Raw genomic sequence first — 144,179 nt, forward strand, 5'->3', positions numbered from 1 at the left:
GAAACAGGGTTTGTACATTGTTTATATACATGTTTTTCAGCCAGTACGGATTAGTGTCTTTTCGCATTGTGTTGTGCATTACAAACTGAAAAGCCATGCAGCTGCTGACGCAAAAGCAAGCCAATGCCGTAGCAAGACGATGTGTTACTACGCTAGATAAACAGTTCCTCAGTGTTCGCTCCTACAATAACAATGTCGCTACAGCCTGGTTATTATGCAGGTTACGGAACGTAAATGAAGTATTGTTGGCGGTTTTAGGTTGCATTTTTAAAGTGATTTCGAGGCGGAATGGATTGCTTCCATTAGCTGCATTACCAGCCACCAAGAACGAGACAATTTTTCCAAATTAGAATGCAAAAACATGCAAACTTTTTGACTCGTGGGGCCGCATTGGGTTAAAAAAATGTATATATGTATATATTCCGAGCGCGATGATGTCATGTTATCGATGAGAAAATACATTTTCAGACAATATGATTTGCCTGAGCAGCTAGGAGACACCGAGGGTAACAACTGATATAATATGGTTTAGAAAGGACATATTTAAAAATAATAATAATTTAAAAAGAAAAATGTTTTTAATTTTTTAATTTAAAATTTTTTAAACTTTGGACTTCCCGCAGGCCGGATTTTGGAGGCATGTGGGCCGAATCCGGCCCGCGGCCCGTAGTTCGGGGACCCCTGATGTACACAATCAATATCAAATGTATGATCAATTTGATCAAAATATATTGACTTCCAAGTTCCCCCTGTAAGAAGATAAAGCACATGTTTACGGACAGTATTGTCCATCCATCCATCCATGCATCCATATTCTACCGCTTGTCCGAAATACTAATTTTTTTAGGTTGTTTCTTAGTAATCCGTGTTTATTGTAAGGTTAAAGTGATATTGTATTATTTTTTTTCATATCGAGGAAGCCAGTTGACGTCAGAGTTTGTATCTTTTATTTTGAAAATAAGGGACCGGATGTTGTCAATGTGCTACTGCTGACACAGTTATGGTTTCCTTCCCTTCACATCCATGAGCTAACAACACTGATAACACACGATAATACTTTTTTTACATGGTTTCTTTCACTTTTTATGAATTCGTGGCGTGATTCGGACTCCCGCACAGTTGCTGTCACTGTCCTTTTAAGCCTTTAACTGACTAAGTCCACGTGTATGGACTGAACAGAATGCTAGCATGTGTTAGCACACCACGGCAGGAAGTGATCTGTTTAGCTCCGGCAGGTGTTGTGATGAAGTCTATTTTATCGTCTTCATACTAATGATCTTATTTACTAACATCTTTGTAATGGATACTGAGGGAATAGTCATTCGAATAAAAACTCCTTTAGGGGACATGGATTCTTCCGTCGACTGCCCATCGCTCCTAAACTTCAGTGACTTACTGGTAAGTCACCAATGCTAACATAGCATCACAATGTCTCCTGAATGGTAACTTGCTGTCTTTTTACACAACCTTTTGGTTTCATTGAGGATTATTCATATTCATCCTTTTATAGGTAGCTATCAGGGATGTTATGCCAGAAGCCACCGTCACTGCTTTTGAATGTAAGTTGAAAACTTTCCCAAACTTAGGTCACTTTTTTTTGTGTTGCTTGTATTGACCATCATTAAAATACAGTAGCATAGTAGGCCCAAGTATTCATTAAAGCAAGGCAGAAGCTGTATTTAGCAAGTATATTTAATATTATAGGTTGACTGGCAGGACAGCACGGTGGTGGAGGGGTTAGTGCGTCTGCCTCACAATACGAAGGTCCTGGGTTCGATCTTGCGCTTGGGATGTTTCTGTGTGGAGTTTGCACGTTCTCCCCGTGACTGCGTGGGTTCTCTCCGGGTACTCCGGCTTCCTCCCACCTCCAAAGACATGCACCTGGGGATAGGTTGATTGGCAACACTAAATTGGCCCTAGTGTGTGAATGTGAGTGTGAATGTCTATCTGTGATGAGGTGGCGACTTGTCCAGGGTGTACCCCGCCTTCCGCCCGAATGCAGCTGAGATAGGCTCCAGCACCCCTGCGACCCCGAATGGGACACGCGGTAGAAAATGGATAGATGGATGGGTTCATTGGCAACACTAAATTGGCCCTAGTGTGTGAATGTGAGTGTGAATGTTGTCTGTCTATCTGTGTTGGCCCTGTGATGAGGTGGCGACTTGTCCAGGGTGTCCACACCGCCTTCCGCCCGAATGCAGCTGAGATAGGCTCCAGCACCCCCTGCTACCCCGAACGGGACAAGCGGTAGAAAATGGATGGGTTGATTGGCAACAGTAAATTGGCCCTAGTGTGTGAATGTGAGTGTGAATGTTGTCTGTCTATCTGTGTTGGCCCTGTGATGAGGTGGCGACTTGTCCAGGGTGTACACCGCCTTCCGCCCGAATGCAGCTGAGATAGGCTCCAGCACCCCTGCCACCCCGAACGGGACAAGCGGTAGAAAATGGATGGGTTGATTGGCAACACTAAATTGGCCCTAGTGTGTGAATGTGAGTGTGAATGTTGTCTGTCTATCTGTGTTGGCCCTGTGATGAGGTGGCGACTTTTCCAGGGTGTACACCGCCTTCCGCCCGAATGCAGCTGAGATAGGCTCCAGCACCCCCTGCCAACCCGAACGGGACAAGCGGTAGAAAATGGATGGGTTGATTGGCAACACTAAATTGGCCCTAGTGTGTGAATGTGAGTGTGAATGTTGTCTGTCTATCTGTGTTGGCCCTGTGATGAGGTGGCGACTTGTCCAGGGTGTACCCGCCTTCCGCCCGAATGCAGCTGAGATAGGCTCCAGCACCCCTGCGACCCCGAACCGGACAAGCGGTAGAAAATGGATGGGTTCATTGGCAACACTAAATTGGCCCTAGTGTGTGAATGTGAGTGTGAATGTTGTCTGTCTATCTGTGTTGGCCCTGTGATGAGGTGGCGACTTGTCCAGGGTGTACCCCGCCTTCCGCCCGAATGCAGCTGAGATAGGCTGCAGCACCCCCCGCCACCCCAAAAGGGACAAGCGGTAGAAAATGGATGGATGGATATTTAATATTGTATTGCCACTGTAATATTACACACAGTTTGAACACAGTGTTTGAATATAAGAAAATAAAACACCGTTCTTAAATAATGAATACAATCTTTGGAGTACCACTAGATGGAGCCCGCCCGCATACCACTCGTGGTACACTTATGACAGTTTTAGAATCACTGCTATAGAGCACAGGTGTCAAACTCATGACCTGAGGGATGGATCTGGCTAACCTCTTATTTTATGTCAGGGGTGTCAAACTCAAATACAGAGTGGGCCAAAATTTAAAACTGAACAAAGCCGCGGGCCAAGGTTGAACAAATTAACTTTTTAATAGGGACCCAAAGGTTTTGCATTAAATATTGAACAAGCAAGGCTTATATAACTTTATAGTGACATGCAAAATCGAGTTTCAAATAATAATAATGATAATTAAAAAATATCAATGGCATATCAAATACAATTTAAATAAAAATGTAATGCCTCTTTTCTATTTGCAGCCTTCTGAGGTAAAAATCAACATTAACTTTTTCCACAGGCTAATACATTTGAAAATACCGGTAAAATAATGAATAAACTAACCATTCAGGACTTTAAACTGCTCAGTTTGCAACACACTGATCCAATCTGATGTGCCCAAGCTGTCATCTTTTCTTGGATGCTAGTTCATTAATGTCGGGGCTCAGGCTTTGAGCTGAGGCAACCTTCATTATCGAACAAAGTTGTTCATCAGTCATTATATCTCGTATTCCACAGTTCTGGAGGCGTGCCTTACAGGCACTGCTTTTAACGTTCTCTACGAGCTGACGTCACGTCCGCTTTTCATCCCTTCTAACAACGTGCCGGTCTAGTCACAAGATACTGTATGTGCAGCTTCCGTACGCTCACTCACGTGAATGCAAAGCATACTTCATCAACAGCGATACAGGTTACACTGAGAGTGGCCGTATAAAAACCTTTAACGTTGTTAGAAATATACGCCACACTGTGAATCCACACCAAACAAGAATGACAAACACATTTCAGGAGAACATCCGCACAGTAACACAACATAAACACAACAGAACAAATACCCAGAATCCTTTGCAGCACTAACTCTTCCGGGACGCTACAATATACACCCCCGCTACCTCCAAAACCCGCCGCCGCCCCTCCCACACACCTTGTAGCGTCAGTCGATGCTGGGCCACAACATAAGGTACACCTGCAGACTGCAGCACAGATTTCATATTTCATTCATTCACAACTCCTCCAACACGAACATTATTCTTTTTGCACTTTTGGCTTCTTATTAAATAACTTTTTCAAATACATTCAATCTTGCACGTGGAAACTTTAAGTGTGGGCTTTAGTTGATACAACACTTCCGTCAGGGGGTGCATTCTACGCCGAGGGTGCATTATACGGCACAACACCTGGAACTTGACGCTACAAGGTGTGTGGGGGGGGGGGGGGGGGGGGTTGGAGGTAGCGGGGGTGTATATTGTAGCGTCCCGGAAAAGTTAGTGCTGCAAAGGATTCTGGGTATTTGTTCTGTTGTGTTTATGTTGTGTTAATGTGCGGATGTTCTCCCGAAATGTGTTTGTCATTCTTGTTTGGTGTGGATTCACAGTGTGGCGTATATTTCTAACAATATTAAAGGTTTTTATACTGGCACCCTCAGTGTAACCTGTATCGCTGAAGATCAAGTATGCGTTGCATTCACTTTTGTGTGCGTGCCACAGCCGCACATATTATGTAATTGGGCCAGCAATCATTGCACTGGACGAAAAGGGGACGTTACAATTATCGGGAGGGGTACTGAAATTTGGGAATCTCCCGGGAGGTTTGGCAAGTATGAGAATTAGCGGTATACCGCGGCACCGCCGCTGTATATAATCGGCGGGCCAGCTCTAGTGTTAATTTGATATCGCCTCACGGGCCAAGTGAAATTACACGGCAGGCCAAATTTGGCCCGCGGGCCAGAGTTTGACACCCATGTTTTATGTGGTCCGCGAAAGCCTGGAAATGATATGAATCAATAAATTACTTTTTTTTTCTTCTTACTAAATGTAGTCCTCCTTTCTGTTTCGACAGAAAAAAATACAGGTTCTACATGCAATTTTATAACTTTTCGTTAAATATTATCTAATAATATAATTGAAATTCAACGATTTGGTGCATTTGCAAACAGCTAAAATGATGTACAAAGCAAACTGTAACCTGCTACCCAGGAATGTACAGCCATTCTTCTCAACAAAAGAGGAGCAATATAACCTTAGAGGAAAATCTAATTTAAAACATTTGTATGCTCGTACAACACTTACAACCTTTAGCATATCCGCATGGGTAATTGATTTTGGCATGGATTAACCAAAGAAATCAAACAAAGCACCAATATGATTCAGTTTAAGAGACTGTTCAAACTATAAGTGTTCACAAAGTACACAGAACAAAAATTATGATGAACATCTTGAATCCTTTTTTAATTTATTTTATTTTATTTTTTTAATATATATCTATTTTTTAAGATCAAGATTATTTATGTATTTAATATTTGTTTACTTACTTTGGTATATTATTTATTTATTCACTGTTCTGTTACAGATAACAAGGACATTGGATGAATTGCTATGATATGAAAAGGGGTAGGATTAAATAAGCTCAGCTTCTTCCTACTCCTTTTCGGACTTGCTGTAGTGAAACAACTGGAATTGTGTGATGCATTACATCGTATCGTATGCATGTTTGAAATAAACTGAAACTGAACTGAACTGAATAATGTAACAAATATTATGTTATCATGCATTAAAATAAAAATAATTACTTAAATATCTGCTTGACTTATGTATGAATCTGTAATAATAATAATTTTGTTTTATATTTGTATGAATGTAGTTTGGAAAGTAGTTACAGTAATAATAATGAATTATTAGTTTTGTGTTTTATAAGAATGAAACAAATATTATATTATCATACATTACAAACTTTTTTTTGTTAAGATAAAAATATCTCATTAATTTATAATTTCAAAAGGACGTTATCCATTAAATCGTACGTTGAAAAAATGATATTACGGTAAAAACAGATATTACGGTAAAAAAATGACTGCTCAGTAGTAAGAATTTAACCGTTTAAGAAAAACCATGGTACCGTTTTTCCATTTACACTAATACTTCGCAAAATCAACAACAACCATCGATTTTACGATCAAAAAATGACCGCTCAGTCGCCAGAATTTTACCGTAAAAAAGCAGTGGTACTGTTTTTCCAATTATGGTAATACACCGTAAAAACTAAAACATCCATAGATATAACGAAAACACTGGCCGCGCTGTTGCCAGAATTTTACCGTTTTACAGTTACAGTAATATGCTGTAAAAAGACACTGCACATTTCTATATTAAATCACTGGCGACAGAGCTGCCAGTCTACAGATGTTTTTTGCATAAAAAAATATATAATATATAATGATCAAATGCAAAGGCAGTTGTATAATAATATCAGGAGGTGAATCCTTACTGTATACATTTATATTAATTTATTACTCACTGTTGCAAGCAGCCCTTTGAGGGCCGATGTGGCCCTCAATGAAAACGAGTTTGACACCCCTGCAATAGAGCATATACTTTGTTTCCATGTTTTCCATCAATATCAAGTGCATAAACTTGTTTTCCTTATGCTAGGATTTAAGATGAATAACTTTCCATGTCATAAAATGATATTTATTTTACCACTTGTCTCTAGATGAAGATGAAGTTGGTGACAGAATCACTGTAAGAAGTGATGAGGAGCTAAAAGCCATGTTGTCATATGTAAGTACACATTATTACATTTCTTTATTCATCATGATGGCGTTACCTACAGTTTAGCGTTTTTTATGTATAATGTTGACTTTCAGCAATAATTTAAGTGTTTTTTCAAATTAAGGCACTTGGGGTGTGATAATATACACTTTGCTCACGCGACGAGACGACGCATGATATAAGGTTCATGAGGATGGGACAAGATGCTATTTTCCATATTACTTTGAAGAAAACTGCAGTCATATGCGACTGGACACAGGGACGGCTCCAGGATTTTTTCTCTCCCGGGGTTAAGGGAGAGAATTTTAAGTTTTCAATAAATTCAGTTATGATACACCGCACAAGCATGTTCCATATAAAAGTAGTTGAATTTGACCAAAGAATATTCAACAAAAAAGTTAAGCCAACAAGCAACGATGGCAAAAATGTTTCACCTGCAAAGGTGACATATACAGCAATAGAAAGCGCTCATGCGCCTGCTAATAACCAGACAATACATCCAAAATGCAATATTTCTTTATCCATATTCATAATTATTGAAAACACAACTATGCAAGCTGGAGAACAATCGTCCGTATACGATGGGGTAGAAAATGGGGGGAGGGGAAAGGAGAAAGACAAAGAGAACTGGGTTCGGAACCCAGACAAAGCTAAGTCATAAATAACGTATTTTTTTTTCGTTCTCTTTTCCTTTCCTGCAACAACTGTGATGTGTTACAACATTTGTATTATAGGTTACTGGTAGTTTAATCAATATTTACTGCTAACAATGCCAATTTGTATCAACTGTTATTATATACAGTGTAAAATATATCTATATTTAACCATAGTGTAAAATACACAGTAGAGGCCAAAAGTTTGGACACACCTTCTCATTCAATGCATTTTCTTTATTTGCATGACTATTTACCGGTACATTGTAGATTGTCACTGAAGGTATCAAAACTATGAATTAACACATGTGGAGGTATGTACTTAACAAAAAAAGGTGAAATAACTGAAAACATGTTTTATATTGTAGTTTCTTCAAAATAGCCACCCTTTGCTCTGATTACTGCTTCGCACACTCTTGGCATTGTCTCGATGAGCCTCAAGAGGTAGTCACCTAAAATGGTTTTCACTTCACAGGTGTGCTTGAAGCTCATCGAGAGAATGCCAAGAGCGTGCAAAGCAAACTTGCTAATTTTCCTGTTCATAGCTGTAACGTGGTTCTAGTTAGACTTCTGTTATCAAGTAAAAAGCACATCTTTTTCTGTTTCGCTACTATACATTCTAGCGAGCTTAGCATTGCTTCTCGTTTCCTTCTGCTCTCCTTCTTGTGTAGTGCATGTCACATGTTCAGCTATTCCTTAAGTGATAATGAAATAAAAACTAAAAACCAAGTCAATTATTGTAACTTCTACTGAGACATTTTAAGGACGACAAAGGGGTCATCCATCAACAATCACTTTATTGAGAAGAACTGAAAACTGTCTGCCGTAACCCCGCCAAAACGTCAGCAAAAACTATTTTCCAGCAAACCTGGTCACACTTTCCGCCGTAAACACGCCAAAACAAACTGTCATCTCAACAGCAGCTGTTTTTTTTTAATATGGCGCTTTCACTTGCGTCAACACATAAACACTTGGTTCAGCCACTGACACGTTCACAGCCATACAAACAGTCTCCAACGCCGCACATAAACTATAACTGCCAGGTTGTTACACTATGCTACTGTTCACACGCAGCCAATCAATGTTTTTAACAGCAGTTTATGCATGTGTGCAGCTGATTTGCAGCTTAGCTTGTAGCTAACGGTGCTGATAACCCTTGTTATGGGGAAGCTGCACCGCCCAAACAAGTTTGTGCTCATTCTACTTACATTTAGGAATGGTAATTCATTGATGTAAGTTATAAAATGTTCTTAAATTACAGAAATGCTAATAAAAAACGGTGTAATACTTTTTTTTGGTAACGTTCCGTAATAAATAAATGACAGTATGGGAAACGATCCATCCATCCATCCATTTTCTACCACTTATTGCCTTCGGGGTCGCGGGGGGCGCTGGAGCCTATCTCAGCTACAATCGGGCGGAAGGCGGTGTACACCCTGGACAAGTCGCCACCTCATCGCAGGGCCAACACAGATAGACAGACAACATTCACACTCACATTCACACACTAGGGCCAATTTAGTGTTGCCAATCAACCTATCCCCAGGTACATGTCTTTGGAGGTGGGAGGAAGCCGGAGTACCCGGAGGGAACCCACGCAGTCACGGGTAGAACAAGTATGGGAAACCCCTCCTTAAAAAAGCAGATGCCATTTAAACAAACAATAAAATGCTACCAACCCCATGTGAGAGCTGTAGAAAGCCAAATGATCTATTTGACCGGTCAGCATCTACTAGTTACAGTTAGATACAGTGGAACCTCGATTTACAAACTAAATTGCTTCTTGAACATTGTTCTTAAATTGACAATTTTGTATAGTAAAACAAATTTCTCCATACGAAACAATTTATGCAAATATGAATAATGGGTTCAAGCCTCAACAGAAGTCCATATTTTAGTTAAGGTATGTACACTTTAAACCAAGAGTGTCAAACGTACGGCCAGCGGGCCAGGTAAAACCCGTTCCCAGGCCTGATCCAAGATGACTTTGCTTACTATAAAAATAAGCTGACATTTTTTAATGAAAGAAATTGCTGTTCTAAATGTGTCCACTGAATATTGCAATAGCAATTCATTGTGTGGGTTCCCTGGGGGTACTCCGGCTTCCTCCCAACTCCAATAACATGCACCTGAAGATAGGTTGATAGGTAACACTAAATTGGCCCTAGTGTGTGAATGTGAGTGTGAATGTTGTTTGTCTATCTGTGTTGTCCCTGTGATGAGGTGGCGACTTGTCCAGGGTGTACCCCGCCTACCGCCAGAATGCAGCTGAGATAGGCTCTAGCACCCCCCGTGACCCCGAAAGTGACAAGCGGTAGAAAATGGATGGATGGCTGGATGTATCTCCTACAGCAAGAGCACACATGACTTCATACTTACGCTGCTTATTAGTGATACTACACAAAATATGGATTGTTACTTTCATGCCTTGATTTTCAAATATGTTGTTGGTGTAATCTCTGACATTTCTACCCAATTAAATGTGTTTGATAATCAGTACATTTCGTGTTATATTTAAGGCTGGGGACACATTTTCTGGTCGCACGTAAATATGCTGAAATAATATGAATCCCCTTCTACCTTCATGTGTGATTAATGAAATGAAAAATGAAAATTTACAAGTTTTGTTGTAGACGATGCTACATATGTACATAATGAACCCCATGATGTTAGTTTATCAGTTAAGGAAAATTAGTAAATTAAATTAATAACATCCTGTAATTTGATTTTGATATTATTTTTCATTTAATCTTGTGAGTGATTAAACATTAACACCAATGAAAGCATTTTAAAACTTTTTATTTTGCTGATGAACATTATCACATTGGACCCCGACTTAAACAAGTTGAAAAACTTATTCGGGTGTTATAATTTTTTAGTGGTCAATTGTACGGAATATGTACATCACTGTGCAACCTACTAATAAAAGTCTCAATAAATCAATCAAAAACATTGTTTATTCAGAAAGTATGAATAATGACAAATGAAGATAGAATACTAGTAACTGCAACATGATTTGGACATTTTCAGAATGCGCTTGGTCTATTTTTAAACAAAGAAAACAATCTGAAGTTGTCTTTATTTTTAAGTTATCACGCCATGATTTGTACCAGTCCGGCCCATGTGGGAATAGATTTTCCTCCATGCGGCCTCTGAGTTAAAATTAGTGCGAAACCCCTGCTTTAAACACAATATTAGGTTATACACAGTACTGCATATTAAACAAACATAACAAGGGGGTGATGGAACAGCTTTCTATTTGATAACAAGCAAGAACAACAACAAGATGATGTCCTTTAAACGCTGCTCTGTTTACACACGCTGACACACATAAGTCCAGTTGATGCCCCCACAAACGATCAGAAATCACAAACATCCTTAACTTTAACAACCATATTGCTACAATAATAAACATTTAAAAAACGGAAAATCTACTCACATTAACTTCAGCAAAGAAGGGGCTGAAGAGAAAACAGCAGACAGAGGGGGAGAACTGAGGAGGTGCAGGGAAGGGGCCGTGTGAGTTCTCTTGAAAGATGCGCTGCTGAACCAGGGATTGTCTTCTCCATTCTTTCATAATAATGTACTCTTTGCAAATAGTTTGTCTTTTGTTTCCACAGTGATTCCCTCCTTCTTTCCACGTCGGTCTGTTGTCTTTTAGTTTTAGTTAGCAAAATGAACAAAACGTGTCAAAAGGCGAAAAAAGAAAGTGAAACACAAAATGAATAAATGCATTAAGCGTTGGTACACAGAGACATGGTTCACACACGGAGGCATATTTTAATCGATAGAAAAGTTTGTAAATAGGTGAGTTTGTAAATCGAGGTTCCACTTTACTAGCATTCAAGCAGCCTTCTTTGTTGTTGAAAAAGCCAAACAATTAAAGGAGCTGAAGTGACCGCATAGAAAATCGATCATATTAAGAGACCGTGCAAGTGCAACACATTATGGCTGTAATGCGATTAATATGTGCATATAAACATTCTAACTGAGTATTTACTTGAATTTCATCATCCAGTATTTTCTTTTGTATGTCTCATCATGATTCTGTATTATATACAACACCACAAAAACAACACACACTGCACGAACAATTGAGTTGGGTGTTATGCCACAGTATTTAGTGTTCACGACACGGACAGTCAGTGTAATGATGTGTGATGGGTACTGCTACATGGCCACACTGACAGATAAATGGCTGTCGATTTTCATTATTTATTATTCAGTACTTAAAGTTTTGCCTCATTAAGAAGGAGGCCCCCCGGGTTGCAGAATTGCTGAAAATCTATGTTCATCTGTAGATGTCTTTTACCCCCCATCAACTCAGAATGCTGTGGGAGCTGCAGACAAAATGTCTTGTTTTTTGGTCCATGTCTGTCATGCCGATGTCTTCTGGTGGCTTGTTTATCCTGCATTATAGAAGTATCTATTGTGCAACTCACTATATATTAAAAAAGAGAGTGATTTTTAAGATGTAATATTTACTACTACTATAAATTTGGCAAATCAATTAACATCATCACATTGCAATAGTGTCTAACCTGTACAAACATAACATAATATGTTCACAGTAGTTCTTTCTAGTCAATACTAGAGATTATTACATTTAGTGGGTCATGCTTCTCTCTCACATTCAGTCAGCAATGTCTTTCAGGCCTTTTTAATCGCACACACGCGGAATGAAATGCAATCATAATATTCAATTCAATAAATCTGGTTGACACATTCTTTTATTCCATCGCTGTTCCCACTGCAACGCTATTAAGAATGATCCCAAGCGTCACCTTAGCCGATCCAACATAAAAATTTACCTTGAATTGATGTCATTTGTACAATTAAAACAGCAGCTCTGTAATAGTTTTCTTGTTCCGCCGGGACAGCTGTGTGAGCAAAAAGTTGCTGATCGCTCATAACACACTTGGAAATACTTTGCTGGCTGCAATCTAATTTATACTCGCTGAATTCCTTACATGTTAAATGCAAGTGTAAAGTTCAGTAATCATGTACATTTTAGATATGGGGATAAAGGGATTTTTCCCTGATGTCTTCAACAGGGGGTCTTTGACTTCTTGAAGGTCCGCAGAAGTGCATTAGACTTTATTTTAAAAAAACATTTCTGTATTCCCCAGACAATTTTTACACAAATTTAAATGTAGTTGAGAAATAGCAGTGCCCTGGACCATACTAAATGTACCTCATGAAACAAAAATACAGGTATATTATTGTATCCATGTTAGCATCTAAGTTAGCTAACGATTAGTGCTCTAGTTACCTGCTAACTATTAGTGCACCAGTAGCCAGCTATCATTAGCGGCGCAAGCTACTAGCTAGCAATTAGCGCTGTAATTGTCAATCAATCAATCAATCAATCAATCAATCAAAGTTTATTTATATAGCCCTTAATCACAAGTGTCTCAAAGGGCTGCACAAGCCACAACGACATCCTCGGCTCACATTAGGGCAAGAAAAAACTCAACCCAGTGGGATAGGACCAGTTAAATTTAAAACAAAACGTCGCTCCATCAGTTTGGTGGTCCATGGCTTTGAAAATGTTGAAGACCCCTGTTTTAAAGGGGACTTACGATGATTTGAATGTACATTTAAGACACTTCCTAGATAATGTTTTAGTTGTAATGTTTGGTGTAAATGTTGCTCCTCAAATCACTTTTATAACCCAGTTGTTTGGTCTATCTGCAAGATGTTATTTTGTGGGGGCGTTTCCAGATTGCAAATGTATCATAATTTATCTTTTGAAAATGCACAGTTTAAAATATATATCTTTTTATGGCAGACAAGGTCGAAAATAAGCTTCATAAAGATTAGATTCACCCGGTCAAAACTAGGGCTGCAACTAACGATTAATTTGATAATCGATTAATCTGTCGATTATTACTTCGATTAATCGATTAATAATCGGATAAAAGAGACAAACTACATTTCTATCCTTTCCAGTATTTTATTGGAAAAAAAACCCCAGCATACTGGCACCATACTTATTTTGATTATTGTTTCTCAGCTGTTTGTACATGTTGCAGTTTATAAATAAAGGTTTATAAAAAAAAAGAAAAAAAAAGAAAAATAAATAAATAAATAATTGCCTATGCGCATGCGCATAGAGTAGATCCAACGAATCGATAACTAAATTATTCGCCAACTATTTCTATAATCGATTTTAATCAATTTAATCGATTAGTTGTTGCAGCCCTAGTCAAAACATTAGATACACCTTCACACTCCCCCAATTAATTCAGAAAGTGCATAAAAAAGCTGTTAATGTTACTGCATGTCGCATCTCATGTCATAATGCATGAATTCGATTAGATGAAATTACTTTTTTGTGTTTCGTCATGGCCTGAAGCAGAGGAGGAGCTTCTCCCCTTCTAGCTAAGCACTTGACTTAAAGGGGTCATATTATGATTTATTTTTCTACATTTAAAACACTTCTTTCTGATCTACATAACATGTAATGGTGGTCCTTTGGTAAACATTTTGCACAGATTATGCATTACAGACAGTCTTATTTACATGCCTCCACTTTGACTGCGTCTTCTCCACGACACATTTGTTGTAGATTTTAGCGCTTCCATAACGAGACTACTCACACATATAAATTCAAACTATACGCTACTTTGTATGAGAAATGGCAACAGCAGAAGATGCATGTGCATGTACGAGCCAGTCTGCCCCACAACAAGATAACAGCGAAAAAGAAGGAGCTTATTGACTACAGCGTGGACTACAATGGCGGAAGCGCAAGGCACTCTGGGTACATTTAAACCACATATGGATAATCCGGTAACATTCTTCCCAACCGATGACGTCACAGGTTGTGCAAATTCCAAATGGCTCGTTTGGCGTGAATACGAAGGAATGCATGATTATTTTATAAATATCTCCGCAATGCCTCCAAGGTTTGATTAAACATGTTTGGGACTTATGCAGATCCCAAATACACAACAGCAGGTACCAATAGTTAGGAAAATTTGGTTTTGCATAATAGGGGCCCTATAATGTCTAAATAAGTGCTTCCACCTGGCTGTGATGACAAAACTCAGCCAGACTGCAAAACCCTGCGAAGAGAGGCCTCCAAACCTGCGTGCAAGCTCACATGAAAATGCATAAACCTGATGCTTTGACATTGTTAACACAAGTATCCATCATTGCAGCATTCTTTATTTTTCAGAAAAGACACAATTCATCATAGGTCCACTTTAAAGAGGATCTACACTTATTTATTTTGCCTATAATTCACAATCCTTACGAGAAACAAGAACACATATGTCTCATAAATAAACATAAATGAAAGTCAGCTTACAATGGAGGCAACAGGAGCCATGGCGTCATTGCGTCGACTGTGTATATTCCAACTATAAAACTCAACAAAATAACCATCTAAAAATCACCAAAAATAGTCAGTTTTATGAATTAATATTAACCAAGTATTAGCAATATTTTTGTTATAAGCGCTAATGCTAAGGACCGACATTTAACGGTGCATTGGTCAGAGAGAGGCTGTCATTAACTTGCATGGCTGCAGTAATTTGACCCCAAGATGCAGGAGACGGGAAGACGACGTGAAGGTTAGACAAATATTTAATATAATAACGCAGGATGAGCAGTTACACATGCAGCTAACAAAGTCCGTAACAATAAACAATCCTCGAGCCCTGAATGGAGGGCGAGGCAAGCATTGATGGAGGACTGATGGGTGTGGCCAGGCTGCCAATCACCGACAGGTGAGGGGGAAAAAGCGCTCGAGGAAACAGACACTTGGACAGGAAGTGGAACTAAACCAAGAGCACCTAACAGGAAACCAATGTAGAAAATAAGGAATCATGACAATGTGTAAGACCTGCTGCTGTATTGACATCATCAGTGCGATTCAAGAACTCCTTCATTCCACACTCCATCCAGCTGTATAATCACTCGCCATACAGCAATAGATGTTATCTGCCTATTACCTGACACCTGACATGTCAGCTACTTCTCTTTGTTTTTAATGTCTATTTTCTATTTTCTGCTGGATCTACTCTCCATTTTATGCTGCTGCTGTCATATATACTGTAATATTGTACATGGTCATTGGTATATATAATATATATGTTATAGACATAATATAATATATCTGTATATATAATATACTGTACACATATTATGTATATATTCGTATATATGTTAGATTTTTTATCGCTATATTAGTCTATTTATACCTGCATTGTCCTTTCCATCCGTACACTTTCCATCATTGTAACTGAGCTACTGTGTTGAACAATTTCCCTTGTGGATCATTAAAGTTTGTCTAAGTCTAAGTCAGCTGGTGAGTTGCTTTCTCGCCTCGCAGCTTGCAAATTTTTTTTATAGATTAGAAATCCTGCCTCTCATTTTGATAGTAAAATGATGTGGAAATAAACTGAGAAATTGGTAAACTTTGATAGCCACTTTAGACCCAGAAATGGTGAAAAGGACCCGAAAAGAAGCTTCGTTCCACCCCCTTTTTTCTTTGCTAAGATTGAGTTATTTTTCAGCTAAATAGAAATATATCAACACCCTATCAGTCAGCATCCCAGTGAGAGCAGGCATTGTACAGTAAGTAATGATTAATTATGTTTGTTGGCTCTCATGAAGTCTGCATTAGTTTTATTCAGTGCTGTAGTTAAAGGCCTACTGAAACCCACTACTACCGACCACACAGTCTGATAGTTTATATATCAATGATGAAATCTTAACATTGCAACACATGCCAATACGGCCGGGTTAGCTTACTAAAGTGCAATTTTAAATTTTCGCGAGATATCCCGCTGAAAACGTTTCGGTATGATGAAGCCTGCGCGTGATGTCACGGATTGTAGAGGACATTTTGGGACAGCATGGTGGCCAGCTATTAAGTCGTCTGTTTTCATCGCAAAATTCCACAGTATTCTGGACATCTGTGTTGGTGAATCTTTTGCAATTTGTTCAATGAACAATGGAGACAGCAAAGAAGAAAGCTGTAGGTGGGAAGCGGTGTATTGCGGACGGCTGCAGCAACACAAACACAGCCGGTGTTTCATTGTTTACATTCCCGAAAGATGACAGATGCTTTACCATTGGCCTGTGGAGAACTGGGACAACAGAGACTCTTACCAGGAGGACTTTGAGTTGGATACGCAGACACGGTACCGTGAGTACGCATGCAGCTGCGGCTTCCAAACATTTGATCGCTTGCCCGTACGTGCGTGCCGCTATGTGCATGTCACGTACGTAACTTTGGGGACTTTGGGGAAATATATGTGCTGTATGAACTTTGGGGAGGTGAACGGTACTTTGGGCTGTGGGATTGAGTGTGTTGTGCAAGTGTTTGAGTTGTATTGGCGGGTTATATGGACGGGAGGGGGGAGGTGTTTGTTATGCGGGATTAATTTGTGGCATATTAAATATGAGCCTGGTTGTGTTGTGGCTAATAGAGTATATATATGTCTTGTGTTTATTTACTGTTTTAGTCATTCCCAGCTGAATATCAGGTCCCACCCGCCTCTCACAGCATCTTCCCTATCTGAATCGCTCCCACTGCCCTCTAGTCCTTCACTCTCACTTTCCTCATCAACAAATCTTTCATCCTCGCTCAAATTAATGGGGAAATCGTCGCTTTCTCGGTCAGAATCGCTCTCGCTGCTTGTGGCAATGATTGTAAACAATGTGCAGATGTGAGGAGCTCCACAACCTGTGACGTCACGCTCATATCGTCTGCTACTTCCGGTACAGGCAAGGCTTTTTTATTAGCGACCAAAAGTTGCGAACTTTATAATCTATGTTCTCTACTAAATCCTTTCAGCAAAAATATGGCAATATCGAGAAATGATCAAGTATGACATATAGAATGGACCTGCTATCCCCGTTTAAATAAGATAATCGCATTTCAGTAGGCCTTTAAAGGAAAAAGTGAACATTGTGATGCGTCTGAGAAATTAATACTCCGCCCTATCCTTAAAATGAGCAAAATATGTAAATATTACATGTTTTGAATGTGCCTGTTACTACATTACGTATGTACCTACAGCGTGTATATAAAACTTTGATGGAAGCGTTTGGATGGTTTTTAAGCGCTATACAGGCAGAATAGTGAATGATAGGAAAAATAGTTCCCCTTTAACTATCTGAAAAACAAGGAGGGCCGGGGGGTAGATCAAGTTATTCATAAAAATATGACACTTGTTAAAAGTCACATTAAATTATGTGCTGAAATGAATGCTCACATTCTGCAGTTCATTAACATTTGTTTGTAGAGGACATTTATTGTGGAACCTATCCCCCATCAGCGAGAACACTGATTGCTACATGCTCCTGTGAGACCTACTACTAGTCTTGCAGGCATTCCTTATCATTATTTGACACACTGAAAGACAGATGCCCCTGTTCAAAGTTAAAGACTGGCCTCTGTCAGGTGCTAAAAAAACATGTGACCTCATCTGTTCCTCAATCAGCTCCCCCTGGAGGTAATGGCTCTAATTCCACCATTCTCACTCCCATCACCCCTCAGCCTGCTAATGATGATGAGACCCTCTCCCTGCTCTTGTCCCTTTAGGCTGAGCGATTGTGTTCGGGATCGGACACAGTTTAGTTATTGGCCAACAATGGAGAATGTCTTTTAATAACACACCTTCCACAGATTTAGCGGTAATTGCTGCCTTAATCAATAAGCTAGCTGAGCGGAAAATTAAAGGTACGCGAAGCCCGCCCCCCAACACGTACAGCATGTTTTTGGTATTAGGCCCATTGTTCAGAAGTGGACGAGTGAGAATGCTGGAGGGCATCAGCACAGAGCTAGAAGCGAGGAGGGATCTGACAGTGATAAATAGGCCTTTTAATAACAGCTGTGCCACTTGGGTAGCCATTCTGATCCATTCCCATCCGACCGGGCCCATCGTCCTCCATCCTTCCCCACAATTGGAGAGAAAAATTTACATATCTTTGGAATGACTTGATAGTTCACACTGAATTGTGAATGAAAAGATGCAATTAACACGTATATATAAAACTACATCAATTTGAACATTGTCGCGATTTTTAACTGCAGCAAGGTCACCGTGTTAATTGTTGTTGATTTGAAGCCTCCAACCGAAGGAAGGAGTCACAAACACGCTCATGTGCATAGACTCACAAAACCACACACTCTCCGTTAAACAGATGGTTTGGTTAACTGAAACATCAATTATTGCATTGGCTTGGCAAGCATCGGAGTGGCTCCCGAGTGTGTGTACACGTGTTAGTCCTGTAGGATATGAGTGTTTGGTGAGCTGTTGACCTGGAGGAGAAAAGGGTTAATGCTACACTCTTTCAGAACAAGCCCGCGGGGCATTAGTCCTCTTCAGCGACAGATTTCAACACAGCATGCTCACATTTGGGAAACACTTTGGATGCCGTTTGAGCATTTTTACATATTTTTAATCCACCAAAATTAATACTTCCCAGTTTTATGAGGTTGTGATTTGATTCGGTGTAGTTTTAGCACACTTCTGCGTCAGTTAGTGCTTTATGTATGAAACGCTAAAGCTGACCTATAATGATTCTAATCTACATTAAACACTCTTTCTTGTGGTCTATATGATATGTTTTGGATATACTTTGGTGTAAATGTTGTGTAAATATTGCTCCACAGTCACTTTTATACCCCCTTTTTTAATCTGTTCGCAAACAGTTCTTGCGTGGAGGCCTTCACTTTGTTGCAATGACACCCTCCATGCACCACCCTTTCCAAAAGTGTCATAATTAAAAATATATCTATATAGCCGCAATTTTTTTTTCAGACACGGTCTAAAATAAACTTCTTAGACAGTACAGTCAAACCACGATTTATTTGGTTCTTGAACAGAGTTTGTAAATGGAAAAGTTTGTGTATTCAAGCAAAATCTCTATGTGAAACAATGTAAATATGAATAATGTGTTCCAACCTTGACAAAGATCCACATTTGACTTAAAGTTGGTACACTTTGAACATAATATAATACACTATACAGTACAGTACATCAAACAAACATAACAAGGGGGTGATGGATCAACTTTTTGTTTAGTAACAAAGCCAAAACAACAACAAAAGCTGAACTGTATTTATGTCTACATGCATAAACAACCAATGTCACCAGCCCTATGGTGCACTCAGTTTGAACTCTCGGAACTCCTTAACTTTAAAGGGGAACATTATCACAATTTCAGAATGGTTAAAACCTTTAAAAATCAGTTCCCAGTGGCTTATTATATTTTTCGAAGTTTTTTTCAAAATTTTACCCATCACGCAATATCCCTAAAAAAAGTTTCAAAGTGCCTGATTTTAACCATCGTTATAAACACCCGTCCATTTTCCTGTGACGTCACATAGTGAAGCCAACACAAACAAACATGGCGGAAAGAACAGCAAGCTATAGCGACATTAGCTCGGATTCAGACTCGGATTTCAGCGGCTTAAGCGATTCAACAGATTACGCATGTATTGAAACGGATGGTTGTGGTGTGGAGGCAGGTAGCGAAAACGAAATTGAAGAAGAAACTGAAGCTATTGAGCCATATCGGTTTGAACCGTATAAAGCGAAACCGACGAAAACGACACGACAGCCAGGGACACGGGAGAAAGCGAGGACGAATTCGGCGATCGCCTTCTAACCAACGATTGGTATGTGTTTGTTTGGCATTAAAGGAAACTAACAACTATGATCTAGGTTTACAGCATATGAAATACATTTGGCAACAACATGCACTTTGAGAGTGCAGACAGCCCAATTTTCATCAATTAATATATTCTGTAGACATACCCTCATCCGCGCTCTTTTCCTGAAAACTGATCTGTCCAATTTTGGAGTTGATGTCAGCAGGCCAGGAAGCTAGGGTCGATAGCTCGCTCGTCTGCGGGAACAAACTGCCGCCATTGCTTGCCGTGCTACCGAGGTCCTTTGTCCCTGAATTGCTCACACACTCCGGCAGATTCAATGGGGGTCTGGCGGCAGATTTCTTTGACTTTATCGTTGGAAATGCATCTGCTTTGAGTGTCGCAGGATATCCACACATTCTTGCCATCTCTGTCGTAGCATAGCTTTCGTCGGTAAAGTGTGCGGAACAAACGTCCAATTTCTTGCCACTTTCGCATCTTTGGGCCACTGGTGCAGCTTGAGTCCGTCCCTGTTCGTGTTGTTACACCCTCCAACAACACACCGACGAGGCATGATGTCTCCAAGGTACGGAAAACAGTCGAAAAAACGGAAAATAACAGAGCTGGTTTGACTCGGTGTTTGAGAAAATGGCGTTGTGACGTCATCGCTCCGAGAGCGAATATTAGAAAGGCGTTTAATTCGCCAAAATTCACCCATTCAGAGTTCGGAAATCGGTTAAAAAAAAAAAGGTATTTTTTCTGCAACATCAAGGTATATATTGACGCTTACATAGGTCTGGTGATAATGTTCCCCTTTAACAGCCAGCTTGCTAGAATAATTAGGAATGACAGAATTATATCTACTTTTCTTTGTTGGTTATTCTCCTTGCAACTGAAACAACTTGAACAACGCTGTGGATACTCTCTGAATGTTTCAAAACCACACATCACTTGTCCATTCCTTTTTTTGACTCACATTTAGTCAAATTACTATACAATGGCTAAAAAAACACTTTAAAGCACACAAAATAGCAATGAGCACAGTAGCTAACGACAGCACTGCTCTGCTGACTGAATGAACCCTAGAGATTGATAAGCCCACCCACAATGCCTGGCACAAAATGGGTGGAGGAAACATTCATACAATGAGTCAAGTTCGCACAACAAAGTACATTTTATTCAGTTTGTCGCTCGTAAATCACAAAGTTTGTATAATGAGGGGTTCGTAAATTGTGACTCCACTGTCTAGAGATTTACCAATCACAACATTAGGTAAACCTCAGATCTATACAAAGCTACATATAAAAAAGCTGTTTTTAGTAGCATTTAAGTCACCGCATGTCACACGTCGATGTTATTTTGCGCATGCCACGATTAGATGAAAATGATACTTTATTCCCACCTTCTCTTGTGCTTCCTCAAACCAAGCAGTCCTGTGGGAGTTTTGCGACTACTAAATTTGTAGTGGCCCATCTTGAACAAGCGCAGCGGACAAATAAACATATTTTATCGGAGCAGGCTGAAGAGCATTAGACGAGAAGCAATGACACCAGAAACTTCAGGCAGCAGTCTCGGCTGAGTCGACTTAGCATAGGGGGAGGAGGCTGTCATGGCTGACACAGTATGTACAAAGATGACCACATATTTACATGTCAATCTGTGATTTCAAAAATTGCCCATTGCAGTCAAGCTACTTTCCAAACTCATCAATCTCATGATTTGACATTTTTGGCATTGTTTAACACAAGTATCCAACATTTATAAGTCAGAAAAGAGAACAATCATCATACTTTAAGTTTTCCTGTTTTATATTGGGCTTATGTTGACTTTACTTCTCCTTCAGTACTGCAGCACAATGAATGAACAGCGCATGAATGGACAGCTGCCAGATCCTCTACAGATATTTCCACGAGGTATTGAGTGCTTGCAATTAATCATTAATGCAAATTCATGAAAGGAATTTGATATGTATAATTAATTTGTTAACAGTAGGTCGGCGTCAATTTTGTAGGTACAGTACACACTGGCTGTTGGATTCCATGTAACACACTTAGGTGATATACAGTAGGTGAATCACTTGAACTTTAAGCAAAACTGGGAAATGAAATAGAAATGAAGGTGCTCACTTTTGTCATTCAGACACATACAAAGCTGGTATTTCAGCACATATTCAAGGGTGCTTTAACGGCTTGATTCAGTCAAAGCCTCTCTCTTATCTCAGTTGTTCTGTTCATCATATGGGCAGTGTGACTCTGTTTCACAGCACCTGTAATTCATACACATAATTTAAACAACCCCCAAGGGCTTAGTGACAAATACATTTATTTTCTGACTCTCTGCTCTATTACATGCATCTTTTTCTCACTCATATCCTGTTCATGTATCTTACTGTAACAGTTTTTCCTTCCACACTCTCACGAGGACAGCAGCTCAATCTTCTTCTTGTCTTTAGCTAATTTCAAAGTAACCCTCATTTCATGTTTTTTTTTCCTTTATAAAACTGAACTGATGCATTTGTAAATGGCCCAGTGATGTGTTCTTCAATCGAGTCAATTACCGTTTCAGCCGGCAAGACTCCAGGGATCCGGAACATACATGGCCTGAAGGTACCTATCTCAATAATTGTTTCAGCTGCCTTACACAGAATGAGGAGGGGGTCTCAAAGTGAATGGATTGGTAACACTGTGTTCCACTTATTGAAATGTCAATTGCAGTCAAAGCTCTACTTCTGTCACACCCATACTATTGCGCCGCTTGTCTGTTGTTGTTTTTTTTAATTGAATAGAAGGGAAATACTGTAGCTCTGGTGGAGCTTTTTGTTTGTCTCTTTAAAAGGGGAAATGTACTTTTTTTGGTATTGTGTCCATCATTCACAATCCTTAAGAGCACACATATGTTTTTCTTTTTTTGTGCATTTTAACTTGTAAAAAAACGCTAGCAAAAGTGAGCTACCAATGAAGGTAGGGCTGAACGATTATGGCCAAAATGATAACGATTATTTTCATCAATATTGAAATCGTGATTATTAATTTACTATTAATAAAACATATTTTATTGTTCTGTCTATTTTAAACAAACAGTATGTGAATTTGATACAAAGGGCTAAGTAAAATAAATATGCCATAGCAGAGTGCGATTATAAAGTGCAAGCAAGTGAAAAAATAAGATTATGCACAAAAGGCACATACAAAGGAAGAAATTAGTTCTACTGCTTACAGTATATATAGGACATATATCTTTGGCCAATTATGAAACGTTATTAACTCCGTTATTTTGGCGTGTCTTTGAGAGGTGAATGGATACGGGGTCCCTTGGTGCACAATGGATGTTACGGTTGTCTGTATTTTGGGCACTCCCACTTTTGTAGCTGCTCGACGGGGTTTTGTACCAGCAGCGCGCGGCCTGCTCTGTTAAAGGGGAACTGCACTTTTGGAATTTTGCTTATCGTTCACAATCACTATGAGAGACATGACGATGGATGATGTTGTTTTATTTTTTTTGCCTTCTAAATATTGAATACATACGATCAAAAGTCTGCTTACAATGGAGCATATGGGAGTCCCAGCAGGCACAAGACATTAAAACAATGTTGAGAACTTGTTGAATTAGATCCTGACGTTGAGCAATTTAAACCTAACGTTGGAACACCATGCTTTTTGATGACATTTAATCAATGTTGGGGTCTGACGTTGATTTGACCGTTGAATTTTGGTAATTTTCACCAGTGTTTTACAACACAAATGCAACGCTGGCACAACATGCTTTTTGCCAATGTTTATTCAATGTCAGGTTGTGACGTTCATTTGACCATTCAAATTGGGTCATTTCCCAACCAACTACGTGGATTGGCAAACATTTCCAGCTGCACTTGCCAGTTTCGGCTCGTGCTCGAAGTGGACCACACTTTGTTATGATCGTGTAACGTAAACGTCTGGCTCAGACTGTTATTGTTTTTTATATTTGTAACTGAGAGTATTGATCACAGCTGAAGAAAGAACGGCAGCTACTTTTGTTTACATATTCATCTTCCACATGGAGCAGTGTCAAGTGCGGAAGAAAAACCTAGCGCACTCTTCCGGCCTTAACTATAAAATTGCTGTGTGTTACATCCTGTCTGACTGCGCTACCAAAATAAGACTTCCAGTAGAATAGCTTACATTTGCTGTTATTATTTTTCATTTGAAGAAACAGTATCTTAATGCAATTTGCAGTGATGGAATGTTGCAATACAAAAACCTTGACTTTCAGTCTATAATCAATCAGTCAATCATTTAGATGGATAGATAGTACTTTATTGATTCCTTCAGTACGATCTATCTTTATTTATGTAATTTGTTTTATTTTATTTTATTTAATCAGTCAATCAAACTTAATTTATATAGCATTTTTCATGCACAGGCAAGTGGCAACACAAAGTGCTTTTTACCAAAAAAGAAAACATGCACACACATATACACAATACTATTGACAATAGCAAAACTTGACATGGCACTGGAGAGTAACTAAAATTAACGCTATCTAAAAAAAATTGTATAAAACATATTTTAAAATATGGGTGGCACCGGTGTTAGTGCATGTGCCTCACAATACGAATGTCCTGAGTTCAATACCTGGCTCGGGATCTTTCTGTGTGGAGTTTGCATGTTCTCCCCGTGACTGTGTGGGTTCTCTCAGGGTACTCCGGCTTTCTCCCACCTCCAAAAACATGCACCTGGGGATAGGTTGATTGGCAACACTAAAAATTGGCCCGAGTGTGTGAATGTTGTCTGTCTATCCGTGTTGGCCCTGCGATGAGGTGGCGACTTGTCCAGGGTGTACCCCTGCCTTCCACCCGAATGCAGCTGAGATAGGCTCCAGCACCCCCCGCAACCCCGAAAGGGACAAGCGGTAGAAAATGGATGGATGGATATTTTAAAATATCTGTAAAGATAAAGTGTAAATAATACATTAATAAATGAATAAAAACCTAAACTTGAGAGACTAATAATGCTTGTCTATCTATCTGTGTAGGCCCTGCGATGAGGTAGCGACTTGTCCAAGGTGTACCCTGCCTTGTAAAATAGAAAATAACAGAATACAATTTAAGAACCGAGGACGAGTTAAACATGATCAGTAAAAAGATTGATTGAAATGTGTGTCTTTAATCTTTTTTTAAACTATCATAAACCGCGACTTTTTTCCAGTGCTTTGAACCCATGCACTTTATATAATGTTGAGACTAATTTATGGATCTTTCCGGTGTGGCGGCGCATATCCCGTCCCTGAAGAACGACAACACATTCACACAAACACACAACCACAAACACACCACTATATTACAGGGTATCCGCAGGGTCTTAAAAAGTTCTAAATCCAACAATTTGAATTCAAGGCCTTTAAATGTCTAAAATTCTCCTAAATCTCTTAAAATGTCTTAAATAAGATTTCGAAAGGTCTTAAAAATCTATTTGCGTTACTTTTATTTAAAACATGCATAAGCTTTAGTTTTGCTTTTAAATGTTTAGATTTTTGAGGATGCTATAACATAACTACAAAACCGAACTTAAGTAGGCTACCTGTACTGCCGTCAGAGTTACTCGCACACCGCCAGTTAGGGTGCCGTGTTCACGCAGCGGTGTGTTGTTACAGCTTAGCATAGCCGCTTAAAAAACTTAATGAAAGCCCACAGCAAAGCCGAATTACATGCATAAGATGGGTAAGTGCAAGTTAGTAAGTGCAAGAACGACCAATGCATGCTTGAAACTAGTGGATGGAAACGTATTAAGTGTTTAGGACCCTGATGTGGAGCTATTTAGGTAGGAAGCATTTGTAAACATTGCGGTGAAAGTCAATGGAATGTAATGTAAAAGTCAAAATCCGAGATAAGTCTGTGTCAAAAGCTGCTAAAACGCCAAAAACACAACAAATAACAGGAGTTGGGTTGACATTCTGGCCACAAATACTCCTTTGGGCCATTTGTTTTCAATTGAATGGAATGCTAACGCGGGTGATTCTGACTATTTTGGACTGGTAGTGATCGATTCACAGAGATCAGTCTGACACACTATAAATACCTCAGTGCTAACGAGGGGAAATTACACTTCAACGACTGTTGTTTGCATTGACAGTAGTACTGCTCGTTTGCATCTCAACAGTTGTTTTTCTTACTAAGATAGAAAGGAAACATTTTTGCCCAGGCACACCTTCCTGGTGTTGGAGTATAAATAATTGGGGTTTTGGCACCAGCCGTTAGACTGGATCTGACCAATCTAATTGTAAAACTAGATCTACCCAATATAAGTCTAAGACTAGATCTGACCAATCTACAACGATAGGCATGAACTAATGAAGGACTTGGGTGAGAGGTGAAACGTCTTCTAAGACATACCAAACAGTCTGTTTGCGATCGATTGAATGCCCTGAAATTACTTTATGCCATGTTGCAAGCACCGTATTTTGATGAATGAATTAATGAATTTGTTGTACACCTGCGGCTAACTGACGTTTGCGCCCAATATACAGTACCGGTATGTACAAAATAGAACTTGTCCAAAAATTAAGTGGGTGCAGCCTAAAATCAGGTGCGCTCCATAGCCCGGAAATTACGGTACACTTCCACTAGAAATTTCTTCCTTAGTTTAAAATTGCACTTTTGAGACTTTGAAGAATGTTTAAACTATGGTGCAGAAAAAACACTACATTTTTGTAACAGATTTGAGTCATTTTCAATATTTAAGTGTTAATGGAATTAAATTGAATCGAATCAGATTTGTCGATTTAAAACCTCATGAATCAAAATCAAATCCATCCATCCATTTTCTACCGCTTGTCCTTTTCGGGGTCGCGGGGGGTGCTGGAGCCTATCTCAGCTGCATTCGGGCGGAAGGCGGGGTACACCCTGGACAAGTCGCCACCTTAAACCGATTTGGGAAATTGACCATAAAACACAGCCCTACTTACTTTTTATACACACGGGGAAAAAAATAATAATGTTTTCTGGGCTCCATACTCACTCATTTTAGAGATAATTTACACGTCGTTGTACGTCTGATGTATCACTATATCAATGATGCGTTATAATGCACAGCCAAGTCAGTTGTGGTATGTGCGTATTAGGTGTGTTAGGTGGCAAAGTTACACTGCCATCTACTTTTCGGAGTTGGAACATCAAGCAACACAGACACCAATCTAACCCCCCTTTCTGTTTCTCTTTCTGTGGAGGTCCAAATTTACTTGTGGCAGGCCACTTGTCGTATCCCATTCAAATACCTGATATCGTACTTGTCATACTTTTACACCCAAAGAACTCAAAGGATACATAGGCCATTTTGATATTTTTCATTTTTAAAACTAATACAATATGTTGATGTTTTAAAATCAAATAAAAAAAAACATGCTGTATGTCATCTTTGTTTATATTTGCGTAAGCATTTCAACTTTTTTCTGATTACACCTGTTTGCTCTTTTATTTTTGAATTTTTTTATTTTATTTTTTTTATATGTTTTTCTTTTGTAAGTGTTTTTAGAATGTGCCACTGGCCGCAAATGGCCGCCATGCCGCACTTTGGATAGCCCTGCCTTATATATATTGTATCTGCTGTGAAGCTTCGGCTCTAACTACTCAACTACTAAAGTCAAGGGTCTGTTATGACAAGACGATGTTTTCCAAAAACCTTTGGTAATCTTTCACCCCTTTCCTCCTATGTTAATATAAAAGTAATTGGCTGAGGGGAGTCTTGTGTGCTGTTTAAATTAGGTCTTCCTGGGCACTAATTAAAGAGAGAATCCCTTCGCTTTAGTAGACCCAACACACCTGCCTTTTGACCTCAATTAAAAGAGTAATTTTCAGTATTCCCCGTACAAAGTCTTGTCTATTCTTTCATGTCTTTCGAGTAAACATAGATCCGCATGAAAAAATGAAACGAAAATCGTCCTCAGTGGAGGATGACATTTTATTGTCTCAACTTGATTGTTCCTTGTGCCTTTGTCTTATTTTCCCAGATGTTAAGAACATTATATGTAATTGCACACAACTCCTGTTAAACCTCGTAATTATTCATATTCTAGATTAATTTGTTGAACGGGTTTCTTCTGGCTAGAAATGCCACACAAAAGATGCAAATGACAAATTGTGTCAATTTGAATATTGATATCACTATTATCCCTGTCTTATCTCTTGTACGACCTTTTGCATTTCATACATTTTAAGCTACTATACATGAAAAACTAGATTTTTTTCAGTATGTACAAAACCCAAAAACGGTGACGTTGGCACGTTGTGTAAATCATAATTAAAAACAGAATACAATGATTTGCAAATACTTTTCAACTTATATTCAATGTAATTAACTGCAAAGACAAGATGTTTAATGTTCGAACTGAAAAACTTCATTTTTTTTGTGCAAATAATCATTAACTTAGAATTTAATGGCAGCAGCACATTGCAAAAAAGTTGGCACACAGGCATTTTTACCACTGTGTTACATGGCCTTTCCTTTTAACAACACTCAGTAAATGTTTGGGAACTGAGGAGACCAATTTTTGAAGTTTTTCAGGTGGAATTATTTCCCATTCTTGCTTGATGTACAGCTTAAGTTGTCCAACAGTCCGGGGTCTTCGTTGTTGTATTTTACGCTTCATAATGCGGCACACATTTTCAATGGGAGACAGGTCTGGACTACAGGCAGGCCAGTCTAGTACTATGAAGCCACGCTGTTGTAACACGTGCAGAATGTGGCTTTGCATTGTCTTGCTGAAATAAGCAAGGGCGTCCATGAAAAAGCCTTTGCTTGGATTGCAACATATGTTGCTCCAAAACCTCTATGTACCTTTCAGCATTAATAGTGCCTTTACAGATGTGTAAGTTACCCATGCCTTGGGCGCTAATACACCCCCATACCCTCACAGATGCTGGCTTTTGAACTTTGCGCTTATAACAGTCCGGATGGTTCTTTTACTCTTTGGTCCGGAGGACACGACGCCCACAGTTTCCAAAAACAATTTTAAATGTGGACTCGTCAGACCACAGAACACTTTTCCACTTTGCACCAGTCCATCTTAGATGAGCTTGGGCCCAGCGAAGCTGGCAGTGTTTCTGGGTGTTCTTGATAAATGGCTTTCGCTTTGCATAGTGGGGTTTTAACTTGCACTCACAGATGTAGCGACAAACTGTAGTTACTAACAGTGGTTTTCTGAAGTGTTCCTGAGCCCACACTGATGTCGGTTTTTGATGCAGTACCGCCTGAGGGATCCAAGGTCACGGGCATTGCCGCTTACGTGCAGTGATTTCTCCAGATTCTGTGAACCCATTGATGATATTACGGACCGTAGATGGTGAAATCCCTAAATTCCTTGCAATAGCTCATAGAGAAATGTTGTTGTTAAACTGTTCGACAATTTGCTCACGCATTTGTTTACAAAGCGGTGACAATCGCCCCATCCTTGTTTGTGAATGACTGAGCATTTCATGGAAGCTGCTTTTATACCCAATCATGGCACCCACCTGTTCCCAATTAGCCTGTTCACCTGTGGGATGTTCCAAATAAGTGTTTGATGAGCATTCCTCAACTTTCTTAGTCTTTTTTGCCACCTGTGCCAGCTTTTTTGAAACATGTTGCAGGCATCAAATTCCAAATGACCTAATATTTGCAAAAAATAGCAAAGTTTACCACTTCGAACATAAAGTATCTTGTCTTTACAGTCTATTCAATTGAATATAGGTTGAAAAGGATTTGTATTCTGTTTTTATTTACGATTTACACAACGTGCCAACTTCACTGGTTTTGGGTTTTGTACAATCAGAAGTTTGCATACATTGTACATCATATTAATTGTTGAACACTATCACATGAGTAATTATTAACTCATTACTCATTGCAGTTTTTATAGGGTGAAATTACATTTATATTCAAAGTATATATTTAATACTTTTTAAAAGCTATAATGGTGTTTCTCTGGTGAAGGCACAACTTGCGAGTGACATTTAAACAAGTAATTGGGTGTTGATCCAATTGATGATCCCAAACACATATTGAAACTGTTTTTGGAATGGATAATGCAAACTAACATTAAGCTTCTGGAACAGCCTTTACAACCTCCCAAACGTCACTTAAATGATGTCACTGTCTGCCAGAATTATGCAAGAAGCGTATGCTTGACTACAAAACGCACCTGATCTCATACCACTGGGGTTGTACGTGTGTATATTTGAACCTATATGTACAGTCCATCTGGAAAGTATTGACAGCCTTTCACTTTTTCTACATTTTGTCATGTACAGATAATTCCATCAACTTCATTCTTGGTTTATGCTCTGCCATGTCAGGTGGGACCTTATATATAGACAGGTGTGTGCCTTTCTAAATCATGTCCAACCAACTGAATTTACTACAGGTGGACTCCAATCAAACTGGAGCAACATCTTAAAGATGATCAGTTGAATAAAAATGCCCCTGAGCTGTGAATACTTATGTACATGTAATTTCTTATTTTTTAGTTTGTAACACATTTGAAAAAAAATCACATTGTCCTTATTGAGTATTGTGTGTAGAATTTTGAGAACAAAAAATAATGCATTCCATTTTGGAATAAGGCTGTAACATTAAAACGTGGAAAAAGTGTAGCGCTGTGAATACTTTCCGGAGGCACTGTATAATTTTGACGTGTAATGTCCATGATGACTGTGTGTAAGCATCTGACCATAACCATATGTTTCTGTTGTAATTCCTGAAGCTTTTCATCATTGGAGCTATTGTAAACTATTTAATCTAAAATCCTGTATTTTAAAGTGTAATCACACTGTATATCTGTCGGTCCACCTTGACCATATGTATGTTTGCACAAATGTAGGTGAATACACGGCCTAACCCAGGCAATGACTGCACACATGGTTTCACAGACCCTATGACCAACAACAGGTAAGCTCAGGGCACAGTTTGCGCATCATCAAAGTTCAGCTAAACAAGATCTAGAGACTCTTATGTTATTATGACTGTGTGTGCTTTTAATTCAGCTTAAAGCAATCGTCTGCTGAGCTGAAGCGTATCCTAACAAATGGACAAGTGAGTGTGTTTTTGTTTAACTAGAAGTCATTGTTTGTCTTTTTATACCCTGTAGCCACTCGCCGCAGCACATGATCTTTAGTAGTTGTTCTTGTGTATTGATTCTATGCGATTACAGCTCATGGCATTTTCTACGCGTTTGTTTTTTTTCTCTGTAAACTGCAAATTGGGATTCAGATTATACTGCCGGTTCAGATACGATTATCCACAAGTGAGCGCAGACGATACAAATACCGATCACAAATATAAACTGTACATCTTTCAATGTTTTTAATGTGCTATTGACAGTTAAACAGTATGAGCATGATATTTAAACAAGTTCATTTTTGTCTTTTGTTACTTACAATTGTTTGAGCAAAACAAAATCCATATTACAAAATAATTTAACAAAATCAAAAATTACTATCTATTACTCATTAAATTCCTTTTTGCTCTCAAAGTCCTGCGTCCAGGGAAAAAATAAAAAAAATAACTGTGAGAAAATAAAAATATTGATGAAATCAATCTAGTATCCATCATATACTGATTCTACTCTTGTTTGTAACACCACTGAAGTATGGATCAATCCGCCCTCCTCTCACAAGTCGTGTATTGACTGCGACAATGCTGACACACCAACCGTTGTTATATTATCATCTCTCTAACTCTTATTAATCTACTTGTTAATTTCCTTTGAATAGCTGCTTTCTGTTTGCTGCAACATTGTTCCATCTACTCTTCTTAAATTTTACTAAGCACTTATTTATTCTATTGTTTCTAGCTAGCTTAGCGGTTAGCTTAGCTGCTCTTGCTTGCTCTCGGTGTGTAACATGTTTAGTCTCGTCCTAATACTTAATACCTAAGATATTAAGTTTATTTATAACTTGTTATTAACTGAAATAAGCTCATTCAGTCATTTATTTAAACAAAAATGTATTGTCAGACAAATGCATGATTCATTACCTTTTCACATTTAATAATGGAGAGGAATGTGTTTGTAAATTTGTATTTTGTTGACAGTCATGCTTGTTTAAGAGAACATACACATCATAAACCTCAATGTAACATACTTTACTTCTAAATGCAGTCATTTGATTGTTTTTCTATTATAAATGACAACCCTGTTGTGAATTACTGTCCTACGTTGCATCGGTGCCTGCTGTATTACGTCACATTCTTCTTACTTTGCAGATAAATGCCCAAGATATTCAATATCAAGAGCAGCTTGGGCAAGGAAATGGAGGAACGGTCTACAAGTAAGTGTAGCTCACATTGAGCCACCAATCATACAAGTCACTAGGACAGGGATGTCAAACATGCGGTCAGCGGGCCGGAATACATCCGCGAACAGGTTCAATCCAGCCCACGAGATGAGTTTTCTAAGTGTAAAATGTAGCTGCATTTTTAAATGAAAGAAACTGCTGTTCTAAATGGTTCCGTTGGATGTCGCAATAACAATTCTGCTAGGCAGGCAAATAGTTTATACCGGGGCGAGCAAGTATACTAAGCAAGAGTTACACGGTAAAGCGCGGTTGCGACTCCTCCCCCTTGACCCAACGTAAAACAAACAGGAGTAAAAAAAGACAATTGGTATCCCCAATTAAAATGCTGCATGAGACACTGCACATTGATATAGTTCTGTAAAAAGTATTGTCTTCTGTGCAAATTTAAAGGAAGTGATTAATGTGTGATTTACTGCAATACTGTCAGTCTTTTAAGTTTTTATTTTTGGTTTGTTGAAATTGTTCACACATTGCACAACTTTTATCGATAAACAGTGATGCCTAGAAGGCAGGGAGTAAAGTTAAAAGTTAAAGTCCCGACGATAGTCACACACAGTGGTGAAATTATCCTCTGCATTTGACCCATCCCCATGTTCACCCCCTGGGAGGTGAAGGGAGCAGTGAGCAGCAGCGGTGGCCGCGCTCGTGAATCATTTGGTGATTTAACCCTCAATTCCAACCCTTGATGATGAGTGCCAATCAGGGAGGCAATGGGTCCCATTTTCATAGTCTTTGGTATGACTCGGCCGGGGTTTGAACTCACGACCTTCCAGTCTCAGGGTGGACACTCTAACCACAAGCCCACTGAGCAGGTCTAATTCAACTCTCTTGAATAGTTTCTACCTTAGTTTGTTTTGTTTGCTGAGTTAGCACAGGATTAATATGTGGAAATGACAAATGAGGTAGTTGACACATAGAATAGTTTTTATTTATGCTTTATTTTGCTTTTCTGTTCAACCCTAGATGGGCTGTGACTTAAAGTTTAATTGCTTTGTAGATACACTGAGATTAAATCTAAGTTCATTGTGTTCTCAAGGTGTATTTGAAACTGCACCAATTTTTCCTCAGCAATTTTAACTAACTTGAAGTGTTTTGTCCAGAGGATTATTTGTGATATGTACATTTTCAGAATGTGCTTGTTCTATTTTGGGCCGAAGTAATACAAAGAAAACAGTCTGAAGTTGTCGTAGTTGTATTTTTAAGTTATTATGCCATGATTTTACCCGTCCGGCCCACGTGGGAAAAGATTTTCCTCCATGTGGCCCCTGAGCAAAAATGAGTTTTACTCCTTTGCACTAGGAATTATGTTTGATTGATTGATTGATTGATTGAGACTTTTATTAGTAGGTTGCACAGTGAAGTACATATTCCGTACAATTGACCACTAAATGGTAACACCCGAATAAGTTTTTCAACTTGTTTAAGTCGGGGTCCACTTAAATTGATTCATGATACAGATATATACTATCATATATACTATCATCGTAATACAGTCATCACACAAGATAATCATCAGGGTGTATACATTGAATTATTTACATTATTTACAATTCGGGGTGTGGAGGGGGCAGGGGGGGGTTAGGTTTGGTTGTTATCATCAGTCATCAACAATTGAGAACAGAGAAATGGATATTGAAACAGTGTAGGTCTGACTTGGTAGGATATGTACAGCAAGTAGTGGACATAGAGAGAGAGAGAGAGAGATCAGAAGGCATAAGAAAAATATCTGCATTTGATTGTTTACATTTGATTATTAACAACAATCCGGGGAGGGTGTTAGTTTAGGGTTGAAGTTGCCTGTGCTTGACGTATACTACAGACATGTGATTTTTCCGTCTATAGTCCGTTTTTCTTCGTTTTTTCCGACCTACAATGTGTTAAAATCTTGATCCATTTCTTTGCCATACCTGCCAACAACTACAGTTTTCTTGTAATGAGTATGGTATTTGATAATCCAGTGGTAAAAAAACTACGGTTTTCCATTAAAAAGGACTAACTTAAAAATCGAAGCTACGTAGCGAAGCAACTCCACTGGCAGGTGACAACATTTACAGGAAACCTCAATGATGATTGGTTGGTTTACCTCTAAGAAAATCCAAGATGTGTTGGTTGGTGTACTATGATGGGTCACAATTGGTTAAGATTAGGGCAAAACGTTACGGACAGGCCAGTGAGAGGCAAGATTGGGCGGATCATCGAACCAGGAAGGGAAATCACAACAGCCGCGAACATCCCAAATGACGACGAGAGAGTCGGAGAAGAGAAGAGGGAATATTCAAGCTGGCGAATTATATATTAAAAACAACTAGTGGAAGATGGCAGAGGGATTCTCTTCCTTGGATTTTTCTTTTAGCGATGTAGACAACATCCAGGAAACCTACAATGCGTCTACTTGGCCACATTTTGACAAATGTATGCGTCTGGATAAAACAATGCCCAACACATTAATTTTAGTTGTTAACCATGTAAGCCCAAATCAAAACTGCTCTCGACATGGAAGATGTGGAATACACATTTAAGAACACACATGATTATGGCAGACATGTGATGACTTTTGCTACAGTATATAGCCTGTTTAAATGCTAAATTTAATTTTCATTGGTGTTTTAGAACAAGACAGTAGCTGACATTTTGTTCAATATTTCTACTGCTTATATTTTGACATTGAATAGTTGAATCATTTTGAACCATAAACAACATGACTGCAATATATTTGTTATTTCATGCTATAAATCACAAATGGCTATTCAGACAAAGGAAATTAAATAATAGAAAAAACATTGTTTGTACTTTTTATTTTTGCATTTGGAGAAGTTAGAAGGGGATAGGGAGTCGAAGAGACAGAAATTGGCTATAAAATCCAAGGCAGAATCCACTAAAGCAGAAACAAAAACGAAAATCCAAGCTGCTCAGAAATTTGCCAGGAAGGCTTATGTCAGAACCATCAAAGCAAAAATGCCAAAAGTAATGTGTGAATGAACACATTAAATAATGTAAATAACTAGATGAACCATCTGTGTGTCCCCACCAGGGCACCACCCTGGACCTGGTTGGGGACCTGCGCCTCCCAGACCCCTGGCTTATTTTCAGTCTTTTTCATTAAGTTCAAATCACATGCCTGATACTAGATGCAGGTCACAGGATTTTGGCAGTACACAGTATTTTCTTTTTTCTATTTGACTGGTACTGTTATTATAACCTTACTTGGATGAAAATAATTTCCTGTCGATGAAGGCCACGAGCATCTTTAACTTACTGTTATATAAAAATATACTTCAATTCTAAATGTCAGTTACAAAATGCTCCACCACTCATGTATTTTAAAACTTAACATATATGTCCCATCATTTTAAATAATTAAGGTTTCATGATCATTCACTGCTAAATATTTCAATCCAGGTATTAAAAATGTGGTTACAATTAAATACTAAAATAAGTACATGTAGAAAACGCATAAATACATACATTGTGTCTATTAATATACCGTATGTATATCTTAAACCAATTGAGGCTTTAAGCTATGACAGCATTAGACATAATTGGTCTATAGTACTAAACAATACCCAATAGAGAAGGTGCGTCCGCACTGGCTAGACACTGACAAATATACTGTATTACTGAGGAGCTAAAGTTATGACAAGGTAGGCACTCTTGTCCCGCTTTCCCAATGCTTCCTTGTTTCTTCCTTGCCATCAATCCACCTACATTGAGCTGTTTTATTGAGATTGAAGTATTGATTACTGCTCAGGCTAACCTTGACTCGGCCAAATGTTCTCTCGCCTCCACGGCAAACCCAGTAGATTTCCAACCGAGCCAAACCACAATAGCGTCTATTTATTTTCTCTTGTCTCATTCCAAATACATTTGACTCTTTTATCGCTTTTAGATTGTTTCATTAAAGTCCAATCTCTCATAGTTGCAGGACAAACAGAATGCTGATGTTTCAGGGTAGAAATGGTTACAGTACGCTTGTGTGAAGGCCAATATTGCAAATCCTACAACTTCTCAGTCAATTTAGCTCAGCAGAAAATCCATATGTTTTGGCGCTGAAAATGTTATGGTTGGGAGGAGAAGAGGGAAAGAAATGGCACTCTACCTTGTTTTGCTGTTGTGCATTATTTTCTTAAAAGTACTTAATAGAAGAAGCAAGGCAGTTTATTAATCTACTGTAGCATATTTTATACACTTATTTCTATGTGGTTTATATTCATTGAAAGTACAAACACAAAGAATCAAAACAAACAAGATATTTAGTCCGAAGAATCTGAATAAAACCAATTAAGATAGGAGAAAATACCTACTATTACAATACTGTCAAAAAATACCTACATATATATATAATGATCACCTTTTTAGGTCAGATGAATCACCCTTTTGAATTTTGACGAATGACGAATAATTAATACATTGTGTAATTAATCTGCTTTTATACATAACTAATAGGGATGGGAATCTTACAACAACTCACAATTCAATTCCATTCCGATTCAAATAGATTCTTGAAAAATATTAATCGATTTAGAATTGTAATAAATAGGTATAGCCATTTGGATGTGAATACATTTTTTCTGGCACATCTAATGATAGTGTGTTTTTTTATTTTTATTTCGCATTTGTCAACGCAGCCTTACTTATATATAAACACATGATTAATATGATCTGATTATACACTGTAAAAGGTGACCGTAAAAACTATGGCAAGCAATTGTTAAATAGCAACAGTAAAACACTGTAAAATAAATCATAGTTTATCACAGTCGTAAATGCAGTAAAGAAACAGTAGATAATATAAATTACTATAGTTATACCGGTAATACGTAAAAACACATGACTTTACTATGGAAATACTGAATTATTGTACAATGCATTTGCTTTACGTTGCAATTTAGCAAGCACATACTCTAAAATGTATGATATTATTATTTTGTCTAAATTAAAGATTTTGCCAATTGTAAATTTAAATTTACAGCATACCTTAATTGCAGAGGTGTGTCTAGAGCACCCAAACATTGTACTAAAGTAAGAGTACCGTTACTTAAGAATAATATGACTCAAGTAAAAGTAAAATGTAGTCATCAAAACAATTACTTGAGTAAGAGTAAATAAGTATTCAGAAAAAAAACAAACTTAAGTGTTGAGTAACTTGTGAGTAACTTCTGATTTATTTAGGATCTATTTGTTAATGGTTCTTGAACTACAATTGTAGTTGATGTGAGTGTGCCTGTCTAAAACATAAACTTATATACAACTTTTGCAACATGTTTTCTCTAGTTACAAGTGTAATTCTTGTAAGCTGAAATGTGAACATTTCTATTGACACAGATGACAGCACATGATATAAATGTTCTTTTTACGAATTTTAAAGTAATCATTAAAGATGTGTGCTGTATTTTCTGATATCATGTCACTTTTTACTGTCAGTACATTTTTATGCACTAAATTAATCTGATTTGTCAAATAATTCAGTTTCTTCTATTTTCACAGCTGCATGTGGAGTTGTAGTTTCCATGCTTTTATCTCTAATGTGACTGTTGGCCATATGCAGTGTGTCTCACATACACTCGGGGTTGATTGTGGTCATTTCAGCTTGTTTAGCTATGTGGAAATGTAAATACAGTAAAAGAAGAGAATGCTACAAGCTAATAAGCTAGCGCTAGTAAGTTTCGATCTCCGGATCTAACAGGTAACTACACATTTTCACTGCTATTTAGTCTTTTTGGTAATGTTTTAATGCGTTTGAATGACAATTGTGGTTATAATCATCAGAGACATACAAAAATATATATTTCAATATTTTTTTTTTTTAGATATTTTAGCTACCTGTTTTAGGTTTCTGCATACCAGTTGTTTCAAACAGCCGGGATGTGCTGGTGTCATGTGTCATGATTAAATTGTCTTATTTTGGGAACATTCTGACACGTGCTCAACAAGTAGGTTTCTATTTTATCATACCACCGGCCAGTGTTCATTTTGACAGCAGTTTTTTTTAGTTTGTCATAGTGTTTTGACGAAAAGGTATCTTAGTTTTAGTCATATTTTGATCATGTAAAAATGTTTTGTTTTCGTCGATTAAATTCCTCAACATCTTAGTCGGCTAAAATTACAGTAAATGTTGTCGACTAAAATATAATGTATAATAGTATAATGTATAAGACGTAGTATGTATCTTGTTTTCATGTTAACATATAAGCGAACGAGCTGTCAGCACCAGTTAGTCCGCTGTGAGTTTATCAAAGTGCAGTTATCAATCTCAGTTTGTTAGGTCATTTTAATTTAAAAAGGGTAATACCAGAGGTGGGACCAAGTCATTGTTTTGCAAGTCACAAGTAAGTCTCAAGTCTTTGCCCTCAAGTCCGAGTCAAGTCCCGAGTCAAGACAGGCAAGCCCCGAGTCAAGTCCAAAGTCAAGACTGGAAAGTCTCAAGTCAAGTCCTAAGTCCTGCATTTTGAGTTTCGAGTCCTTTCAAGTCCTTTTAACCACAGACTAATATATTAACACAGATTGTGTATGCTTTTCAAACACTGTATTTATTTATTAAAACAAGTGCATTTTAAATTGCAGGAAAGAAAATTGTGCTGACATTGCACTTTATAATAGCACTATTAACCAGTCATTTTAAACATTAACTCATTCCTTTACAGAACAAACACATTGAAAAATAAAGTGCAAATGTACTTATTTGTACAAAAGTGTTAACATTGAAAAAACATGACATATACGTGAACATAACAAAAAAGTTGTACTTTTTATATGTCAGGGCCCTATGCTGCATTGCATTTGCAAAAGACCAAATCAGCCAAGAGTCTGTCAGTCATTTGTGCACGATGGGGGCGTAGTATGATGCCACCATGGCTGAAAACTCGCTCCACTGGAGCACTGGAGGCAGGCACTGCCAAGACTCTCATGGCCACTCGGAACAGTGAAGGAAGAGTCTTCATGTTCAATGCCCTGAACAAAAGGGGGGAGAGAGTTGTTTTGGGTTGGTGCACTACTTGTAAGTGTATCTTGTGTTTTTTATGTTGATTTAATTAAAAAAAGAAAAGAAAAAAATTATTTCTTGTGCGGCCCGATACCAATCGATCCACGGACCAGTACCGAGGTAAACAACCAACAGTATGTCAGAAAGCTAGCTAAAACGGTACACATATTCATAATATAGTATACATTTTAACTGACCTTTATTTTACTATTTTTGTCTTTTTTTAGGTGGCTAAAATACGCGGTGCTGCTGACCGCCGTCTAACGTTACGTGTGATATATTGACTAACGTAACCCTGCTTAAAAAAAATCACTGAACAAAAAGTATGAATAAGGTAGTGAACTGCAACAGATTCCCGTGTTTGCAATAACGTTATAACGTTAGCAGTGAGTTTACAGCCTCACTGATTTAACTACACAGCAAATAAAAGTCACGTTACTTAGCCAATAAACGTTATCTTACATTCAAAACTTACCGTTCTTTGTGCAACTTCAAATGCCGGACGAAGTTGGAAGTTGTTGCCTCTCCATCAGTAATTTTCGAACCGCATGTGTTGCATACTGCAAACCGTTTTGTGTTGACCACCTCGTAATTTTTATACCCAAACAAAATTATTTTAGGTATCATTTTTTGTTCACTGGCGTGTGGTTTGGACATGTCTTCTTCGTTGGTTGTCCTGCAATTTGATTGGATGAATGCTGTGTGATGAAAACAAAGTAGATCTAATTTGATTGGCTGTTGTACTGAGAGCACACCAGCTGACACACGCAACGCTGATAGACAAGTACACAATGAAAAATACGGAGCGCTCCCGAATAACTTTTTCATCTTTGGGTTTTGGGGAAAGTAGCAAGTCATGTCAAGTCATGTCAATTCAAAAGGCTCAAGTCCAAGTGAAGTCACAAGTCATTGATGTTAAAGTCTAAGTCGAGTTGCAAGTCTTTTTACATTTTGTCAAGTCGAGTCTAAAGTCATCAAATTCATGACTCGAGTCTGACTCGAGTCCAAGTCATGTGACTCGAGTCCACACCTCTGGGTAATACTAACCTTCGGGAGTTTTGTCGCCGTCATCATTATTACCGTTTATCGTTACATCCCTACAATATAGTCTTGTTTCCTGGTGATAACTCCAAACGCTGTGTCTTAGTGGTTGCAGGTTTGAATAGATCCCCACCGTGAGGCTTCATTTGATTGGTGGAATGGAGTCCAATGTCACAAAAGCTTAAGTTGGAGTGGCGAAACAGAGTCACGTGACAGTGCCTGCCAGGAGAAGGCTTGTCTTTATCAATAGATTGTCAATTATTATGATGTAAATAAAGGTAACGATCGGAATGAAACTCAATGTAACGGAGTAAAAGTAGCGTTTCTTCTTCACAAAAATACTCAAGAAAAAGTAAAAAGTATGTTACATTAAAACTACTCTGACAAGTACAATTTTTTCTAAAAGTTTTTTAAGTAAATGTAACTGAGTAAATGTAACTGAGTAAATGTAGCGCATTACTACCCACCTCTGCTTAATTGTTTTAGGGGTTTGTGTTAAAGCATTACCCTAGTTCACTTTTGGCCAACAACATTTTTTCTTTTTTTTTGTGGCAAGTCGTAACAATATATCAGTTTATTTCATAGTAATATATCGTAAGCAAAAACACTTATCAACTGGAAAATTAACAGATTCAACATCGACATACCGTAATGTCTTATACATTGTGACTGTGTGTTTTAGGGTGAATTCCTGGCAACCACAGCTGCTGGTATTTTACCGTAAATTGTGTGGATTTTTTTTTACAGTGTAAGAGTAAAAGTCTGCTGGTATAAAGGGGAACTGCACTTTTTGCCCATCATCCACAATTCTTATGTGTCATAAGAACACACATCTTTCTCTTTTCTGTGTATTCTGAATTGTTAAAAAAAACTGCTAGACAGAGGCGACTAAATATGTCATTTTAAATCATTACACATTGGTTTGAGGTTTCAGGTTGATTACAACTGCATAACCATGAAGCAATGTACAGTTTGTGTGCATCAAAAGCCTCCATCCCACATCTACACCTGTGACACATTGGTCTTATGCAAGTTTCCCATTTTGAAATCCTTTTGTTGCATCTCTAATCTTTAAACCGGTCTGAAATGTCTTTCTAGGTTATGTCGTTGTTACTGTGCAGTGTCTTACATCAGTCCTCTGGCTGAACAAGGACCATTGTGTTCCATATTTTAAGACTAGGATTTTTCAATTCCCGCTGTGGCCCTGGATTTCTGTCTTGCTTGGTAACAAAGCAATGCTGGTCTCATCACGTGTAAAAACATCACTAAATGCTTCCCACCTTTCAACCCTTTAGTTCATTTATGACCTAGAGCCATTTGGACTCAATTGGATGTTACCAACACCTCAGCTCTTATATGCTGACCTGGTCATCCATCAGCGTCTGCCTTTGTTTTTTTTATTACACACTCCCTCAGAGTACCACCTTGTCCGCCAATTTAACTGACTCTATGGCTTATAAATACAATTACAAGGACACACAGACCATTGTTTTAGTTTCTCAAAATCCAGGAGTGCAATTAAAACCATCATGTTAGCATGGCTGTGACATCTATTCAGACACTCTTTTTCAAGCCTCTTAGCCATTTTCTATATTGACTTGTTTTGTCACTCCATGGATTAGATTTAATGGTCGAGACTCCAATCACTTTGATTAATCTGTGTTTACCTTGTGTCTTAATGATTTGAATGTGTAACGATGCGCTCTTTGAGCATGTGGCGTGACCCCAGGATGCAGTGACATCATGGTAAGTGCAGTCAAAAAGAGTCTTTATTGAACTAAGGAGATACTCAAGCAGAGCAGCATGATACACAAAATAATACGAAACATTATAATGAATTATTTAAAAAATATAGAAAGTTAAGACACACAAGAAGTTCGAAACAAAATAAAACTAGTCCTTGTCAATACTTTAGATTGTCTCTGAAATTATATTTAGATTACTGTATTTTCCGGACCATAAGGCGCACTGCCGATGAGCGGGTCCAGTCAAGTGTATTTTCATACAAAAGACGCACCGGATTATTGGGCGCATTAAAGGGGTCATATAATTTTTTTTTTTTTCTAAATGTAAAACACTTCCTTGTGGTCTACATAACATGTAATGGTGGTTCTTTGGTCAAAATGTTGCATAGATTATGTTTACAGATCATCTTCAAGCCGCTTTCTGACAGTCGCTTCAGTATGCACCGTTTTGTGGGTGGTCTTATTTACATGGCTCACCTTCGGCAGCGTTTTTTCTCCGTCATCTTTGTTGTACCGGTGTAGCGTGCAATAACAATGTGTCCCGTGAAAAACCGTCTGACCGGAACTGTCTAATAACTAAAGTTCCTTGGGTGAATAATGTAAACTCAGTACACCGGTATGTTTTAGCGCTTTCATGGCGAGTTTTCTGTCAGATATAAGTAAGAACTTTACGCTACTTTAAATTAGACATGGCAACAGCATAGGATAATGTCCCATAACAAGAAGATAGAGAAAAAGAAGAAGCTTTTCGACAATGGCGTCGGCAACGGACTACAAAGGCGGACTCGCACAAATTTTCAGGACTTATGGAGATCCCAAATACAGATCAGCAGGTACCAGAAGGTAAGCAAAGTTGCTTTTGCATAATATTGCGAAACAAGACGCCAGATAATGTTTTACCTTATATACACACACCATAATAATACTCGTATGTTGAAGCACAGTACAATTCTTCAAGCGGTGCGGTCTTCATAGCTTACCAAAGTCGTACTAAAACATTTTGATCGATTTTTGAGCGACTTGTGTAATGTTCTATATTTTCAATGGAACATATAAAATGTTGGTGGTGTTTACTTGAGTCATATTGCAGTCTACAGGTATCTCTTATGTGTGACTGCCATCATATTGCAGTCTACACCTATCTCTTATGTGTGACTGCCATCTACTGGTCACACTTATCATTTCACCATGTACCAAATAAAATAGCTTTGATGTAGGTAAGCACAACCAAAATGATTCCGTACATTAGGCGCACCGGGTTATAAGGCGCACCGTCAAGTTTTGAGAAAATTAAAGGATTTTAAGTGTGCCTTATAGTCCGAAAAATACGGTAGCCTCAAACATCAAAAGGAAACTCGCCTCATGAACAATGCCCCAAAATACTGTTATTGATCATAAATGTACAATATTTCATAGTAATGTTATTAGAAACTGCATCATAATATGAGATAACTTCATCATCTTGGTATTAACAATAGCATGATTTTAAATCCTCAGGTGGCAAGTAAAGTCCTTTAAAATTATTGTTGCCTGCAAATCTGAACAACTTCTACCAATTTGCATACTGTAGTTCTCAAAACATGCAATAATAATGTTTTCCCCATTATTAAAAATCTATTGTTACTGCCTTATTAACTGTACCAGAATATGGTGATTGATTACAAGGTACATGGAGGAAGCTGAATGCTGAAAACCACAATGTCTGATCAATTTATCATGACTTCATCATTTTGCATTATTATTTCATAAGGTCTCATATTTTTTTTAACTGGACTTATTTTCTATTCTTAATTTTTTTATTATTATTTAATATCCTGCGCTTATTTATTATTATAAAATGTTACTGTCAGTATTTTAGTATTTTTGTTTGATTCTGCTGCTTGTATCGCTTTTATTTGTTTTAATGTTGTTGAGGTTGTTGTGTTGTTTTTATTATGATATGGATACCCCTGGTTCTGAAATAAATGGCTGTAAATTTGTTTCAATATAATATTAACTCTATTTGTTAACTTATCATTTTATCATTGAACAAGTTATCCATACAAACTGTGTATTAACCTTACTGTTAAGAATTCAATACCCTTTCTTTTTCTGTTAGAAAATGGCAACTAAATAATGCTGCACATTTTAAACATAAGAAGTGAACACACTTTCAGTAACCGCTGAGCCACAGAGAAGTGGGAATAAATAAACTCTGCTTCTTTCCTTTCAGACATGTTGCATTATGCAATTGTAAACATGACATACTTTAATGTAACAGGTACAGTTGTTTTTTGCTAATAGTAATATTCTTTATAAAGTCTCCCTGTTTGTTTTTCGAATTTTGTGCTATCGCTGACACATTGTGAGAACGAGGGGCGCGCCAGCCATGTGGCAGTGTAAAAGTAGCGCATTAGCCCTGATCCAAAAGGCCAGACATCCTAACATATAGCCCCAACTTGAGAGAGATAGCGAGAGGGCCTATGAATACTGCATGATGGAGCTTTTATTACAGAGGAGCTAGAGTGTAAATAAGATCTAGGCAATGGGGCACATTTACTGGGGTCAGATCAGGGGGAAATGACAGGGGGTGGCTATGTAACCTTGTCCCTAGCTCTCCCGCTGTCACGAGTCCGTCACTGTAATTCATATAAGAATGTTCAGCCCTGAGCTGGTCAAGGACAGTTTTCTTTAACCAAGCCGCATCATATATTTATCTTTATAGCATCCCCTATAACAGTTTGAAACATAGCAATTTGTACTTTATATTCATAACCATATTTTTTTAAGTACTTTCCATCAAGCTTAATGTTAAGATTATGGACATACTGTATGTCTTGATTGTGTCTTCAAAAACACAGTTCACTTTAAAGTTCAATAGTTCAATGGTTATGCTAAGCAATGTGACTAATTCAATGTCAATTAAATAGTACTATTGTGCCTTACACCTCAATAGTCGTCACAATGTATTTTTAAGTAAGTCAACTTTCAAAACTAAACTATTTTATAGCCGTCGCAATATGTATATTAAATCTACCTGGAGCTAAAAACATGAAAAATAAGTGTGCAATATCTTACAAAAGTGAGTAAAAAACACTTTTAATTTCAAAAACCATTTTATTTTATTTTTTCAAAACTGTGCTATAGACATGATAGTTGGATATACTTTAGAGTAGTCATTGTACAACTTATAATAACTGCTGTTATTTTTTATAATCTACACTTATTCCAAAGCAGTATGCTGACTATTTTAAGTTCGTATTGTCCTTTGTGAAGATTAGGGATGGTTATTGTTTACATTTTAATCGATACTAGTACTGAATCGGTACCTTTTATAACTGTGCCGGTGCTTTAAACCATGCAAGAAACCAGTGCTTAAAACATGAAGAACATTCACATTTTTGTTAAAGAAAAAACAATGCCTTTTTATTCTTATTGAATTTTGTAAAATTCAGTGTGAACAGACGAGTGATTTAAATACTTAAACTATTTAATTAAATATTAAATAAATAAGCAAAAAATATAAGAAACAAAATCCACAACAAAGAATTATGATTGTTGCAGCAAACTTAACCAGCAGCAATACAGAAAATAGAGAATGTTAAAAAAAATTACTTGCTTGCGTTGTTAGTTGATGCTCTATTTCAGGGATTTTTGAATGCACCTTGCTCGCGATAACTGTCATTGGTACATAATGAGAAAGTGCTGTGTGGTTGTTTTGGTTTCTGTCTAGCACGGCAGCACTTGCAGTGTTATGAGGGTTGTTGTTGATGTGTTAAGGTAGGAAATAAAGTATAAAAAGAGTTTCAGACTCTGTGCTTCTGTCGAGACACTACATTACTTATAAGACGTTACTTGCACAATATCTCTGCCAAGTACTCATTTATTTTGCACCGAAAAAAGGCACCGATAGCTACTTTTTTTGGTCTGGTTACTGTCATTTACATCGGCACTGGTGCTATTATAAAACAGTTTTGGCACCCATCTCTAGTGAAGATTTAAGAAAAATAGTTGATGAAATGTAAGGGATGTACTTTCTTGTGTTAGTTAATGTGTATACTAGGGCTGTTAACATGTTAATGCATGTGATTAATCACAAAAATGATCGCGTTATTCATGTACAATATTCAATATAAGGTTCATCACACAATTTATTTTGATAGCACATGTCCATGTGCTAATGGTTACTTAAAAGGTGACATAGGTTGTTATATGATCAGTGATCAGGTCAATGCATACGCCAGTGCAAAGATGAGTGAGGAGACTATGACTAGCTGTTCGGTGGAAAATTTAACTTCAAAGTATACCTCGATGAGACGTAAGATAAAACAAAGGTAATTTGAATATATTGCTGCGATAAATTATCTTACCATTGAAGTACAGCAATTTTAAAATTGCATATAAAAGCAAAGCACTTTAATTAGGCAGCCGCTAGCAAGAACGCCAACTTCGACAACAAGGAGTGGTCAAAAAACAACGCTGGCAGAGTATAACTGTGGAAATGTTGTCAACAAAAGTACCACAGATAAGTTAGGCAACAGTTTTGTAGCACCTGTGAATAATCAAAATTCTAAAGTTTTATTAATCTGATAAAAAGTGTAATCGCTCAACAGTACTCGCTATACCAAACAATATTCAAAAGGCATTTTAAGCAGATCTGTAACAGAATATACACACATAGCTTCTGTTTTGGTGCATTCCGCCACAGGCTGGGTACTCAGGCTAGAATAATGGGAGGACTCCAGGTAGTTTGTTTGATAGCTTTTTAGGCTTCCACAACCTGCTCATTCAGCATTAACATTTCTACCCCTGCGATCTCGCCTCAATTAACATCGTCGGTTTAATTACGAGGCAGCAGTCATGCTTAGCTGATATTGATTGTAGTTTAGAAGAATACTGAGACATCCACAGGAAAACAGGGCCACGAGTCTTTTGTGAAAAGTGCTCTTTCGGGGAGAACATGACACAGATCGAATTTATTCTTCTGGAAACAATAAATAACTATCCATTATAATGATTGTATAAAAGTCAAGTTAGAGGTCATAGTTTAAAATTTAAAGCTATGGCTATTCAAGGTTTATTTATCTTATCGTTGACTTCAAACACATAATTTTCATATTTGACGCATGCTTTTTTGCTTTAAATGACATAACCATAAGAATTAAACGAAGCAATAAACACTATTGAAATCAGTCAGACAATCAAAGTGATATAATTTTTTTGTTTACAATTACACAAAAAGGTATACGTAAAATAAGCCCACGTAGATGTATTCATAACACTGTTGGTTAATAACTAATGTTGCATTTGCGTTGGTGTTTAAAGGGCTGCCTTAGTTTCGAGGTGTCTCGCCAAGAGGCAATGTGATACTCCAGTCTGTGTCAAGTGTAATCACACATTGCACCAGGCACATTCTGTTTCACACTCATTGATAGGTGGTGTAGCCAGGTATGATCGTGATACCTGGCTACCAAACCATGTGATGCCAGGACCCACGTCATCCCCATCACCGGGCAGCTGTTAGTGCATATTAATTATTAAAGATTGTGCGCTGAGAGGTCATGAGGTAATGTGACTGGTAAACTAAGCTCTAAGCAATGTAACTAAAGCTGCAGTCTGCCATTAAGGAGTTTGACATATAGATCACAATGGGGCCTGTTTGTTTGCTGCTTCTCTTGCAACTCAAAACTTGGGACCTTCTGTAGGTTGCAGCCGACTGACCCATGACCAAGTTTTACAGGGGAAAAAAATGTTTTCACACTAAATTACACATTTTGCCTTAAGTTTTGCATTGTTAAACCTTGCTTTCACTGCTTTGTCCTATCATTTTGGGTTTAGAAATATACTGAGAGCCCTTTTTGAAGAAGAATGCAGTTTCACGTTGTATTCTTTTTGTCTATCTAGAGCATATCATCTACTTGGCAAGAGGGTTTTAGCTGTCAAGGTGAGACATCTGCTATGACTGATCTTTCATGCTATTGAAAAATGTTCTTGAGGGTGATCAATAACAAATATTCCTTCTACAGTTAAATTGGCCTGATGAGTTCATGCAAATGTCAGTCTATTTTTTAGCTTAATGATGATGATGTATGTTTTGGAAAAACTATCAGACAGTCACTATAACTTTAGGTAGACCTGTGCGACAACAAAATTAGAGCGACCTGAAAACATTCTCCTAAGAACTTGCGTCCTCCACAGTGATACTTGTGTTTTACACAACTGAGCTGTTTTTACCCCCAATTTTGTGAGTCTGACAAAAGAAATAGACGGAAATCAAATTTACACTGCAAAGGATGCTGGTTCTTGGGAAGATAGAAGGTCCCCTGCTTCATCAACTGCAGCATGTGGGACCAGGTGCTTCCTTTCAACTGATGACTGGCATTTGATTTAACAAAGGTAAAAAACTGCAGTCTAATATTAGTATGTACTCAATTGTAATGCTGTATTTATTTATAAACATTTACACTATATTGATGATATAACTCAGGTATTTGCATTTACTGTTGTACATATTACATTGTCTTAATTTTAATGTTTCCTAATGATGGTGTCTTCTGCTTTGATTTGTTTTAACAGGTAATTCCTCTTGACATTACTGTGGAGCTACAGAAGCAGATCATGTCAGAGTTAGAAATTCTCTACAAGGTCAGTTTTTATTTGATGAGTTGTATGTAAAATGTACGTAGATGTAGAATGTACAAAGCAAGATTTAAGGGTGCCGTTTTTCAGCGGAGAGGGGACTGTCTAGAGGGCGCTTCTGTTTGAGCGAGCTCCCGCCCTCTTCCTGGTTTGACCATAGAAGATATGCACTACTGATACACACGCACTAGAGCTGCAGCCATCAATTATTTTAGTAATCGAGTAATCTATCAATTAGTTTGTTCGATTAATCGAGGAATCGAATAAACGCACTTCCTAGCCTCAATGCGTATTTTAGGGACTATAGTAGAGGTGGAAATCTTTAGGCATCTCACGATTAAATTCTGATTTTTTTTTTTTTTTTTTTTTTTTTTTTTTTTATTAATTATGAATCGTTTTAGAATCAGGAAAAAAAAAATCGCAAATTGGATGTGAGTTTGAGTTGTACGGTATACCGGTACTCATAAAGAACCGCGGTACCAATGAACTAAAAACGGTACTATATTGATTCTGAAAAATACCAGTTTCTTGTTTTTTTTCCGGGCATGACGGCGCGCCGTCATCACATTGTGAGATTGTTGGTTTAACGAGCAGAAGAGTATGTTTGGCAAGTCACACGCACAAAGTACTTACAAGCAGACACGGTGTGTTGACAGAAAGGGAGAATGGATACATTTAGGCTTAAAAACTAACAATAAAGGTACAACTACAACACTGAAACGCCGCTCAGCGAGAGGTGCTTTAAAACATGGCGTAGCTAGCAGCTAACGACCCTCCGCAGTCGGCAGTATTTAAGCTGAATCACCAATCCTCGCCTCCATGGCGACAAATAAAGTAAGTTTCTTACAAGTATCATCACTGCAGGACGAGAAATAGATAAACATGCTTCACTACACACTGTAGTAGGATACAATAGCTCACCGCTAAGAACAAGCTGGCTCTCCTCAATGTAAACAAATGCCATGGGTGGATCTACACCTGACATCCACTGTAATGATACCAAGTACAAGAGCGTATGCAGTCGATACTACGATGATTACATCAATATTTTTACTGTCACAAAATCTTTTTTCCTTTTCTTTACATTTATATTATGTTTATAAACTCAAGAAACACGTACCTGGACACATGAGGACTTTAAATATCCATCAATCCATTTTCTACCGCTTATTCCCTTCGGGGTCGCAGGGTGCGCTGGAGCTTATCTCTACAATCGGGCAGAATGCGGGGTACACCCTGGTATGATACATGATATTGCCAAAAGAATTTGGCCACCCATCCAAATGATCAGAATCAGGTGTCCTAATGACTTGGCCCGGCAACAGGTGTATAAAATCAAGCACTTAGGCCACGTAAACTGACAGAGAGGGGTCAGCAGATGCTGAAGCGCATAGTGCAAAGAGGTCGACCACTTTCTGCCCAGTCAGTTGCTACAGAGCTCCAAACTTCATGTGACCTTCCAATCAGCCCACGTACAGTACGCAGAGAGCTTCATGGAATGGGTTTCAATGGCCAAACAGCTGGAACTAAGCCTTACATCACCAAGTCCAATGCAAAGCGTCGGATGCAGTGGTGTAAAGCACGTCACCACTGGACTCTAGAGCTGTGGAGATGCGTTCTCTGAAGTGATGAATCACGCCTTTCCATCTGGCAATCTGATGGATGAGTCTGGGTTTGGAGGTTTCCAGGAGAACGATACATTTGCATTGTGCCGAGTGTGAAATTTGGTGGAGGAGGAATTATGGTGTGGAGTGGTTTTTCAGGAGTTGGGCTTGGCCCCTTAGTTCCAGTGAAAGGAACTTTGAATGTTCCAGGATACCAAAACATTTTGGACAATTACATGCTCCCAACCTTGTGGAAACAGTTTGGAGCGGGCCCCTTCCTCTTCCAACATGACTGTGCACCAGTGCAAAAAGCAAGGTCCATAAAGACATGGATGACAGAGTCTGGTGTGGATGAACTTGACTGGCCTGCACAGAGTCCTGACCTGAACCCGATAGAACACTTTTGATATGAATTAGAACGGAGACTGAGAGCCAGGCCTTCTCGACCAACATCAGTGTGCGACCTCACCAATGCGCTTTTGGAAGAATGGTCGAAAATTCCAATAAACACACTCCGCAACCTTGTGGACAGCCTTCCCAGAAGAGTTGAAGCTGTAATAGCTGCAAAAGGTGAATCGACATCATATTGAACCCTATGGGTTAGGAATGGGGTGGCACTTCAAGTTCATATGTGAATCAAGGCAGGTGGCCAAATACTTTTGGCAATATAGTGTATATACCCAAATTTGTGGTATCATCCAAAACTAATGTAAAGCATCCAAACAACAGAAGAATATGTATTTAATGTATTACATTTTAACAGAAGTGTAAATGGAACATGTTAAAACAGAAAATAACCAGATATTAACAGTAAATTATATATAATAAGTAATATATTAATCGATTTTCTACAGATTGTCCCTCAAAATGTTGACAAAATAATAGAATAGGAAATGACACAATATGTTACTGCATACAGACAAAATAGGAGCCTTTGTTTGCTTACTAACTACTAAAATACAAGTTGTACTGTAATATTTTTTTGTTAAAATAAAGCCTATAATGCTGTTTTTTGTGGCACACTTTATTTAGAAAAGTATCGAAATACATTTTGGTACCAGTACCAAAATGTGGGTATCAGGACAACCCTAATGTGAATTTTTTTTAGCACCCTTAGAAAATAGTGCCATACCCTTAATTGTTTTTTTCCAATAAATGCAGGCCATCAATATTAAAATTGCACTTTTAACATGTGTGCATTAATAAAAAATAAAAATAAAAACTTGCCGCACATCATTGCTCTCATGTGCGCTCTGTCGCGAATTTAAAGTTACATGCATTTCATGCGGTCCAGATTTTATATATTTATATTAGTTACGCTCTTCAATGATTAATCAAAGCAACAAAACATAAATGGACACTTTTTTCCAAATATAATTATTTGATATAATGGATTAATTGTTGTAGCCCTAAAGATATAGTGATGCAACAAAAGCAATGTTTGGAAACGCGTATGGTTTCTCTCATCGGTTCAACAGCAACAAAGCAACCATAGCATCGATTGTTAATTTTTCATTCTCCAAGATCTCTTAATGCGTGTGCATGCGCGACAAGCATGCACATTTGCACGAGACACCCGTAATTGATGTCATTAGCGCCAGTCACATAATTCATTCAGTTTTTACAAAGTTAATTTTACAATTGTGATAAATATAGACATTTATTTATTAAATATGTTCCCTGAAACCACTTTTGGTAAAATATGTCAGCCTGGTTTAAAAAAAAGTCAGACTTGAACCCGCTGCAAACTGCTCCTTTAATGGCATCCCCTGAAGGCACATCTTCCTTTATGTTCTGTAATATTTCTCACAGGACTAATAAAGTATCGATCTGTCTGTACCCTTTTAAGTGTGTCAAACTCGTTGGACACTTTTGACATCCAATGTTCCACATGTTTTGATTTGTTATTCAGACACAAGTTATTGACAGAGGGGAGAATATGGATAATCACATCAGGTTTTTTCCATACCATAACATTTTATTTTGTGAATATATTATTTTATCAGCTCAAACCACATATGATACTTACCTTTCCTTTCTTGTTTTATATGAGGAACTGCAAATAGCTGATATATTTGTTCACATATTATAGGACAGTTGAACCATTTGGTTTAACTTTGTATTTTCCTAAAATGTCTATGTAGAAATTAAGAAGATCCTCACTCTTAGATAGATTCCTTCCATCTTGTTCTGTAGGTATTAATTGTCGTTTATGCTTTTTGCAGTGTGACTCACCCTACATCATCACTTTCTTCAGTGCTTTTTTTGTGGAGAACCGGATATCCATATGCACAGAATATATGGACGGTGAGTTTCTCTTCGTTGTTCTTCCTCGCACCTGCCCTCTGTGTTTTGACTCTGTATCCATTTACACATCTGCTGATCAAAAGAATTTCATGGTGTTGTGGGCTGCTTACTGGGCCCATGTGCTAAAAGCTACAAGGGCGTGATAAATCCTGACTTGAGTGGAATCGGAGGGCTGTGTGCACAACGTGTTTCTCCACTGGTTTGATAGGTGAATGTCTGCATTAGTAACTGTGTGTGTTAACTGTGTTAATGCATTGATTCCCCTGTTTCACACCTTGGTCAAACTGTCAACGGCTTAGCACTTACAAAAATCCAGTTGATATATTTGTCACTATCAATGTAAAGGTTGTATTTAACATTTTTGATAAGATCTCCAAAATATATATATATATATAATTGTTTTACCCATTAGGCATATTTACTGTAATTATTCCTCTATTGTTGCTGATTTTTGTCACTTAAAAGCTTTTACTGTTAAAGGAAAAACACACTTTTTTTGGAGTTTTGCCTATCATTTACAATCCTCATGTGAGACAAGCACACATATGCTTTTCTTTTTTAATGCATTCTAACTCGTAAATAAACGATAGCAATAGTCAGCTAACAACAGAGGCTATGGGATTTGCTCTATTCCAAAACCCTGCATCAACATTTAATATACACATATGTATATATGTAATGTAGTAACAAGCACATTCATAAAAACATGTAATACTTAAAGGCCTACTGAAATGCGATTTTCTTATTTAAACGGGGATAGCAGGTCCATTCTATGTGTCATACTTGATCATTTCGCGATATTGCCATATTTTTGCTGAAAGGATTTAGTAGAGAACATCGACGATAAAGTTCGCAACTTTTGGTCGCTGATAAAAAAGCCTTGCCTGTACCGGAAGAAGCAGACGATATGCGCGTGACGTCACCGGTTGTGGAGCTCCTCACATCTGCACATTGTTTACAATCATGGCCACCAGCAGCGAGAGCGATTCGGACCGAGAAAGCGACGATTTCCCCATTAATTTGAGCGAGGATGAAAGATTCGTGGATGAGGAAAGTGAGAGTGAAGGACTAGAGGGCAGTGGGAGCGATTCAGATAGGGAAGATGCTGTGAGAGGCGGGTGGGACCTGATATTCAGCAGGGAATGACTAAAACAGTAAATAAACACAAGACATATATATACTCTATTAGCCACAACACAACCAGGCTTATATTTAATATGCCACAAATTAATCCTGCATAACAAACACCTCCACCCTCCCGTCCATATAACCCACCAATACAACTCAAACACCTGCACAACACACTCAATCCCACAGCCCAAAGTACCGTTCACCTCACCAAAGTTCATACAGCACATATATTTCCCCAAAGTTACGTACGTGAAATGCACATAGCGGCACGCACGTACGGGCAAGCGATCAAATGTTTGGAAGCCGCAGCTGCATGCGTACTCACGGTACCGCGTCTGCGCATCCAACTCAAAGTCCTCCTGGTAAGAGTCTCTGTTTCCCAGTTCTCCACAGGCCAATGGTAAAGCTTGACTGTCATCTTTCGGGAATGTAAACAATGAAACACCGGCTGTGTTTGTGTTGCTGCAGCCGTCCGCAATACACCGCTTCCCACCTACAGCTTTCTTCTTTGCTGTCTCCATTGTTCATTGAACAAATTGCAAAAGATTCACCAACACAGATGTCCAGAATACTGTGGAATTTTGCGATGAAAACAGACGACTTAATAGCTGGCCACCATGCTGTCCCAAAATGTCCTCTACAATCCGTGACATCACGCGCAGGCGTCATCATACCGAAACGTTTTCAGCAGGATATTTTGGCGCGAAATTTAAAATTGCACTTTAGTAAGCTAACCCGGCCGTATTGGCATGTGTTGCAATGTTAAGATTTCATCATTGATTTATAAACTATCAGACTGCGTGGTCGGTAGTAGTGGGTTTCAGTAGGCCTTTAAATTTTTGGGTCATTTTAAGCATACGGCAGCATTTTAATTTGACAGACAAATCACAACATTCGCTATCTACTTCAACAACAACAACTGCTACCACTACTAATCATGGCACACTTAATAAGGAACAACAAAGACTACTTTGGGACAAAGGTTGCCCCAGAAACTCAGATTTTTTAACCTGAATATAAGGAGGATGAGCAATACATTTTAGAAGCTGTGTGCTAAACAGATCCAGCTCTAGTGAGACACTAAGCATCATGTAGCACTATTGCTAAGTGCTAAACAAGAAATACAAACTATGAACATAGTAAAACAATCACTTATTGTACAATGTCGGCTCTCACTGGGATGCCGACTGATGGGATGTTTATATCTTCCCGTTTATATGAAGAATTAATCATAACCCAACTTCTCAGTTTATGGCAACATTCTTCTAAATGAGAGGCATGATTTTTCATGTACAACTAACTTTCACCAAGTCAGGCAATACAGCAGCTCAGTATGGCAATATTTGCATAAGCTAGTTACCTCTCTGTGATCACAACACAGCTAAAATAGTGCCTCTGCGTTAGCGCTTATAACAACAAAATACTAGTTAATATTCAGGTCACGAGATGTAAATGCAGTATTGTTGGTGTTTTTTTAATGTTTATGGGCGCAATAGAGTACTCGATTTAGCTGCATTGTTAGCCACCTCATACTTGCCGTATTTTACTAGTTAGAATACATAAAAACAGAAAGACATATGTTTTGTTGTCTTACATAGGGATTGTGAATGAGTGCATCATTCCCAAAAAAGGGCAGTTCCCCTGTAAAGCCACATTAGTTGTGTGTGATCATCACGCTCAGTAAAATGATGTTGCAAAAAGTCTAGTCCAAGTGCTCAAATCTCCAAGTGTGTTGTTTGTATGACTGTGATTACTCACTTTCACTAAGGCCATCATGCCTTTGTGTCATTGTTGTTCCATTGTATAGAATGAAATGGTGTATGATAATGACTGTCTTTTGAATGCAGGTGGTTCACTTGATGTGTACAAAAGAATCCCTGAGCATGTCCTAGGGAGGATTGCTGTGGCAGTAAGTGATTATAGTGCACAAAATCCAAAATGTATACAATGCAAATTTAATTTGTATTTTTTTACCGTCAGTAAGGAGAAAGTATTTGACTGAGTTACCATTTTAGATCCACTTTTTCATACCCATTGTTAAGATAAAGAGCAAGTCCAGGAGGGAAAAAGAATCCAAAAGTGTCAAAAGTTAAATTAGTTCGCATTATAATTAGTTTAGCTCATATGAGCCCCTCCTTTTACTATGCACGGTTCAAACCAGCACGTTGATAGTAACAGCCTTGATGTTGATGAATGCATGTCCCCTTTCCACACTCATTAACCTACTCTGAGTTATTTTCCACTTTTCGGTACCCCATCTTCAGACACAGTCTGTAATCAAACAATGACAGCTGGTTAGTCTGTGTTCATTGTAATTTACAGCTTTCCCTTCTTTTCATCGTCACCACTTCTAATTATCACAGGAGAGGCACCCAAGAGGGCCTGAGTAGGGCGCTACACGTCATCCACACCACTTTTTTTGAAGCTGCATGACCTCAGAGCATTTGTACTTGGTGATGTGGATTACTGCAATGCCAGTGCACGAAAGTGCTTTACTTTTGTAAGTAGTGTTGAAATGCAAGGACATGTTGTGTTAAGTGCACTTTCATTAATGCCATTCAGGAGATACTCCCTTCAGCTCAACTAATTTTCAGTATCTGTACTTTCAGTGAATCATTCAAGGTACTCAGAGACCAAATTGTGACTTAATGAAAGAGTGACTTTTTAAGCTAAGGTCGGCTTACAGACAGACATTTTTTTTATTTTGCCAATGGGCCTTGTTTTACCAACCGTGTTTTATCAATCACTATTTTGTTCAGGTACTGAAAGTATCTGTCCACAAAGTGGACAACTGCTAAAGCGCACAGGAATCGTGTCACTTTGCCACTGGAGTTATGAGTAGGGATGGGCATCTTTGATCTATTTTAAGCAATTATTTAATGCATTAAGGATGCTTTTTCATCAACTAGCAATTAGATTAAATACAACGCTGATTTCTTTTCGCCGTTTCGAATTACAATGGTACCTTAACTTACAATAGGAGCACAATTTGTTCCACGAACAAGCTCGTAACTCGGAACACTCAGTGGAACCCCGCCCATTGAAATGAGTTAAAATCAATTTAATGTGTGCTTGACCATTTTAACAAGTTACATGCCTATTATAAAGAAAAACTAACTTTTAGATCAGGGGTGTCAAACTCATTTTAGCTCTGGGGCTGCATGGAGGAAAATCTATTCGGTGTTGACAGTGCACTGTTTCCCCTTCCTGAGGGGGCGGATGGTGGTCCAGAATTGCTTCGAAGCCGTCCGGAAGTCGTTCTGCATGGCTTCTGCGAACTCCTCCCATGTTCAAGTTTTTGCCTCTGCAACCGCCAAAGCTGCACACCGCTTGGCCTGTCGGAACCAGTCCAGTTCTTCTGGAGTGACATGAGCCAAAAAGACCCGATAGGACCTCTTCTTCAGCTTAACAGCATTCCTTACCATTGGTGTCCAACAGCGTGTTCAGGGTTTACCGCCAAGGCAGACACTGACCACCTCGACGTCCATTGCACCAGTCGCCCAGGGGGGGTAGTAGTAAACACACTGACCTTCACCCACCCTTCACCCACCCACCCACCCACATCTACGGTCCCTTCCAAGGTTTCTCATTGTATCCCATTGGGTTGAGTTTTTTCTTGCCCTAATGTGGGATCTGAGCCGAGGATGTGGTTGTGGCTTGTGCAGCCCTTTGAGACAATCGTGATTTAGGGCTATATAAATAAACTTTGATTGATTGATTGATTGACCTTGCCACAGCTCCGATCGACTGGCTCGACAATAGAGGCACGGAACATGGTCCACTCGGACTCAACATCCAGCGCTTCCCTCATAACATGTTCGAAGTTCTCTTGGAGGTGGGAATTGAAACTCTCTCTGACGGGAGACTCTGCCAGACCTTCCTAGCAAACCCTCACTATGCATTTGGGTCTGCCAGGTCTGTCCGGCATCCTCCCCCACCATCGTAGCCGACTCATCACCAGGTGGTGATCGGTTGAAAGCTCTGCCCCTCTCTTACCCGAGTGTCCAAAACATGAGACCGCAAATGATACAACCACAAAGTCGATCCTCGAACTGCGGCCGACTGGTGCCAAGTGCACATATGGATACTCTTATGTTTGAACATGGTGTTTGTTTTGGACAATCTGTGACGAGCACTAAAGTCCAATAACAAAACACCACTCTGGTTCAGATCAGGGCGGCCGTTTACCCAATCACGACTCTCTAGGTCTCACTGTCATTATCAATGTGAGCGTTGAAGTCCCCCAGCAGAACAAGGGAATCACCAGTGGGAGCACTCTCCGGTACTCCCTATCGGGACTCTAAAAAGGGCGGGTACTCTGAACAGCTGTTTGGTGTTTAAGCACAAACAACGGTCAGGATCTAGCCCAAACTTCTCTGCCTCGCACACCAGCTTAAGCTCCTTCCCACCCCAGCGAGGTGACATTCCACGTCCCAAGAGCTGGCTTCTGTAGCCGAGGATCGGACCGAGAAGGGCCCTGCCTTCGACTGCTGCCCAGCTCACAGAGCACCAGACTTCTATGCCACCTCCTATGGGTGGTGAGCCCATTGGAGGGGGGACCTACTTTGCCTCTTCGGGCTTTGCCCGTCCGGGCCCCATGGGGGAAGGCCTGGCAACCAGGCGCTCGCTATCAAGCCCCACCTCCAGGCCTGGCTCCAGAGGGGGGGGCCTGGTCACCCGCGTGCGGGCGAGGGAAACCTTGGTCCTCGATTTTTTTTTTTTTATAGAAGTCTTTGAGCTGCTCTTTGTCTGGTCCCTCACCTAGGACAAATTTAGCGTATACATGGGGTGTTTTTTTTTGGCCCGTTTACAAAATTGACTACATCCTTTTTTTTTTTCAATATTGCAGCCCCCGATAGAAAAAGTTTGTTTGCCCCTGCCTTAAAACTATTTTACATTATGTGTAAAATAGTGAAGTGTAAAATTTGAATGGAGGTGTGGTGGAGTGGTTGGTTTGACAGACTGTCAAAACTTTAAATACTTTTATGGTGTTTGTCTTAGGTAGTGAAAGGCCTAACGTATCTGTGGAGCCTAAAGATACTTCACAGGGGTGAGTAAAATTGGTAATGGGTTTTTGTTGGTCAACAGGAGTCGAGATGATAAAGATCAGTATGGGATTGCTGATGTTGCAGTTGTTTCAAGCAATTTGTCTCTACAGATGTCAAGCCCTCCAATATGCTGGTGAACACCCGAGGACAAGTGAAGCTCTGTGACTTTGGTGTCAGCACTCAGGTACTCTCGTTTGTTTCAGAGAGCGTCGGGTGGGTGGGCGAGAGGAAAATTATATTCTACTGTGCTCAGTCCTGTGTGCATATGGTCAACCTGTCAATCACTGCATTCATTTTAGACTCGAGACACGAGTGCTTTCCCAAGGGTCTGTCTCGTACATTCACATCCCCCTTACCCCATTGTTCTGCAGCCTCCAAAAAGAATGTCGTTATAATTATGACCGCACACACAACTGCGAAGCCTCATTGATATGCATTCAACAGAAGTGCAGAAAGCGTGGGTTGCAGACAATACCCATGTCATTTTGTGCATTTTTTGGAACTGTGTTTTTCTCAGTATATAACTGCGTGTTGCCATGTTTGTATTTGAATTTGGATGTTTCTCAAAACATCATTAATATCGGCTTTCCTCCTCAATACAGGCATAGATCTCTAAAAGAGGTTATTCACTCGTAACCTTAAGCCTAATGTTTAACAATGTGGCATTAAAATTGAATCCAGCCTGTTTGGCTGTTTTTGGTTGCATCGTCTTTTTACACACTGACCTTCTCCCACTCGAGGACATGCTCTTAAAAGAAAACAGCCGTGCGGGAATTGGCATTCATTATCACTATCTTGTCATCGATGGCATGTGCCTTTGTACGCACACACACACGAGAGTGCATACTCACAGGAGCACTTTGCCTTACCCATGTTCCTTTTGGTGGGGGTTACAGACACCCCAAGTTATTAAATTGAAGTGTCAAAAAAATGTAGGTAGTGAGTACATGTCATGTCTGTGATCATGTTTTGTTTTAGTCATGTTCAGTTTTGTTTTTGGACTTTTTGTGCACTTTTGTTTGTTTTGTCACCATAGCAACCATTAGTTTTCACCTGTCACATCACGCACCTGTTTCACATTTTGAGTCACGCACCTGTTTTCACTAATCATGTCACTATTATTTAAGCTTTGAGTTGCCAGGCTGTCTGTCTGGCAACATCAGACTCTCCACACACCCTTATGACCCTTGCTGCTCTTTTTCATGCCGTTTTCTCGTCCAAGTAAGTTTTCTTTATTCATGCCATAGTTTGCAAGTTTTGTTTCATTGTTCATAGTTTCGGCCTTTGTGCAAGTTTTTGTGTTTATAGTCAAGTTTTGTACTTCCGCCCTTGAGCTTGCTTTTTGTTCCTTTGTTAGTGTAAAATTTATAATGTCTTTTCCTTCACGCCTTGCCCGCGCCAACTTTTCTTTGCATTCCGGGAAAACAAACCCCAAAGTCCACGTTCTGACAGTACAGGGACAAAACAGCTAAATTCCCTAATGTAGAACGTTTACATTTACCACCAGTTGACTAATTTATATTTGGTATAATTATGTCAGCCAGGAGGTCCTCTACTGTTACTGTTGGTTTGTCATTTAGTTATCAAACAATTGAAAAGTTAAATAATTCATGAAACTTTCAGGAAATGTACCCATTTTTACTTACCTTAAGTACCTTAAGTTTACACTTCTGTGTGTGTATGCTAGTGCCCTGTTGAGGCAAAGACAGTAGATGACTGACAAGAGGCTTTACTTTTTTTTTTTCAATTCGCCAGAGATATCTCAAAAAATTGTGGGCACATTTTGATTAAACTTTCAGGAAATGTCAGAAATTAAATAAGGAACACGTGATTCCGTTTTGGGGATGATCTGGATCACCATCTGAATTCAAGGCTATTTTCCTTTTGGGATTTAGGGCATAGCGGAGTACTGGACTTTCTAAGTGCTTTTCTAGTTATTGTTGTGGTCATAATGTTTTATACTGTTCCCCCTGTCATTAAGAGAATCGCTTGTCTTTCCCAGGTCAGAAAAATACATATGTCTTGATTTATTGTAGTTTTCACTGGGATTGTCCCGATCCGATATTAATATCGGATCAGCAAAAAAAATATCAGCAAAAAAAAAACAAGTATTGCATGCTATTGGGTTGCATCTAAAATCCCCGACATAAGCTTCGATAAAAACAGTCCTGTAGCGTGTTAACTTGTGCAATGCTGCACAGCCAGTTAACATCTAAATGTTCTCCAATAAGCACACAAGTTAGTTTTTTCCTTGCATTTAAGTGAATTATTTTACAAAAGGTAAACATGGTAGGCTATAGGCTAGTAGCAGCTCCACAGCAACTGAGCGCACAATAGCACACAAGCTAGACATACATAGTAAGTGTCCTTAATTGACCAATATTGCCGTCTAAAACATGACATTTGTCAATATAAATAAATAAATGATAAATGGGTTGTACTTGTATAGCGCTTTTCTACCTTCAAGGTACTCAAAGCGCTTTGACACTACTTCCACATTTACCCATTCACACACACATTCACACACTGATGGAGGGAGCTGCCATGCAAGGCGCTAACCAGCACCCATCAGGAGCAAGGGTGAAGTGTCTTGCTCAGGACACAACGGACATGACGAGGTTGGTACTAGGTGGGGATTGAACCAGGGACCCTCGGGTCGCGCACGGCCATTCTTCCACTGCGCCACGCCGTCCCTATATAAATATAAAAAAGTATCAAATAATTATAGTTGCATATTACGTAGAGATACAAAGCAGAAGTGTATTAGAAAGTATTCACAAACAAACGCATCTGGATTACTTAATTTATTGCATCATGCGCCTTACCAAATGAATTATTTTGACTTCTAGGTGTCACCAAAAAACTTATGAACTACTTAGATAATGACATTATTAATTTCATTTGATCAATTTAATTATTCATTTCATTTGATCAAGCCTTTTATGATATTCCACACTACAAAATAATAGTATGTACTATGATAAATGCTGAGATCGTATTAGATTATCCGTATCGGCTATTACTCAAGGCTCCAACATCGGTATCATATCGGAAGTGAAAGAGTTGTTATCGGGACACCCCTTGTTTTCACATGTACTGTATGTATAGTATGCTATACTCAGGCATACTGATTCCTCAACCATCTTGGATATACTATGTTTCTGTTAATTGATAAATATTACTAGCTATTATTGAATGTCTTCTGAAAGTTCAGTATTGTTATGACATAATTCTCTTTGGTGATTTTTTTGTATTTGGCAGTTGGTGAATTCTATTGCCAAAACATATGTGGGAACAAATGCATACATGGCGGTAAGTAAACCCTAAGTATCATGTCATGTAAATGTGTCTCTGGCTCGGAGCTTATTACTCTGCCCATGAAATACTTTTTTATGCATACTATGTATCCACAGCCAGAACGGATATCAGGGGAACAGTATGGTATCCATGCAGATGTTTGGAGTGTTGGAATCTCTTTCATGGAGGTATGACATTATCGTGTCAGTCTGACTGCTGTCATATGTGAGATGTGCGTGTGTGCCCGTGTGTGTTTGGAGGTAGTTAAAGAGCTGATGATGATGCAGTGTTCATTGCTCCATAGAGTCTTGCTAAAGTGCTCGAGTGACACTGTTTTTAAATATAATTAGAATTTCAGTATTTGGAATGCCTTGTCACTGAAGCTATGGTTCTCCATCTTTTGTGTGCAGAGTAAAACAAATGATTTGTCTCAGTTTTGTGTGTCAGTAACGTATAATATCATCATGTGTATAACAATAATGAGCAGTTGACACAAAAAGAGACAACTAAAAGTTTCTGTAACATTTTTATGTGAGACAGTTTGGGAAATCTGTTCTCAATTTTTATTTTAGTTAGGCAGTGAGCTGAATCAAATGACTCCCAAACAATTTACATTGCACTTTTTTTTTTTACATAATATTGCCAAAAATGTCACAGACAGCTGCCACCCACCCCCTCACACACATTCACAATATATACAACTGGTCCACCATTTGGTCCCTTATCTCTTTGTCCCTGATTACGCTGGCCATTCCGAGCCTGCAGCTTCTCTGGAATATTCTCGAAAAAAAATAATCCATTAGTAATGAGATATACAGTACTATTAGTAGATGTTACATTTATTATCTTTGTCACCTATAATACAAAGTACATTTTGTTCAGAAAATTTAGCATATATTGATCTACATTGGATTCGTTATCACATCTTTAATGCACAAAATGTATCAAATTGGCCCTTGGATCCTTTGATTATTCAGTATACTCCAACGATACATCCTCAGCTTGTTGTAATAGTGTGGGAGGGGTGTTATTAATAGCTGATGTCATTTGATGAGTAAAACCATGTCCAGTGGAATACTGTATTAAAAAAATAAATACATTTAGCTTCTCTTTCACATGCAAACATAGGTTTTAGTCCTTAAAAACTGAGCAAAAGTGGAGATTATTAAAAGCACCGAATTCAGCGTTTGTATGCGGGCGGAGCTCTTTGGTTCCCGTCATAAGACATGTGCAATAGTGACCGCTGATACCAGATTTGTATGCTCTAATATCGATTCTCAAGTTCAAATATCAATACTTTTAATACTTTAAAAACAAACTATTTATAACTTAATCATTGAGATCTTGTCTGAATGAAACGTGATTGATGGGAACTGCTTTTCTTCCGCCTAGGTAATGTATGTAATGCGCAAGTGCAGTGTTACACTCATTCAGTCTGTCATTTGTTTATTTAAGAAAACTACTGGCAATTAAAAATGAATCACTCAGAGTTAGAAAACAGCAAGTGTATGTATTATTTTATTGTGGGCTATTTGGAGACATATTGAGTTGTCCATGGATGTTTTCTTTCATCCAGGTCATTGTAATCTTCATTCAATCGATCGCAACTGGACTGTTTGGTTTATCTCAGATGTTTCGCCTCTCATCCGAGTAGGCTTCACCAGTTCATGCTCATAAACTTAGATTGGTCAAATCTAGTCAAGCGGCTGGTGCCATTACCTGATTAAGCTGACCAAGGTAATGGCACCAGCCGCTTGACTAGATTTGACCAATCTAATCTAAGACTAGATCTGACCAGTCTAAGTCTATGAGCATGAACTGATGAAGCCTACTCGCGATCGATTGAATACCCCGAGATTACATACTGTGTTGAATATAAATAAGATAATGCATTCAGTGCAGAGTAACACCATCATTTGTTTCGCTGTGTGATTTTATATTGTTTAAAGATGATTCCCTAAGAGCAGCAACACTTGAAATACACAACTTTTTAAATGTTACCGAACACATTAGGTAAATTTGGACAAAGCATCCGATTGGTAGCCGATATAAGCGTTCATTTTCGGAAAGAAACTCAGTGGTATCGAACATCACAAATGTGCAAGATTACGACATATATTTAAACAAGAGAACATCAAGTTATTGACCTACAGGTGTTTATTTCGTATCATTCAGTGGTAGATATGCATGTGTGCATCTTATAACACGCATGGCAAATAAAACATTCATATGTATGTGTTCGCGTATGTTAAAGATAATGTACATGTCATTCAACTTCTAATATATCACTATATTGATAAACACAGGCGTTTCAAAGAGCGACCAAGTCAGCTGAAGTTGGTTTTTCAGGGTTCTTATTGGTCAGAATCTGTATGACAGCTAGTGAATGTGTTATGTGGTCGACAGAGATTTTTTGAAACTCCACTTTTGTTAATGGAATTTTGTTTTAGCACTGGTGTAGGGGAGATGTGCAATTTTGAAAATATTTGGGTTCATGTTGACAGGGTCTGAATCTTAACAGCTGATGGACTTTCTGCTTATACAGACAACTGGAAGTCTCAAATTTGATGACTAATAATCACTCCAGCAAGTAACAATTCCACCTTTGATGAAGTGTATTAATTGGTTTATACATCTTTATGTTAGTATAGTGATAAACAGGCCTTTGTTGAATTAAGAGCATTGCTGTGTAAAAAGGACCTGTACCTTTTCACCAACCGCTGAAAGTTAATACAATCCATTGTCGCTCATTCTCTCACCAGCTCCCCTTAAGGACATCACCTGAACATTTGCTATAAACACTGCTGACCTATGACTATTACTCAGCTGTACAGTGTACCCATGCTGTTGTGGGGGAGTATACAACTAGAGAGAAGAACAAAGCCAATAAACTCTGCAATATTATAAAGAATGTAATTGGGAATTGAAGAAAGAGTAGCCTCTTAGCCCCCTTTACATTTAAATTCAAATTGTAGACCAATCAACACATGAACCTTTCCAAATCGCTATGCTTTTGGTACCCCAACTGTATGGCACAACCAAGTGATATGGTGCACATGTTATTTTTTGGTAGCCTTACAACTTTTGTTGCATATTTATCTGCACTTTTTCAAATTGCTTTTTCTGATGACCTGTATTAGTTTTCACAGGGTGTACATTGTTTGTGTATTATCATAGACCTTTTCCCCAAGAATACTAAATCATATCCAGTTTTATGTTGTTTTTTTTGTTTTTTACACAGCTGGCCCTAGGCATGTTCCCATATCCACAGGTGAGTCTGTTTATATTATCCAACTATTAAAACACTTAAGGGTTGGTTTTACAATATTGTTTAATACAGCAGCTATAAAAGTGTGATACTATTCCTGCAACATCCCAGGCTCCACATATAATTACCTTTAAAAAAATAAAAATAAAAACATTAAAAAAACATGATCGTTCTCCATGCCACTAGGGGACATTATCGTAACATTTGTCTTTTTTGCTTGATACATGACACAGTTTGATTCAGCTATTTAGTTTACCCTTTATGGGAATAAAAACTAAACACAGAAAACTAAAATATGATGTCAAAACTTAGCATCGAAGACTGACTGATTAATGCTAATAAGAACCCTGAGCAATGTTCCCTCTAATTTTTCATGTGTGAGCAAACGCAAAAACTCCCTGAGCATTCAGTGGAGCCCATGTGAGCAACATCAGACGTGTACACTGTGGCTACACCAGCAGCACACCTGTCCCAAACCTGACTAAATAACAAGTTCAATCTCCATCCATCCATCCATTTTCTACCGCTTGTCCCTTTCGGGGACGCGGAGATTGCTGGAGCCTATCTCAGCTGCATTCGAGCGGAAGGCGGGGTACACCCTAGACAAGTCCCCACCTCATTGCAGGGCCAACACAGATAGACAGACAGCATTCTCTTATTATTATAATCAAATGACAGCAGTCATTTCCATGAGATGATTTTCTAATATAAGTGTTTAGGCCCACTTACAATGACAATAACAAAAAATATTGTTTTTCATGAACTGTGTACTTGTATTGTTTGTCTGGGTGAAGGTCCTGCTTTGGAAATAATTTGTACCCCTTTCAGACATTGCATTTAGTTCCCATTAAAACATGTGCATGTTGCACACGGAGATGTAAGCAGGGGATCATGTGTACATTCCTGCAACTTCCTGTTTGTAAAAAATATATTTTTATTAGTATTTATTTAATATACTAACAGCATTTCATTATTAATATTTATAAATTAAGATTCCTAATAAATGACACTAAAATAAGCACACATTTGATTGGTAAATCATAGTGTAACGACCTGGAATGACATTTTATGTGTGGTGTTGGAGTTGTCCGACTTTTTGTATGGCTGTAAACGCATCATTGGCTAAGTGCCATATGTACATGTGTTGGGGCAAGTGAGAAAGAGCGAGCGGCTGCTGTTGATATAACAAAGTTGCTTTTGGTCTGGTTTGTACTGCAGAAAATTACCACTTTTACTAGATATCATTTTTTTTACTAATGTTTTGGTGATGTGGCCGACAATAAAGAGTTTTGCTCAGTAAAGTGATGGATGGAATTCATGTCCTCAAAGCGTCTCGACAGACGTTACAATATTTGAACAATGATGACGAAAACTGTTTTCTCTGTCGTGTCCGTGTCGAAAATTGTTATGCGCTTATTTTTTTATTTGATTTTGTGCGTGGCATAGTTTTGCCGTGCGCAGAGGACGCTTGAGCAGTGCGCAATTGCACAGGCGCGCACCTTTGAGGGAACGTTGCCCCTGAGGGTATTATGAACAATTCAAAAGTCCCAATAAGTGTCCCTTTGGAAACCCAAGTATAAAGATGTACAGTATGTGTCAACGAGGTTGTTCTTTAGCTTTTTATGTGGAGAGGGGAGGTGATACGCTCTATCTTTGATTTGAGTAGAGCATTTTCTCTCATTACAGTTCCTTAAATCCTGCTCAGATGTAATTGCCGATCATAGGAATGACTTCCCAATCTCATCAAGTCTTAATTAGCCCTTCAAATGGGTTTACCTCACTAATCTCTAGTTGAGCAATCTGATTCTGGTTACCTTAGGTTCCATCTTGGGCCTCTGCGCGGAATGTGAGTCTGCGGATTCTCTTTGAAGAGTTTAGTGTTTCAGCTACTAATGTGGCAATAGTATTGTTTCTATTACTTCTAGATACAAAACCATAATACAGTCTTCAATGTTCGGTTCTAGTTGAATGACAATGACTGCACTGTGTGTGACATACAGCAAGGGTGTAGCTTACTGTATTCTAAAAAGCTCAAAAAGTCTTAGCAAATGTCTTAGTGTCACGCAGCTTTGTAATCTCTTAATTTTTCTCAGCCTCCATATGGTACTGCAGACCAATCACCTGCAGGCTGTTGCAGAGTGGTCTGGCATGAGCGCTTGGATCCCGCAAGTTAGGTGTAGCTAGCCAAAGTCCTCAGGCTGAGGCTGTCATTTTACAGACGTTGGCACAGCTGTCTGGGCAAACCCCAACCCCACTATACTTCCCAGAGAGCATTTTAATACAGGCTGAGCATTGAAGTTGGGTAAGATCAAAGATAGTATGGCTTTTTGAAACTTTACTGTACGAGAGATATACTGTAGGACTAGCTGCTAAAGTTTTTTCAGACTTTGGTGACTATGAGATAAAGTCGCTGTCAATGTTGATGTTGTAATATTGTTGCGAGAAGCAAGTGACATTTTTGTATTATATTTGCATATTTTCTTTTGTCTTAGAGTTGTCTAGGGCAGTGGTTCTCAACCTTTTTTCAGCGATGTACCCCCTGTGAATTTTTTTTTTATTCAAGTACCCCCTAATCAGAGCAAAGCATTTTTGGTTGAAAAAAATAGATAAAGAAGTAAAATACAGCACTATGTCATCAGTTTCTGATTTATTAAATTGTATAACAGTGCAAAATATTGCTCATTTGTAGTGGTCTTTCTTGAACTATTTGGGAAAAAAATATAAAAATAACTAAAAACTTGTTGAAAAATAAACAAGTGATTCAATTATAAATAAAGATTTCTACACATAGAAGTAATCATCAACTTAAAGTGCCCTCTTTTGGGATTGTAATAGAGATCCATCTGGATTCATGAACTTAATTCTAAACATTTCCTCACAAAAAAAGAAATCTTTAACATCAATATTTATGGAACATGTCCACAAAAAATCTAGCTGTCAACACTGAATATTGCATTGTTGCATTTCTTTTCACAGTTCTTTTTGACAGACATTTTAGTGACAAACCTGAGCTTGTGCTTCACTGAGTTTCTGAACTTACATTCATATTTTGTTCAAGTATTATTCAATAAATATATTTATAAAGGATTTTTGAATTGTTGCTATTTTTAGAATATTTAAAAAAAATCTCACGTACCCCTTATCATACCTTCAAGTACCCCCAGGGGTACGCGTACCCCCATTTGAGAACCACTGGTCTAGGGAATGAAGATGTCAATGGAACACTTAACATAACATTTTACGGCAAATTTTTCTCAGATCTTTTCTGCTCAGTCACCAATGAGAGAATAAAGTAACAGAATGTACACAAAAAGACCGGGGTCTTGAACGGGGGATCCATGACCCACAGTGGGTTGGCAGAGGTACTTCAGGGGGGTTGTGAAAGTTTTGGTTGATTAGACTTAAAAAAATAAAATGATATGTGTATATATCTCCCGTGCAATTTATTCACAATTTTAAACATCTTTGAATACTTGTTAAAAATGATCGCACACACTGTAATATAGTTTAGAAATAGCAGTGACACCCTTACCCACTGTATCTTGCAGTTTTTAAATAAAAACAAAATAATTTTATGTCTGTATTTATGTTAGCATTTAGGATAGCTAGCAATTAGCGCTCTAGTTGCCTGCTAGTGATTACCCCACCAGTTGCCAGCAAGCAATTAGCACATTAGTTGTCAGCTAGCGATTATCACACTATTTGTCGGTTAGCGATTAGCGTGTCAGTTGCCATCTAGCAAATAGCGTACTACTTACCAGCTAGAGGTTAGTGCACTATTTGTCAACTAGCGATTAATGCAGTTGTCAGCTAGCAATTAGTGTGCTAGTTGCCAGCTGGCTATTGGCAGCGCTAAACTGTATTATTTTAGGACCAGTTTAATTTAAAACACATTTGTATACACGTAGGTGGTCCCCTCTCTATCTCTCCATTTGTTTGGGGGTCCTCGGCGTCGAAAACGTTGAAGACCGTTAAGCTAAATCATCTTGCGATTGATTACCCAAAAGATACACACTCCTCAGCCTTCCCGGTAAGGTCTATTCAGGTGTACTGGAGAGGAGGCTACGCCGGATAGTCGAACCTCGGATTCAGGAGGAACAGTGTGGTTTTCGTCCTGGTCGTGGAACTGTGGACCAGCTCTATACTCTCCGCAGGGCCCTTGAGGGTGCATGGGAGTTTGCCCAACCAGTCTACATGTGTTTTGTGGACTTGGAGAAGGCATTCGACCGTGTCCCTCAGGAAGTCCTGTGGGGAGTGCTCAGAGAGTACGGGGTATCGGACTGTCTGATTGTGGCAGTCCGCTCCCTGTATGATCAGTGCCAGAGCCTGGTCCGCATTGCCGGCAGTAAGTCGGACACGTTTCCGGTGAGGGTTGGACTCCGCCAAGGCTGCCTTTTGTCACCGATTCTGTTCATAACTTTTGTGGACAGAATTTCTGGGCGCAGTCAAGGCGTTGGGGGGATCTGGTTTGGTGGCTGCAGGATTAGGTCTCTGCTTTTTGCAGATGATGTGGTCCTGATGGCTTCATCTGGCCAGGATCTTCAGCTCTCACTGGATCGGTTCGCAGCTGAGTGTGAAGCGACTGGGATGAGAATCAGCACCTCCAAGTCCGAGTCCATGGTTCTCGCCCGGAAAAGGGTGGAGTGCCATCTCCGGGTTGGGGAGGAGATCTTGCCCCAAGTGGAGGAGTTCAAGTACCTCGGAGTCTTGTTCACGAGTGAGGGAAGAGTGGATCGTGAGATCGACAGGCGGATCGGTGCGGCGTCTTCAGTAATGCGGACGCTGTATCGATCCGTTGTGGTGAAGAAGGAGCTGAGCCGGAAGGCAAGGCTCTCAATTTACCGGTCGATCTGCGTTCCCATCCTCACCTATGGTCATGAGCTTTGGGTTATGACCGAAAGGACAGGATCACGGGTACAAGCGGCCGAAATGAGTTTCCTCCGCCGGGTGGCGGGGCTCTCCCTTAGAGATAGGGTGAGAAGCTCTGCCATCCGGGAGGGGCTCAAAGTAAAGCCGCTGCTCCTCCACATCGAGAGGAGCCAGATGAGGTGGTTCGGGCATCTGGTTAGGATGCCACCCGAACGCCTCCCTAGGGAGGTGTTTAGGGCACGTCCGACCGGTAGGAGGCCGCGGGGAAGACCCAGGACACGTTGGGAAGACTATGTCTCTCGGCTGGCCTGGGAACGCCTCGGGGTCCCACAGGAAGAGCTGGACGAAGTGGCTGGGGAGAGGGAAGTCTGGGCTTCCCTGCTTAGGCTGCTGCCCCCGCGACCCGACCTCGGATAAGCGGTAGAAGATGGATGGATCTTGCGATTGATTACCCAAAAGACGGTTATTTATTTCATTCTGTTAATTATAATATTTTGCACCAAAAAAATTAATATTGAATTGAATGTGTTCAATTTGTTTTCTATATTTTTGTAATACTCTAAAAACATGCATCTAGAATGAAGACCCTTGACATCCATCTACTGTTTTTGTCTCTGATACAGGGAAAAATAGAAATGTACATGTAAGGTAATGTCGTTGAAACTATCTTGATCAGGACCTAAATCTAATTCGTTGTTGTTCATCACATTTCGGGCATTTTCTGAAAGTTTCATAAAAATCCTCCCATATCTTTTTGAGGTATTTTGCCAATTAACAAACTAATGGCATCGATTACATAATTACAAAACAAAAGGTTGACAAAATTCACAACACTGCAAGGGGTGAAGACAATTGGGTGGATTGGCTCTGCCATTTTTTTATTTTATTTTATTTTTTCCAAAGGAATTGCGAACCCTAGCTTTACATCATTGCTTCTCTCAAACAACTTAGACCTACCCTGAATGCTACCTATGGCAATAATTCGATAATTTGACTTGGTATAGCTTCTCTAACGAAGGCCTTAATTTATCAAAGTTAAGTTCCTAAATAACTTTTAAAGGACATTGATGAAGAGGGATGAGAAGATCGAACATTTAGATGAGAGTAAGTGGAGAGCAGTTAAATCTGCACAAACTCTGAGCTCCTTCTGGGTAACCTTATACTGTCTAGGTTTGTAAGGTTCTACAATATTAGGAAATGCTGCAGGGATGTCCTGTTAGATCTAGATCGACTGATCGTTGTTTATATTTAGGGCCAATAAACAGTCCATGTTCTCAAAATCTAAAATACCAAACATTTGGTGTCAAAAATCAGATATGAGGGTGGTTATTGTAACCTCACTTTTAATAGGTGGTTAAGATACCTCCTAAAAATATGTTATATGCATGAATCGGTTTGTTTTTCACAATACAATTTCAACCCCTGAAGCAGAATGCCATTTGGTCCAAGTAATTATTTCAGGGGCAAATTACTTTAGCATAGTTGCATTTAATGTGTTTGAATCAGGCAAAAGTGGATATGGAGACCGTTTGAGGAGTCTCTTGACATTTATACTGTGTGGGAAAACTGTGTTTAATTGAGTGTATCCATAAGTGTGGTTATATTGTGCCAAAGGAGTTGCAACATGAACATTTTATTTTTAGCGAACATTATTAGATTAGACAAACCATATTCGATAAGCCTTGTTTTTTGAATGTCCATCCTTTATTCATCAATATGAGGTGATTTCACATGTTTTTATAAAATTTGTACAAGGTCCACTTGGACTAAATGTCCCACGCCTCCCTCAGAACATGTTTAAAGCTTTTCGCAGGTAGGAATTGAAACTCTCTGCCAGCCGTTCAAAGCAGACCCTCACAATGCATTTGGGCTTGCCAGGTCTAAACGGCGTTCTCCCCTATTCACTGTTGATCCGTTGAAAGTACTGCCTTTTCTTCAACCAAGTGTCCTAGAAATGGGACCGCAAGTCTGACGACACAACCACAAAGTCAATCATCGAACTGCGACCCATAGTATTCTGGTGCCAGGTGCACAAATGTGCACATTGTGGGACGGCATGGCGCAGTTGGGAGAGCGGCCATGCCGGCAACCTGAGGGTTCCTGGTTCGATCCCCAGCTTCTACCAACCTAGTCATGTCCGTTGTGTCCTTGAGCAAGACACTTCACCCTTGCTCCTGATGGGTCGTGGTTAGGGCCTTTCATGGCAGCTCCCGCCATCAGTGTGTGAATGTGTGTGTGAATTGGTGAATGTAGTAATAGTGTCAAAAGCGCTTTGAGGACCTTGAAGGTAGAAAAGCGCTATACAAGTATAACCCATTTGACTTGACTTGACTTTATTAATTCATGCTTGCAGTGGAGCCATGGCCCCACTGAAAAAACAGCTGAACTTTACAATGAATATCAAACAAACAAAAATGAAAAGAACGGACAGTATTTTATATAAAAAAAACATTTTCAGGTGCAACAGCAGCATGGAAACTATTAGCATTCTGGTATATGACTGTATTACTTATTTAATTAGATAGTGTCATTATACAGTTTAATTGGAGTATGCAGGGTAGAGTTTTTAAGTCTCTTTGTCTTGGCTTTGGGCTCGGGTTCAGCCAGCTTATGTTGGTTCCTCAATGTCCTGGCAGTGCAGCTGCCTCGTGTTGGAGGTAGCAGGTCATGCAGAGGGTGTTGCTCATCATGCATACACCTGACCAGCTTCACTGCAGCCTCCTCTCTCCTGGTCTGGAGTGATGGTAGGGGTTGTGAGATGTTTCCAGCTCTCCTCGTAATGATTTTACAGGCACGTTTCTGGACTATTTACCATTTACACCCTTTACACCATTTACACCCCATTTACACCATTTACACCCTTATGCTTGAACATGGTGTTTGTTATGGATAATCTGTGATGAGCACGGAAGTCCAGTAACAAAACACCACTCGGGTTTAAATCCAAGCAGCAGTTCCTCCCAATCATGCTTCTCCAGGTCTCACTGTCATTGCCAATGTTAGTGTTGAAGTCCCCCCGCAGAACAAGGGAATCAGCTGAGAGAAATCCAAAAAGGGTCGGCACTTTGAACTACTGTTTGGCGTGTAAGCACAAACAACAGTCAGGACTTGTCTCTCTACCCGGAGGCGGAGGGAGGCTACCCTCTCGTCTACTGGGTTAAACTCCATCTGGTGTGAGATGAGATCCTGCCCAAAGTCGAAGAGTTCAAGTACCTTGGGGTCTTGTTCACGAGTGAGACAAGAGTGGATCTTGCATTTTTTGTTAAAATTGATTAGTTGTGCCCAATCACGTCACGCATTTTGTAATGCTGTGGTCTATCTTAAAAGTCTTGGTTATTAGTCTGGGTTCGATGAGAAACAGTTTGCTGTTAACTAGTGTGCAAACTGCCGAAACACATCTGAAAACTTAAAAAAAGAGACTTACAAATATAGGATCGTATTTTGTTATTTGGTTCAGCAGTTAAAGATTTATGTTAATGTATGTGTGTGAGAGAGATACTCTACACTCTGCTAAAGAATGGACAGACCCTAGACCAAACTGTGAATAAAAGACCAACACAGCTTAATTTCTGTTTGAAAGAAGTAGGATGACAATACTCTTTAATCTCTAAAGCAACACAGTTTTGGGCAACGGAATTTGACCATAACATTTAAAGGGTCTTAGTTGTGTTTTGTTGTCCTCTCCACATTTGTCAACGTGTTTTTCATGTGTCATAAGGATTAACGTAAAGTATGTTTATTACTTTTATATTTTAATTATAGCAGTGGTTAACATGTGTATAACATTTTATTAAGGAAACATATTTTTGTTAATTCTTGGGACGATAATACAAATCTCTACAAATCACAGTATTGGAGAACTGTTGAACTTTAAAGTTTACAGTGGGTGATAGATACACTAATAATATCTGATAAAGACGACACGGGTTGTCGTCTTTTCGCCCGAGAAATTGGCACTTTGAGCATGCTCACTCTGACATCTGGTCATGCCGATTGTAGCAATTATTGTACATCTCAGTACCTCTAGATAACCTGCGGGCCAAGAATAAAGTGCTACTCTGAGAATTCACATTAGTGGATCTTTTATCCTCATTCCCTCAAATGAGAGCAAGGCCATTAACAATTGTGTGTTTTCATTATGTAAATGGTGTTTCGCATACCCACAAAGTGCCACCAGGAAAGCAATAATTTTCTCCTAGTGATCATAATGTGTCCAAGTGGATTGTCTTGATTATGATATGCTAATTACGTATTGCCATATCGCCTTTCTCTGGTTTGTCTTACAGATTCAGAAAAACCAAGGCTCTTTAATGGTAAGTTTTATTGTTCCTTGCAGGTCCTGTGCAAAATTGTTGGTGCAGTCTCTAATTTGGAAATTCACTCTAATGGCACTGAAATATTTGTTCATTCTTAAACTGCTGGTGGTACAATAAATCCAGGCGTGGAAAAAATAAAAATATTCAGGAGCTTATGATGGATTTGTCTGACTTCATTGCATTTGATTTGTAAAGAAGATAATTTGCATTCCTTTTTTCCATAAACATTCCAACTTGTCAGCTGTCTTTATCCCATTTCAGCCTCTTCAGCTACTACAATGCATCGTTGATGAGGTGAGTCGTTGTCTTATGTGCTTTTGCATCTAAAGTCGGTGCTAATGGACCAGAAAGCTTATATTTTGTTTCCTAATGAAGCAAACCACTCGAGCAGCTTAGCACCCTGCTCACTCGACCCTTCACCCAAAGTCACTGCCTTAGGCAATGCATACTCACACATTTGTATAAAATAGCATTTTTCATTCCTCATATCTCTGCATTATTTATTGCAGCGCATTTTTGCTGATAAATCATGTCAGAAAAAAATAACATATTACATACTAGATAGACTTCCACCAAGACATCAGATTAAAAGCTACTGTAATAGTTTGTAAAAAAAAAAAAAACGCACTGGGGACTCCAGATCGGTGGGCGGCAGTATTGCGCATTGCAGCTATGGAGCTAATGCATGTGAGATTTTATGTAGATTTAAACAAAAAATGTATGCTTGTTTTCTTTGCCAATGCTCTGATAGCACACAGATGAACTGACATTCCCCCATTGAAAACATTGTAAAATAAATTGTAATTACCCGACCTTAGCTACTAATTAAAGCATTTTTTTCTGTATACTAATTTTTGAGGGGATTTATTTTCATGCAAAAACACAAAATAAAATTAGGTTGTATACCCCCCCACAAGTCACGTCCATGTTGCCCCTTTGTAAATATACGTTTTTATATATGTATTGTAAATAGCCAATCAAAGTTCAGCATTCACACGTTAACTAATTAAAAAAATAAAAAGGATTGAAATTTGCTCTTTGTGAGTTTTACATGATGGGTGAGTTAGTGACCTTGTTAATCACCGCAGGGCCATAGAAAAAAATATCTTTCTTGTTAAAAAAAAGAAAAGAAAAAAATTAATTTCAATTCACGGCACTGCAGCTCAATCAATTTATCAAAATAATGTCTGTCTCGTTTCATCAAGTCATGAAGATTTAACAATTGTGTTTCAGACATACTGTATACATATCAGATTTGGTCTCTTTTGCAGTTACTAGTTTATTGTGAAAATTTATGAGAAAACGTATGTGTTTACCTGATCTCATATTTTATACAAAACAACTGCACCTAAAGGAGCCCAGTTCTATATTTGCTTTTAAACTTCAAACTGTGTACAATGTACAATACTTTTGTTCTACATGATGTGACAGTACCATATCATGAGGTTGTTGTGCTACGTTGTCACCGGTTTAATTTTTATGCCACTCCTAAATCTTGTGAACGGTCGGGTATATGAGAACCACTCGGGTTTGTGCGATATAGACGATGTAAGTTATATACATTTAGTCGAAAATAGAGCTATTAATACTATTACTACATTGTGATACTACATGTTGACTGCCAGTGACCTGCATAGTTGTCAGCGGCAAGCGAATTAACGTGTTCTCAACGCAATGTAGCATTTTCACTAGTAAGCTAGCGGCTAACATCCCTCCACAGTGCAAAGCCAATTCCAAAGTCAAAATAAACTATATTTCTTACAAGTAGCATCACTGTAAGATGAGGAATAGCTCAACATGCTACATTACCTAGTCAATGGCCTAGTGGTTAGAGTGTCCGCCCTGAGATCGGTAGGTTGTGAGTTCAAACCCTGGCCGAGTCATACCAAAGACTATAAAAATGGGACCCATTACCTCCCTGCTTGGTACTCAGCATTAAGGGTTGGAATTGGGGGTTAAATCACCAAAAATGATTCCCGGGCGCAGCCACAGCTGCTGCTCACTGCTCCCCTCGCCTCCCAGGGGGTGATCAAGGGTGATGGGTCAAATGCAGAGAATAATTTCGCCACACCTAGTGTGTGTGTGTGTGACAATCATTGGTACTTTAACTTTAACTTTTTAACTTTACACACTCTAGGACAGGGGTCACCAACGCGGTGCCCGTAAGGACCAGATGAGTAGCTCGCTGGCCTGTTCTAAAAATAGCTCAAATAGCAGTACTTACCAGTGAGCTGCCTCTATTTTTTAAATTTTAATTATTTACTAGCAAGCTGGTCTCGCTTTGCTCGACATTTTTAATTCTAAGAGAGACAAAACTCAAATAGAAATTGAAAATCCAAGAAAATATTTTAAAGACTTGGTCTTCACTACTACTTGGGGCGGTATAGCTCGGTTGGTAGAGGGGCCGTGCCAGCAACTTGAGGGTTCCAGGTTCGATCCCCGCTTCCGCCATCTTAGTCACTGCCGTTGTGTCCTTGGGCAAGACACTTTACCCACCTGCTCCCAGTGCCACCCACACTGGTTTAAATGTAACTTAGATATTGGGTTTCACTATGTAAAAGCGCTTTGAGTCACTAGAGAAAAGCGCTATATAAATATAATTCACTTCACTTCACTAACTGACAAAGAAACAGATAACAGATTTGGTGTCCAGTTCAAAGTGTGACATGATTTATTTAAAAATTTGAGAGTTGACTTTTGTATTTTACATGAGTTATTATTTGTACAAACATGGTGCAAAGTAATTCATGATTTGTTAAAAAATGTTAGTGGCTAGCTAGTTAAAATGGGATATTGTGATTTCACAAGACTGCCTTAGAAGTGATCATTTGAAAATGTTCAATTTGAAAAATGTGCACTTATAGAGAAAATATAAAAATAAAGTGTTGCATATTGATATTTATATGTTTCTATATATATTTATTGTGAGAAATCATTAAGATGATCAGTGTTTCCACAAAGATAAATATAATTAATTATTAATAATAACATAGAGTTAAAGGTAAATTGAGCAAATTGGCTATTTCTGGCCATTTATTTAAGTGTGTATCAAACTGGTAGCCCCTGCGATGAGGTGGCGACTTGTCCAGGGTGTACCCCGCCTTCCGCCCGATTGTAGCTGAGATAGGTTCCAGCGCCCCCCGCGACCTAAAGGGAATAAGCGGTAGAAAATGGGTGGATGGAAACTGGTCGCCCTTCGCATTAATCAGTACCCAAGAAGTAGCTCTTGGTTTCAAAAAGGTTGGTGACCCCTGCTCTAGGAGGATATGCTAACTGCTAAGCCAGAGCTCTTGAATGTAAGCAAAGGTGGGAGAATTGATACACGTATCGACAGTGACGATACCAAGTATAGTATCAGTATATGGTCTATAATGCAGTGGTTGGATCGATATTTATTATTTTAAATTAATTAATGTTTGTAATTATTTCGTCATTTGTTAATACTGTATGTTTTTGGACAAGGATTTAAATCAGGGCCAAGAGTAGGAAATGTTTTAATTGATATTGTTACACTTCCATCCTATGTTTTTGTTTGATTATAGTTATTATAAAATGTAATCATTCCAAATATCTTCAAAATGTGAAGTGTATGAGCATTACTGCCCTTTATCTACTTTGTATTGGATCGATACCCAAATTTGTAGCATTCATCCATTCTCTACTTCTTGTCCCTCTCGGGGTGACGGGGGGTGCTGGAGCCTATCCCAACTGCGTAAAGTAACCAAACAACAGAAAATATGTGCTCATTACATTTTAATAGAAGTGGAGAAAGAACTATGGTACACCAGAAAGTAACCAACCGTTAATGAATTAGTATAGAGCCTGACCAATCGCAACAGAGCAGACGTGGTTTGGAATGAGGAGTCAGTGTTTTGGCCAAGGGAAAATAATGCAGATTTACCATGTACGCAACCTTAAGAATGATGTTGTATTTTATTGGAATACACTTACTTTAGTGCTCCACTGGGATCCAATGTTGTTTAAAAAGCTCCTGAAATTAGCAGGATAGGGACCCCTTTTGTTTTAAAGAAATCATTGCGTACTACATGTTAAATCAGACTCACCTACAGTATGTAACACTTTTAGCTAATGCCTTGAAGGAGAGGTTCTCTGTAGTTTTTCCTACCATCTGTTTTTCATTAATGTCTCTTTTTTTCTGTTTGTTGAATAGCAAGCAGCTCCGCCGATAAAGAACTCCCACTTTATTTTCAAGCCTGTAATTACTGATCTAATTTTGCTTAATAATTGCTTCATGGCAATGACATGTATATTTACTCGTACCCTTGTACCCTTGCATGGTGTGTTCTTGTCGTGGAACCATGTTGACAACCGGAGGAATAATTCACACAGATGAGACACTTTCATCAGCCTGCTTGTCTTTTGTGCCACATCAAAGCTGTGGCAGCATCCCTCTCAGCTGGAAACATGAATACATGCATAAATGTGTGTGTTGGTGTTTGTAACTGTAGAAGCTGCATGTGCCAGTCAATATGTGGGGAAAACACAACCTCTGTCATAACTAAACAACACACCAAGCAGTTCATTTTAGTGTGTGCGCGTGAGTATACACGATGGTATATCACTCATCCAAGGGGAGGCAGCACTGTGAAGTGCAGTGAGATTAGAAGGAACCCATTTGTTTGTTAATTTAAATAGGTTCATGCATCAGGGTTTGCGAGAGGCTGCCGATCAGAACATTAAGGAATGGCGAACACTGCCCAGAGGTGTTTTTAAAGGCACAGCGGGGCATCAACTGTAGAGAGGTTTAATTCCCCTGAATTTGAATAAGCCCCTGCTTTTCTACCCCAGAGTTATTTTTTTGAATGCTGATGTTTACAAAATCCTTTTTTCACATCTCTATGTATGTTGAAAGCTTTCAAACTATAAAAGAGATGGTATCATATATTTTTAACCCTATTATTGTAACAGTTACACTAGCATTTCCACTTTGCGGTTCACTTGCTGCAGTCTCAGTGCATTGCGGATTTGAACGGGGTCCTATGATGCAAAAACACATTTTTTTACTTGTAGGTACCTGTTTTTGTTTATTTGGTGTCCCCATAAGTCTCGAAAATGTGAAATCAAACCATGGGGCATGGTGGAGATTAGAGATGTCCGATAATATCGGCCTGCCGATATTATCGACTGATGAATGCGTTAAAATGTAATATCGGAAATTATCGGTATCATTTTTTTTATTATCGGTATCGTTTTTTGTTTCTTTTGTTTGTTTTTTTATTAAATCAACATAAAAAACACAAGATACACTTACAATTAGTGCACCAACCCAAAAAACCTTCCTCTCCCATTCACACTCATTCACACAAAAGGGTTGTTTCTTTCTGTTATTAATATTCTGGTTCCTACATTATATATCAATATATATCAAGACAGTCTGCAAGGGATACAGTCCGTAAGCACACATGATTGTGCGTGCTGCTGGTCCACTAATAGTACACACCTTTAACAGTTAATTTTACTAATTTTCATTAATTACTAGTTTCTATGTAACTGTTTTTATATTGTTTTACTTTCTTTTTTATTCAAGAAAATGTTTTTAATTTATTTATTTTATTTTATTTTATTAATTTTTTTAAAAAGTACCTTAACTTCACCATACCTGGTTGTCCAAATTAGGCATAATAATGTGTTAATTCCACGACTGTATATATCGGTTGATATCGGTATCGCTAATTAAAGAGTAGGACAATTTCGGAATATCAGATATCGGCAAAAAGCCATTATCGGACATCACTAGTGGAGATATTATATAAAACAATCTTGCCTTCTTTCGAACTTGCTCAAAATGAGCCGTTTGGAATTTGAGACTTTAGTGATGTATTTTACTTACGTCAGCGGATATTTCCATACGTGGTAGAGATTTGCATGAATCTGCCATTTTTATTCAGTTGTAGTCGTAAGTTGTAAATGTCAAATTGTTTTTTTTCTCTATCCTCTTGTTGTGGGGCTGACAGGCTCGTACATGCACATGCATGCTACAATACTCCACTGTTGCCATTTCTTATAAAAAAAAGTATCTTATAGTTGTAACTTATATTTGTCAGTAGACTCAATACGGAAATGCTAAAAACTACAACATGGCTGACGGGTGGGAGACAGTCAAAGGTAGCTTGGCCAGGAAGAGGGGTTCGACATGGAAATAAGACAGCCCACAAAACGGGGCACTGGGAAGAGAAGTTAAGTTAAAGTTAATGTACCAATGATTGAGAGAAGAAAGTCAGAAAGAGGCTTGAAAATGGTTTGTAAAACAAATCTATGCCAAATCTTCATAAAGTACCACCATTACATGTTATGTAGACCACAAGGAACTGTTTTAAATGTAGGAAAAAAAATTGTGATTTGACCCCTTTTAAAGTACCATTGAGTACATTAAGTTTTGAGTATACCCATTGACTTTTCATGTTAAAATTACATAGGTTTTAGAGTGTATGCAGTGTTTTAAGAGTGTTTGAAGTGTTTCTAAGTATGTGTGAAAGCTGTGCGGAATGTGTGGAGGGCTTATAAAGACGTTAAATGTATACGATATTCATAAAATGTATAAATGTATAAAATAAATAGTGTCCCTACTTCACTGAAATTCACCTACCTTAGGGGTTTTGCAACGTAAGCCTGCAATAATGGAGGAAACTCTGTACTTCTACAGTATAGTGCAATTTGTAAGTCTGTGTTGTAGGGAAAAAGACTGAGATTGAGAATTTTAGTTGTAACTTCGCCTATGCAATTAACTATTCAAGGTCATTGTTTGCATTTGATGCCAATGCTAGAAATCCACATAACCAGTTGGGAACGTGAAATTACTGCTCATTCCTCCCTGTACAATACCTAACAATTCTTGAAATCTGCCTAACTGACTGAAACAGGCCGTCTTCAGTCTAAGCACACTTAACCACATCTTCAACATACTATTGCTTGTATTCTGACTCGTGACTTCTTCCCGGAAGTGAAAACCAGTGGTGGTCAACAAAGCTTAGATGGCTGTTGTGCAGCTAGCAGGCCGCGAACAATTTGAGTATAAAAGAGGCTTAAATCTTCCTGCAAAAAGCAAATACGAGCAAAAAATCAAACTATGCAATGTAATAGATCCCTATACTTTATCAAAAAAGATTTGTCGACGATTATATGTTGGTCACGTTCCCAGACATATCGAACTATTGTGCTCCAGACGTCATTCTACACGACAAAACAGATGGAAATTTGGAAAATCCTGGAGGTCTACAACTTATTTGTGTGTGGCTGGGCCATGGAATTTGATATCGATACTAAGTTAGTTGCTGTTGCACGTGCCATTTACGAGGAGAGTGTTTTTCCCCATCTTTATCAAAATATAACTATAAATCTTAACGTTGTGTATGTGCTGAAAGCTTCATTCACGGTTGTTGCTTTTGATAAAAGCTTAACTCTTTTAGGTTTTGCTCACATTTGCTTCCGTTTATTTAGACATGCCGTGTTGGCGCTTTTCATAACAAACATATGTTGAAGAAATACAAATAATATCAAGATAAAACTTAAATGGGAAATAATACACGTTGGAATTATATCAAACAAACTTTTAACGAAGTGATCTCTGCAAACTTGTGCATTCTTTGACTCTGCTCCCTTGGACAGGAATGTGAGCTGCATGCTTTTCTCTTCGTCGTTTCGTTAAATGTTACACTCTTCCGCCCTTTATGATTACCTCTCGAAGAACTCGGGAGAAGCATTTTTCTTTTTCGCGATTTGAACGATTCGTACAGCCGAAAACAACACAAGCATAGGGCATGTTTTCTTCTGAAAAGCTAAATGGCGCCGAGTACCCAGTGAGAACAGAGCTAGCTTGACCGCCACTCATATTTAATGGGTGGGATGTGAGCCGGGCGTGACATCGGTAAAATCCAAGCAAATGGGCATTCGGAATAACCACAAGCGCAGTTTAGGCTGTCATCAGCCTCTCTACTGCAGCCTGAGTTAACTACAGCTGCTCCTGCTGGAAAGCGTGGGCTAGAGAGATAGATAAATGAAGTAATGAGGTGAGGGGTGGTCAGAGGGGGCGTCTGGCAGAGCTGTTCTACATGACACGGCTCATAACCCCATTGACAATATCTAACTGACACACTCAGACATGTTACTGATAACTACATTCAGTGTAATCTTGAGTATGACTGCTTTTCCTACTCAGTTTTACTCTCTACATTTTTTAGATTGACAGTAGTTTTGTGTAGGAGAATATATAAGGGATGGATGGATGGCCAGGATACCAGAACTTTAATGCAGATAATTGTCTGATTAATTATTTAAACACAATCTCGTTATTTGTAATTGTGGATAATGAATATAATTGTGAATTACATAAATTTGTGTTTTTCTTTAAAACATTTGCAATTGTTCCCAGACTTGCAGCAGTGTACACTTGCAATGATATTTAAAAGCAAGAAAAGGCCATTTAGAATGTAATTAGAATTTTACACACAAATATTGTGTCTATATGACAAATATCTAATACATACAATAGATACTGTACACCTATGTCATCTTCATCTTCTAAGAGCTTCTGACAAGGCCAAGCAAGCCCTATTAACTTTTCATTAGTGATCATGATTGACTGTAGCCGGTGCTGTCTCTTTGACAGCAAAAAAAAAAGATTTACTTTAATAAAAGACCAAATCTGGCTCCTCCACATCGAGAGGAGCCAGATGAGGTGGTTCGGGAATCTGGTCAGGATGCCACCCGAACGCCTCCCTAGGAAGGTGTTTCGGGCACGTCCGACCGGTAGGAGGCCACGGGGAAGACCCAGGACACGCTGGGAAGACTATCTCTCCCGGCTGGCCTGGGAACGCCTCGGGATCCCCCGGGAGGAGCTGGACGAAGTGGCTGGGGAGAGGGAAGTCTGGGCTTCCCTGCTTAAGCTGCTGCCCCCGCGACCCGACCTCGGATAAGCGGAAGAAGATGGATGGATGGATGGAAAGACCAATATTCAGAACTATGGAAAACCTACTGAAGATAAAAGCTGCATTGTATTGAAAACTGCATTTAAACTCCAACGGTCTATTCATCAACATCATTTTATGTCAGACACTCACACTGTCTACCTTTCCATGCACTAAATTAGTCTAATTTAGTATATAATAGTTGGAAACATTTTAATTTGATCGTGTTTGTCTTTTGAGCAACTGGACTAACACCAAGATTATGCGATTAGAGACCAGATCTCTCGAGTGGGTGTGCGCTGCCGCAGCCAACCCTTCATATCGTACATGCGCCAGTCTCAACGCACAGGTTATTACCCGGAAGCAGATACCATTCGATAAAAACAGAGGCAAAAATTGGAATAAAGATGAGACAGTTTATTTGCTTCACAAATTAAAAGAACGGAACATTTTAAGGTGCATCGTTGGGAGAGAAAAAAGAAACTGAGATTTATTTAAAGGGGAACATTATCACCAGACCTATGTAAGCGTCAATATATACCTTGATGTTGCAGAAAAAAGACCATATATTTTTTTAACCGATTTCCGAATTCTAAATGGGTGAATTTTGGCGAATTAAACGCCTTTCTATTATTCGCTCTCGGAGCGATGACGTCACAACGTGACGTAATCCGCCATTTTCTCAAACACATTACAAACACCGAGTCAAATCAGCTGTGTTATTTTCCGTTTTTTCGACTGTTTTCCGTACCTTGGAGACATCATGCCTCGTCGGTGTGTTGTCGGAGGGTGTAACAACACGAACAGGGACGGATTCAAGTTGCACCAGTGGCCCAAAGATGTGAAAGTGGCAAGAAATTGGCTGTTTGTTCCGCACACTTTACCGACGAAAGCTATGCTACGACAGAGATGGCAAGAATGTGTGGATATCCTGCGACACTCAAAGCAGATGCATTTTCAATGATAAAGTCAAAGAAATCTGCCGCCAGACCCCCATTGAATCTGCTGGAGTGTGTGAGCAATTCAGGGACAAAAGACCTCGGTAGCACGGCAAGCAATGGCGGCAGTTTGTTCCCGCAGACGAGCGAGCTAAACCCCCTGGACGTCTTGGCTCACACCGTCCCTTATGCCACCGAAGATGATCAAGAGAAGAATATCGACCCTAGCTTCCCTGGCCTGCTGACATCAACTCCAAAACTGGACAGATCAGCTTTCAGGAAAAGATTGCGGATGAGGGTATGTCTACAGAATATATTAATTGATGAAAATTGGGCTGTCTGCACTCTCAAAGTGCATGTTGTTGCCAAATGTATTTCATATGCTGTAAACCTAGTTCATAGTTGTTAGTTTCCTTTAATGCCAAACAAACACATACCAATCGTTGGTTAGAAGGCGATCGCCGAATTCGTCCTCGCTTTCTCCCGTGTCGCTGGCTGTCGTGTCGTTTTCGTCGGTTTCGCTTGCATACGGTTCAAACCGATATGGCTCAATAGCTTCAGTTTCTTCTTCAATTTCGTTTTTGCTACCTGCCTCCACACTGCAACCATCCGTTTCAATACATGCGTAATCTGTTGAATCGCTTAAGCCACTGAAATCCGAGTCTGAATCCGAGCTAATGTCGCTATAGCTTGCTGTTCTATGTATTCCACAGAACTGGCAAGATAGTCCAGAACAATAGCAACCCTCATCTGGAACATTATCAGCCGGGGCCCGAACGGTCTTATCCTTCGGATTTAAAACGCCTTCCATCAATCCACAAAGCCTTTTGAATGAACTCTGAGACATTTAAACATTTTGTTTCCATGATTCTTCATCTGAAAAATCCTCCAAAACAACTCTCTCCTGCCAGTCTTTCTTTGTTGCGGACCTGCATCTGGTCCAAGACCTTCTTGGTAGTAGCATCATGTTCGTAGCGCAATCTAAGATCATTTCTCATTGCTGTCTGCTATTTAACATCAGCATAGCCATTAGCGATATTATATTTGCAATCTGTATCAATATTACATGTACAACAGAACTCAGCTGTTGACTTGTAAGGAGTCGCCAATGCCTTGTTTGGTGTGACGTCATAGGTCAACTGAAAAAGCAATACATTAATCCACGCTAAAAGGAATTAAATGCTCCCCAGTGTACGGGAGGCACATGGCGTTTGACCAATAGTCTCATTAGAGAGTGTGTATAGACACAGGGACTTCACATGTAGGTATGAAAATGCAAAAAACCAATGTTTTTGAAATCAGACTCATTTAGTGCATGGAAACGTAGTCATTGTCATGACCTTGTGGTGGCAAAGGCAGGAAAACGTTCAGTCTTTAAACTGCACAAATAAGGCTTCTTGCAACACACAATTGCTGCTGAAGATGGACGCAGTAAGAGAGAGATCTTAAATGTTATAAAGTAATCCTTTGTTTAACGCTGTTAATTGGTTACAAACATGATCGCGATAAATTGATTTCCGCGAAGTAGACATCATAAAATATAAATCTAATGATTTCATAGCAAGAGCATTAAAGACTTGTTTTCTCCCTTCTAAATATGTTTTCAACCTTACGAGAGCCAATTAGTCACCTTTATACTCTTTTAATCTAATATGGAAACGCTGCCTGAGGCTGAGCCAATCAGTGGCCACAATACTGAACAGCGTGCTCTGATTGGTTTGGTTTCATCTAATGGCCAATACTATTGTAGGATTTATATTTTTGGTTCATTTAGTCATTGTTATGCTTAAAAATGCTTAATTTAGGGAAGAAACGTAAAATATGCTTTAAAAAATTAAGCGAAATAAATCTACAATATGGTGTAGCCGCAATATTTGAAGCGTGTTGTGGTGAGGGACGACTGTGCAGTGGAACCTCGATGTACGAACTCAATTCGCAACACTCACTTAGCACTAGGATTGTGTACAGAATCTGGTACTTTTTAAACACAGAATGAATCCCGCCAGACTTATGGGCTTCTGATTCATGTAAAATCTAATGGTGTCATGTTACAGTACCTGGGTTGCGCGTGATGTCACACTCTGTTGCTGACTTAAGTCGCTTTTAGCACTTTGACACTTGGTGATCACTCCAGCAGCACTGAGAGCAGACTCAGCCCAACTACTTCTAGGTAATGTTGCTATTTTCATCCCAACAAAGTAATTGACTCAGAAAATGCTCCAATGTTACTTAAGCAAAGCTCCATTATTTCAAAAATGTGCTGGCTTGATGCTAATATACATTGGCTATGCTATTGATTAACATTAGCGAATTTACATGGCGATTCTATCACCTCAAAATGGTAAATTAGTTATACTTGTATATCGCTTTTCTACCTTCAAGGTACTCAAAGCACTTCGATACTATTTCCACATTCACCCATTCACACATATATTCACACACACACATTCACGCATTGATTGCGGGAGCTGCCGTGCAAGGCCCTAACCACGACCCATCAGGAGCAAGGGTGAAGTGTCTTGCTCAAGGACACAACGGACGTGACTAGGATGCCGAAAACCCTCAGGTTGCTGGCACGGCCGCTCTACCAACCGAGCCAAGCCCCTTAATTTCTCCAAATTAGTATTCGAAAACTACAACCACATTGGACATTACAATCAAATAGCTGGTGCATAATAAGTACAATACTTAGAGTATTAACACTTTTTAGGCCGCAATCTGACTAGACAGCCAAGCCTGAACACCATAAACTATACACTACTGCCATCTAACGTCTTGGACTTGCAACTGTAATTGAGACTCACAAATGTTATAATAAAACACAATATAACAACTGGACAGCAGTTGTCATTATCAGCTCCTTTTTAAATGTTGATATTAAAAAATATATATTTTATTATCAAAAACCACAAATTATTAACGCACAAAAGTTATGAAAATTGGTACCGTTGAGTACCTGTATCGAGTGAACGGTACCCATCCTACAGTAGCTAACGACAGCACTGCTCTGCTGACTAAATGAGTACCGTAGATTGATGGATCAGCTCGACCACAATGTAATGTTCTGCCGGGCATAAAATGACTGCGCTGCAGGCACACAATGGGTGGATAAAATGTTTGTACACTGAGACAAGGTTCGTACATCAAAGCGTATTTTTTATTTGGTGCGTGGTTCGTGAATCGAAAAGTTTCAACACTGAAGGGTTTGTAAATATTGTCTATTATAAACCTTGCACCTTTTTATTAAGGTTCCACTGTATTTTGTTCAGAAGTGTATTGTGTCTGCAGTTATAATGTTGACCACATGTAATTTAGAATTAAAATAATAACTTGTGCATCCAATTCTTATTTTGAAAACATGATTGACGATATACATTGTAGAATTATGCCAGCATATAAAGAGAATGGTTCACATATGTAAATATTGGTCTAAAATTGATGAACAATTACTCTTAAACTGCAACAAGGTGAGTTAACAGACTGCTCTTTCGCCATTGCTACCATCATTTATTCCACCCCTCCATTATTTCACAGTATACAGTATGTACTGTACTTTTGAAAGACTGCAATTACTTTATCACACGTACTGTAAACCTCCTGATTGTGTGGTTGGTAAAATTACACATTTACATTGTTGATCATAATTCTACTATAAACAAACTTGACTAAATCTCCCATAAACGTTTTCTTCTGTAACATGTTTGTTCTTATTTTCAAAGGATCCTCCAGTTCTGCCTGCTGGACAGTTCAGCGAGATGTTTGTTCACTTCATCACACAATGGTAAGTCTGTCAGAGCTCATCCATTCCCCGATGACATTAGTTACAATTTTTTTTTTTAATGTTTTTTTTATGATAATATATTTTATTTTGCTCGATATTACCATAGTAAGCCCTGCAACTGACTGGTGATCAGTCCAGGGTATACACCTACTGCTTATCTAACTTTATTGTGACCTGAACAGCATACATAGTATGCAATAATGGAGGGATTATTGTGTAGATTAGAATTTGTTAAATGACATACAGGCTAGAACAATAACATCAGTTAGATAGGGAGCAGATAGTGACTGCCTATTTATCTTTTAGTATGAGACGACAGCCCAAAGAGAGACCTGCACCCAATAACTTAATGGTAAGTCAAACCAATTACCATATTAAGCAGTTGTAACCTTTGAAAAAATCTATGTATCCGTCTGTGTACTTAAGGCCTGATGTACAAAGATCCAAATTTTCACACGCTAAACAGCGTGTGAAAACTATAAAATTGCATGTACTAACTATAAAATTGTGCGTACTATTAGTGGCCGTGTTGCATGAGATCTACTAAGACTAACTTGTTTTGATAATTAGTGCAGATTGTCCTATGAGGTTTTTTGCGTGCACTACTGGCATTATGTGCAGAGGTGGGTAGTAACGCGCTACATTTACTCCGTTACATCTACTTGAGTAACTTTTGGGATAAATTGTACTTCTAAGAGTAGTTTTAATGCAACATACTTTTACTTTTACTTGAGTATATTTATAGAGAAGGAACGCTACTTTTACTCCGCTACTTTTATCTACATTCAGCTCGCTACTCGCTACTAATTTTTATCGATCTGTTAATGCACGCTTTGTTTGTTTTGGTCTGTCAGACAGACCTTCAAAGTGCCTGCCTTACTGGTGACGTTTCACTTCGTTCCACCAATCAGATGCAGTCACTGGTGACGTTGGACCAATCAAACAGAGCCAGGTGGTCACATGACCTGACTTAAACAAGTTGAAAAACTTATTGGGGTGTTACCATTTAGTGGTCAATTGTACGGAATATGTACTGTACTGTGCAATCTACTAATAAAAGTTCCAATCAATCAATCAAAAGTGTGAAGGAAAAAAGATACTTGTTTTATTTCAACCGTACCGTCAAAAGCCTCAAGACTGACCGCACATGAGGACGTTCCTGTCTTCACAATAAAAGTGCCGCGCCATCGCGCCTGCGCTTTCAAAACAAGAGTCTCCGAAAGCCAGCGTAAACAAGCTAGCAAGCTACGGAGTTTGACGCCAATATATTTCTTGTAAAGTGTATAAAAACGAATATGGAAGCTGGACAAATAGGATGCCAAAAACCCACCACTTTCATGTGGTATTAGACAGAAAGGAGGAACTTTTCTTCTCCTCCATTTGAAAACGTGGACGTTATCATCACGACTGTCTGATTACAATCAACGCAAGTCATCAGAATTAGGTAATACACCAACTTACATTCTAGTCTTCATTAAAGAAAGGAATCTATATGTTAAACATGCATGTATATTCATTAAAACACCTTTAACATGTAAACAAAAACAGCAAAATAAATACTTATAAATTATATACTGTATATATCAATGTATATGTATGTATGTATATATATATATATGTATATATATATATATATGATATGAGTGTGTATGTTACTCATCAGTTACTCAGTACTTGAGTAGTTTTTTCACAACATACTTTTTACTTTTACTCAAGTAAATATTTGGGTGACTACTCCTTACTTTTACTTGAGTAATAAATCTCTAAAGTAACAGTACTCTTACTTGAGTACAATTTCTGGCTACTCTACCCACCTCTGATTATGTGCCCATGGAAACTCCCTTTCAGATTCATATTATTGTGCTCCCCAGCCTCTGGGTTTTGCAATGTTGAACAAGCAGCACACATCTATAATATGTATTTAAATTTTCTGCAATATAGAATCACAATCTGGACAAGACGTTTTTCATATAGGAGATTTATTATAAAATATTTCCTAAATGATCAAATGAACACACACATAAATGCACCAATTGAAATTGTTTTAATCAGCCCCTTAAGTCATCCGGAAGCTATAAAATTATATTGCTGAATCAACCAACGCAACCCTTTAGCAGATCAGGCCCGAAGTGTGTATCAGTGTATTCATTCACCCAAGTAAAAAAAAGAATTACAGTCGTGGTCAAAAGTTTACATACACTTGTAAAGAACATAATGTCATGGCTGTCTTGAGTTTCCAATCATTTCTACAATTCTTATTTTTTTGTGATAGAGTGATTGGAGCACATACTTGTTGGTCACAAAAAACATTCATGAAGTTTGGTTCTTTTATGAGTTTATTATGGGTCTACTGAAAATGTGACCAAATCTGCTGGGTCAAAAGTATACATACAGCAATGTTAATATTTGGTTACATGTCCCTTGGCAAGTTTCACTGCAATAAGGCGCTTTTAGTAGCCACCCACAAGCTTCTGGTTGAATTTTTGACTTGACTTGTACACTGCTCGCTGTATATATCCTACACTGTTTCAATGTCCATTTCTCAAATTATATAATTGTTGATGACTGAAGTGCTGATATCAACCAAACCTAACCCCCCGCCCCAACCCCCTCCACATCCCATCCCCCGGATTGTAAATAATGTAAATAATTCAATGTATATACTCTGATGATTAACTTGTGTGATGACTGTATTATGCTGATAGTATATATTTGTACCATGAATTGATTAACGGGGGCATCACGGTGGCAGAGGGGTTAGTGCGTCTACCTCACAATACGAAGGTCCTGAGTAGTCCTGGGTTCAATCCCGGGCTCGGGATCTTTCTGTGTGGAGTTTGCATGTTCTCCCCGTGACTGCGTGGGTTCCCTCCGGGTACTCCGGCTTCCTCCCACCTCCAAAGACATGCACCTGGGGATAGGTTGATTGGCAACACTAAATTGGCCCTAGTGTGTGAATGTGAGTGTGAATGTTGTCTGTCTATCTGTGTTGGCCCTGCGATGAGGTGGCGACTTGTCCAGGGTGTACCCCGCCTTCCGCCCGATTGTAGCTGAGATAGGCTCCAGCACCCCCCGCGACCCCAAAAGGGATAAGCGGTAGAAAATGGATGGATGGATGGATGGAATTGATTAACTTAAACAAGTTGAAAAACGTATTCGGGTGTTACCATTTAGTAGTCAATTGTACGGAATATGTACTGTACTGTGCAATCTACTAATAAAAGTCTCAATCAATCAAAAGAACTACAACTGTATATCTCTAGCTTTTGTGTTATGCAATTATACTTTTTGTGAAATTGCAAAGTTCTTTGTCAAGGATCTTATAATTTACTGCTGTTATGTGGAAATAACGTGATGGAACTTTTTCCTTGTTTGGAAAGATGTCACAGAGGTTTTTCCAAAAAACCTTGAGACTAATATAAAGTGCACTTCAGTAGTAATTCATTAAGTTAACCCTTGTATTATGTTAAGGGTGCCAAAGTGCGTAGAATAGTTAATTAATTCCATTTTGACATTGACAGACAAAAGCAAATGACAAATTTAACAGAAATGTCTGGCTGGCTGGCTTTTTGGATTATGCACCATTTAACATATTTTATGAGACATTTATGAATGACAAATGATTATTCGTTAAAGTTAGAATAATAAAAGATATTTGCGGTCCCTGTGTAAAGGCAAATTCTTTGTGGAGGTGTTTTACCTATCGAGGGAACAACTTTTAAATAAAAACATTTTTACAATACAACAAAACCACTATCTGCCTTTTTTTTTTATAAAACTTTTACATGGTAATATTTATCCATATTTATTAACTATATATTTACAGTGCATCTGGAAAGTATTCACAGTGCTTCACTTTTTCCCTATTTGTCGTTATGCCTTAAAGGGGAACATTATCACAATTTCAGAAGGGTTAAAACCATTAAAAATCAGTTCCCAGTTCCCTTATTTTATTTTTCGAAGTTTTTTTCAAAACCCATCACGCAATATCCCTAAAAAAAGCTTCAAAGTGCCTGATTTTAACCATCGTTATATACACCTGTCCATTTTCCTGTGACGTCACATAGTGATGCCGATACAAACAAACATGGCGGAAAGAACAGTAAGGTATAGCGAAATTAGCTCGGATTCAAACTCGGATTTCAGCGGTTTAAGCGATTCAACAGATTACGCATGTATTGAAACGGATGGTTGTAGTGTGGAGGCAGGTAGCGAAAACGAAATTGAAGAAGAAACTGAAGCTATTGAGCCATATCGGTTTGAACCGTATGCAAGCGAAACCGACGAAAACGACATGACAGCCAGCAACACTGGAGAAAGCGAGGACGAATTCGGCGATCGCCTTCTGACCAACGATTGGTATGTGTTTGTTTGGCATTAAAGGAAACTAACAACTATGAACTAGGTTTACAGCATATGTTATACATTTGGCAACAACATGCACTTTGAGAGTGCAGACAGCCCAGTTTTAATCAATTAATATATTCTGTAGACATACCCTCATCCGCTCTCTTTTTCTGGGGGTCTGGCGGAAGATTTCTTTGACTTTATCGTTGGAAATGCATCTGCTTTGAGTGTCGCAGGATATCCACACATTCTTGCCATCTGTCGTAGCATAGCTTTCGTCGGTAAAGTGTGCGGAACAAACGTCCAATTTCTTGCCACTTTCGCATCTTTGGGCCACTGGTGCAACTTGAATCTGTCCCTGTTCGTGTTGTTACACCCTCCGACTACACACCGACGAAGCATGATGTCTCCAAGGTACGGAAAACAGTCGAAAAAACGGAAAATAACAGAGCTGATTTGACTCGGTGTTTGTAATGTGTTTGAGAAAATGGCGGATTGCTTCCCGTTGTGACGTCATCGCTCCGAGAGCGAATAATAGAAAGGCGTTTAATTCGCCAAAATTCACCCATTTAGAGTTCGGAAATCGGTTAAAAAAATATATGGTCTTTTTTCTCCAACATCAAGGTATATATTGACGCTTACATAGGTCTGGTGATAATGTTCCCCTTCAAGCCAAGATTGAATATATTAATTTTCACTATGAATACGCTTGTTTGCCTGCCAAGTGCTTAAGTCAGTGCAGAGTTTGCTCTCGTAAGTGAAATGTGCAACAAAATTATTGAAATGTGCTGTCGTTTGATTTTACGTAAATCTGTACCTGTTTGTACCGATGGAATTTGGTCATTACCTATAAAAGTACAGACATGGGAAATTTCCGTAAAAAAGCAGAAATACGCGCTTTTAAACTTTCATTTTCGTGTGATATAACTTTCGCGTTTTTTTTAAAATGAAATAGCAATAAATGAGATCCAAAAAAATGTGTTGAATTCTCGCCTCAGCCGCAGGTATTTGCTGTTACTCTTGCCTAATCGCTACACTGAGTGAGAGGACGAGGAGACGATCAGGAGCACCGAAAAACAAGCTTGCAAGTTCGCTAACCATCTACCTAGCTTATTTGTTGTCACCTCCATTCGCTCTTAGAGCCGCGACGTTGATGACTGTCTACTTTGGTGCTAATCTTTGGAATTACAATCCGAAAGCTCTTAGTTCCGAACCAGTTGCCCACACTATTTCAGCAGCCGAGCTACTTTTCAAATAACCAAGTCGAGGTGATCTACCTCATCTTCATATATATATATATATATATATATATATATGTCTTAATAAGGTTATCCAAAAAATAGTGCTCGATACCGTAGTAGAGCGCAATATATACATACATATATATATATATATATATATATATATAATGAATATATATTCTATTTGTATATATATTTATATACCGTATTTTTCAAACTATAAGTCGCAGTTTTTTTCATAGTTTGGCCGGGGGTGCGACTTATACTCAGGAGCGACTCATGTGTGAAATTATTAACACATTACCGTAAAATATCAAATAATATTACCGGTATTTAGCTCATTCACGTAAGGGACTAGACCAGGGGTCGGCAACCCGCGGCTCCGGAGCCGCATGCGGCTCTTTGTTCACTCTGATGCGGCTCAGCTGCATACTTGTCGACCCTCCCGATTTTCTCGGGAGATTTCCGGATTTCAGTGCCTCTCGTAGAAAACTCCCGGGATTAATATTTTCCGATTTTCACCCTTACAATAATATTAAGGGTGTGCCATGATGGTACAGCATTTAGCACCCTCTACAATCTGTACAAACTGCGTGCCAGCCCAGCCTCTTGTTGTATGCATCTTCTATTTGCACACACAAGTGACAGCAAGTCATACTTGGTCAACAGCCACACAGGCTACACTGACGGTGGCCGTATAAAACAACTTTAACACTCTTACTAAAAATGCGCCACACTTTGAACTAAAACCAAACAAGAGTGACAAACACATTTCGGGAGAACATCTGCACCTTAACACAACATAAACACAACAGAACAAATACCCAGAATCCCATGCAGCCCTAACTCTTCCGGGCTACATTATACACCCCTGCTACCACCAAACCCCGCCCCCACCCCAACCCTGCTCCCCCACACATCAAACCCCCCCCCCTCCGTGCGTCGGTTGAGGTGGGTGGGGTTTGGTAGCGGGGGGTGTATATTGTAGCCCGGAAGAGTTAGGGCTGCATGGGATTCTGGGTATTTGTTCTGTTGTGTTACGGTGCAGGTGTTTTCCCGAAATGTGTCTGTCATTCTTGTTTGGTGTGGGTTCACAGTGTGGCGCATTATTAGTAAGAGTGTTAAAGTTTTTTATACCGCCACCGTCAGTGTAACCTGTGTGATTGTTGACCAAGTATGCCTTGCTGTCACTTACGTGAGCAAGCAGAAGCTCCATACAACATGTGGCAGGGCCGGCACGCTGGTTGAAGTGGGCGCTAAATGCTGTACCATCACAGCACGTTCGAGATAATAGTTGCCCTGACAAGTATGACGCTGTCAAGCGCCATTCATATAAAACTTGCGGGCTGCACTAACATTCAATTTTCATATTAAGGTGTGTGCCGCGTGTCTGAGACCCTTGGTTTATACATAGCACAAAGCAAAAAAAAAACTTTGTATGCAGTGTTATTTCATTTTAAATTTCAAAAGATTTTTGTGGCTCCCATTGTTTTCTTTAATTTGTGAAACTGGTCAAAATGGCTCTTTGAGTGGTAAACGTTGCCGACCCCTGGACTAGACGTATAAGATTTCATGGGATTTAGCGATTAGGAGTGACATATTGTTTGGTAAACGTATAGCATGTTCTATATGTTATAGTTATTTGAATGACTCTTACCATAATATGTTACGTTAACATACCAGGCACGTTCTCAGTTGGTTATTTATGCCTGATATAACGTACACTTATTCAGCCTGTTGTTCACTATTCTTTATTTATTTTAAATTGCCTTTCAAATGTCTATTCTTGGTGTTGGGTTTTATCAAATAAATTTCCCTCAAAAATGCTACTTATACTCCAGTGCGACTTATATGTGTTTTTTTTCTTCTTTATTATGCATTTTAGGCCGGTGCGACTTATACTCCGGAGTGACTTATACTCCGAAAAATACGGTATATATATATATATATGTATATATATATATATATATATATATATATATATATATATATATATATTTATTTATGACTAATATTTTTTTTACTTATGAAACATGTTTTTTGGTAACATGTTAAAAGTGTTTAATAAGCATGTATCATGTTGTAATTGTAAGCATAAATAAACTCAAACCATAACATATCGACATCCATTGCATTCGGTCTCCCCTAGAGGGGGGGGGGGGGTTACCCACATATGCGGTCCTCTCCAAGGTTTCTCATAGTCATTCACATCGACGTCCCACTGGGGTGAGTTTTTCCTTGCCCTTATGTGGGCTCTGTACCGAGGATGTCGTTGTGGCTTGTGCAGCCCTTTGAGACACTTGTGATTTAGGGCTATATAAATAAACATTGATTGATTGATTGATTGATTCCTTTTTTTCATGAAGACAAGAATATAATTGGTGTATTACCTCATTCTGATGACTTGCATTGATTGGAATCAGACAGGATTCACAGTAGTGCTAAAACTTCCACATTTTCGAATTTACATTGTGGAGGAGAAAAAAAGTCCTAATTTTTGTCCAATACCACATGAAAGTGTTTGGTTTTTGGCATCTTATTTGTCCAGCTTTCATACTAGTTTTTATACACTTTGCAAAAAATACATTGACGGCAAACTCCGTAGCTTGCTAGCTTGTGCACGCTAGCTTTCTGAGACTCCTATTTTGGATAGAGCAGCACTTTTATTGTGAAGACAGGAACTGTGCGGTCGTTTTTTAGGGTTTTGACAGCAGGTGCGGCGCGAGAGTGTTGAAATAAAAAGTGTTTCTCGCCTTCGCGGTAGTCGTTTTTTTCTTTCTACAAAGCTCGCTGCAACCTGCGTTGGGTGCCACGAATGTCAATCAAGTGACGAAAGTGACGTCATAGTGAAGATTGATGAGAGCTAATTTTTAGGACTATTTTTTTAATGCCGACTGGTGATCGACTGACACACCCTACGCCAGGGGTGTCAAACTCAAATACAGAGTGGGCCAAAATTTAAAACTGAACAAAGCCGCGGGCCAAGGTGGAACAAATTAACCTTTTAATAGGAACCCAAACAAGTTGTGCATTAAATATTGAACAAGCAAGGCTTGTATAACTTTATAGTGACATGCAAAATCGAGTTTCAAATAATAATAATAATAATTAGAAAATATCAATGGCATATAAAATACAATTTAAATAAAAATTGAATGCCTCTTTTCTATTTGCAGCCTTCTGAGGTAAATATCAACATTAACTTTTTCCACAGGCTAATAAATTTGAAAATAAAATAATGAATAAACCAACCATTCAGGACTTTACACTGCTCCGTTTGCAACACACTGATCTAATCTGATGTGCCCAAGACAGATACCTGCCATCTTTTCTTGGATGCTAGTTCATTAATGTCGGGGCTCAGGCTTTGAGCTGCGGCATCCTTCATTATCGAACGAAGGTGTTCATTAGTCATTATATCTCGTATTCTACAGTCTTGGGGCCATGCCTTACAGGCACTGCTTTTAACGTCCTCTACGAGCTGACGTCACGTCCGCTTTTCATCCCTTCTAACAAAGTGCCCGCCCAGTCACAAGATATGAAGGCTCCTGTATGCACACACACGTAAATGCAAAGCATACTTCATCAACAGCGATACAGTTTACACTGAGAGTGGCCGTATAAGCAACTTTAAAATTGTTAGAAATATACGCCACACTGTGAATCCACACCAAACAAGAATGACAAACACATTTTGGGAGAACATCCGCACAGTAACACAACATAAACACAACAGAACAAATACCCAGAACCCTTTGCAGCACTAACTCTCCCGGGACGCTACAATATACACCCCCGCTACCTCCAAGTCCCGGAAGAGTTAGTGCTGCAAAGGGTTCTGGGTATTTGTTCTGTTGTGTTTATGTTGTGTTACTGTGCGGATGTTCTGCCGAAATGTGTTTGTCTTTCTTGTTTGGTGTGGATTCACAGTATGGCGTATATTTCTAACAATGTTAAATGTTTTTATACTGGCACCCTCTGTGTAACCTGTATCGCTGAAGATCAAGTATGTGTTGCATTCACTTCTGTATGCGTGCCAAAGCCGCATATATTATGTAACTGAGCCAGCACTCGTTGGACTGGACGAAAAGGGGACGTTACATTTCTCGGGAGGGGCACTGAAATTTGGGAGTCTCCCGGGAGGTTTGGCAAGTATGAGAATTAGCGGTGTACCGCGGCACCGCCGCTGTATATAATCGGCGGGCCAGCTCTAGTGTTAATTTGATATCCCCTCACGGGCCAAGTGAAATTACACAGCGGGCCAAATTTACTACGCGATCGACCAGTAGCTTGCGATCGACATAATGGCCACTCCAGTTATAGTGTTTATTAGTAACCACAGAGAAGGTATATTTTTGACATGATGGATTGCAAACAGAAGTCACAACACCGGACGTATTTTCCCCAAGGGGGCTTGCCTACCGGATAGAGTTGACAAATGGGAAATTGCAATTTTTTGTTCTTTGCATGCATGGTATAGACTTTTTACATGGATATTTGTGTTAAAAAAAACACTAAACATTTTGTAGTACATTACATGGGACATGTAAGTGTCAAAAAGATAGCCAAAAGAGGTTGGTAGATGAGAATAATTTGAAAGGTTAAATATAATGTAGAAATCCACCCAATTGCAGGAAATGTAGTCTGGATTTTTCACATTTTTATTTCTGGGTTTGCGTGGCAGCACTTTGTGCTGTTAGAAACGTTGCTCTTTTTGTTCTCAATTTTCATCTTGTTTTCTCAAAGGGTGCTCACATCCCTGAAAGTACCGTTCGGGTGATTCTGTTTTATTTGGTGTCCTGAGGCAAGATAAACTTGGTAGTTTTTTAGTCAATGCTAGACGTTTGTTCGTGTTGTTCACTGTGGTGTGTACCTGGTTTACTAGTTATACATATAAATGGGAATATTCACAGACATGTCCTATTCAAAAGCAAATCATTTCATTTCTAAACGGATACAAATTAAGATTTAATTGAATGTATTTGTTTATTATATCATAACACTGTACACCATTTACTTCCCCACTGTGGAAGGTGTTCTTTGCTAGATGGTTTTCACACAAGACAGTCATTTGCACGAAGCATCTTTTAACAGCAGGGACATTTTGCTATCTGTTATAACGCCAAGGACAGCAACAGTTACGTCCTTAGAGAGACAGGGGGTGATGTTTTATGTTGTGGGGACACAGCATTGAAAGGTGTAAATGTAGAACTGTCAACGGATAGCAAGTTTGCAGTCTCACACCATAGAAGGCTAAATGGAAACCATGGTCTGACACTCAATGGAAATGTATGTCACAGGACAAATATACTTCTTTAGCAATAGCAGAATACTTTAGGCCAGGGATGTCAAACATGTGACCCGAGGACCGGATCAAGCCCTCGAACAGGTTCAATCCTGCCCGCGAGATGAGTTTGCTAAGTGTAAAGTTGAGCTGCATTTTTTAATTAAATAAACTGCTGTTCCAAATGTGTCCATGGGATGTTGCAATAGCAATTCTGTTTGTCAAGCAAAGAGTTTATACCGGGGCGAGCAAGTATACCAAACAACAGTTACACGGTACAGCGCGGCTGCAACTCCTCCCTCTCGACCCATTTTAAAACAAACAGGGGTAAAGTAAACAATTGGTAACCCCACTTAAAATGCTGCATGAGACACTGCACATTTATATAGTTCTGTAAAAATGCAAATTTACAGAAAGTGAACAGTGTGTGATTTACTGCAATACTGTCAGTCTTTAAAATTTTTATTTTTGGTTTGTTGAAATTGTTCACACATTGCACAGCTTTTATTTTTCTATCAATACACAGTGATGCCTAGTAGTTTCGACCTTAGTTTGTGTGGTTTGTTGAGTTAGCACAGGATTAATATGTGGAAATGACAAATCGGGTAGTTGATGCGTAGAACAGTTTTTATTTATGCCTGATTTAGTTTTTTGTTCAATCCTAAATGGGCTTTGTAGATACACTGAGATTAAGTCTAAATGCATTGTGTTCTCATGGTGTTTTTGAAAGAGTACCAATTTTTTCCTCAAAATTTTTAACTATTCTGAAGTGTTTTTTTAAGAGGATTATTTGTGATATGTACATTTTCAGAATGTGCCTGTTTGATTTTGGGCTGAAGTAAAACAAAGAAAACAATCTGAAGTTGTCGTAGTTGTATTTTTAAGTTATTATGCCATGATTTTACCTGTCTGGCCCATGTAGGAATAGATGTTACTCCATGCGGGGCCCCTGAGTTAAAATTAGTTTGACCCCCCTGCTTTAGGCATTACCGTATTTTTCAGACTATACGTCGCAGTTTTTTTCATAGTTTGGCCGGGGTTGCAACTTATACTCAGGAGCGACTTATGTGTGAAATTATTAACACATAACAGTAAAATATCAAATAATATTATTTAGCTCATTCACGTAAGAGACTAGACGTATAATATTCAATCGGATTTAGCGATTAGGAGTGACCGATTGTTTGGTAAACGTATAGCATGTTCTATATGTTATAGTTATTTGAATGACTCTTACCATAATATGTTACGTTAACATACCAGGCACGTTCTCAGTTGGTTATTTATGCGTCATATAACGTACACTTATTCAGCCTGTTGTTCACTATTCTTTATTTATTTTAAATTGCCTTTCAAATGTCTATTCTTGGTGTTGGGTTTTATCAAATAAATTTCCCCAAAAAATACGACTTATTCTCCAGTGCGACTTATATGTTTTTTTCCTTCTTTATTATGCATTTTCGGCCGGTGCGATTTATACTCCGGACCGACTTATACTCCAAAAAATACGGTAGTTTCTTTGGACTTTCTTTTTGACTGGTCCAGCATTATTTGACAATAATGTTAATTTTCCCTGCTCGCCGTCATTAATGAGTTAATCCAAATTATTATTCTGGTAAAGTGGAGGCTGATTTAATACCGAATTGTTTTTACTCATTTGCAGGGACTTTTTCATCCCCTCCAAAGAAACGGTAGTTTTTCAGTCTATTATTACACATAAGGCCTGACCTAGGCCTGGGCGATATATCGATTTTATCAATTTAGTAAATTAGCTCCGCTGTCACTTCGGTTGTGCCGGTCGTGTCCTTTCTGGCTCAAAGTTGTGTTGCAGCTTTGTATTATTGTATTGTGTCGTTTGTATTTTTTGTGGCTATTACAATCGTGTTGTAGCTAAAACGTTTTGTGTTGTAATTGACCAAATTGTCTTATGGGCACCAGAGATATTCGCCATTTTGGTTTTGATGACACTGCAGACAGATTTGAATGTTTAATGTCCTTATGGGCTGAACTTCATAAAAAGTCTCTTATTCTTAAATCCAATGTTTTCCCTTTTCTAGTAACGATACAATCAATCGATTATTTTTAAAAACGATCTTCCGAAAGTCAAACTTGCCAAGTACAGATTGATTAAGTTGAATCTAAGGAATATAAATCGTTATATCGATTAATCGTTACACCCCTAGTTTTGGCTTTCTTTTAAAAAAAAAAAAAGGTAAAATGTAAATAGACCTTATTAGACACGCTATTTAATTTTTTATTCTGAGATGTTATTTTTTGGCCATATGTCCCAGCCATAGCCTTGCCTATATGTATGTCCTCTTTAGCTCTTTTGTTTCTTCTCCCTGCTATGTGCCCTAGGGTATAAGGTCATGGATGCCTGCCTTTGTAATGCCAGCCTACTGATTGTGTCTCTCCTTCCTTTTTCTCATTCCCTCTTTCTTCCGCACGTTTTACTCTGCTTCCCCATTCCGTCGGCCTCCTGAGTCCATTAAAACTCTTTTACCTATTCAATCTGTATGTTAATGCGCCAAACTACATCGACCTGTTTTGCTTGTGCCACCATTTGCCTTTACTTTTTATCTTATCTACACTTGTGTCCTCTATGCCAAACTTATCAAAAAATATTAGGGATATACAGTATCTATCAAATTACATTAAGTCATTTATTTTTAATATCTTGATATTTACTGTATGTTTTGGACTGACCGTACTCTTGTTATTGATTGTTGATTTGCAACCATGTTACCTTCAGGGCACTTCCAGATTTGACTTGGTGGGCAAACATTTAAACAAAAGTGCAGAGTAACATTATAAACACTACAGTATACGCAGATGTATTAACAGGTCATATGCAAAAAAGCGAGGAACACCAACATGACGTGACAACATAAAAAATGACTGTCAAACGTTTGCAGCATTGTTAGAAACGCTAGTTTTTCAACAGTATTACAGTGGGAATGAAGGTTTGTTGTATTCGAACACATTCGGCAAACTTGCTCCTTGGTGTCGATTCGCTCATCTTGTTCCAAAGGTTTAAAGTGAAATATTCCCACGATGACGCGGTGGAATTTTGCCCTATATAATGCTAGCGGGACAGCGCACAAAGAATCCAAGACACCTAATGAAGAACAAGAGAATTCACCCCTTTGTTTTCATTCCGCTATGGCAGAAACGTGTGCAGCTGCTGAAACCCATGAAAAGCGTGAATTATCTTGAAGCGTGCACATATCAATGCTGGAAAACTTACCGACATTATTTAAATTTTTTGGTCGGTTAATTGACTTGTCAAATATCGGCTCAGGCCTACACTTTGCAATGCAGTCTGCTGAAAATGATGGAAAGTGCCACTCGACATAGCAACTGACACTTTGGCCAAAGTCGGAATTGCCACAATAGTCAACATCTACTGCTGTCTGGCGGCTAAAGTGGATAGTGCACCCCCCGAATTTGTCACGTTTCATGTGTCAGGTGAATTGCGACGTTGGGGTCTTATGAATCCCCTTCCTTCTGTACAGCGGGTGTATAAAACTTTGATGGAAGTGTTGGGATGGTTTTTAATTGAGATGGCCGATAAATGCTTTAAAATGTAATATCGGAAATTATCGGTACCAGTTTCAAAAAGTAAAATTTATGACTTTTTAAAACGCCGCTGTACGGAGTGGTACACGGACATAGGGAGAAGTACAGAGCGGCAATAAACCTTAAAGGCACTGTCTTTGCGTGTCGGCCCAATCACATAATACCTACGGCTTCTCACACACACAAGTGAATTCCATGCATACTTGGTCAACAGCCATACACTGAGGGTGGCCGTATAAACAACTTTAACACTGTTGCAAATTTGCGCCACACTGTGAACCCACACCAAACAAGAATGACAAACACATTTCGGGAGAACATCCGCACCGTAACACAACATAAACACAACAGAACAAATACCCAGAACCCCTTGCAGCACTAACTCTTCCGGGACGCTACAATATACACCCCCAGATACCCCCTAACCCTCCACCTCAACCCCCCCAACACCGCCCACCTCAACCTCCTCATGCTCTCTCAGGGAGAGCATGTCCCAAATTCCAAGCTGCTGTTTTGAGGCATGTTAAAAAAAATAATGCACTTTGTGACTTCAATAATAAATATGGCAGTGCCATGTTGGCATTTTTTTCCCATAACTTGAGTTGATTTATTTTGGAAAACCTTGTTACATTGTTTAATGCATCCAGCGGGGCATCACAACAAAATTAGGCATCATAATGTGTTAATTCCACGACTGTATATATCGGTATCGGTTGATATCAGAATCGGTAATTAAGAGTTGGACAATATCGGAATATTGGATATCGGCAAAAAAGCCATTATCGGACATCTCTAGTTTTTAAGCCCTTTATAGGTAGAATAGAGCGACTCCCAAAGGCTCCGTTGAAAGCGCATTTATTTACTAGTTAGAGGGCACAAAAAAACAGAAAAACATACATATTCTTGTCTTACATAGGGGTTGTGAATGATTGGCAAAATTCCCCCGAAAAAGTGCAGTTTCTTTAAGAAGAAATATTTTTCACTATATTTTAATATCACCCCAAGTGGACTTTTCAAACTATCCGATTGACTTCTTTCTATGAATTGTTGCCTATTGTTCACAATCATTATGAGAGACATTAGCACACGTCTTTTTTTTTTTTAAACGATTTTAAAGATGATAAAAAACGTTTGAAAGATGCGGCTAATGGGGGTCACCGTTGTAACCTTCAAAGCCCTCTAAAACAAAACTTCAACACCCCCCAGCAACGTTTTATATACAAACTGCAAGTCTATGTATAATGTAGTAACAGACACGTTTATAACAATATGTAATATGTTAACAATTTACCGTATTTTGATCATTTTAATCATTTCAATCATTTCCGGGACTGATTTATTCCACACATTGATTTCTGTTTCCATAGCAGCGCACGTCTGACTTCTGGCAACATGTGTGTTCCTACTTCCGGGATCAAACACGAGTGTGTTTTCTAATCATGGCAGACTTGGTAACAGACCACAAAGATGACTATTTGAGGATTAACAACCTTCTACTTTTGAGGCTAAATATACTGCTGCTTATAGAAGCGAGCACGAAGGAAGAGTGAGACGTTAAAGCAGACGAAAGCCGGGAGAGGGGGATGAACGTGTTTTTGACTCTATAAATATGGACATTGGAGGCAAGCTGTTTTGACATAAATGGATTGCTTACCTAAAATCAACAGGGAACGTCCCCGGCCAGCTGGACCAGATGAACAACTGTCCATCGAGTGAGTCACTTTAATATCGATCATGATACATGCAGCACACCATGCGTGTTAGTACAAACCTCGTTTCCATATGAGTTGGGACATTGTGTTAGATGTAAATTCAAACGGAATACAATGGTTTGCAAATCATTTTCAACCCATATTCAGTTGAATATGCTACAAAGACAACATATTTGATGTTCAAACTGATAAACTTTTTTTTTTTTGCAAATAATCATTAACTTTAGAATTTGATGCCAGCAACACGTGACAAAGAAGTTGGGGAAGGTGGCAATAAATACTGATAAAGTTGAGGAATGCTCATCAAACACTTATTTGGAACATCCCACAGGTGTGCAGGCTAATTGGGAACAGGTTGGTGCCATGATTGGGTAGAAAAACAGCTTCCCCAAAAATGCTCAGTCTTTCACAAGAAAGGATGGGGTGAGGTACACCCCTTTGTCCACAACTGTGTGAGCAAATAGTCAAACAGTTTAAGAACAACGTTTCTCAAAGCGCAATTGCAAGAAATTTAGGGATTTCAACATCTAAGGTCCATAATATCATCAAAAGGTTCAGAGAATCTGGAGAAATCACTCCACGTAAGCGGCATGGCCGGAAACCAACATTGAATGACCGTGACCTTCGATCCCTCAGACGGCACTGTATCAAAAACCGACATCAATCTCTAAAGGATATCACCACATGGGCTCAGGAACACTTCAGAAAACCACTGTCACTAAATACATTCCGTCGCTACATCTGTAAGTGCAAGTTAAAGCTCTACTATGCAAAGCGAAAGCCTTTTATCAACAACATCCAGAAACGCCGCCGGCTTCTCTGGGCCCGAGATCATCTAAGATGGACTCATGCAAAGTGGAAAAGTGTTCTGTGGTCTGCGAGTCGACATTTCAAATTGTTTTTGGAAATATTCGACATCGTGTCATCCGGACCAAAGGGGAAGCGAACCATCCAGACTGTTATCGACGCAAAGTTCAAAAGCCAGCATCTGTGATGGTATGGGGGTGCATTAGTGCCCAAGGCATGGGTAACTTACACATCTGTGAAGGCACCATTAATGCTGAAAGGTACATACAGGTTTTGGAACAACATATGCTGCCATCTTAGTGCCGTCTTTTTCATGGACGCCCCTGCTTATTTCAAGACAATGCCAAGCCACATTCAGCACATGTTACAACAGCGTGGCTTAGTAAAAAAAGAGTGCGGGTACTTTCCTGGCTCGCCTGCAGTCCAGACCTGTCTCCCATCGAAAATGGGAAGCGTAAAATACGACAGTGGAGACCCCGGACTGTTGAACGACTGAAGCTCTACATAAAACAAGAATGGGAAAGAATTCCACTTTCAAAGCTTCAACAATTAGTTTCCTCAGTTCCCAATCGTTTACTGAGTGTTGTTAAAAGGAAAGGCCATGTAACACAGTGGTGAACATGCCCTTTCCCAACCACTTTGGCACGTGTTGCAGCCATGAAATTCTAAGTTAATTATTATTTGCAAAAAAAAATAAAGTTTATGAGTTTGAACATCAAATATCTTGTCTTTGTAGTGCATTCAATTGAATATGGGTTGAAAAGGATTTGCAAATCATTGTATTCCGATGAGGTGGCGACTTGTCCATGGTGTACCCCGCCTTCCGCCCGATTGTAGCTGAGATAAGCTCCAGCGCCCCCCGCGACCCCAAAAGGGAATAAGCGGTAGAAAATGGATGGATGGATGTATTCCGTTTATATTTATATCTAACACAATTTCCCAACTCATATGGAAACGGGGTTTGTACAACTACAGCACATACGTTGTCTGGCTTGCTCAACTGTGTACGAACAAAAGCTAAAATGTGGGCTAATACCGGTACTTTACGGATACTGTAATATAATTGTTCATGTTTTTCACTGTACCAATTTGTGCCGTATCGCAGAGTTGTGCATTATAATAATATCTCTTGCCGTAGTTAGCTTTTACGACTAATAACAAAGCATGCCGATGTGTTACGAGGCTAGAAAAAGAGTTCCTCAGTGGTCGCTCTTACAATAACAAGGTCGCTACAGCTTGGTTATTTTACCGGTTACGGGACATAAATGAAGTACGGTTTTTAAATGCATTTGTAAAGTGATTTAGAGGTAGAATTGATTGCTCCCATTAGCTGCTTTGCTACCCACAGAGAAGGAGCCGATTGCTATTTGTTAGAAAGCGAAAAAAAAACTACAAAACTTTTGTCTACTTGTCTCTTATAATAACTGTGAACGATGGGCAAAACTCCCCAAAAAAGTACAGTTCCCCTTTAAGTCCGAGGCATAAACAACCAGACATGACGTCACGTGCGTCCCAGTGATACACGGTATGTGAACTTGCTGTAACCTGGGTTCTCAAATTGGATCCTGAAACTGGGCTAAGATGTGCATTTGTTAGTCACAGGTATTTGGAAAGATTTGAGGTCCAGTTATTCAAGCTGAATCAGTCATCATTTATCTTGTGCTCATACTGTAAAAAAAAAAGTGTTATTCTATCAATTTATACAAGTCTAAGCTTTTGTTTTGATTGTGTGCTGAGCCATCTTAGTGGAAAGTGAGTGTTTTTCACCCCTTATCCTAATGCATTTTTAATTGTGGACACCCTATCCTGTCGTCATAAGTTAATGACATTGCCCAGTTAAGGAAACTTTCCATTGGCCAGCCTCCAGGAGCTTAACTGCTGGGAGTTGATGATCAGGTGCCTTTGCCTCTAAGCGGACTGCCCTCTCCTTCATTCTGCTTAAAAACAATGCCTTATTTGAGCATATATTAGACAAGATAGTAATGCAATTGTTTTGTCTGTGTGCTTATTTTTTTTTATAAAGGCCAGGGAAAAAAACAACCATTGGGATTAAGATGGTTACAATTTTTGATTGTGTTTTGATTGACATGTCATCGCTTCCTCCCCCATCTCCCTCCTCATCATTCCCTAGCCAGCAGCCTTCACACAGCCTTTTAGCACCCTTGTCCATGCAACCTCCCCCAATTCTTCTCTATTCATTGGTTTGCACATAGACAATTTTTGTGCCCCTCCTTCAACCCGAGACACCAGATGAGCCCCAGTGATTTTCACAAAAGACTCCCTTCCGTGTCTGCCCGTCAGCCAACAAAAACACATATTCTGTTTTAATATGCAGCATATTTTGTATCCACAGTAGCTGTTTTTGAACAAGCCAGTGAAGCCTAAATATGCCATGAAGATTTTTAAGCACATTGTTTTGGCATTTTAATTCACAACTGTGTTTTTTTTTAATGAAAATGAAAATGTTTTAAAATGATAGTTCTGGAAAAGAACGGTGTTATCATTCCTGTGTAAATATGTAAAAAGACGCAACAAGTGGAGGATGTGGTCATGTGAGAGTTTGCCATATCAACATGTGTGCTGTGCAACATAATTAGCTTGATAACACTTCTCGAGTCAAGTGTACAATTACTTTTACCAGCAGGGAAAAGTGAGTCAAGCCCTCAAAGTTCTGCAAATGTTTTATCACATTTTTTCATGAGACAACACTGAAGAAATGACATCTTCAGGGCTGTCAAGCTTCAGAAAATGACAAGAGTGAGACTTTAGTGGCATGATAAGTTTGAAAAGAATTGGACCTTTTTTAACACCGATTCGGCCTGTTTTAACATCAATTTATACCTTAAGACTGGTGTCCTCACCTCCAGCAGCTCTCCCTGCACTGTGGCCTCCTAATGCTAGTCTTAATTAACCAGAAATCAGATATGAAAATCATATCCACTGTTTTCTCTGCTGGCTCTTTTGTGGCATCATCTGCATCAGTGTTCTCAATTTGTATGTCTTCTACAGCTCTGTCTTCAAACTCTTCTGACCTCTCTTATCTTCCAGTGTTGCCAACTCCTCATTAAGGAAAGTAGCTATTGTCAAATATATTGTACATACAAATACACATATACTCACATTCACACCGTTATTCATACATACATACATACATACATACATACATAGGTACCTACGCTCCCACATACATACACAAATACAGTACATACCTATATACTCAAAGTTCGTACATCCACACGCACATCCACGGTACAAACATACATATACACATACTGTACATATACATTCACTGTACAAACATACATATACACATACTGTACATATACATTCACTGAACAAACATACATATACACATTCTGTACATATACATACATACATACACTCATGCACATAATCACGTTTCATCAAACATATATTAATATTGTTACCCTAGGGGAAACTGGGTAACACATGGCACACAGACAAAGCTTAACCTATTGTTACTATAACAATCTACAAGGTTAATATAGGCTGCTTCTCTTTCTTCCCCTCCATTTTTCGGTATTCATTTTGTATCTCTAGTTATCATTACGTATATGTATTGTTGCATTTGAACAACTGTATTGTTGATAATAGAGGTAAATTATTGGTATTGTTCATTATCAATAGCGCTATCTCTATTGGTATTTGTAATGCTCCATTTGTAGTGTGATAATGCTCATTGTCATTTCTGTATTATTATTTATTTCGCTAACTGCTTCTTTGCTGTCACTTTTACCATCATATTTGTACATGTCGTATGTGCTGACGTTGCTCTATTGTTGTTGTTGTTGTTGTTGTTATTGTTGTGTTTGCTGTTGTTGTTGTTGTTGTCTCTCTGTCTAATCCCCCCCTTGTCCCCACAATTTCCCCCTCTGTCTTCCTTTTTTTTCTCTTTCTATCCCCTCCTGCTCCGGCCCGGCTGCACCAAATGATAATATAAATACTTTCAATAAAGTCAAATACAAATAAGGCAACAAGAGAAGTATCCAACACTTCTCTTTTGTAACGTAAATATGAACAGCCGATATGGGCATATACATCAACTATATGATTTGCCTGAGAAGCTGGACAGGACAAAAAAAACAATAATAAGGAAAGTAGCTATTGGCTGTCATAAAAGTTGCTAGAAGTTGCTAGATGACATCATTGTCTCATTTGGATAATTGATTACAATGGATGCTGTCGGAGAGGAATAATGTAGTGGGGACAATAAAAGTGAGTTAAAAAATGCAATAATTGTAAATTCATTTTCTTCTGTTGATTCATAGTTATATATATAATTTTGTTTTACATCGTTAAATGTTAAACCATCAAATTTTATCAAAAGATTGAAGGCTTGTGATATTCACAAACTAACCAAATCTTCACTAGCCATAACATGAATGACAGGTTTGTTTTTATTAGAAGCGTGACAGTGATGAATCATTTACTTTAATCTTACATGGTAAACCAAGGCAGAAACAGCAGCAGCTTTACACAGAGCAGGTGTGCGTCTCCTCTCTGCTCGGGCTGTAATGGGATGGAAATGTATTGTCATCGCCCCACATCTTTGGAACTCTTTACCACCAGACCTTCGTAACTTAGATTCAATATCCCTCTTCAAATCAAGACTCAAAACACACCTATTTCTGACTGCCTATTCATTATAATCATATTTTCTTCTCTATCTTTGTTGTTGTTGTTTTTTATCCAATTTGATTTTACTGTTGTGATTTTGTACGGTGTCCTTGAGTGCCCAGAAAGGCGCCTTATGAATAAAATGTATCATTATTATTATTATTATTATTGCACTTAAACGTACAACAAAATGTGTTTTTACTCATGTTTAAATAACTTTTACTGCAAACAAATATCGACTCCAAATCAAATCAGCCTCCTTGACTACTAATATTTGGTATTGGTCCTGGAAAAAACACATCAGTCGATCTCTAGTGTTGAAGATCGTCTGTAAAACATAATCTATAACAATTCTGACCAAAGAACCACCATTAGATGTTATGTAGTCCACAAGAAAGTATATTTTAAATGTTGAAAATAAATCATTACTGTATTTTTCGGACTATAAGCCGCAGTTTTTTTCATAGTTTGGCCGGGCTCCAGTGCGATTTATATATGTTTTTTTCCTTCTTTATTATGCATTTTCGGCAGGTGCGACTTATACTCCGGTGCGACTTATACGCCGGTGCGACTTATACTCCGAAAAATACGGTATATGACTCATTTAAGATTCCAGTCCATTGACTTTCCATCCCTAACTTTTCAGCTTTAGTGTTGGAGAAAAAAGTGTGTGTTTTTCTCCTGATATAGACCACCAGAAGCAAACCTTGGGATATAATGTGGTTGTCTGAGATCCATGCATGTCTAGTTTTAATTAAAACAATTCCAGTCTGAACAATAATTCCATAGCAGCAGTGATGTTTGGCATGTTTACCATTTAAAGGCATCTGTGAGTCTCTGGTTGGTCGAGATCGGCAACAACCACATCAGTTATAACTGGTTTATGCTGCTTCATCGAGTCGTCCCCGCATGAAATGCTGGCTCGCTTGCCCCCGATGACGGTTTTCCACAAAAAAGCTGACCTCCCATCTCGGCAACATTGTGATTTGTTGTTTTTTTGCACATGATTTCCTGTGTTGAGAACACCTAAAGCTCACTTTCACAAGCACACTCATCTCCAATTTAAGATTCCAAATAAAAGTCACTGCAGAACTTCAAAAGAATCACAACACTGTCGAAAAGGATGGTCGTAGTGATTATGCAGCAGCATAACCAAACTTCAGAAGTTTCTCATATTACATAACTTCTCATCAATCCTGTTTCTTCACAAGGTCAACCTATCATTGCACCTCATACGTGTTCCTCATGTGTATTGTCAGATCTCTTCCGTCCAACCTAAACTTTGCTGTCAGCACCTTCACTCCAAAATGCTTTCACGTTTCACCCATGGGCATTTCCTGACAAAAGTCCCATTCACACATACCAGCGTACTGCAATATGGCACGCCATTGGAACATTAGTCAAGTTTCACAGTTTTGTCCACTTTTCTCCATTTTAAGAAGCCAGACTTTTTTTTTTTAGGTCAGCTCCTAAAACCGATTGATCCTAAATATTCTCCTTTTCTCCTACCAGATCTAGTAATGAATGGCACAGCATCATTGACCACTCTGGCTTTCATGAACATTAATACTTTAAAGTTTTAATGAGGGTCGATAGCAAAAGTCAAGAAATAGTGAACACATTTGTGACTATTATCGGTGGCAGTATTTTCCTATGTTAGATTTGTATTATGTTAATTTTCACTTTCCTGGCACAATGATGCTGTGGAGAGTTCGAAAGTTGACTAAAAATCCCACACAAGCAACTTCCACTGTGCTAGTTCTTGAGCAAATCTGCTCTTAATCGGCCGAATCAGCCAAAAATGTCACAACCTAGTTGCTGTACAGTGTCCAAATATTAAACATTTAAGTATGAGGAAGTGCATTCTAATAAACATACATTGAACGCATCATATGATGCTTGAACGCATCATATTTATCCCCTCAACTCCCCCCAAAATGGATTAACTCGCTGGAATAAAAAAGACAATATAACATACATCCATAAACGTGGATGCATATGAAAAAGTGCAATATATTTATCTGTACAGTAACCTATTTATTTATTTATATATGCACCTTATTGCTTTTTTATTCTGCACTACCATGAGCTGATGTAACGAAATTTCATTCTTATCTGTACTGTAAAGTTCAAATTTGAATGACAATAAAAATGAAGTCTAAGTCTAATTAGTACCAATTAGCCATATATGCAAGAACCAGTGCTAAACAGTTTCTGTTGGCAAATGGTGATTTAGCGCTCTCGTTATTCTCTATAACACCAATCTTGTTTTGCTATTTTGTTTTGCATTTTGTTAAACTTGCCTTAAAGTCTTTTTAATTTCTCCTGAGCATATTAACCATACAATTATTTAAAATAGCATTAATTAATCTTGGATTCAACATATCTCTTTTAAAGACCCTAAACAATTAAAGAGTCAGATAGAATTTCCCTAGGGTTTGGGCATATTCTATTTCAGTGTGAGGCTTGCAGGTGATTATCCCGTTTTGATGTAGCCCGGTGGTGAGTAATGTGACTAAAAGAGTCATTTCCCTATCAAAAGGAACACCTTTAATGACCTGACTAATTAAAGAGCCCCTATCATATAAAGTTGCGCTTAACATTATTCAAAGCTCATAGTAATTGTATTACTTGTATTTGCAATGAATACATCACTATTGTATGTTGCATAAATTAATTTGCTAAGTTTCTCTTCCAGTGGGGAAAGATTATATGTGATTATTAATTAATAGTGTCGTGTTAAGAACTACTACATGTGTTTATCATGTGTCCATCCATACAAGCCTGACCAAATATCACTTTACGAACTAAGCATTTAGTAACAAATCAACTGAACCAGTCCTGGCGTTAATGCCCAGTTACCAGTTGATTCAGTCCAGTTTGGAGTCGTTACTATTAGAGATGTCCGATAATGGCTTTTTTGCTGATATTCCAATATTGTCCAACTCTTAATTACCGATTCCGATATCAACCGATACCGATATGTACAGTCGTGGAATTAACACATTATTATGCCTAATTCTGTTGTGATGCCCTGCTGGATGCATTAAACAATGTAACAAGGTTTTCCATAATAAATCAACTCAAGTTATGGATAAAAATGCCAACATGGCACTGCCATATTTATTATTGAAGTCACAAAGTGCTTTTTTTTTTATTTTTTCTAACATGCCTCAAAACAGCAGCTTGGAATTTGGGACATGCTCTCCCTAAGAGAGCATGAGGTTGAGGTGGGCGGGGTTGGGGGGGAGCGGGGTAGAAGTTGGGGGTGGTAGGAGGTAGCGGGGGGTGTATATTGTAGCGTCCCGGAAGAGTTAGTGCTGCAAGGGTTTCTGGGTATTTGTTCTGTTTTGTTTATGTGGTGTTACGGTGCGAATGTTCTCCCGAAATGTGTTTGTCATTCTTGTTTGGTGTGGGTTCACAGTGTGGCGCATAACAGTAACAGTGTTAAAGGCCTACTGAAACCCACTACTACCGACCACGTAGTCTGATAGTTTATACATCAATGATGAAATCTTAACATTGCAACACATGCCAATACAGCCGGGTTAGCTTACTAAAGTGCAATTTTAAATTTCGCGCGAAATATCCTGCTGAAAACGTCTCGGTATGATGACATCAGCGCGTGACGTCACGGATTGTAGAGGACATTTTGGGACAGCATGGTGGCCAGCTATTAAGTCGTCTGTTCTCATCGCAAAATTCCACAGTATTCTGGACATCTGTGTTGGTGAATCTTTTGCAATTTGTTCAATGAACAATGGAGACAGCAAAGAAGAAAGCTGTAGGTGGGAAGCGGTGTATTGCGGCAGGTGTTGTGCCGGATAACGCACCCCCGCCGTAGAATGCACCCCTTGACTGTTGTGCCGGATAACACAGCCGGTGTTTCATTGTTTACATTCCCGAAAGATGACAGTCAAGCTATACCATTGGCCTGTGGAGAACTGGGACAACAGAGACTCTTACCAGGAGGACTTTGAGTTGGATACGCAGACACGGTACCGTGAGCACGCATGCAGCTGCGGCTTCCAAACATTTGATCGCTTGCCCATACGTGCGTGCCGCTATGTGCATGTCACGTACGTAACTTTGGGGACTTTGGGGAAATATGTGTGCTGTATGAACTTTGGGGAGGTGAACGGTATTTTGGGCTGTGGGATTGAGTGTGTTGTGCAGGTGTTTGAGTTGTATTCGCGGGTTATATGGACGGGAGGGGGGAGGTGTTTGTTATGCGGGATTAATTTGTGGCATATTAAATATAAGCCTGGTTGTGTTGTGGCTAATAGAGTATATATATGTCTTGTGTTTATTTACTGTTTTAGTCATTCCCAGCTGAATATCAGGTCCCACCCGCCTCTCACAGCATCTTCCCTATCTGAATCGCTCCTACTGCCCTCTAGTCCTTCACTCTCCCTTTCCTCATCCACAAATCTTTCATCTTCGCTCAAATTAATGGGGAAATCGTCGCTTTCTCGGTCCGAATCGCTCTCGCTGCTGTTGGCCATGATTGTAAACAATGTGCAGATGTGAGGAGCTCCACAACCTGTGACGTCACGCTACTCGTTTGCTACTTCCGGTACAGGCAAGGCTTTTTTTATCAGCGACCAAAAGTTGCGAACTTTATCGTCGATGTTCTCTACTAAATCCTTTCAGCAAAAATATGGCAATATCGCGAAATGATCAAGTATGACACATAGAATGGACCTGCTATCCCTGTTTGAATAAGAAAATCGCATTTCAGTAGGCCTTTAATGTTATTAGTATAAATCAGGATCAAGGTTAAGTTATTCTTTGTTGTAGGTTGATCTGTAGTTCTTTCTTTTTAACTTTTTTGCTTTATTTAATGGTATTCAGAGGTTTACTTATAACAATTGTATAGACAAATGCTACTATTAATGGTCGCGGCCTAAAGTGGGGGGTCGCAAAATATTTTCTTCTTCCTTGGAGGGGCGTAACAGAAAATTATTAAGAATCACTGACGTAATCCAAGGAAAAACAAACACAATTTGTAACCATCTTTTTGCTAAAAGTTTATTCTTAGTTGCCTTGAATTGGAGCTTGAATATCAACACATTTTTTTTCCCTGTGTGTAAAAGACTTCATGCTGCCTTTGTCAGAAAATGTTAAGAACATCTTTGTGCCACATCTGTTTTGAGCACAGCCTTTCGTCGGTCGCCTGTTAACAGAGTAGACAGTCTTTCACTTTTTTTTAGGAATTGTTGTTGACAGATTCATTTAAACCCACCAGCCACTGGGTTGTTTTACTAATTGGATAACCAGATGGCATAGAGAAAATTCATGGTCAGCTTTGATTCAGTTGTCTCATTTACAACCTCCTCCACTCTCACCTTTTGACCTCTGACCCCCCTCACTGGAGACGATGGTCTCCCAGATGAGGTGAGTGACTATTGTCATTGAGACCTTGCACATCTGTGTTTGACTCTGTCAGCCTGTGTGAAAGCTGTCGCCATTAAACAAGACAGGGTACCGGTCACTGTTTGCGAAATTAGATGTGAAAACAATTTAGATCACATATAGACACTTTCAAAAGATGTTACTAAACTCGTTTACGGCCTGTCAAGCAGATCAATAAAGCCAATAAACACATTTTTCCCGAATGGCCTGACACGACATAATGACTATAAAGTGTAATCGGTTGGACTTAAATATTTAAGACCATTTAATCATTTTTCCCTTTGATTTATTTGTGGTTCTTTATGATTTTTTTATATTTATTATTTGCGCATTCAAGCTGTTAATGGTAAAATTGATCATAAAAGATACTGCGCATTGGGCAGTGAAACCATATATCAGAAAGAAAATAATGAGTGCAGACAACTTTATAGCTCCTTCTGTTCATTTAGTCATTGATGGGTTAGACTAGAATGAGGTATTGAAAGTGGTCTATATCTTCTAAATACTCTTGACATGATTTGATTTAGTAGTTCAGGCCTCTTTGCCTTAATCAACATACAGTAGTTTTACTATGTTGTTATTTTGTAGACCACATACAGTTTTTGTTTGTGATCCCATCCAAAAGGTCTGACAAAGACCGAATTGTCAGAAAACTTAAGCATGTTTGACCGTAAAAAATCATGTAAATCCAACTAATCACCCAAAAATAATAACACAAAAAGATCATTATAGTTTTAATTGCAAAAAATAATGTAAAATACACATGAACATTTACTTTCACCTTTATTTAAGACTTGTTGGCAATGGTGGCAAATAATGGAGAGGGGAGACCCATGTGTACGCCAACATTGTACTTTGCTAAGAGTTCTTTTTTTTAATTTCAATAGTGTTTCTCACTTTCTTCATTAAAGTACTGGCAGTCACAACTTTGTTTAGCCCTTTTGTGGCTTATTTTGCAGTAATACTGAATAAAAAAAAAGCACAGAGATTGAGTCATCAACACGTGGGATTCTTTGTTCAGGCACTCACACAATGATACACAAGGAAACGGACTACATTGGAACCTGGATTTACGAACTGAATTGGTTTTTGAATATGGTTCGTAAATTGAAAAGTTCATATAGTGAAGCAAAGTTCCCCATAAGAAACAATGTAAACATGAATAATTAATTGATTGATTGAAACTTTTATTAGTAGATTGCACAGTACAGTACATATTCCGTACAATTAACCACTAAATGGTAACACCCGAATAAGATTTTCAACTTGTTTAAGTCGGGGTCCACGTAAATCAATTTATGGTAGTTTGTTAGTAATCGACAAAAGTCCCTATTTTAGTAAAAGAATGCCCCCATTGAAGACACTATATTTTGTATATGTCAAACCAACGTAACGAGGGGGCGATGGATCAACAATCTCTTTATTATCAAAACAACAACAGCATTCTGAACTGTCAAAGCGTGCATACACACAAAAAGCCCCTTTGGTGCTCTCAGAAACATTAACAACCATGTTGCTACAATAAGAAAACAAAGTGAAAACTTCTTAACCTTGCTGTTGTGAATGTTTGTGGCATGCACTTGACATGAGGAGGTGAACGCTTTCAAGGCAGAGACATTAAAGGGGAACATTATCACCAGATCTATGTAAGCGTCAATATATACCTTGATGTTGCAGAAAAAAGACCATATATTTTTTTAACCGATTTCCGAACTCTAAATGGGTGAATTTTGGCGAATTAAACGCCTTTCTAATATTCGCTCTCGGAGCGATGACGTCACAACGTGGCGTCACATCGGGAAGCAATCCGCCATTTTCTCAAACACCGAGTCAAATCAGCTCTGTTATTTTCCGTTTTTTCGACTGTTTTCCGTACCTTGGAGACATCATGCCTCGTCGGTGTGTTGTCGGAGGGTGTAACAACACGAACAGGGACGGATTCAAGTTGCACCAGTGGCCCAAAGATGCGAAAGTGGCAAGAAATTGGACGTTTGTTCCGCACACTTTACCGACGAAAGCTATGCTACGACAGAGATGGCAAGACACTCAAAGCAGATGCATTTCCAACGATAAAGTCAAAGAAATCTGCCGCCAGACCCCCATTGAATCTGCCGGAGTGTGTGAGCAATTCAGGGACAAAGGACCTCGGTAGCACGGCAAGCAATGGCGGCAGTTTGTTCCCGCAGACGAGCGCGCTAAACCCCCTATCGACCCTAGCTTCCCTGGCCTTCTGACATCAACTCCAAAACTGGACAGAGCAGCTTTCAGGAAAAGAGCGCGGATGAGGGTATGTCTACAGAATATATTAATTGATGAAAATTGGGCTGTCTGCACTCTCAAAGTGCATGTTGTTGCCAAATGTATTTCATATGCTGTAAACCTAGTTCATAGTTTTTAGTTTTCTTTAATGCCAAACAAACACATACCAATCGTTGGTTGGAAGGCGATCGCCGAATTTGTCCTCGCTTTCTCCCGTGTCGCTGGCTGTCGTGTCGTTTTCGTCGGTTTTGCTTGCATACGGTTCAAACCGATATGGCTCAATAGCTTCAGTTTCTTCTTCAATTTCGTTTTCGCTACATGCCTCCACACTACAACCATCCGTTTCAATACATTCGTAATCTGTTGAATCGCTTAAGCCGCTGAAATCCGAGTCTGAATCCGAGCTAATGTCGCTATAGCTTGCTGTTCTTTCCGCCATGTTTGTTTGTGTTGGCTTCACTATGTGACGTCACAGGAAAATGGACGGGTGTTTATAACGATGGTTAAAATCAAGCACTTTGAAGCTTTTTTTAGGGATATTGCGTGATGGGTAAAATTTTGAAAAAAGCTTCGAAAAATATAATAAGCCACTGGGAACTGATTTTTAATGGTTTTAACCATTCTGAAATTGTGATAATGTTCCCCTTTAAGCAGAGAAGAGAGCGCAGACAGAGGCATATTTGCTGTGATTAACAAGTTTGTAAACTAAAAAGTTCACATATAGAGGGGTTTTTAAATCAAGGTTTTCCTGTACTTTGTTACACGCAGTGTTTGGATGTACGATAACTAAGTTTTTACCGAAATGTTCATGTGAAAAACCACACAAAAATTGGCACATACGAAAATTAAGATACCACTGGACTGTATGCAGAAATATTAGATTTTGACTTGATTTGAATTCATAGTTCCGGACATTCACCTCAATCAACAAAGTTCAACTAGATGTTACTATTTTGTAGAGCAAATAGTATTTGATTTGACTGTCTTCTTAGAAAAGAAGCCAAACCTTTTCTGAATTCAATCTAGGGTTGTACGGTATACCGGTACTAAAAAAGTATCGCGGTACTAATGAATTAAAAACAATACTATACTGTAGGAGGATACAATAGCTCACCGCTAACAACAAGCGAGTGCTCCTCAATGTAAACAACTGCCATGGGTTGGATCTACACCTGACATTCACTGTAATGATACCAAGTACAAGAGTGCATTTACTCAATACTACAATGATTGCATCTATATTTTTTATGGTCACAAAATCCTTTTTCCTTTTTTAAAATTTATATTTCCGTATTTCCTTGAATTGCCGCTGGGTATATAGTATGCGCATGCCTCGATTTACCGCCGGGTCAAACTCGTTTTGCAAAATAATTAGCGCATGCCTAGAATTACCGCCGGGTCAGAATTACCGCCGGGTCAAACTCGTTTCGCAAAATAATTAGCATATGCCTAGAATTACCGCCGGGACAAACTCGTTTCGCAAAATAATTAGCGTATGACTAGAATTACCGCCGGGTAAGTCACGTACCTACTACGTTTTATATAATTGCAATTCTTATTATTAATATTGTGTTAGTTTGTAGTGGTGGAGAGCTGACTTTTGTTGTTGGAGTTGCGTCTTTCAAAGCGCTTTATTTTGAAAAAATGTTTTATTAATATAGCTACGTGTGTCAAATATGAGTCATTTTGATGCAGTTGTACGAGTAACATTTCAGAGATAAATCATGAGCTAAGAAAACCTGCTAACAGGCGGTAATAATGTTATTTTAATTGCCTTTTCAGACCCAAACAAAAAGAACTCCCGGGATGATTCATTGTGCTTTAAATTTTATTGCGGCATTAAGCAATGTCATGATGGTGTCCTTACATCACACTCAAATTTATAAGCGCATGCCTAAATTTACCGCATGCCTTTGGTAAGCGCCGGAGTGAGAAGAGGTTTTAAATTAATTACCGCCCGGGTGCTAATTCAAAGAAATACGGTATGTTTATTAACTCGGGATGTACATCCCTGGACACATGAGGACTTCAAATATGACCAATGCATGACCTTCTAACTTCTTGGTATCGATACCCAAATTTATGGTTTCATCCAAAACTAATGTAAAGCATCCAAACGACAGAATAATGTGTTTATTGCATTTTAACACAAGTGTAAATGGAATATGTTAAAACAGAAAATAACCAGATATTAACAGTAAATGAACAAGTAGATTAATAATACATTTTCTACCACTTGTCCCTCATAATTTTGACAAAATAATAGAATGAGAAAAGACACGATATGTTACTGCATACGTCAGCAGCCAAATTAGAAGCCTTTTTTTACAAGTATGTTCACTATTTTATTTAAGATCAAAATTGTTCTTTGATTGCAATAAGAAACATATGTTTAATGTGACCATAAGATTTTTTGGTTAAAATTGCCGTTTGTTGTGGTGCCCTTCATTTAGAAAAGTAATGAAAAGTATTGAAACACATTTTGGTACCGGTACCAAAATACTGGTATTGGGAAAACCCTAAATCAATCACAGAAGCAATAACACTTCCCTGAAAACCCCCTTGTTTAATAACAATTGTGCTTTCTTCTTTTTAGGATCATTCCTTCATTGTACAATACAATGATGGAAATGCAGAGGTTGTGTCCATGTGGGTTTGTTGCTGTTTGGAAGAGAGACGAGCGCAGCAGGCTGAAGGTCGTAACTTACGCCATGATGGACCATGATATTTTGAGCCAAGCTCTTGAACCCCGAGAGGCTTCAAGGTCATGTACTCTATTTCCATATGCACTCTGAAAATGACCCAACACACACGGATGGAAATCACGACATACTTGAGACTTGGTGCATCACTTTTGCGCAGTGGCAAGAGCTCACATCCTTTGGATCGCTTCCTAGGCTTTGAATTTGGAGTGGAGACCCCTCCGGCAACGGTCTTCTTCTGCAGGAAAGGTGAAAAGAGATCAATGAAGGTAGCATCAACATTTATGATCACAATATGCTGACACTGTTTGTGGTGTTGTCTTAGAAAAGTGTCTTGGCAACCCATTAAGTGAATGTTCAAGTGCTTGCTTGTGACGAGGTCATTCCCTTGCCCATGTTACCAGTGGTGTCATCGATTGCTTCAGATCATGTCTGGAGTAGCAAGATTTTAGGACTAAATACAGGCGGTCCTCGTTTGATGATTGTGAAATGATCTTCTACTTAGTAATAGGTAAGCAGGGTAGTGGTATCATTATTGAGGCGTTCTCATTCCAATAAGCCTTTCTCTCCCTCCTCCCATTCCAGTTTTCTCTCTTTTACTGTTTCATTTAATTCCTGTATTCTATGTATTCTTTTTATGACTGTATTTTATGTGTATTAATTTAGGTCTAGGTTCCCATCGCTATCATTGAAATGGAACTCGTGCATAGCCCGAGGATCCCCTGTATAGCCATTTACAAAAAAAATGTTTAGCCCCATTTGTTAGTGACAAACTTTGCTTTCTACCAAAGAAAGGGTTTTCAGCCCCAGACCCAAATTATTTTGTTACTCATCCCAATAATCATATATGGCCATAACATTGACCCATGCTCCTAAAATTATATAACAAACAGCCGACATGGATTTATTATAAGATGAAAATATAAGCCTTTAGCCAAGAATTGTATGTCTGTTTGACATTCGGGAAAACAACTTAAATAAATTTACCCTTGACAATCAGAGACCAAATAAAGATTTATCTAGCTCAGTTTGAAAGACTCTTGCCTTTGTTAAACATGTACTGTGCACGCTTTACTAAATTCTGATATTTAAATGTGCCTAGACTTTCTTTGATATCAAATACTATTTTAAAAAAGCCTATTGACAAGGTGACAGAGAGGGAAAAACATGTTTTTTAGCATTTACTTCTGAGGCTTTAACCTCCCTTAAAACCTGCTATTGTTTAATTTAACCATTGCTTTGCACTCTGATGAGTTGTCAACTATCTCGAAACAAACTGCAGTGGAATGTGATCATGTTGATGGAGGAATTTAATACAGTGCACTTCCCTCCAAGGAACACATATGGATTTTTCTTTAGCAGAGCAAACATAATACACTTGACAATGTCTTATATTCTAGTAGAATATCTTTTGCAATTATCTTTGACTGCTATGAAGACAAAGTAGAAGAGATGGAAGGGCAGCACCGTGTCTGAAGTTTCCACTTGCCAAATTGTGTAGTGTACACTCAAAGTTTGACATAATGTCGTTGTTGGGGTCCATAAAATACCCATCGCCTTATTCCCGAGATCGGGCTATTTAGAAATTCGTATTTTTTACCCTTTTCTTTTCGAAAGAATACAAAAAAATGATCACCATTCACGTCAGGTCTGGTTTGGTAGATTGTGCTCTCACGTCCCAGAATGGGGCAGGCACTATCCATCAGTAGGTTTGGACATCACTTGGTCGATAATTAATTTTTATTTAGTAACATTTTTATTTAGTAACTTCCAGTTTCTTCCGACAAAAAAAAAAAAAGCATTTAAGCTGTTGTTTGTTCAGCTGTGCTCTTTCGTCATCAAAGCTAAGTGCTAACTTTCTATTTTGTGTGCTTTCTTTAGCCCTTCTCCAACACATTTTGTAGTCTTATCGAATTTACAAAGCATTTGCTCTCTTTGTTTCACCGTTTTTACTTTCAGCTAGCTAGCTGCCCACTCCGAATACAGCAAGAACTCGACTTGGTGATGGAAAAAATGTGAGTATGTATTTGTGTTCTTCCTAGAGATGTCCGATAATGGCTTTTTTGCCGATATCCAATATTTCGATATTGTCCAACTCTTAATTAATGATTCCGATATCAACCGATACCGATATATACAGTCGTGGAATTAACACATTATTATGCCTAATACTGTTGTGATGCCCCGCTGGATGCATTAAACAATGTAACAAGATTTTCCAAAATAAATCAACTCAAGTTATGGAAAAAAATGCCAACATGGCACTGCCATATTTATTATTGAAGTCACAAAGTGCATTATTTTTTTTAACATGCCTCAAAACAGAAGCTTGGAATTTGGGACATGTTCTCCCTGAAATAATCCTGATACCCGCTACAACTATGGGAAATACTATACTTTGATTTTCACAAAGTGCTTTTTTTTTTTTAAACATGCCTCAAAACAACATCTACAAAAACAATGAAGGCACACAGCTTCAGTGTAAACTATACTATAAACTGGGCTCAATCTGCCCTGTTCTTAACGTATTCGTATGAGTGCATATAAAGTGCATGAACATTAATACAACTGCTTCAGTCTAGACTAGTAGATAACACAGCCATCCTTTAAAGTGCATGAACATTAATAAAACTGCTTCAGCCTAGACTAGTAGAAAACACAGCCATCCTTTAAAGTGCATGGGGAAAAAAGGCACAAAACATAAATATAACAGCTTCACTCAGTCCAGACTATTAGTCTATTTGTGCAACGTGTGAAAGGTAGATTTTTCTGAATGAAAACAAGCATCTGCAAGGGGTTCTGGGTATTTGTTCTGTTGTGTTTATGTTGTGTTACGGTGCGGATGTTCTCCCGAAATGTGTTTGTCATTCTTGTTTTGTGTGGGTTCACAGTGTGGCGCCTATTTGTAACAGTGTTAAAGTTGTTTATACGGCCACCCTCAGTGTGACCTGTATGGCTGTTGATCGAGTATGCTTGCATTCGCTAGTGCGTGTGTCAAGCCGTAGATAGTATGTGACTGGGCCAGTACGCAAAGGCAGCGCCTTCAAGGATTAATTGGCGCTCTGTACATCTTCCTGCGTCCGTGTACACATCGGCATTTTAGAAAGTCACAAATTTTACATTTGCAAAACGATACCGATAATCTTGAAACAGATACCGATAATTTCTGATATTACTTTTTAACGCATTTATCGTCCGATAATATCGGCGGTCCGATATCGGACATCCCTATCACAAACCCATCCATAAACAAAGCTGTCATAGCCATCTTGTCTCTTATAGTTTTTAAAGTCATTCAAGGTGTAAAATGAGCTGGGTTGAACAATTAGGTAGTTCACAAAGTCCGGGTATGAGACATCGAGGAAGATGTCGCGCATGATCTCTGCTCCACTCAAACTTGCCGATCTTGTACGGATCCTTGCATCCAATTACGGCGGTTTGCTCTTTATAACCACAAAGGGACTTCTTATTTAATGACTCAGTGTTTCTCCATCGTATCACAGCCGGAGCAATGTTATTTTCCACTGAAAAGTTCGGAAATATTATGTCTAGTGCTATCGTGAACGATGACGCTCGCCTTTCAAAATAGATTCCGGGAAAACCCCTCTATAGACCCAATATCAAGTACTTACAGGGGCAGTATCAGTCATACCAATGCCGATACGTCAAATGTTTTAAATAATTTTTGATCACAATTATAATTACCGAATTTTTCGGAGTATAAGTCGCTCCGGAGTATAAGTCGCACCGGCCGAAAATGCATAATAAAGAAGGAAAAAAACATATATAAGCCGCACTGGAGTATAAGGCGCATTTTTTGGGGAAATTTATTTGATAAAACCCAACACCAAGAATAGACATTTGAAAGGCAATTTAAAATGAATGAAATAAGTTTATTTCGGTCATATAATCAACCATCAACCATTAACCATTTTGTGTGACCAGTTTAAAAGTACAGACTATACATATACAGTATAACAATCATACACATTTACACACAAAAGGAAAAGAAAAGAAAAGAAAAAGCATGACCGAAAAAGGAATAGGCTGAAGCCAAAGCTTATATTTGCCTATCCTATACCTTCACTGAAAATAAGATTACCTGGAACATCAATGTTAAAAAAAAAAAAAAAATCAATGGAATGAAAGTAATTGTTACTATATTTTATAATTTTCAATTATCTCACCTTTCAATGTTTTCTTAAACCTTAACAAAGAAGTACATGTCTTCAACTCATCACTGAGCTTATTCCACCATTTAACTCCTAAAACTGAAATACATTTGTATTTAATATTCGTTCTTGCTTTACCTATTTCAAAAATCAATACCCCCCGTAAATTATGGGTTTCTCCTCTTAATTGAAATAACCTAAGCATACAAGCTGGAAGGCTGTTGTTCTTTACTCGAAACATAATTTCCATTGTTTTTAAAAACACAATATCTGAAAATTTTAACACATTAGAACTTATAAATAATGGATTGGTATGTTCATAGTAGCCCGCTTTGTGTATTATTCTTATTACCCTTTTTTGAAGTTTAATTATTGGGTCTATGTTTGTTCTATAAACATTTCCCCAAACTTCAACACAATATGTTAAATATGGAAAAATAAAAGAATAATATAACATATGCAAACATTTCTTATTCAGCATGTGTTTTACTTTATAAAGAATGGCAATGGATTTGGATATTTTTCCCTTTATATATTCAATATGCGGTTTCCAACATAATTTATGATCAATTATTATTCCCAAGAATTTAGTTTCATATACTCTATCAATTTCCACTTGATTTAATTTTAGTTTTACTTCACGATTTGTTCTTGCACCACTAAACACCATAAATTTAGTTTTCTTATCATTTAATGATAACTTATTGATATCAAACCATTTTTTTAGCTGAAACAACTCAACCTCTATTACCCTCAACACTTCCTTCAAGTCTTCTCCTGAACAATATACATTTGTATCATCTGCAAACATAATAAATTTCAATTTATTAGATACTGAACAAATATCATTTAAATATAGTATAAATAACTTAGGTCCCAATACCGAGCCTTGTGGAACCCCACAAGTTACTCTTCTTGGCTGTGATTTAGTCTTATTGATTTCCACATATTGAGATCTATTACTTAAATAACTACTTAACCACTCTTGTGAAACACCTCTTATGCCATAGTTTTCCAATTTTTGCAGAAGTAAGGAATGATCGATTGTGTCAAAAGCTTTACATAAATCAATAAATACTCCAACGGTGTGTTGCTTTTTTTCTATTGCTGTAGCTACGTTTTCTACAAAGTCCATCACTGCTAGGGATGTAGATCGATTACTCCTGAAATAAAGAATAGTGAACAACAGGCTGAATAAGTGTACGTTATATGAGGCATAAATAACCAACTGAGAACGTGCCTGGTATGTTAACGTAACATATTATGGTAAAACAATCTGTCACTCCTAATCGCTAAATCCGATGAAATCTTCTTCCTCCAATATTATTTGATATTTTACGGTAATGTGTTAATAATTTCACACATATGTCGCTCCAGAGTATAAATCGCACCCCCGGCCAAACTATGACAAAAACTGCGATTTATAATCCGAAAAATACGGTAGCTGCTAGGAAGAATTCTTAAGTGTGTTAAGGACACGTTTGTTCACTTGTTGCTGTCAAATTTAGGGGACACAGCAAGAATGTGTCAGCATGCTTTATCGCGATATAATGATAGTATTAAAATCTCTATCGTCGGCCAAATTGAAATCGTCTATATCACACAACTATACTTTTTACAGGTGAGTTGTCCCCGTGCTGAAAACGTGACTTGTGACATGCGTGGTGCCGTCAGTCCCCGAGATGCAATCATATTATATATTTTTGGTAAGAAAAATGACAAAATGAGTAACGTTAATCTGATTACTGGTTTGGTAAAGGTAACGCATTAGACCAGTGTTTTTCGACCTTTTCTGAGCCGAGGCCCCTTTTTTTTAATTGAAAAAATCCAGAGGCACAACGCCAGCAGAAAACATAAAAAAATGTAACTCAGCAGCCGATATTGACAGAAAAACGTCGTTCTTGCAATTGTTGGATATGAATTCAAACCATAACCAAGAATGCATCACTTTAGCTCTTGTCTCAACATTGGTGTACTGTCACAACCTGTCACATCACGCTGTGACTTATTTGGAGTGTTTTGCTGTTTTCCTGTGTGTAGTGTTTTAGTTCTTGTCTTGCGCTCCTATTTTGTTGTTGACTGTCATGTCATGTACGGATGTACTTTGTGGACGCCGTCTGCTGCTCCACACGCTGTAAGTCTTTGCTGTCGTCCAGCATTCTGTTTTTGTTTACTTTGCAGGCAGTTCAGTTTTAGCTTCGTTTAGCCTAGCCATCCCTAAGCTTCAATGCCTTTTCTTAGCGGCACTCGCCTTTTGTTTATTTTTGGTTTAAGCGTTAGATACCTTTTTACCTGCACGGTGCCTCCCGCATATTGTGATCACGACAAACCATGTTCCCGACATCTACAAAGCAATTATCTACCTGCTGCCACCTACTGATATGGAAGAGTATTACACGGTTACTCTGCCGAGCTCTAGACAGCACCGACCACTCAACAACGGCACATTTGCGGATTATAATTACTGGTTTGCAAAAAATATTTGTAACCCAATTAGGTGAAATTATCTAATCTCCCATGGCACTCCAGACTGTATCTCACGGCACACTAGTGGTTGAAAAACACTGCAATAGACTACTTGTTATTGGAAAAAAGTGTTCATATTAGGGTAGCGCGTTACTTGCGTTCCTGACATTACTGCCTTTAAGAAGAGGCTACCAAATAGTTTCAGACAAGATGAGAAATATGCAGAGTTACCCGATATGAAGGGTGTTATAGACCACTCGCCTTTTTTGGTTGAGCAGTCCACAAATATTTATTAAAAAACAGGTCACAAGTGAATGTTACAACATTGGTCTCACACCCGCATTGCATACGTAAGTGGGTGCCCCCATAAGCAAGTCTTTGACAAAGTGAGCTCGAATGAAGAATTCTTCTCACTCTTTATAACGAGAGTTCCTGAGGTTCCAAGGCTATATCAAAGAGGGGAATTTGTGTCAAAATTATGATCATTTAAAAATATCTGAAGCTATTAAGTAGGGATGTCCGATAATGGCTTTTTGCCGATATCCGATATTCCGATATTGTCCAACTCTTTAATTACCGATACCGATATCAACCAATACCGATATCAACCGATATATGCAGTCGTGGAATTAACACATTATTATGCCTAATTTGGACAACCAGGTATGGTGGAGATAAGGTAATTAAAAAAAAAATTAATAAAATAAGATAAATAAATTAAAAACATTTTCTTGAATAAAAAATAAAGTAAAAAAATATAAAAATAGTTACATAGAAACTAGTAATTAATGAAAATGAGTAAAATTAACTGTTAAAGGTTAGTACTATTAGTGGACCAGCAACACGCACAATCATGTGTGCTTACGGACTGTATCCCTTGCAGACTGTATTGATATATATTGAGAATATATAATGTAGGAACCAGAATATTAATAACAGAAAGAATCAATCAATCAATCAATCAATCTTTATTTATATAGCCCTAAATCACAAGTGTCTCAAAGGGCTGCACAAGCCACAACGACATCCTCGGTACAAAGCCCACAAAGAAACAACCCTTTTGTGTGAATGAGGGAGGTTTTTTGGGTTGGTGCACTAATTGTAAGTGTATCTTGTGTTTTTTATGTTGATTTAATAAAAAAAAACAAAAAAACGATATCGATAATTTCCGATATTACATTTTAACGCATTTAACGATATTATCGGACATCCCTACTATTAAGCTAGTACCTCCTTTTTTAAGAATGGGAATTGGGGGTTAAATCACCAAATGATTTCCGAGCGTGACCACCGCTGCTGCTCACTGCTCCCCTCACCTCTCAGGGGGTGAACATGGGGATGGGTCAAATGCAGAGGATACTTTAACCACACCTAGTGTGTGTGTGTGACCATCGTTGGGACTTTAACTTTAACTTTAACTTGTACAACTGATTAGAAATAACCAAAACATGCATCAAAGTCTCCAAAACAACAGATAGTAATAGCATGCAGAGTACAGGTTGACTATGCAGATGCCAAATTAAGTTTACAACCGAAGAGTGAACCCAAATGTTAATTTGCTTTAACATTCTAACAAGGGGCAGCACGGTGGAAGAGGGGTTAGTGCATCTGCCTCACAATACGAAGGTCCTGAGTAGTCTTGGGTTCAATCCCGGGCTCGGGATCTTTCTGTGTGGAGTTTGCATGTTCTCCCCGTGACTGCGTGGGCTCCCTCCGGGTACTCAGGCTTCCTCCCACCTCCAAAAAACATGCACCTGGGGATAGGTTGATTGGCAACACTAAATTGGCCCTAGTGTGTGAATGTGAGTGTGAATGTTGTCTGTCTATCTGTGTTGGCCCTGCGATAAGGTGGCGACTTGTCCAGGGTGTACCCCGCCTTCCGCCCGATTGTAGCTGAGATAGGCTCCAGCGCCCCCCGCGACCCCAAAAGGGAATAAGCGGTAGAAAATGGATGGATGGATGGCATTCTAACAAGGGAAAGTGTCTGTCTGCTTCCACAGGATCACACACTATCATCCGTCACCAGTTTGAGGGACATTATATACGTGTTGTCCTTCTTCTACATTCTGGGTAATGTAATGCTTTTTATTTTCATGTATTTACCTATAAGTGAAATCCTCTCTTGTCGAATTAAATATGTCCGACACCCTTTGGGTGAAGGGTTCATTTGATCATGCATAGGCTGACATTTGGATGTCACCCAATCTGTATAAGCACCTTGCCAGGTGGAATTCACCTTTTTAATTTGCATTTGGTAATTAATCGCAGTCAACCTTTTATTCTGAGGCAGCCTTGTTACTGGTTATTAATGTGATCATTAACCTGGGAATATGTGGTTAACGAACAAATGTCATGGCGAGGTAAATTACTGTACTCTTTCACACATTTTTTATTGCAGTTTATTTTTCAGCGACAATTGCAAAATGTATTACAGATTAAGGATTGAAGAAGATCCGGTGCTTAGCCTAGATGACTGTTTTTTTTAGCATGTGAAAAAAATGGGTTCTTTTTTTTTTTTTAAGTCCTTTCAAATTCTGACCATCCTAAAGCAGACAAAAAAGCACTGGAATACACTTGTATATTAATATGCTTTAATGAAGCAAAATTATTATCCAAACTTTGTTTGAATTCTTCCCATGTAACTATGGAGATAGATTTAACAAAACTAAGATTAGCATTATTAATATTGCTATTATTCACTTTCTTTGGAGCATGACTTTACTAATAGAAGACTAACATTTGGTAGATCAGTAAATACCAGTAAATACATAAACAAGTAAAGTCCGATACTTTTTAAAAATTTGTCACAACCCCGTTTACTCACATTTTTTCACTTTCCAATGTATTTTACACAGAACATCCCGCCCTCTTACAGCTTCTAGTATGTAATGACGTAACTACGTACGTACATGACAAACCAAAATGATGAAAGAGCCATACTGGACCAAAAATACAAATAAGTCATCTGTCTGGAGCCGCAAAAAATTAAAAGACTTATAAATGTTATAATGAAGTCAACACATGATGTAAATGGCTAATTAGCTATATTAGCCTACTATCAAAATGACTATGTGTCGCAGGCTGACGCAAATCTTCGTTGAAAGAAATGTTGAAATGTAATATTTTTTCTACACATTTTTACAACGTTAGTAAAACTTCCCAGAAGGTGAGATAACTCTTGGAAATGACTCTCTTATAATGGCCAAAAGGTATAGATGTGTGTGTCCAAGTTAAAGGAAACGGCAGGCTGTCTTCTTCTAATGGATTTATTATAATCTTTGCAAGCTGGCTAATATTTGCTGTGGTCTGGAACAACATGGCTACACAAACAACTATCAGAAATGCAGCCAATATTACATACAGATAATGTGTCATGAGACATGCACATATGAATTAATATAAGTCAAGTAAATTAAATGAGCTTAAATATACCTACAAACGAAGCATAATGATGCAATATGTACATACAGCTAGCCTAAATAGCATGTTAGCATTGATTAGCTTGCAGTCATGCAGTGACCAAAGATGCCTGATTAGCACTCCATAACAAGTCAATAATATCAACAAAGCTCACCTGTTTGCATTCACACACAGTATAAAACGTTTGGTGGACAAAATGAGACAAAGGAGGAGTGGCATAAAACACGTCTTTCTGTGGCAGCGTCGGAGAAAGTTACACATGTATACAAACTGTTGAGTCACAGTCCACACAACGGTGAGTTCAAGGGCCGCTGAAATTAGTAGGACAAAACGGCGCTCGCCAAATACTCTCATCAGTGAAGCATAAACATATTAAATAGTGGGCTTTCTAACAATTAGTAAGGTTTCTCCTACAGAATATTACAACAAGAAATATATTTTTTCACCCCGTTTTTTTATCCCATTTCCATACATTTTTGAATAAGCTCCATGGAGCCACCAGGGCGCCGCTCAAGAGCCGCATGTGGCTCTGGAGCTGCGGGTTGCTGACCCCCAGTCTATCATAACAGCAACATGCCTGCAGATTGTTAGTTTTTTCTCATATGGCCACATTCGTCACGGTTTACCTGACACATGAAACGTGACGAATTGGGAGAGTGCACTATACCCTTTAGCCGCCAGATAGCAGTAGCATGTTGAATATATTTTTTTAAAAAAACATTTGTGACGATTCCAACTTGGTCAAGTTGCTATGTTGATTTGCACTTTGCATCATTTTCAGCAGACTGCATTGCAAAACGATCACCCGCCCCTCTTCCTCTCACACGAGATCCACCCAGGAATATTTGGACGAGATGGGAGTTTTTTTTATGACATAAACCTGCCAATACTGAAAAATGTAGCCAACTGTTAACCACTAATGGTAACATAAGCTAGCCAATGATGTTGTTATATTTTTTTGCTTTGAAAAATGCAACTGTAAGGATGTTGCAAACAACCAATTTAATTTGCAGATACAGTGATAATATTTTATTGGACATGTGTCACTTGACCTGCGCGGTGTAAATCTAAATCCTGGTGTTGTCCACTTGGAAAAATATGCATCTGATGATAAAATGTTTGAATAAAATATTATTTCCCTTTCTTTCACGCACTGCCATCAGAAGTCGGCTTCAGGCAGAAGGAAAAAAATACATGCGGTTCGCAGTGACGTGCAGTCACTAGAGGCAGGTGAGGCGGGGCCTCACCTTCCATCATGGAAAGAAAAAAAATGTAAAAAGAATTTTTTTTTAATAAATTGTTATATGTATCCAGTGATTATACTATAAAGTTATTTTCCATTTAACTTCACCCGTTTTAGATTATTTTTATTTAAAATCGCTGAATTTTCACATTTGCCGTTCAAATACTGAGAAGAGACGGTGCGGTGATCAGCAGCCAGTCGAGGCACGTCACTCAGTGCCTCAACATGGATTGCAGACTCGGCTAACTGCTGGCCTGCTGTGCAGTGAGACTGTATTGCTATATGAATTATATTATACATTTCCATAGTTTAGTTAGCTGAGGTATATAATGTACAGTGTATTTTGTCAACAACTGTATGTGTGTAAAGTATTTCTTGTGCTGAGCGATCATAAAAGGGCTGCAAAAGACGCACTGGCTGAGGCTCGCCTCCTGCACCCCCGCTGTAGAATGCACGGCAACCCCTGACGGGAGTGTGTGGGTTGGGTTGTTCTGTACAACCCAACCCAACTAAAGCCCACACTTAAACTTTCCACGTGCAAGATTGAATCTATTTAAAAAAGTTATTTCATAAGAAGCCAAAAAGTGCAAAAACAATAATGTTCGTGTTGGAGGAGTTGTGAATGACTGTAGGGCCACAACATTAGGTACACCTGCAGACTGCAGGTGTACCTAATTCACAACTCCTCCAACACGAACATTATTGTTTTTGCACTTTTTGGCTTCTTATTAAATAACTTTTGTAACCTATTTTTATGGGCTTTCCTCTTTGTGATGTTAAGTTCCTGTTATGCGCTGTTATACAGTATATGCCTTGGGCTCTTATTTTGAAGGCGCTAAGAGCGGAAGTGACGACACGTTGGAGTGGAGCGGAAGTTTTTGAAAGAAGGTAAATAAAGTGGTCCTCGTGTAAACTGGAGCCTCCGTGTTTGTTATTTTGTAGTTTCATACAGTATAGGTGACATTTATAAACCCTCAGTTACACTTTTTTAAATAGATTCAATCTTGCACGTGGAAAGTTTAAGTGAGGTCTTTAGTTATAAATAAATGATAAATGGTTTATACTTGTATAGCGCTTTTCTACCTTCAAGGTACTCAAAGCGCTTTGACACTATTTCCACATTTACCCATTCACACACACATTCACACACTGATGGTGGGAGCTGCCATGCAAGGCGCTAACCAGCAGCCATCAGGAGCAAGGGGTGAAGTGTCTTGCCCAAGGACACAATAAGTAAAGGTAAGACCATAATAACGTTTTTTTTTTTAAATTAAATGTGCTTTTTTGTGTGCTACAGTTTGTATGTGTAAAGTTAAGTTAAAGTACCAATGATTGTCACACACACACTAGGTGTAATGAAATTTGTCCTCTGCATTTGACCCATCCCCTTGATCACCCCCTGGGAGGTGAGGGGAGCAGTGGGCAGCAGCGGCGCCGCGCCCGGGAATAATTTTTGGTGATTTAACCCCCAATTCCAAGCCTTGATGCTGAGTGCCAAGCACGGAAGAATGCTGGTATGAGCTTTTAAACATAACCCATTAACTGCTGCCAATCAAATGGTGAATAAGATACTCTTTAGGGTTCATATGTTTGTAAATCTGACTGTGATGAAGTCAGTGCCTCACCAGTCATGAACCTCACCGCACGTCACTGGCGGTTCGTTTTGTTCATTTGTTCATCGTTTTGTTCAACAATGTTCATCACATTGTTCATTCACAAATAAATGCCTTCTTCATATAAATACATAATACTTTCTCCAAGTCATCAAAGGCACCAATGCCACCAGCTATCATTTACTACAATACTACAAACAATAATAAATCTCATAGGAAACTGTCAATACAAACATCATTAATGCAGTTTCCTTTTCATATACTGGTTAAACTATAAAAAATTGGATATCGTGTCGAAGTTCATTCACATGTGCAATTCAACTTCAAATGTGAAACTAATATGTGAAATAAACTCATTACATACACAGTGATAGACTTCTTGTAATTGTGATGATATGGCTTACAGTATTTAAAAAAACAAAACACATTTTCAGAGATTTCCAATACAAGGTTTTTCCTAAGCTGTAAGCCATGAATAACCATCAAAACTATATTAAAAAAGGCTTGAAATATATTGAATTGCATGTTATGAGTCTATTTCATATATTAGGTTCACCTTGTAAATATAAACAAACCTTTGCACAATATTCAATTGTTTTAACCTTTAGTTTAATAAAACAAATTATACACACACACATATATATATATATATATATATATATATATATATATATATATATATATATATATATATATATATATATATATATACACAGTATATATATATATACAGTATGCATGTGTGTGTATATATATATGTATGTGTATATATATATATGTATACATACATATATATACATACATATATATGTATACATACATATATATGTATTTATATATATATATACACATATGTATGTATATATATATGTATGTATACATGTATGTACATACATATGTATGTATATATATATGTGTGTATAAATAAGTGTATATACATATATGTATGTATATATAGTTATACAAATATGTGTGTGTGTATATATATACACACACACATACATATGTATACATGTATATACATACATATGTATGTGTATGTATATATATATATATATATATATATATATATGTGTGTGTGTGTATATACCAGTGACATGCGGTGAGGTTCATGACTGGTGAGGCACTGACTTCATCACAGTCAGATTTACAAACATATGAACCCTAAAGAGTATCTTATTCACCATTTGATTGGCAGCAGTTATCGGGTTATGTTTAAAAGCTCATACCAGCATTCTTCCCTGCTTGGCACTCAGCATCAAGGGTTGGAATTGGGGGTTGAACCACCAACAATTATTCCCGGGCGCGGCGCCGCTGCTGCCCACTGCTCCCCTCACATCCCAGGGGGTGAACAAGGGATGGGTCAAATGCAGAGGACAAATTTCACCACACCTAGTGTGTGTGTGTGTGACAATCATTGGTACTTTAACTTAACTTTAACTTTACACATACAAACTGTAGCACACAAAAAAGCACATTTAATAAAAAAAACGTTTTTATGGTCTTACCTTTACTTATAAGTGCGGGAACAGTGGTGTTCGTGTTGGAGGAGTTGTGAATGAATGAAATATGAAATCCGTGCTGCAGTCTGCAGGTGTACCTAATGTTGTGTCCCTGCAGTCGTTCACGGCTCCTCTGGCACGAGCAATGTTGTTTTTGCACTTTTTGGCTTCTTGTTAAGTGACTTTTTTTGGGTGGATTCGGTCTTGCATGTGGAGGGTTTGGGTGTGGGCTTTGGTTGGTGTGGCGCTCCCTTCGGGGGGTGCAGTCTGCGGCAAAGGTGCCTTAACCGGCACCAGGAGTCGGGGTTACGCGAGCCTCAGCCAGTGCGTCTTCGCAGCAGTTTTAGGATTGCTCAGCACAAGAAATACGTTACACACATACAGTTGTTGACAAAATACACTGTACATTATATACCTCAGCTAACTAAACTATGGAAATGTATAATATAATTCATATAGCAATACGGTCTCACTGCACAGCAGGCCAGCAGTTAGCCGAGTCCGCAATCCATGTTGAGGCACAATTGAGTGACGTGCCTCAACTGGCTGCTGATCACCGCACCGTCTCTTCTCAGTATTTGAACGGCAAATGTGAAAATTCAGCGATTTTGAATAAAAATAATCTAAAACTGGTTAATTTAAATGGAAAATAACTTTATAGTATAATCACTGGATACATATAACAATTTAATTATTTTTTTTCTTTTTACATTTTTTTTCTTTCCATGGTGGCAGGTGAGGCCCCGCCTCACCTGCCTCGAGTGACCGCATGTCACTGGTATATACATATACTGTATATGTATGTATATATAATTATACAAATGTGTGTGTGTGTATATATATATATATATATATATATATATATATATATATATATATATATATATATATATATATATATATATATATATATATATCCATCCATCCATCTTCTTCCGCTTATCCGAGGTCGGGTCGCGGGGGCAGCAGCCTAAGCAGGGAAGCCCAGACTTCCCTCTCCCCAGCCACTTCGTCCAGCTCTTCCTGTGGGACCCCGAGGCGTTCCCAGGCCAGCCGGGAGACATAGTCTTCCCAACGTGTCCTGGGTCTTCCCCGCGGCCTCCTACCGGTCTGACGTGCCCTAAACACCTCCCTAGGGAGGCGTTCGGGTGGCATCCTGACCAGATGCCCGAACCACCTCCATGTTGAGTGGAAGAGAGTCCAGCCCCTCTCGAGAGAACTGGTTCCAGAGCCCTTGCTGTGCGTCGAAGTGAGTCCGACTATATCGAGCCGGAACTTCTTCTCCACCTCGCGCACTAGCTCAGGCTCTATATATATATATATATATATATATATATATATATATATATATATATATATATATGTATGTATGTATGTATGTATGTATGTATGTATGTATATGTATGTATGTATATATATGTATATATACATGTGTATTTATATGTATATGTGTGTATACGTGTGTGTGTGTGTGTGTATACATGTGTATATATATGTGTATGTATAAAAATAGTATTAATTAAACTAAAGGTTAAACTAAAAACAATTGAATATTGTGCAAAAGTTTGTTTATACACACACACACACACACACACACACACACATATATATATATATATGTGTGTGGATATATATATATATATATATATATACACACACACACACACACTGGAGGCAAATTATTTTTTTTATTTAACAATTATTTATCATGCTCATAACTGAATGGAAGCTGTCTACTTTTAACAGTAGATTATTACAATTCAGGGGTGGGAAATTTTGCTGTCATCTAGTAATTTTGTCCACTCTTCCACTAAAGAAAAATTGTCTGGCGCCGCAAAACATAACATAGTTGATGAACTTGGGAAGACATAGTCTTCCCCGTGGCCTCCTACGGGTTGGACGTGCCCTAAACACCTCACTAGGGAGGCGATCGGGTGGCATCCTGACCAGATGCCCGAACCACCTCATCTGGCTCCTCTCGATGTGGAGGAGCAGCGGCTTTACTTTGAGCTCCCCCCGGATGACAGAGCTTCTCACCCTATCTCTTAGGAAGAGCCCCGCCACCCGGCGGAGGAAACTCATTTCGGCCGCTTGTACCCGTGATCTTGTCTTTTCGGTCATAACCCAAAGCTCATGACCATAGGTGAGGATGGGAATGTAGATCGACCGGTAAATTTAGAGCTTTGCCTTCCGGCTCAGCTCCTTCTTCACCACAACGGATCGAAACAGCGTCCGCATTACTGAAGACGCCGCACCGATCCGCCTGTCGATCTCACGATCCACTCTTCCCTCACTCGTGAACAAGACTCCTAGGTACTTGAACTCCTCCATTTGGGGCAGGGTCTCCTCCCCAACCCGGAGATGGCATTCCACCCTTTTCCGGGCGAGAACCATGGTCTCGGACTTGGAGGTGCTGATTCTCATCCCAGTCGCTTCACACTCGGCTGCAAACCGATCCAGTGAGAGCTGAAGATCCTGGCCAGATGAAGCCATCAGGACCACATCATCTGCAAAAAGCAGAGACCTAATCCTGCAGCCACCAAACCAGATCCCCTCAACGCCTTGACTGCGCCTAGAAATTCTGTCCATAAATGTTATGAACAGAATCGGTGACAAAGGGCAGCCTTGGCGGAGTCCAACCCTCACTGGAAACGTGTCCGACTTACTGCCGGCAATGCGGACCAAGCTCTGACACTGATCGTACAGGGAGCGGACCGCCACAATCAGACAGTCCGATACCCCATACTCTCTGAGCACTTTCCACAGGACTTCCCGAGGGACACGGTCGAATGCCTTCTCCAAGTTCACAAAGCACATGTAGACAGGTTGGGTAAACTCCCATGCACCCTCAAGGACCCTGCCGAGAGTATAGAGCTGGTCCACAGTTCCACGACCAGGACGAAAACCACACTGTTTCTCCTGAATCTGAGGTTCGACAATCCGGCGTAGCCTCCTCTCCAGTACACCCGAATATACCTTACCGGGAAGGCTGAGGAGTGTGATCCCACGATAGTTGGAACACACCCTCCGGTTCCCCTTCTTAAAGAGAGGAACCACCATCCCGGTCTGCCAATCCAGAGGTACTGCCCCCGATGTCCACGCGATGCTGCAGAGTCTTGTCAACCAAGACAGCCCCACAGCATCCAGACCCTTAAGGAACTCCGGGCAGATCTCATCCACCCCCGGGGCCTTGCCACCGAGGAGCTTTTTAACTACCTCAGCAACCTCTGCCCCAGAAATGGAAGAGCCCACCACAGACTCCCCAGGCACTGCTTCCTCATAGGAAGACGTGTTGGTGGGATTGAGGAGGTCTTCGAAGTATTCCCTCCACCGATCCACAACATCTGCACTTGAGGTCAGCAGAACACCATCCGCACCATACACGGTGTTGACAGTACACTGTTTCACCCTCCTGAGGCGGCGGATGGTGGTCCAGAATCGCTTTGAAGCCGTCCGGAAGTCGTTTTCCATGGCTTCCCCGAACTCAATCAATCAATCAATGTTTATTTATATAGCCCTAAATCACAAGTGTCTCAAAGGGCTGCACAAGCCACAACGACATCCTCGGTACAAAGCCCACATAAGGGCAAGGAAAAACTCACCCCAGTGGGACGTCGATGTGAATGACTATGAGAAACCTTGGAGAGGACCGCATATGTGGGTAACCCCCCCCCCCCCTCTAGGGGAGACCGAAAGCAATGGATGTCGAGTGGGTCTGACATAATATTGTGAGAGTCCAGTCCATAGTGGATCCAACATAATAGTAAGAGTCCAGTCCATAGTGGGGCCAGCAGGACACCATCCCGAGCGGAGATGGGTCAGCAGCGCAGAGATGTTCCCAGCCAATGCACAGGCGAGCGGTCCACCCCGGGTCCCGACTCTGGACAGCCAGCACTTCATCCATGGCCACCGGACCTGTGCCCCCCCCCCCCTCAAGGAAAAGGGGAGCAGAGGAGAAAAGAAAAGAAACGGCAGATCAACTGGTCTAACAGGGGGGCTATTTAAAGGCTAGAGTATACAAATGAGTTTTAAGATGGGACTTAAATGCTTCTACTGAGGTAGCATCTCTAATTGTTACCGGGAGGGCATTCCATAGTACTGGAGCCCGAATAGAAAAAGCTCTATAGCCCGCAGACTTTTTTGGGCTCTGGGAATCACTAATAAGCCGGAGTTCTTTGAACGCAAATTTCTTGCCGGGACATATGGTACAATGCAATCGACAAGATAGGACGGAGCTAGACCGTGTAGTATTTTATACGTAAGTAGTAAAACCTTAAAGTCACATCTTAAGTGCACAGGAAGCCAGTGCAGGTGAGCCAGTATAGGCGTAATATGATCAAACTTTCTTGTTCTTGTCAAAAGTCTAGCAGCCGCATTTTGTACCAATTGTAGTCTTTTAATGCTAGACATAGGGAGACTCAAAAATAATACGTTACAGTAGTTGAGACGAGACGTAACGAACGCATGAATAATGATCTCAGCGTCGCTAGTGGATAAAATAAAACGAATTTTAGCGATATTACGGAGATGAAGGAAGGCCGTTTTAGTAACACTCTTAATGTGTGATTCAAACGAGAGAGTTGGGTCGAAGATAATACCCAGATTCTTTACTGATTCGCCTTGTGTAATTGTTTGGTTGTCAAATGTTAAGGTGGTATTATTAAATAAATGTCGGTGTTTAGCAGGACCGATAATCAGCATTTCCGTTTTCTTGGCGTTGAGTTGCAAGAAGTTAGCGGACATCCATTGTTTAATTTCATTAAGACACGCCTCCAGCTGACTACAATCCGGCGTGTTGGTCAGCTTTAGGGGCATGTAGAGTTGGGTGTCATCAGCATAACAATGAAAGCTAACACCGTATTTGCGTATGATGTCGCCTAGCGAACTCCTCCCATGTCCGAGTTTTTGCCTCTGCGACCGCTGAAGCCGCATACCGCTTGGCCTGTCGGTACCTGTCCGCTGCCTCTGGAGTCCTATGAGCCAAAAGAACCCGATAGGACTCCTTCTTCAGCTTGACGGCATCCCTCACCGCCGGTGTCCACCAAAGGGTTCTAGGATTACCACCACGACAGGCACCAACTACCTTGCGGCCACAGCTCCAATCAGTCGCCTCGACAATAGAGGTGCGGAACATGGTCCACTCGGACTCAATGTCCAGCACCTCCCTCGTGACATGTTCAAAGTTCTTCCGGAGGTGGGAATTGAAACTCTCTCTGACAGGAGACTCTGCCAGACGTTCCCAGCAGACCCTCACAATGCGTTTGGGCCTGCCAGGTCAGTCCGGCATCTTCCCCCACCATCGCAGCCAACTCACCACCAGGTGGTGATCAGTAGAAAGCTCCGCCCCTCTCTTCACCCGAGTGTCCAAAACATGAGGCCGCAAATCCGATGAAACAACTACAAAGTTGATCATGGAACTGCGGCCTAGGGTGTCCTGGTGCCAAGTGCACATATGGACACCCTTATGTTTGAACATGGTGTTTGTTATGGACAATCTGTGACGAGCACAAAAGTCCAATAACAAAACACCACTCGGGTTCAGATCCGGGTGGCCATTCTTCCCAATCACGCCTCTCCAGGTTTCACTGTCGTTGCCAACATGAGCGTTGAAATCCCCTCGTAGGACAAGGGAATCACTTTCCAGTACTCCCTCGAGAGCATCCAAAAAGGGTGGATTCTCTGAACTGCTGTTTGGTGCGTAAGCACAAACAACAGTCAGGACCCATCCCCCCACCCGAAGGCGGAAGGAGGCTACCCTCTCGTCCACTGGGTTGAACTCCAACGTGCAGACTTTGAGCCAGGGGGAAACAAGAATTATTACCCCAGCTCGTCGCCTCTCATTGCGTGCAACGCCAGTGTGGAAGAGAGTCCAGCCCCTCTTGAGAGAACTGGTTCCAGAGCCCTCGCTGTGCGTCGAGGTGAGTCCGACTATATCCAGCCGGAACTTCTCTAAATCACGCACTAGCTCGAGCTCCTTCCCCCCCAGCGAGGTGACGTTCCACGTCCCAAGAGCTAGCTTATGCAGCCGAGGATCAGACCGCCAAGTGCCCTGCCTTCGGCTTCCGCCCAGCTCACAATGCACCCGACCTCTATGGCCCCTCCCATGAGTGGTGAGCCCATTGGAGGGGGGACCCATGTTGCCTCTTCGGGCTGTGCCCGGCCGGGCCCCATGGGGACAGGCCCGGCCACCAGGCGCTCGCCATCGTGCCCGAACTCCGGGCCTAGCTCCAGAGGGGGGCCCCGGTGACCCGCGTCCGGGCAAGGGAAATCTGAGTCCTTGTTGATGCATTCCCATAGAAGTCTTTGAGAAGTCACAGAAGTTTAGAAAAAAATAGTACTACATTGGAAGAAAGAAAAGCATATTTCCCTGACTGCAGTGTTTAAAAACTCTCCAAAGAAAGGATTCACAACAAGGAGGCTGAAGCGCCTCAGGTTTCTGAACCCTTATTTTAATTGAAGTGAAAGTCAATTCTATGGTTTAAGACATGAATCGTTTTCAAACCCTTTGGAAAGAAAATTATTAAATGTTGTATTCAAATGCATGCACTTGTTGGATGAAATTGAATGAGTTGAATTAGACAGTTATTCAGGGGTCGCTTTGACACCATGACCTAGCACAAGCTTAATTATAAGCGAGATAATGTACATTTTATTCTCATGAATACCTCCCGAAATGTTTTTATGGCCGCAGTTAAGTTCACTAATTAATTTCCTCACTGCAACTATGAAATTCAATGAACAAATGCCATCGTTAACTCATATTGTGTGGGCTTATCAATGAACGTTCAACCTTTATATACTTACCACTATTGCCAAATGTTGCCTAGTGACCAGAGACCTTGTACACGTTTTTACTCAAATAATAGCCTTCTGAATGAACACTGTGTATTTACACATGTATAACCTTGCACACACACCTGCCACATGGCAGTACTCACTGCTAATTAAGTATTGTCAGTTTTTCCTCAGGGTGTTGGTTGGTTGGTTGGTTAAAATGTATTTCGAACATGTACGCAGTTACAAGTATGATATCATATAGTTTACACATTTAAATTTCTCTTTACATGTTTGAAAAGAAGTAGGAAGAAGCCAAGCCTACCCCTTTTCCAATTCATAGCAATTTAGTAGCACATACAGTATTCACTTACTGTCCTCATTTTGTTACAACATTTGCATCAATGAATACAACAGATCTCTTAATAATAGTTAAGTCGGTTATGGTTCACATATGAGATGAATCATATCTCATTTTCAATAAGGTTAACGATGTTCATCAACATTTTTCTTCCTTGTACTTTGTAAACATTTTTATTTTGAACAGTCTCTTGAACTGGATCATATTAGTACACTGCTTAACTTCTTTGCTTAATCCATTCCATAATTTAATTCCACATACTGTTACATTAAATGATTTAAGTGTTGTACGTGCATACAAATGTTTTAAATTAGATTTTTCTCTGAGCTCATGTTTCTCCTCGATCGTTGAGAAGAATTGTACATTCTTGCACTGCAAAAAGTCAGTGTTCAAAAACAAGAAAAAAAAAATACAAAAATTAGGGGTATTTTATTTGAACTAAGCAAAATTATCTGCCAATAGAACAAGAAAATTTGGCTTGTCAAGACTTTCCAAAACAAGTAAAATTAGCTAACCTCAATGAACCCAAAAATACCTTAAAATAAGTATATTCTCACTAATAACAAGTGCACTTTTCTTGGTAGAAAACAAAAGAGACCTTTTTGCTCAATATGTTGAAAAATATTCTTAAATTAAGCAAATGCTAGTGTTTTGACATCATGATTTTTTTTTCATGCTTGAAGTAAGAAATTATTACTTTAAAAAAGTAGTTTTATACTTGTGAGTGTCAATGACACAGCTTTGCATCAGTTGATATTCTAGTTTCAAACATGTTTTACTCAACATAGGTCATCAAATCTCAGCAACAAGCTGTAATATCTTACTGAGATAATTTAGGACCAAAACCCTTAAAACAAGTAAAACACTCTAACATAAAATCTGCTTATTGAGAAGAATTATCTTATCAGACAGAAAATAAGCAAACATCACCCTTATTTGAGATATACAATCTTACTTAGATTTCAGTTTTTGCAGTGTGAGTAACAGGTTATTTGATTTGTATTAAGGATGCCCATTAGCTGGTTGCCACAACAACCCACTAGTCTTCCTGGGGTCCACAAACTCAATACAATTACAAGTAAAAGCATATAATTATAACTATGCAATACAGAAAAAAGAAAATCATCAACAAGCAAACAATCAAACAATTTACAGTCACAGAATAATAATTACCATATAAATAAAACTACACAATATAAAACCAAACAAAATCATGAACAAGCAAACTAATTTAAAGACTAAATATTACTTTCTTTTTAAAAACCTGTTTACTTTCAATGCCGGTGATAATTTGAGGCAGGTTATTCCAGAGCAGGGGTCACCAACCTTTTTGAAACCAAGAGCTACCAAGAGGTACTGATTAATGCGAAGGGCTACCAGTTTGATACACACTTAAATAAATTGCCAGAAATAGCCAATTTGCTCAATTTACCTTTAACTCTATGTTATTATTAATAATTCATGATATTTATCTTTGTGGAAAAACTGATCATCTTAATGATTTCTCACAACAAATATATATAGAAACAGATAAATATCAATATGGAACACTTTATTTTTATATTTTCTCTAAGTGCACATTTTTCAAATCGAATCTTTTTGAAAAAATTTTAAAAAGAATTTATGGAACATCATTAGTCATTTTTCTTGATTAAGATTAATTTTAGAATTTTGATGACATGTTTTAAATAGGTTAAAATCCAATCTGCACTTTGTTAGAATATATAACAAATTGGACGAAGCTATATTTCTAACAAAGACAAATCATTATTTCTTCTAGGTTTTCCAGAACAAAAATTTTAAAAGAAATTCAAAAGACTTTGAAATAAGATTTAAATTTGATTCTACAGATTTTCTAGATTTTCCAGAATAATTTTTTGGGAATTGTAATCATAATAAGTTTGAAGAAATATTTCACAAATATTCTTCTTCGAAAAAACAGAAGCTAAAATGAAGAATTAAATTAAAATGTATTTATTATTCTTTACAATAAAAAAAATTAATTTACTTGAACATTGATTTAAATTGTCAGGAAAGAAGAGGAAGGAATTTAAAAGGTAAAAAGGTATATGTGTTTAAAAATCCTAAAATCATTTTTAAAGGCCTACTGAAATGCGATTTTCTTATTTAAACAGGGATAGCAGGTCCATTCTATGTGTCATACATGATCATTTCGCGATATTGCCATATTTTTGTCAGGCTTGGACAAAGGAAGGGACTCAGATGCAGAGATGTGATTCTAAATAAAACTTTTATTTTGAAAAAACTCTTTAAGCCTCCAGAGCCGAGTAAATTCAAATACTATGAAATGACAAAAATAGCTATCGACAAAATGTTCCAAAAGGGAAAAACCGAAAATCACTCCAGAAGGAGGAATACAAAAATAAGGACAATTATAATTAGCAACGTA

At 38.9% G+C, this 144,179-nt stretch overlaps 1 protein-coding gene across 2 annotated transcripts; it reads left to right on the plus strand.

Annotated features, from left to right (window-relative positions):
- The first annotated feature begins 999 nt into the window (after window positions 1-999).
- Window positions 1,000-120,693, plus strand: LOC133616150 (dual specificity mitogen-activated protein kinase kinase 5-like). 2 transcript variants are annotated; one of them, XM_061975277.1, is made up of 22 exons: window positions 1,000-1,398; window positions 1,511-1,559; window positions 6,740-6,807; window positions 21,911-21,980; window positions 22,633-22,673; window positions 30,895-30,962; window positions 31,058-31,106; window positions 32,277-32,341; window positions 48,017-48,056; window positions 48,689-48,757; window positions 52,581-52,662; window positions 55,641-55,702; window positions 58,795-58,843; window positions 58,952-59,025; window positions 62,103-62,153; window positions 62,255-62,326; window positions 65,380-65,409; window positions 74,562-74,588; window positions 74,853-74,885; window positions 88,173-88,234; window positions 88,541-88,586; window positions 120,113-120,693. In XM_061975277.1, exons 1-22 carry the CDS (start codon window positions 1,273-1,275, stop codon window positions 120,239-120,241), a joined length of 1,362 nt encoding a protein of 453 aa, XP_061831261.1. In that variant the 5' UTR covers window positions 1,000-1,272; the 3' UTR covers window positions 120,242-120,693. The 2 variants fall into 2 exon arrangements, with proteins under 2 accessions (XP_061831261.1, XP_072770957.1); XM_072914856.1 differs by lacking the exon at window positions 6,740-6,807 and having other exon boundaries at window positions 1,252-1,398.
- The last annotated feature ends 23,486 nt before the right edge of the window (window positions 120,694-144,179 follow it).

Source organism: Nerophis lumbriciformis, linkage group LG15 (genome assembly GCF_033978685.3).
Source record: "Nerophis lumbriciformis linkage group LG15, RoL_Nlum_v2.1, whole genome shotgun sequence".
NCBI lineage: Eukaryota > Metazoa > Chordata > Actinopteri > Syngnathiformes > Syngnathidae > Nerophis > Nerophis lumbriciformis.

What these genes read in the sequence shown, in the direction of transcription:
- LOC133616150 (XM_061975277.1), top strand. Translation starts at nt 1,273, where the DNA reads ATGATCTTATTTACTAACATCTTTGTAATGGATACTGAGGGAATAGTC. An exon ending in AGAGGGTTTTAGCTGTCAAG is followed by an intron (nt 48,057 to 48,688) that starts GTGAGACATCTG and finishes TTGTTTTAACAG; the next exon opens with GTAATTCCTCTTGACATTAC. An exon ending in ACTTTGGTGTCAGCACTCAG is followed by an intron (nt 59,026 to 62,102) that starts GTACTCTCGTTT and finishes TGTATTTGGCAG; the next exon opens with TTGGTGAATTCTATTGCCAA.